General features: G+C 40.1%; 3 protein-coding genes across 3 annotated transcripts; 1 reads left to right on the forward strand and 2 right to left on the reverse strand.

Moving 5' to 3' along the window:
- The first annotated feature begins 48,615 nt into the window (after window positions 1–48,615).
- On the forward strand, window positions 48,616–52,806 carry klf4 (Kruppel like factor 4). The gene is made up of 5 exons (XM_029444017.1): window positions 48,616–48,862; window positions 48,985–49,096; window positions 49,763–50,609; window positions 51,108–51,278; window positions 51,740–52,806. Exons 1-5 carry the CDS (start codon window positions 48,858–48,860, stop codon window positions 51,913–51,915), a joined length of 1,311 nt encoding a protein of 436 aa, XP_029299877.1. The 5' UTR covers window positions 48,616–48,857; the 3' UTR covers window positions 51,916–52,806.
- Window positions 52,807–54,958: 2,152 nt separating this feature from the next.
- Window positions 54,959–61,694, reverse strand: rad23b (RAD23 homolog B, nucleotide excision repair protein). Its single transcript, XM_029445481.1, has 10 exons — window positions 61,496–61,694; window positions 60,442–60,523; window positions 58,893–58,972; window positions 57,830–57,999; window positions 57,664–57,719; window positions 56,737–56,864; window positions 56,300–56,435; window positions 56,044–56,171; window positions 55,637–55,810; window positions 54,959–55,477 (listed from the first exon to the last, which is right to left on the reverse strand). Exons 1-10 carry the CDS (start codon window positions 61,559–61,561, stop codon window positions 55,364–55,366), a joined length of 1,134 nt encoding a protein of 377 aa, XP_029301341.1. The 5' UTR covers window positions 61,562–61,694; the 3' UTR covers window positions 54,959–55,363.
- A 3,558-nt stretch (window positions 61,695–65,252) lies between these two features.
- znf462 (zinc finger protein 462) lies at window positions 65,253–111,922 on the reverse strand. The gene is given in 15 exon segments (XM_029444259.1): window positions 65,253–69,118; window positions 69,395–69,524; window positions 70,252–70,543; window positions 72,089–72,312; window positions 73,081–73,220; window positions 73,432–73,687; window positions 77,647–77,844; window positions 79,298–79,416; window positions 80,606–81,024; window positions 83,097–83,231; window positions 83,764–83,784; window positions 83,786–88,633; window positions 88,635–88,987; window positions 89,199–89,440; window positions 111,820–111,922. Coding segments are annotated over 14 exon segments (7,551 nt in total). The 5' UTR covers window positions 89,404–89,440; window positions 111,820–111,922; the 3' UTR covers window positions 65,253–68,907.
- Between the last annotated feature and the right edge of the window lie 3,078 nt (window positions 111,923–115,000).

Raw genomic sequence — 115,000 nt, forward strand, 5'->3', positions numbered from 1 at the left:
CGAAGGGAAAGAAGCATTTTCACTTTGGCCTGCTGCTACACAGCATCAGTCACTGTTTCATAACAACACACTTTACTTGTTTTCCCAACATTATCCAGCAACGGTAAAACCAGGACCTAAGGCAAGACATATCTAACCCACAATCTGTGTGATGTAAAACCATTAAAAACACTGCAGGAGCTGTTATTTAATTTAAACCGTAATGATCAAATTTACTATGTTAATTGTTCAACATCTCTGAGTTTTCATGGGAAATTGTTGCCAAAAACTCCTTTTGGTTATCAGAATATTTAGAACATCTGCCTCGGACCCCAGGCGTATACATTTACGTCGAAAGATGAGGTGCTACGACACCCAATTCATGATATCATGTAAAGTGTGCGTGCGCGTGTGTGTGTGCTAGTGTTGTTGTTGGAGGCGATCCAGGCATGCAGATGGCCCTGGTTTGTGTTTGCACTGAACGGCTGCAAGCCTCTCGCCTCTCGAGAGACCGTGACACACACGCTCACACACACACACACACACACACACACACACACACACACACACACACACACACACACACACACACACACACACACACACACACACTCAGGACGACGTACACTGACTTTTTCAAGGGTCAGGTCAGAAAACTATAATCTAAAGTGTCTCTGTGCTGCTTTGATTCTGCAAATTATTATTTTACAGACCTGAAGTAATTTCTCCAGGCGATTTAGTCAATGAGACATGCACACATAATTATTTCAGTTTCTATTCATAAAGTATAAACTCAATGTTGCGTGACTGTAACGTTTGGTGAGAAAGTGCACACTGTTGTATCAGCTGTGACGTCTTTTAGGTGTGTTCTATTTCTATCCAGTATAAAAGGAAGGCAACAGAGGTGCAGTACGTGTACCTGCTCTCACCTGTACACACTCGCTGGCTGGTGGCCACTACTATAGCAACAACAATAACAACACGCCAGGAAAGCCTTTTGGACTTCCTGGGAGATCCTCTGGTATGCAGGCTCAAGTCTGGGCCAATGTTTGTCAATGTTGCCTGGGCTACCAGAGGCCATGAAGAGGGAAACCCCTCATCCGCTGACGTTGACGTTCAACCGTTGTCACGATTCAAAGACCTGTTAGGTAGAGACAAAAAAAAGAAAAAGACACACAGATACACACCTTTTAAAGGTTGGTATATATACAGTATGTGTGTCACCATGGAGATACTGTTTGGGTGCAGCGTTCGCTCCACAGGGCATGAATGGTTGCAAAGCTGAGAAAGAGAAAAAGGCGGTCCCTTGGCTTTGAATCAGAACTGGTGGACTTACACTTTGAGGCAGGAAATCCAAAGATAAGTTTATGTTAGTGAAAGACAGAGAGGGTTGGATTTTCAGAACGAGGAATGTGATTGAGGCAGTTTCCTCTCGGTTGTGTTGTAAACTATAAGCTGTTGTTTTGACTTCAGATCTGGCCTATTTTTAAAATGGACGATTGGCGCATGATGCAGAAAAATAAATTTCAGCCTTTTTTATAGGCTTACAAGAAATCCAATCAAATGGTGTAGTCTTTGTATAAATCTTCTTTATGATACAACAACATGTACACATTGTTTTCATGCTTCTTTATTTATTCTACCTGTCTCTATACAAACATGTAGCCTATAAAAAATGAATCTTTATGGTATGCTTTGTGTGGTACCACGGCATTAAAATGACACATTCTACCAGATATAAAAGGCCTATACACCAGATAGATACCACCAGATACAACAGAAGGAGATGAAAAAAATTGAAAAGCTTCATGGCTGGATATCAAAATATGTAAAATGCCTTTTATTCACACATGGAAGCTCGCACAACCTGCACAGATGGAGCAGATTGTGTCAGTGCTCTGGTGGCACTTCAGTCAGTCCTGATCAGAAGTGTCTGTGTCCTCAGTTGGCCATGTTGGCTCACACGGATCACAAACTGGAAGCATTTTCCTTGCATTGAAAGCAATCCCGTTCAGCTTGTGGGAATTCTCAAACATATGCTTATTCATTTGGCTTGATCTTCAACATCTGAGAAATTTTCAGGACGGGAATTTCCAGACAAGAGTGAACCAAGTCCACGTTTTTGATCTGAGGACAAAGAGGCCAAATTGGCATTGTTATGCCTCAGATTATCTACAAAACTGTTAGCATTTCAGCATGCTGATTCATGCACATACAATCCATCTTTTTAGTTGTATGTCTCCAGCAATAATCAGAGAAGTTCTGCCTTCTTCTGAAACCTGCCTCTCTTTTTGCCCAGAGGTCCCTTGTCGACATGGGAGGGAGAATGACTGAGTAGTGCGCTGATAAGCTTTAAACTACTCCTCTGTTCTCCATTGTTTTATAAAATAATAAAAAATCTTTAATGCTTGTGTTTCACCCTGTAACATCATCTTACCTCCTCCTACGTGCCAAATGGAGCATTAGACAGGAATCACACACCACTATGTGTTCATTAAAAATGCTATCCCTGCCAGGATTTATAATGTAATGCTCTGTTCTCAAATTGAATCAATTTTTATATCAGCTGGAGTCAGTCAGACTTGGTGAGTGAACTTACATCAGCCTGCAGTCTTAGAAATAAAGGATGAGAAGTACTTGTATTCATTGTTACAACTGCTTTGTTCCATTTTCATTGTCAGAACAAGAAGGTTTCTGCTATCGGCACATCACAAATGAGATGAAAGGCTTGTCTCGTGTTTCTTGGAGTTCTTCTCAACATGTTTTTTATTCTTTATTCTTTATTTGGATCTCCATTAGCTTCCACAAAGTGGGGGCTAGTCTTCCCGGGGTCCACACAGATACTTCAGTCGCTTTCAATGAAAACAAAAACAGAATAGTCACGTGCTGTAAAAACGACTTTGAAAAAGGTTCCTGAACAGAAATATATGTGAGATTCATACATTTTTGAAGAAGGAGCTTTAAGAAGAACTTAGTTTTACTGCACTGCCTAAAATCCTGCAGCACACCGCACCAATACAGAGCAGCGGATTAACTCAGCTGCAGGGGTGAGACATTTGTGAGTGTGAACTATGAGTCATTAAGCTCTGAACATCATTTTTATGTTTTTTCATTGACGTGATCTTTCGTTTCAGTTCTGATGGTTTAAATGTCTTGCTTTAATTATCCTCTGCTTCTCCGATGCGACTCTTTTATTTGTAAAACACACACAGATGTCTTCTGTATTGTTCCCCTGAAGCGATGTGTAAACATTTACTTGTGAATCATTAGTGATGATAAACCTAAGCTAAGCTAAACCATTAATCAATATTACACCATGTCTTCCTATGGTGCCCTCAGGAAGATACCCTGTTGGACAGCCAAATACATCAAGTGACCTTTCCTTTGATAAACAACATTTAAGGATGCAAAGGGACTTAATCAATTTGGATAATGTTAATATATGCGTTTAAATATTGATTAGGGATGATCTGCCTCCTATGAGGAGAAGGTCGTTAAAAACATAATCCCCTGAATATCCAGCCAGCAGAAAAAGATCAGACGGGGCTGTTTATGCTGAGAATGACCTGCTGAATTAAAGATCAACAAAAATCAAATGTTCCCCTAAATGAGCATCAATGATTTATACCTAAGTCCTACATTCAAAAACAAGTATTTGTTTAATATATTTATTTTTAAATGGACACCGTCGTCTCTCTGAGGTGTGGGTATTTGACAGCTGTGACTGAAAATGTCGAGCATTTCCTTCCACACTGTGTTTGTTGTAAACCCAGAGGTTATGGTAATTAATAAATAACAGACAGAAGAAATAAAGAAGATGTTAAATATTTATATGCACTGAAGATGAACGACATGTGCAGATAAAAACTCTGCAGTGTTTTAGCACTCAGGAGTTCCAGCTCAGCAGTAAACAGTTTGCTCTTTGATAATAATATCCTGAACGTTGGTTTTAGTGTTTGTTTAGCCGAGGGAAAAGCAACACCATGATCTCACCTGTAGTGCAACATGAAGAGCAAGGTGTGCTGTAAAAGATGTCCTTTTACGTTGTGTCTTATTGAAAGGGAATTCTGTCCAAACAGGTTGAGCTGGTTCCTCAAAACAGCGATCAACAATGAAACCTGGGAACACGTGTGGAAATCCTTTTCTATAACCGCGTCTACGCCCTTGTAAGCACCCATTGCTTCTATAAAGACGTATAAAGTAACACACATGAACTTTCGTGTGTGTGCGTGTGTGTGTGTGTGTGAGCCTGCGCGCAGGAGGTGGATCATTTTCCATGATGACAGTGAGGGAATCCTGTAGTTCAGATGAGGACAAGCCTTTTGTAATGTTTATCGTTATAAAAGATTAAGGTTGATGACACTCATGCACATGAGAAGATAAATACCACTCTCATGTCTGTACGTTACGTATGGCGCTGGTGCAAGGAGGTGATTAGCTTAGCATAAAGGCTGAAAGAAGCAGGAAACAGCTACCCTGGCTTTCTCCAAAGTTTAAAAATACACCTACCTAAAGGTCACTAACTGACATTATATCTTGTTTTTTTAATATGCACACAAACAGAAATGTAAAAAAGCAGGAAATTTACAGGGAATTACTTAATATAACAATTTCTTGCCAATTTCTTGGGCACAATGACAAAAAAATAACACATAACTCCCAACCACAAATTGCTGTTTTCATAGGCGCAAAGGGACAAAAAATGTAGGTAACGTCTGAAGACGTCATGTTGTGAGAAGACAAGTTTGGGCTTCTTTTGGCTGTTATCATTATAATACATTGCAGGCGCTGGGAAGGGTTATTTTCAACATGCAAATATCAACACTCGTGTTCTCTGGTGCGCCTTAATACTTTACTGTTTTTACAGGCATCTGAAGGCAGCAGGTGTTTGTTCCATCTGCAGTCTCTAACTGGAGTGATGTTGCGCATTGTCAAGCTGTCAATATCTTGTGCAACCAGCATCAGAGTTTTTAAAATAACCACAGAATCCCCTGAAGATTGTAAAATCCCTTTTACTCAACAACCTAATCTTTAGCTGCCACCCAGCGCACGCAATAGAATTTGCGAACTCTGTGATTGGATGTTTCTTGCTGAAATACACCTTGGTAGGTGTAGCCCATTTTATGTATGTATGTACACAGGTTTGTACCCTTTTTTATTTTTTTACTTTAAAAAATATATATAAATCAAAGAAGCAGATATTTTCTGTGACTTATATGCTGACTCAACCAATAGAGTTTCATGTCCTTCCAAGCTCGTGTGAGTAACGTGTGAGTAAAAACAAAAATACCTATGGGAAAAAGGGACTGAGACTCAGGTGATGTCACTTGAGTCATTTTAATGGATGTTAAACAACTGTTTTCACAGGCTTAGTAGCACTCCCCATGATGACTTAATTGACTTTGACATGTAAAATAAAGCACTGCCCCTTTAACACAGACCTGACCTAACTTCGCCTCTGTAATGACCCCACTCATGTTCGCTCTCCGTGTGTACTTCTAGTGTTACAGGGCTGAGCTAACATTATGGTGGATGCTCTGCCGGCCTCAGGTCACAGATGACTGACAATTACAACTCTCATTGTGTTTCCGACAGTTTTTGTACAGTATCTACCCCCCCGGTCTTGTCCTTTCAGTCCCAGCTTCCCAGCCGCCTTCTGTCCCCTTAATCAAAGCAGAGTAAGATTTACAGAGGAGGTAAACACTCTGGTTTTATGATTGGGCCCCTTCTTATAGCGTGGCCTGTGTAATTGAAAAGCCCTCTGTGACTATTTTAAGACACTACTGGGAAAAGACTCCCATGTGTGCGCTATGGCTGGGAATGGGGCTCTCTCTTTTTCTCTTGCGTTCACTGAGAGCTAAACAAACCCGGTCTTTCGCTCGTTTTCTACTATGATTGTTGCATTGTACTGAATATACAGAAAATCAAACAAAAGCTTAAAACAAATGTCTGTTGTCTCACCAGAGCAGTGACAAAACAAGAATTTCACAATTGAGAGAGGGGAAAAAATTGCCACAACTGCCAGTTTTGTTTTTGAGCAGGTTTTTCACTCAGACCATCTGCTCTTCACACCGCTCTACAAACCCCCGACCGCCAACATCCCGCAAACCAAAATTAACGTTGTTTGACTGTGAATAAAATGTTTAAACAAACAGAAATATCAGCAGTCAGCGTCTTCTCTCTGCCCCGGAGTCGGCCATAATAGACTCTTTGTTCAGCTGAAATTATAAACTCTTATTTTGGATGTTGTATGCATGTGTCAACTGCTGCCTTGTGCGTCATGATGATAAATGCTTTGTACGTCAGATCTTAAGTTAGAACTTCTGTAAAGAGACAAACATGTTCTAAAACAAGTCACAAACTTGCGAAGACTCCTCAAAAGAAAGAAACCCCAAGGGAGGACATCCTTTAACAAAACTCACTATGTTGCCAAATGACTCTTCAACAAGGTGTAATGAGTAAGTTAGTCTAACCGCAGATAGTGACAGATTTATGGTCCACACAAGCTTTCTCACCTGAAGTGCCCTGAACTCATTACGTTGGATAATGAAGGTGGGGAAATTGGATTCTAGATTTAGCATGAGTTGGCAGAGTTGAGACATACGTATTCCCATGTCACTGAAAATAGAACGGACATCACTTGTCTGCCTTAAACATTGTAAATCACGCAGACAGGAACCACCTGCTGGTAAATTACAAAACTTTCCCCTGATTTAAAAATAATAATAAACAAGACAAACAGTCTACAGCCATGCTAGTGGCTCTTTGAGGTGTAATTTGGCACAGCGGTGCCTCCACAAAAATGCTCACGTCAGCATGCGAATATGCTCCCAAATACGGAGCTAAAATGCTGATGCTAAGCAGGTGTAATGTTTAACATGTTCACCAGCTTACAGTGGTTTAGCTTGTTGGAATGGTAACATTTGCTAAATAGCACTAAACAAAGAAAATAAGTACAGCTAAGGCTGATGGGAAGGTTATTAGTTTTACATGTATTTGGCCAGAAGCTATTTTGTTAATAAGATTTTGACCTGATTATGGAACTATATGGAAAGTAAATGGGCCACCAAAGTCAATACAATTCAACCTAAGGGGAACATGTGCATTCAGTAGAGTGCAGATCTTCGCCAGGTGAGTCACCACCGTCCCAAAAAACTATTTCAACAGTCCTGAAGTAAATATAAACTGTCCCAAAATCTAACTGTTGTTTGTATCCTTCGTAATCATCTATAGTTGTTAGTTTTTTAGTGCAGTAACAATTACAATATTTAGTAAAGTACCTCTACGTTGTGCTGAAGTGCAGTGCTTGAGTACATTCCACCACCTACTTTTAAATGATGCTGTAGTAGATTGAGAGAGTAACCTCATAACTTTATATATTCACTACATGAAAAACCCCCTCTGTGGTGCTTGCGGTAAAAAGATCTTTTTTATATATAGAAATATAGTCTCATAAAGCCATTTAAGTAACATAAAGGCACGGTCCCCCAACTCCAACAAATAGGCCTGTTACCACATGAAAGACATGCTCTGCTCTAATTCCATTTGCCATTATAGCCTGACATGCCTTAAGTCCCGGCTTTACTGGGTGTACCTCTTCAGACAGAAGCTCCGTTTATCAGTGTTTCAACATATACTGGTATTTGATAATGTTTGATGACTAGGAAAAGTCCAACAACGAAGAAGAAGAAGAACCCTAACTAGTTAACACCACCAGAACTGAAAGTGCGCAAATGTTGAAGAATTGCACTTTTACTAAGCGATAATGTTTTTACCAAGTACAAATATTTGCACTCCAGCAGAAGATGAAACTAAATAAAAGCAGGTATAAAGTGAGGTTGTAATCAACCTTAGCTGAGTCAATCAATACACATTACTCATGCTACAGCAGTCAAATCAAGCTGTATAACATTAGTGGACACAAAATGTACATGGGGTTTCCAGGAATATGTAATTCAACACTGCTTACACTGCGGTCCACTAATACTCTAATGCAATGGAGGGTTGGGAGTACGCAGGTTTTATTTCGCCCAATCAAGACCGATTAATTCCTGCGCTGACATAGTGCCAGGGCTCGGTCACACCAGCGGTGATGACAGTGAACTCTTGCTGAATTTGCTGCTGGAGGTGAAGGAAAATTGTGGTGGTTTCATGTAGAGTTTTTAATTTGGAGAACTTTGGAAGGAGAATTCATGCCTTTTGATCAATTGCAAATCATCTTGACAGTGTTGACCCTCTTGAGGGAACAGAGAGAAGTGACTACGTGCAAATTGTAAACATGGCAATATTTTCCACCTCCTACCATCCTGCCCGTATGACGTGAACGCAGCATTAACTATAGAGCTAGATCTGGGAGGTGGTTAGTTTAACTTAGCATAAAGGCTGGAAACAGGAAACAGTTTAAGCTTTAGGTGTGTGTAGGTGTATTTATGATCTCTGTTCCCCCCCCCCCCCATTTTCAGTCTTTATCCGGTTCCCAGCTCCATATTCTCAGACATGACAGATCTTTTCATCAAACTCTTAGCAAGAAGGCAAATAAGTGTATTTCCCAAAATGTCAAAGTGTTCCTTTTAATAATCTGGTGTAGTCTGTTGACAAAATAAACCTCTGCACTAATGAGCAAATGCTTGGTCATTGGTTCATATCTCATCAAAGCTATCCAGTAATTCAGATGAATAAAACAGCAGCCTAAATGTGTTAGTGAGAACCGTGCAAAGGAGCTCTGCAATGAGACACAGCAAGTGTGTTTCCAGATTTCAAAGTTAGCCACAATCATTACATTTGATTCCAGAAAAAGATCAAAGAGAGTAGAAGGGAACCCGCACACTGCAGGAAAAGCTCCTCACCAGAGGTCTACAAAAATAGATGCTTTTTTTTTTTTTACATTTCAATCATGCTCAAAACTCAGAGCACATTTCTATCAATAGTTCCTCCAATGTGCACTATACCATATACCATGAAAGTGCAAAAGATTTAGCCACATTTGTCACACGCAGTAAATGACAAACAAAATTAGAGAATGACTTGTTTTATGGGTGTCCGCTGTGGCAACAACCAGCATCGCCACACTGTCTCTACACAATAAAACTCAGTGGCAGTAAGTTACTTGGCAGAGGTTCTGGTCACATCCATTGTTACAAACACGGATACAGCACATTTCCAAATAAGGTAAACACTGTTTATGTAGCTTCAAATGAGCATCGGAGCACCTGGGTGGCCCATTGATCCTTTTGATAATGTATATACACTGTGTATGTTGATCCATCTTAATGAACAAATGTATCAGAAATATATATACAGTATTTCTCTTAATGTCTAACTCTGTATATTGGGAATAAAACATCACTTTTAGCTCCTGCAGTCTGCTTTTAGCTTTGAACTTTCATTTTACATTTCACATTTTATGACTGTAACAAACAACAAACACTTTGTGGGAAGTCTTTTAAAAGAAGCAGTTATTTTTCACTTAAGTAGTAGCTAAGACAACTAAATACTAGATACAGGTAGGACATGTTAGTGTTGTTAACGGACTGTTTCCAACATTTTGACAAATACGCCTACCAGAATTTGTTTTTTGCTTCAATTAAACAAATGAGATAACACATGTTTATTAGAGAGCTTTAGAGGTGCTGGTGGGAAGTTTTGTTTTCACCTTTTGAAAATCACCAGGCTAGTTATCCCCCCATGCTTCCAGCCCTCATGCTAACCAAAGCTAACTGGCTACTAGCTTCAGCTACATTTTTGCTGGCCTCCTCATCTTACTCTCAAAAAAAAGGAAAGCACGAAAACTTCAAAATTATTTCTTTAAGATGTATTTAAAATCAGAAATAAAATGATGCCTTTTAAACAAATACTGCACGCAAGCACTAAGCACTGTGCCGCCTTCGTTCACAAAGACAATCTGCAAGAATTGCTGTTGACGAGTATACCATGATCCCTAACGCTACTGCCTCTTCATTATAGTTAGCTTAAATTAACAGCCACTTCAATAACAATAAAGCAACAGTAGGCAAGCTAATGAAACACTGAACTGTTTCCAGCGTGCGAGTCTGACCCAGACTTCACTCACACCCACCGGCATACTTTCCCCTTACACCAGCAAACAAGAAAACAGCAGAGCTTTTTTATTATTCATAAAACAAGATAATATAAGCTGTCACTGGTATTGCAGACAACACTGTGGAGGTTTTTCTTTTTTAACATTGCGCATTACACTCTAATAAAATCCCCACTTTTTATTCAATAGAGCATGTCTAGACTATATTTTTATTATCATTATTGCCAGTAGCTAATTAGGATTTTATTGTGCAACTCAATTGGGGTTTTGGTGTGCCTTTTTGTTTTTCTAAGTTTTTGTCATTCCTTGTGTCTCTGGGGGAATGCCAGTCGACAAGCTAGTCAGCCACCCACTCAGATTCAGAGCTGATGGAGGAACCACAAGGAACAAGGAACCGTCTGCATGTCTCCTCGAGCGTCAACACTGAAATAGAAAAAAATCTGAGTATCAGACACACTAAAAGCAAACTCTGTCGCCATGATGTTTACCAGTTGAAATCACATTAAAATACAAAACTTTAAAACACGTGGGCGTACTATGTTTAATTTATATTCATTGTAGTCAGTTGTTACTTAGGCTTACAAAGACTTCACTGGGCAAAGCCAGGGAAACCGCCTGGACAGGTTGTCGGTTCATCACAGAGCTACAACACAGCCAAAGCAATTATGTTTGCTCCGAAAAAGTATTTGGCAACACCAATTAATTGCATATTTACACAATTATAGAAGAATAGGCTGCACCTTAACGTTGAACTAATGGAATTTATTAGCAAGTTAGTGAGCTGCATTTCTGTGAAACTCATGCAACATGGGAACCAGGGCTTTGATTCATTGAGCCACTTTCTGCCCCGAAACATGGTACACTTACTATTTTACTTTTAATTTGTTCATGTTTTTATTCACGCTACTGGCTCTGTGGAAGGCATTGTCAACCCACCACCACTTCCAGGCTGAAAAATCATCGACACCATTCAAGTAAAATCAGTCAGGGTTCCTGAAAACTTCATCCATTCTTAACAACAACAAACTTTAATGTTATTTCTGCTGTTTTTAGTCTGACTGACATCTTACATCTTACTCTTCTGTTCAGTACAAGTTTTCTGTTTTTCCCTCTGTCGAGACTTTTCACCCGTTACTGTATCTGCACTTCATCACACAATTCAGTAAATGTCTTGTATCACACAGTGCATTTTGTGGATAATTAAAACCTGCTTACAGTAGATATTTTCCTCTTCACGGTAGCTAATGTTCTTCCCCTCTCGTGATAGATGAGTAAAGTGTATGAAAGTCTTTTGATTTAATGTTTTTAATGCTTTTTAATTCTCAGTTTAAGTATCGAAAATCCTGAGCTGAAATACTTCTTATAATATTTGAACCATTAACACAGTGTACAAAAAATGATTTAATGCTACCTACTGATGCATTTCCAAAAGTAAAAAAAGTGTGAGAAAAGACTAACTTTAAAAATAATAATCCAGAAATGTATTTTATATATTATATTTTATATATTGGGGGGGGGGGGGGGACTGCAGGAGGGTGGAAGCTGTGGAGGAAAAGACGAGGGAGAGTCTCACAGATACAAAGAAAGAGAGGGAAAACTGAAACTGAAAGCAGCCCACAAGCTATATATAGGGCAGATGTGGTGCTAGTGATGAGGTGGTGGTTGGTGTCAGTTTACGCCCTTCCCCCCCACCTCTCTTTTCGTCTCTTTCTTGCTCTCTCCCTCTCTCTGGTGACTTTGGTCCTGGCCTGCAGCTCTTTATTTACCCCTTTAGACCTCACATTTACGGTGCAATTACCCCTGAGGACGTCATCAGCTCGCTCTCCACTCCACAGCTGTCAGTGGTGGCGCCCAAAGGAGAGAGACAGGCAGGGGGGTGGGGAGGAAGGGCAGAGGTGGGGACTGAAGATGCCACCCTCCATGTGCTTCCTCGAGGTTCAAGGGTTTCATCGAGGCTGTTTGTGTCCTGATGACTGAGAGGTAAACAACAGGTGTTACATATGGGATGCCCGGGGCGATAATCTAAGAAGGGATTAGTTTAAATAGCATACAGTAGATCGGGTGACACAACAAGAAACTTGAAGCATTGTTTTGGATGGCTGTAATGCCTGGCTGGCACTCTGGCACACATATATAGGCTGCTTGTGTGTACTTTTACATCTCTTGTCTGTTTGTTTATTTGTATGTCTCTTTTCTTTCTGGGAAGTGAAGCCCTGTTCCTGTCAGTGGATGCACGACAGTCCATTAAGTCCTTTTAAGGCTGCAGTTTACTCCATAGATCTCATCCGCATCTAGACTGCACTAGTGAGATAATTACATCAGTTTGAAAAAAGTAACTCAGAAATATTAATATAGTATCTTTCTTTTTCATTTCACACAGGCCAATGCCTCTAACAGAGCTCTGCGGGCTTGAACCTCCCATCCATGCAGATCAGTACATTGGTTTTAGCATAATACACACTCAGCTGACCTATAAAAAGGAGAAATTCACTGATCACAGCTGCTGCCTTAGACCCATGTTAGTATTAATATGTGACCTGGGGGTGCTAGAAGCTTCCTATAGTGATCTCTTTAGGGACCCTGCAGACACGGTAGTTTTTCCAGTTTTCAGTCGGTGTTTGATAAGAGATTTTAAATTGGTCGTTTGTCCATCTAAGAGCTGATTACTGACACTTGGAAAGAGACGTTTAATTCATAATTCATTTTGTGCATTACGATGCAGCTTACTGTATTTCCTCAGTCAGGTAGGTTACTACTACTGCTACTGACATGACAAATGAACATATGAGATGATATTCTGTAGGGCTGTACCCAATCTCTTTTTTTAACATATGAACTTCTATTTAAGATTTCAAATGTCTGTCGTCATTTTTTACAATGTCCTAAAACAGTCACCCTAAAACAAATTAAAAATCTTTTTTTATTGTTGTTATTATGGTTATATAAATGTAATTACAGTGCTGTTAGTTTGCTGCTAGACCGCCCCGTAAAGACAGGTGTGGAGGAGGGTAAACTATTTCTGACCACAGTGGAAATGTTTTTGAAAGTCTAAACGCTGACAAATATGTATTGAAGCAAAAATGACACTTTTGATTAGAAAAAAATAAAAATAATAAATCTATCTTTTTTTCAATACATTTAGACTTTTGGACTTCACAACGCTCAAATTCTACAAATAGTGTAACACAGAACATAAAGTGTTCAAACAGAATCCATATATACAGCATAAAAACTAAATTTGAATGTCAACATTAAGAAGCAAACTTTAACAGCGCTCAACTATTTGTTACAGCCCTAATATATTGTATACAATTTGCATAGATATTTGCAGATACCTACATAGATCTGTCTTTGGCCATGACACGCCAAGCCGGTTATTGGCCGTCAGTAAACGTCGGTCCGTCACTGAGCGTCTGTCGGCCTTGTTTTTGTGGTGTGTCCCGCACCAGCTTTCCGATTCATCATGGCAAAAGAAATCACTCTGATTGGCTGTTCAGCTTAAGTAGATCAGTGCACAAGAAGAAGACTCGATAAACCAAACAAACGACTAAAGTCGGCCTGTCGGCACTTGGTGTTTGATGTCTGTTTGGTGTGTCTGGGCCTTTTTAGAGGTATCAGGTCCAGACTTGGAGAACCAGGAAATCCTGCTCAGGGAGGACTTTTCTAACTTGACCTGTTCCCAATCAAACTCTTTAATTCTTTCAGCCACACCTTACCACCTCCACTAACCAATTTACTGAAGGAAAACCCCAATGTGACACTACAAGTACGGGCCTGCTGTTTAGAAACAGTTATTAACAGTTAACAGTTATTTCATAGCTAATTATAATCGAATCCTCTAGCACGCACTTAAATGAAACTGCACCAACAAAATCCACAAATGTATTTCAAAATTAATTTACATTACGTTGATGTAATAAATGAATAAAGTAGTAAAGTCAATTAGGTCTTATAATTCATGTTCTATGAAGATGCTGAACTTGAAATGTATAAATATGGAATACATTTTCCAAAATATATTATAAAGTATTATATACCATAGAGTCTTGATAGAGAGACATTGTTGATCACTTTCACTTGCAGAGTAGTCTTTATCTTTTTTGCCTTGTTCTCTTCTTTAGCATGCACACACACAAACACACACACACACACACAGCTGCATGCCAAGCAGTAATCTGATGGGCAGAGCTGTACCCAGATGGTTTGATTTGTATTCTTGCTGTTAGTTGCTGATGTTAAACAGGTGCTACCTGATTTTCCTTCCACCGCTGCTCCGCCCTCCTTCACTCCGGCATATTTCCGCTGCATAAAAATCCCACCGTCTCTTCGCAGCCCTGCTATTTTTACTGACTGTGGTGTTAACAATGAATTGCTGTAATTACTGGATGGCAAATTGACTTTTAGTGACATACCAACGCCTTTTTATTTTGCCAATATTTTAATCGGAAGCCAATCACTGTGTTGTATAAACTCGGCCTGAAGCCGCTGTCTCCCAGACTGCTGTTTGGTGCCGACAGTTGTTATGTTCTGTTAATGAGAGCTTCTTTCCACTGTAGTAAACATGTTAATGTTGATAAAAAGCGTTTGGCATTACTAAACCTAGCTGGATTGCTGGGCACAGGCATATCGAGGCGTGTGCCCATTTTGCTTAATGATCCATGGTGTGATGATTGTTTGTCTTTCCCTCTAAGGGGAAACCATTGATTAGGCAAATATTTTTACTGGAAACAAATCTGATTACAATTTAAAGACCATACATTTCAGACTTACTCTCTAATTTCCCCACTGTTTTGCGCTGAGTTCTGTATTTTCTTCACGCAATACAAATGAACACGTAGCCTTATCTAACCGATGCCGATATGAGTCAAAGCAGTGTGGCACTAAAAAAAGCCTCCTCATATAATTACTGGTCTTGTGGGAAAGCTGATACCCTCTATTTATTTGGCCAAACATTACAGTTCCGGTTGGGACAGATGAAACACACTCCTGCCATCAGTCCCCTCTTTGGTGATGTTCAAGTGTTTAATTATGTCAGAAATTTATGTTCTGAGAAAGTGGATCATTAAGATTAAGTTTGCTTCCCAGGCGCCGAGTAAACATCCATATATAACCCTCCCCCACTCCGCATGTACGTGCATGCATACTGGTTTAAATAGACCTCTGGTGTTTCCCTCGTGTGAGTACAGAGGACATCACACAGGAATTAAAGTCAACTAACTTTATAAAGTGTTTTCAAAATGTTTAAGTCCAACAAAGGTTTTTAGAAGTCCTTCCTGTTTAATTCATAGACAGTCTCTAACAGGCCACTTTGGTGCCTAAAAGCCGTTAATCCCACCTCAGGGCCTAAACCAGCCTCAGTTATCTTTCTATCTGCTGAAAGGAGGAATGAACAAAGAGAAGAGCGTAAGGTGGTAACCCAAGCTTTGGGCCTGTGTCGATGTATAGCGTGCTGACTATGAGAGGCCTAGATTGTGTCCTGAGTTTCCTGTGGCTTGGAGAAAAGAGTCAATTCTCCTTGGCGGTGTCCGATGTCACCTGATCCACTAGCAGCTCTGGTTACCTCTGTATCCTAGTGGGGGAAAGCTGAACAAATATATAAATTATTCTACAATACAATCTACATATTTCCTGCATTAAATGGACAACTTTAAGCAACCTGTAACAACTACATTTATTTTTCAAGCAAATAGAGACTATATTAAATATTCTAACAAAAAGAAAATACATCTTTATTGTGTTTTTATGAGATACTGGATACATTTTGGAGCACTTGGCGATCATCCTGCCAGTCATCCTATACTTGTCGGTGGGAAGGCCGGGATAAGGTGACCAGAGAGGATGTTCTGGGATAAAGTGACACAAAGCAGCAGGTGTGGGAAGAAATGGCTTCGTCTATTCTGCCGACACTCTGGCATTTCCCAAGGTAACCATTATAGCTTAGATTTCCAACCGTCTACCTGACCTATGTGTGCATTGACATTGCATGCGTGAGAGAGAGAGAGAGAGAGAGAGAGAGAGAGAGAGAGAGAGAGAGAGAGAGACAGAGAGAGAGAGAGAGAGAGAGAGAGAGAGAGAGAGAGACAGACAGACAGACAGACAGACAGACAGACAGGAAAATGAAAATGAAAATGAAAATGAAAATGAAAATGAAAATGTGTGGAGGTAAAGGTTGCAGGATATGCGTATGTGGTGAGGAGCATGTAGAAGTGTTACACCTCTGACTGTGTGCACGTTCATGTGCAGTTGTTGTTGTTGTTGTTGTTGTTGTTATTAGCTCCTCAACAAGCAGCGCCTTGCCGGTGGGCCGGTCATTACAAGGCGCTGAATGTAGGCGCCAGGTTCTACCAAAGAAGATATCTCTGGTTCTGCTTCATACAGTTTGATCCCTTTGAGCCTTTTCTTGCCAGTAGACGTTATGAGGCTACAACAAGGCAAGTCAGTTTAGCTTAGCTTAAAGCCTGGAAACAGGCGGAAACAGCTAGCCTGGCTCTGTCCAGATGAGTAAGAATTTGCATTTTAGCACATCTCATATATTAATCCGTACAAAACTGAGGTGTAAAAAAAAACCAAGTTGTGTTTAATTTGGAAGGCTTATGCTAAAATAAGCTAAGCGGTATTGTTCATCTCTCAGCAAGTAAGCAAATGAGTGTATTTCAAAAAATGTCAAACCATTCCTTGAAGGCAAAACAAAAAGAGAAAACTGTATGCCAAGGGTCTACAAAAAGCCTTTCTTGTATTTACTCGTATTACAGAGGTATTCAGGTACGGCTGTGGTAAGACAGACACAGCATAACTCAGATAAAACAGGAACATGTGGAAGCATGTAGTAGTCTGACAGTCATTATTTGGCTCATATTTCACTTAATATAGCTCTCTTTACAGTATATTAGCAGCTTGTGGTTTTGGGATACATACGTTCATGAGGCTTTGAAGGGCAGAAACATTCTTTTCTCTGATGTGTGTGAGGCTGTTTGGCTCAGCTTGTACCCCCTCTGGCCTGTAATTAGTAGAATCTGGTAGAGTCCTCACTACAAAACAGAGAGCTGTTCACTCGCTGACAGAAATCGGCTCTCATTTCTCACACTGTAAATGAACCATACCTTGTATCTGTATAAGAAGAAGTAGAACACGACAAGCCTGAAACAGATGACTTGTCATACTCAAGTTTGAAGTCTAACCTGGATAATACATAGCAGCCTCATCTTCAGCCCACCGCAATACATGCTGAAGACACTCCAGAGAGAAAAGCAAATATGCTTACTCAGTTTCACTGGATTCCCTCTGAAGTGTTCCTTGCTGCCAAACGAACAGCATGATTTTGTCATTATTTCTTATCCCTGTTTTCCCCTCTTTCTTTTTTTCCTCACTTTCCACAGAGTGAAACCCTGGTTGCTGTGATATGCTGCTTTGTTTATGCGTTGTCAAATCTTGCCTAAGTAAATGCATCATCCCCATGCGTTCAGTGAACCTCATGGGAAAGCCTTGTAAATGTCCCAGAAGACATTGAAGAATGGGTTTATTTGAGGCTAAAGCACATACGGTACATGGAGGAGAAGTAGAGTGAGGCAAGAGTGAGAGAGAGAGAGAGTTTGGATGCAAAATGTCACAAACATCTGTTCCTCGATGATGCAATTGCATCAGCGTTGCAGTCCAATGTAGCAGGAGCTTTATGGTTTTATGAATTGGACCAAACCCTTCACCTTGAGATTGCACACGGAGGTCAGGTGTGGACGTGTTGGATGCAAACCTGAACAAGAAGTCATACCCTTTTCTTTTTTTTTATCTCACATGAATCAACGATACAGAAACGTGCTGCCTTCACACACCCTTTCCTACGCACTGAGGAAAGCCCTTTGTGTAATCTTATTGATGTAAAGCGCGCCGCTTTGGGTTTACACGTACAAAACAAGTGTGACACCGTCGTCACGTGGCGTGATGCCCAGTAATTCCAGATCCTCCCTCTTGCCCTGATGCCAAAAAGAAGACTCCCCACGCCTTGATCTCGCCTGAGTCAGCAGAGCGATCACGGTGCCCTGCAGATTTAGTCCACACTTGTGTGAGCAGGGCAGGGCAGACAAGGAAGTGGAGTTGGAGACATAATTTCATACACAAGAAACGCGAGAGCAAGAGCTGCTTAGGCAACTTTAATGACATGGTGTGTGAGATGGATTAAAAAGGTATTTAAGAGGTAATTACATAATCATAGGAAGCATGGGGTTCAGTTGTATTGTACTGCCACACAATAGAAGTGACCAAATATCTTCCAGAGTATAATGAATTAAAATAATCTGCTTTGCTTCGTCATGCTCAACACAACTATGAAATTCTCACTCCCAGATTATTTACAGGTGAAAAACTGATGTTAAATTTTACAAAATAGTAACCATAGTTTCATAGTTTTGGCAGAAGAGGGAGGTTTTTATGCATCAGAAACAAACATGGCAACATCAGCCGCCACAGACATCAATGGAGCTGTATTTGATTGAACACTCCTGGTTAAATATCACATATAAATATACAAATGTATACATCACATAACAAAAGACCTTGTGCTGTGACCTCCTTTTAATTTCTCTCCCTTCGTGGAGGTTGGAAACAGTGACACTATCATAATTGTATTACAGTATTTATTGCGCCCGCTGAGACATACATTACATGTTGCCTGTGTTTTTAGGGGCCACATTTGTTACTCGACCTGCATTAAACAGCTGCTTGGCCTCTCACGAGCAACACGAGGCTATTTTATTGGATGTTTCAAAGCATTGCTTGGAGATTTCGTGGAAAATGACTTTTCAGGGTTTGTTATTGGGTTGATGGCTAATTTATGGACAAATTGAGTGCATAACACTTCAGCTGCTCTTCGTGTTTATTGGCGGATATCTGGAAACGGCAGAGTCGATCAGTAAAGATTTACACTGTGAGACAAATTCATAATTTACTATTTTACAATGTGAGATTGTCCCAAATACAATACTGAGAAATAATGACATTAAAGCCTCGTTTTATTAAAGGCACAATGAGTTTGATTATCCTGTAACACTATGTATAGATCGATACAAAAATAATCCTTCTTTGTCATCATTTAAGACCCACTAGAAGTGTGTGGCGGTGTCTGTATCTGCAGACTTCCTGATCTCTGCATGTATTTTCTCTTTTCTTTGCATTTTGCTTTGGGACGTTTATGGGCTGGATATAATTGTACTGCGGGCCGAGTTTGACATGTCTGGCCTATATAGTCCTTAAAGGAATAGTTCGACATTTTTGGAAATACACTTTCTTGCCTTAATCCATATAAAAAAACACAAAGTGTAAAACCAACCGTCTGAAGTTTTATGGAGGGTTATGTGCTGGACTATTTCTTGACTACCCACCGTCACTTCCTGTAGTCTCCACTGTTTTCTTTGCAACCACACGGCGGCAACCAGACTTCAGGAAGTCACTGCAACCAGCCAAGACCTTAGGACAGAGCCAGGCTAGCTCTTTCCTCCTGTTTCCAGTCTTTATGCTAAGCTAAGCTAACCGTCTCCTGGCTGTAGCTGAGATCAGACTGGTATCAAGCTTCTCCAAACTCTCGGGCGTATAGCTGCGTACATGTACAACTGCATTATATTGTGTTATAAACCATTTATTAAATCTTTTTATACGGCATGATGTGTCAGTGATCTGCTGTGAAGCTAAAAGAGTTTAAAAGGTGTTTTTGTTAGATAATATCACATGAGCAGAATAATTATTTCACTTATCTGCAAATGTTTGTGATGTACTGGATTTCGTCCACATCCCTAACCTGATCTGTCATTTGGCTACATATTTTTTGTTTTATATCATGCTGCTCCGCTGTAATGTGTCCAAATGTCTGAGGTCAGTGCTGTTTGTTAGTCCGCAGAGAAAGAGAGAGAGATGACTGTGAACGAGAGGAAAGAGAGCAGCAGATGCTCCCTCAGGAGGAGGGTTGAGCTGCCCACCTCCTCTCTCCCTCCATTCCACACTTTTAATTCTAACAGCATATGGACACTAAAGAAAGACCACAGGACAGGACGCATGCTGGAGAGGACACACATAAAGAAAGCAAGAGATATAGGAAACACAGAGAGAAAGAAAAAGACAAGAATGTTGGTGGCGGCAAGGAGAAAGAAAGCGAGGGGGAGGAAAGTGGTAAAGGTAGAGAGAGGAAATGTGTGAGAGGGATCGCATGTTTTAAATAAATGTGTTTTCTTTTCTGAAATTAGAGCTGGAATGAGACCGAACGATGGAAAATAGCGAGCATAGTATTGCGCACGAAGCAGCAGGCAGCACGCCTGCTGAGGCAGGGTGCGGTGAGGATATCCTTGACTAAGTTTGCACCCTTTTCTGGCCCGAATCTAATCACTAGCAAACTGTAGAAAGTCTCTGAGGCTTATCACTTTAATAAAACCATGTGCTTTGATTGGGGGGTTCGGACACTTCATTTACAATGACAGCTTTGCTTCACTGAGAGGTTTTAATGTGTGGTTACATTTGTGGACAAATTTGTTTCGATGAGATATCCTAAATCAAACTAGATAAAAGTTGCTGTGCTATAAAAATGAAGATTTATTAATGTGTGTTTGGCTCAGCGGTTTGAAAACTCTGAAACAATATTTGCCGCATGTATAACCAGGGCCTCTCACAGCTCTCACGTGCTTCACAACATTCCCTCTAAGATTCACCTTGCTTACAAAATGATCATGCAACTGCAACACCTGCTGCAGCTGGACATACTGTGCAGAGGTGCTGGGTGGATTCACAAAAGATTACCTAATAACTTTGTATAAGCCTCTAAGGTCACATAAATAAATGCGATCTAACAAGAGAATATATTAGATAATATTTCAATAAGACAGCTGGTGTCGTTGCTTTTCACTATCGATGAACATGATCTGAACAAGACAGCAAACACTTCTATCTAATGTTCCTCTCAAACCCTAAATATCTCACCACGACGCTCACATGGTCATAAAATGATGGCAACACAAAAGTCCACCACTGTGTTATGTTTGATGTGAGATCATTCTCTGAGTGTGATTCTGCAGTGTATCGCCTCTGGAGTCATAAAATCCAACTTAAAGTTTATTTTATTTAATCACCATAATCAATTATTGTTTTATCACTTGGCAGTGGAATAAAAAGGAATATACAGTGTATATTGTATTAGCACCAGGATGTGATGAAAAGCATATTACGTCTGATAAACATTTGTGTTCATAGCTTCACAGCACCTCGTAAAAATGTATTTTGCTTCGTCTTTATCTCATTCTGTCCATCCCCCGTTTCTTTCAGGCAGAAACTACATTTGTGCACACATACATTGTTCTAGTAGTAACACATTCTTCTTATTTTTCTGTTTTTTGTCCGTGCACATCTCACTTAGATTGAGATGTTACATGCTTTATACCAATACCAATTAGGATTTAGTCATATTTGAATTAAAACGTTTTGACAGTTGTTGGGTTGTTTGCTTATATCGGCCACTTTCTATCAAATCTGATCAGACTTACCCAAACAGTTCTGTGTGTGTGTGTGTGTGTGTGTGTGTGTGTGTGTGTGTGTGTGTGTGTGTGTGTGTGTGTGTGTGTGTGTGTGTGGGGGGGGGGGTGTCATATTTAGTCATGTATATTTAAGGCTATAAAGAAATATTTAAGATTCAAGTTGTCAGTGGCTTTAAAGGCCTCCAAAACATATTTTCTCGATCAGCTAACTATGATCAATGGGTTTTGTATGAACACACAATTCCTTACAGAAGTTTTAAATGAAATAATTTGAGAGTTTTCTGTGCTGTTTTGACTGTGCTGTCCTCGCCGGTTTAAAGTGGGCGGGACACAGTATGAAAAACACCACAATGTCATGTACCAATCAGGATGTTACAAATGTGGAATTCAAATCTGATGACAGTTGTTGGGTTGTTGCCAGGCAACTATCAATCAAATTGGATGAAACAACAGTTCTGATGAAGCAGATTGATTTTGACTGAAAAACTCTTGATACATAAAACCGAATTTAAACATTAAAATGTTGCATATTAAGCCATGAATTTTTAATGTTAGAGAGAAATACTTCAAGTCGTATGTGTGTGAAAGGACTTTGTCAATCAGAAAGTTTGCAGTTGCTCATTACACCCCAGATGTTGCCTCATGTGATACGGATGAGCTCATTTCATTGGCCAAACGACAAATCAAGCTTCTTTTCACTCGCAACAAAACAGTATCTGAAGCAGGTCGCCTCGCGTCAGTGCAAGTATTATTGTCAGATGAGACTTTTTAACCTCTGAACTTGGCGAGAAATATCACAAGAGGAGCGTGCACTCATTTCACAAGAGGTATGGCTCCTCTGAGCTGCCTCAAGGTGACACATCCAGTCAAGAATGTGCTGATTTCAGATGTGGCGAATGGCATCCATGATGATTGTCAAATTGTTACAGTGTTGTTATTGAAACCATGTTTCACTCAGCAGGAGAGATTCAACCCATTTTTTTCCCCAGAAGGCCAGTGAACCACAGCAAACGTAACAGTGAATAATTAGCACGTTTGAGGGCTGATTTTAAAAGTGTGTGATGAGTCGGATCAACACTTGGATCAGGCTACAGTGGCGTATGATCATAGGATGATTGGTGACTCTGATGATTGGCTGTTAATTAGTTTATTGGATTGAACCACTGCATTTTATACTGTAAACAATCTTTTATTCAGTGTGGCATGTGATGTGTTCTGGAGTTCAGTTTCCTGTTGAAATGCTGACGTTGGTCTGACACAACTCAACGAAGACTCACAACCATCACTCTGTGACTTTAAAATCAGTTCATTCTTAAAGCACATAGACCATGAAGGATTGAGCAATGTAAACAGATAATTATACTGCACATTAAAACAATGCAACTTTTAACCAGAATTAATAGTAGGAGTTTGTCAAATTCCTGCGGTTATACCCCCCGGAGGAAATCATTGTTTGCAAATGCTAATTCATTTAGCAAGTAAGAGACATTAGTGTAGTATAACTGGTTTAGATGCAGCGGATTGTTCTGAAATTATTGCATCTTATTAGGAATTAAGAATGTTCCCCTCAAAAGGCAATCAATCATTTTCACAATCTTATTGAACAGCTTATTTTATAAAAGTCATAATGAATCTTTGTTATATCAACATTGTTGCTGGGATCCAAAGGATTCCTCGGGGAACGGTCTGACTGGCCACCATCAATCTTTCTGTGCCGAGGGGGAAAAATTGGAGGTGGTTAGCACATTATATCATTATAATAATCATAACTTCACTTAGGCAGAGTGTTTGTGGGTAAACTCAGTGATCCTATAAAAGTGTTTTCAATAGCAATCCTAAACACAATGTGTGATAATGCCGACCACAGTATTGCTCAATGTACAAGGTTCTGCTATTATTAATTCTATTATAATTACTGTTTTCTCTGACAGTACATCTACTGCTAACTGCTCAGTATTACCCAACAGAATATGTAAATGTGAATTACACAAGTGCATATAGATATAGCAAAGCCAAAATTCCACAATATCTTTGATTTGTACACGTTTGTACATGTATATAAGTGTGTATATACGTGATACGTGTGTATGTGTGTAGTCTATAGCTTGTTTAACCGCGGCAGACTAATGAAATGGTTTGATCTCATTGTGAGCCGCTGCCATCAGCGCCTGAAACATGTGTTTACTCAAGCAATGAGCTGCTTTTCTTCTCTGGCCTGAATCCATCTAATCATCTTCAACTTAATACCATTCTGGGTTCGTGTCGCTGCATTTTCATGATAGATGGCAACACAAGATTGTCCCAGAGAAGTAGTGAAACCGCAATAACAAAAAAATATGTCCATATCAGAGCTGTGCATGCTGACATTGTGTGGGTGAAGTTTTTGTTTTACAGCAGCATTTATTGTCAACACAACAATAATGTTGGCATTTTATACAGCAGCCAAATAAGCACTTTTCTTGCCGCCATTGAAACATTACTCTTACTCTATTGTTTTCTATTGGCCCAATGAAAAATGCACTCATAGCCACATTAAGTTTACACAATGATGTTAACCATGTTCAGAAATGGTCCACTTTTATATTTCTTAGTAGATGACATTCTGGACATACCTGGGTGAATTCATTTTCTTGTGTCAGCGCTAATCCTTATCTGGCTCACTGACTGAACACTAAGAAGAGATTACAGCTTCTACTCCTCAGGAGTGGGGTTTTCCTTTTAGAATAATTAAAGACTGCTCTGTGAGCTAAATGCCAACGTCAAAATGGTGAAAATGCTCATTTGTTTGTAATGTTTAACATGGTCACCGTCGTAGTTTAGCGCGTTAGCATCGTAACATTAGTTAACTATCACTCAACACAAAGCACAGCTGAGGCAAATATTTGCTCATAAAAGAAAGTATTGGACCAGATAATAGCACTAGATTGCAAAGTGAAGGGATCGCCAAATTAGTTGCAATTCACCCTGAGGGAAATATGAATGTGCGTACCAAAATGTGTGACAATCCATCCAACGGTTGTTGAGACATTTCACTGAAAACCACAAATGTCAAACTACTGCTGGCGCTAGAGGAAAAGTCAGAGGATCACCAAAGTCACAAGACTCCATGATTGTTTGCACTTTTTGTACGTCGCTTTGGACAAAAGCGTCAGCTAAATGACCTGTAATGTAATGTCTGTTTGGATTCTAAATGGTTAACAATGATATGCTTTTCCAGCTTTATTCTACATTGACAAAATAAAACCTCATTTGTTGTCATTATACGCAGGGTTTGTAATTGGGAACATACATTTTGAGCAAACACTCGGAGACGTTTGGCCGTTTGCTGTATCCTCGTGGATACACTAATGATGTGCACATGTGAAATGAACTCTTAAGTGTTGTTGACATAATTCATGTGTCTTTCCTCTGACAAAAACTAGATATAGTGTTGAGCTTAAGAAAAAGATTATGGTCTGGCATGTAAAACTATTTTGTTCAGAACATGGTAAAAAAAAAAAAAATGGAGAAACTAAAGTTAGGGTTTTTGGGTTTTGATAAATCATGTGTTTCCTAAAAGGAGAACCTCTCACTCTCTTGGTAGAAAAGTCCTCGGTATGAGCTGGGAATTAAACCCAGGTCACCAGAGTTTAAAGCTATATCCACCCATACACCAACCCGACCACAACACCCTCACTTTCCACCACGTTAGTTGGATGTGAAAACCACTGGCAGTTTCCTTCACATAATCCTCACCGTGGTGGGAAAAATACTCCGTCACTTTTCATGAACATGAATATATTTACATTTTATGAACATCGAGTGAATGCATAAAGACTTCTATTGATGAGAGGTGTGTATTGACGATGAAAACTTTTTTGACTTAAGATTGCAAAATGAAATCTTCTTTCCCAACTTTTGTCCGTCTCTCTGTCCCAAACAGAACTGACAGAGTTCTTAATTAGAGCCAGAAATGAGCTGCCAAATTCTTCTCAATGGTTAACTGAGTGCTGATGTCAGAGAAGCCAACGATTCAGTTTGTCTGTTGAAAAAGTTAATAGGATAATACGGCTTTAACTCTTATTTCTTGTTTCAAACTGTCTACTGTACTGTATGTATTCATTGTTTTGAACAAAAACTTTAAAAAATCCAATTAACATTTAGCCTTTTAGTGTTTAAAGACTTAAAGTCCGACTGGAATCAATCACCTCGAAAACAATTAGATGTAACTTACTGGGTTTCCAATGTGGACTCGCCAAGATGACACTTTTGGACTCGTACAACGTGTTCTGAATACTCTGTTGTTACAGTGGCCATTTCATCAGCATCTTAAATTATGGTTTTATGGTTTGTTTATAATGATATTTCGTATCTAGGAATACTTCTATGAGCCTGGTTTCACAAATACTGCAAGTTCATAGTGTCAAGAAGGAAGAGAAAAAAGACGGACAAAGAGCATTTTTCATACAACTTTAACTGATTAGCCTTCGTACAAACAAAGGCTAGTATGAAAGCTCATCAGAGCTCTATTTTGTTCTCTTTTGGCCGCACATGGTTTAGATTTTGGAGAGGTCAGGGGTCATCATACATCTTAATCAGCCAATAATAAGTATCAGCATGAACTCTCACCTCCATCATCTTTAGCCTATTGCTCCAGACGGAGGGATTGAATCTCGGAAGTATTTTTCATTAAATTATGTCCCATTTTGAAGTTTTTTAAATGTGCACCATCTTCCTCCAGTCTGTTTTCTTTACCTTACTAATCCCAAATGCATCCCTTTTAACTACGATGTTCTCTCCTTATGTGTTTTCTTCAGCAGCACCTACTTTTAAAGTTTTATACACAGGAAGTTATTTGCTAGATTTCTGCGAAGAGGTCTAAAATATAGGCACACAGAAAATATATATGGACAGTATGATGCACTAGTGAGACGGAAAGGACAGAGCAAACATGACACCCTCGGGAGAGATGAGTCCGACAGACCCCCCAGACATCTGTGTGTTCAGCAAATGTGATTAGGGGTCAATTAGGGGAGGAACATTTTGACACATGTCTTATATTTGGAGTGAGGAGAATGAGATATCAGCAGTTTAGAGGAAGGTGGAGATTGGATGGTTGATATGCAATCCACTGCTGATGTTAGAAAGGCCATAAGGTACTGAGATGCATTTAAGTTTGTGCTAAACCTTAGCCTCCCTTGACAACTAAAATATGGCTTTTTAGCACAATTGCTATCACTGGAATAAAACTGTGTTTAATACTTTAAAGTTTTGCAGTCAACCTTTTTCCACATTTGAATTTTTTGGAGTAAAGTTATTGAAGCAACTGTGCTTTTGATCCATTGCAGGACCAGGCTTTAATGTTCTCTGGGACTCAGTCCACAACATAGCACATTCTGGTGAGAAAGTATTCGTACAAGACTGACATGACCTCACATTTCTACATACGTACATAAAGTCAGTAATATGTCGAGGTTTCCTACGTCACTGCAGAGCTCTGTGAAACCGCTAAAGCAAAGCTGTGAGTCTTGTTTTGGTAAACACTCCTCTAGAAACCACCCCGATCAGAATGTGGCTCGGCGGCTGCTGCCAGAATTAATATGCGGTTAATGACTTGGTTTGGCAAGCTACCCTGTGCTATTGATCCAATGTGGAGTCTTCCAGTCCACTTTATTACCCTAATGTAAAACATTCATAACTTATGATTTCTGCTATCCAACTCAGCTGTCCAATATATGCAGTATTTTCCCTTTTGCATCCACAGGGTCTTTTGCAGAAACTGCAGATTTGAGATCATGAGATTTGCATCAGATTTACATACTTTGTCCTCTACACTCTTAAGTGGATTTAAAGGCCATGCTTTGGTTATACAGTAAGATGAGCAACATCTAAACATTGCTACACAAGTAACAATATTTTTCAGATTTCTGTTCAGTGAAAAGACAGTTTAAAACAAACATAGTAAAAGCCAGTTCATGTCTCGCATTATGTGCCTGGCTTAAGAGTATTTTTGCTTTAGTGAATGTAAACTATACGTGACAACATCTGGAGGTGATCTATGCAGCATGATGTTAGCGCTAATGCCTGACAGCCAGCGGGATGGAGAGAGGGTCCCTTAAAAGCAGCATGGGCTGCTCTGACTGAAGCAATTAATCCAGCTGTAGACTTGATTTACAGAGTGAAAAGAGCGTCACGCTGTCGCAGGCTCATCCGTCCATCCGTCTCTCTGTCTGTCTGTCTGTCTCTCAGTCACTGTCTCTCTGTCCCTGGGATGGTGTCCAGGTGTGTTGTAACAGTGTGGTTGTTTTCCGTGGTATACTCTCACCGCACAGGCGCCAGAGTGCTGCAGTTCCTCACAATAAGTTTTCATGAACAGTTGGTTTGGATGAGCCAGAGTCACTTCCAGTGACACTAGTCATGGAGTAACACAGTCAACTGTCATTAAGACATGTTTAGGTTAAGCTTGTGAGACTCATGCTGGGCTCATCAGTTTCAGAGTCGGAGTCCAGCCGTGTGATCTGGCCACACAACAGAATTTGTACCCTTTTTTATTTATTCTGGTCACCTGAATGTTGGTTACATAATTTGATTACCAAGTATTGCCTGTTTATCCAAGATACATCTTATTCCTTTCTTCCACGGAGCTCCAATGTTGTTAAAATAAATTGTAAAATCTCTCCAATGAGCCACACAGTTGCACTGGATCACATGTTCCTTCTTTATAATGAACATGTGCATTGTCTTTTATTATTCCTGCTGCCATAAATACTCAAGCACTAGGGCACCAAGTTCATAGCCTAAAATGTTCCCAACCAATGTACTATTTACTTCTGTTTAAATTACGTTTTTATTAAAATAACAGTTTCCAGCTGTTACTTATATTTGTGACCAGTTGTTAGAAATCCACGACATCAGCAACAAATAGGCTCTGGGCTGAGTGCATCAGACAGGGTAAGTTGGAAAGTTTTAAGACACAGCACACATCGGTGTTTTCTTGTTATTTTTAAAGGATTTGTTGTCGACAACAAAAATATGGACTATCGGCAGCTTTCTCTGTTATCTTTTTTCTATGTTCCTCCATTTTGACAATTGTACCCTGTCTTTATAATTGTAATAAAGCACAGTTCTCGACGACCACATATCACAGAATATATCTAAAACGATAAATACCAAGATCCTCAAATCCACTCTTGTTTCATTTCCTCCCTTTTGGTCCCCACATTCCATTTGACCTCTTCTCTCAAACTAATATTAATATATTCACCTCTGCAATCCCCTTTGTTCACCCATCATCACATTGTTGCACTACTTTTCCTGTCTCGCCCAACCATGTGACACCTCACATCACCCTACTGTACATTCCCTGTCCTGTCCCACCCCATCCTGTCCTGTCATGCATCGCCTTTCCCTGTCATCCCACCCCATCCTGTCCAATCCCTTCCATGCCATCTTATTACTTTCTTCTTTTCTTGTCTGTCTATCTTTCCTCGCTTGTACCCTGATCCCTGTCTCTCCCCTGCCTCACATTCCACTCTGATTTTCCTCGTTAATAAGTGCTGTCACTGTAATATTTACCTTGTGGTTGAAATATTGACAAACACGATGTGAATCTGCCCAGAAAGCTCTTTATAAACAGGACGAAGTAGCCAAAGAAAGCCGAGCTCCGTCTTGCTCAGATTGTTTGAATTAGAGCTATTGCGTCTTTTAGCCTCCCTTCTGCTCCCTCTGTGTACACACACACACACACACACACACACACACACACACACACACACACACACACACACACACACACACACACACACACACTGACATGTGCAAAGGGTGAAGGAATTGTTACAATCCAGCTGCCTCCCATCCGAGGCTCGTCCGCCACTGCCAAGGGATGATGATGATGATGCTGATGATGAAGTTGCACTGGACAGCATGCCAGCATTGGTCCCATGATGACATCACAGGCAGGCTGATGTCATGCAGTCGGGCGTGGTGATTGGACAGGCAGCTGAGAGGGGTTATGTGTGCGTGTGTGTTAGGGCAGGGTGAAAATATGCAGTATCCTCTGGGGCTCTCTGCAGTCAGTCAGAGTTTTGGACACTCACCATTGCATTTGAACTGGAGGAGGAAAGGATTGAGGAAAAGAAAAGTAGAAGGAGGAGGTGGAAGAGCAGGAGGAAAAATAGAGTAAAGAAGAAAACTAGGAAGGAAAGGGACATCAATCAGGGATGTAAAGGTGGAAATGATAAAAGAGTCTGAGAAGTAGAAGAAACGTGACAAGGATCTACAATCATGACAGCGGCTCTGTGAGGCTGTACTTAGGCCCAGAAGTGGTTAGAGCTAAATGCTAATGTCAGCATGCTAACATGCTCACGGTGACAATGCTATCATGCTGATGTTTAGCAGGTAGCCTATAGTTTTTAACATGTTCATCATCTTAATTTAGCATGTTAGCATTTAACACAAAGTACAGCTGAGGCTGATGGGAATGTCATTGCGTTTCAGGGCGATGAATCCAGCAGTTTAGTGGAGTCATTTCACTGGAAATTGCAAATGTCAACCTCATGGTGGCGTTAAAGGAAGGTTTAGGGGATCACCGAAGTCATCAGGTCTCATCCTCTGGGGACCAAGAATGTCTGTTCTAATCATTTTTGGGGTATTTCAGTTTATTTCAGACGGACCAACCAACTGATTAATTAACTGACCAACATTAGCAATGCCGTTAGCGTAGCTCAAAACGGGAAGAAATAGAGCAGGAAATATAGCACTATTGAGATCCCTCTGTAACAATTAGTAAAGTTGAGGTTAATTATACTGTAAGTGAAAAGTGTGTCTGTCCTGCCGTGAGGTATGCAGGAAACCTTTGTTGTAGTCAATGATTCTAAAGCACCACACTACCTGTGATAACAAGTTTAATCTAATCTCCTGTAGTCTCCATCGGGAAACCAGAGGAGTGGGTTTTCCTTAAAGCTTGTTTTTCCCTCTGCTGAGAGGTAAACCTGGTGTCATTTCTTGGACTTTAGTTGGCCTCCTTGTGGCAGTAAATTGCATCACAAACCTCCCACGCAGTCCACAAGCGATAAGAGCATATCAGCAGTTGTTCATAATTTGATGTTGTCACAACAGTGAAAGAGACACACAGTTATACTATACTGTCTGCACATTAAGTGAAATATATTATTATAGGAATGGAAAAAGTGGAAAAAGTAACAGTAGACAACCAGGTAGACACACTTGTTTCTTCAAAATAGAGGAAAGGACAATGAGTCTTTATCAGATTGGAGGCTGCCGATGAGTCATGTGTGGGTGAAAGTAGGCCAGTCTGAGAATGAGAGACACAGGTATTCAGGTTTGGGATGTAACCATGGAGTTCTGCCACAGACCACAACATCCCCGCCTATTTGTACATGGCAGGATACGAATGGATACCTGTGTGTATGATCATTCGTATTATAATTATTAATTATATATAAATAGCAAAAATCAGAAATCCATGCAGAAGAAGTAAGATAAGAGGAAGTTGTGATATCAGTTAGACCAGAAGAAATGTATTTACCAATGGTCTGCTGGTACCTGACGTACAGCCAGCACTTTACTTTGGTAGCCCTGATTTCAATGACAGAGCTGAAACTAGCTACCAAACTGTGCACTAGTTAGCCTTGATTTCATTTTTACTTAAGAAACTTAAGAGTATCAGAATGATGTTGTTTGGTAGGGAGTTCTGAGATGAAGCCAATGCTAACTCACTGTGTTCACCATTTTGACAGACAAAAGGATGACTAGATGATTATTTGATACATATACATCTTTTAAAGCTAGGGTTGGTCATCTTGAGAAGCTAGCAAGAGTGCGGTAGACTTTAAAAGAATCCAACCAAGAAACCCAGCCCAGTGTTGCCAACCATTTTCCAATAAATGTAGCTAGCAGCACTAGCTCCAATTGTGGGAACAATGACAGTCCGTTTCCTTCAGGCATCCCCCCAAAGCCACTCCCCCGAAATTATCGAACATAAAGAACCAACATGACCATTGGTAGTATTCACAGCTGTCAACAGCTTGTGGAAGACTCTGGTGATTCTCATTCTGATGAGTGCACAGGCAGAATGTGCGTCCATGTTGGCAGACAGGTCTTATTAGTCCATTTTTTTACATTTGTGTTACATTTTTGAGTATTTGATTTATTGATTGCTGCCAAGATGTAAAGACAATTTCATCAAACACAATACAAAATGTTTTGGAAGAGCGTTAGCCACCCTAGCTTTAAGCATGATTCTTATTCAATTAATCTTTAAGTGTTGTGGTCTAATGAGTCACAAAATAAGGTATAAATGTCAAAAACAGATCATAGCAATGACCCAAAACATGAAGACTGAAGCATTGGCTTTATAGTTTGAATATAGATGTATGTGTGTGTTTGTGTGTCTGCTCACATGTTTGTCAGAAGAATGTGGCGATTTTGTCAAACAAGCCAAAAAAAATAAAATAATCATGAACCAGCGAGTGAGATTTCTTGAAAGGTATAAATATATTTTATATCTTAATTCCTACAGCTGCTGAGCTGAGAGTACCACGACTGTGTCTTGCATAATTTAGGGTTTGTTTTGCTGCTATGACGCAACTTCAAATATGGCCCCACAAACCCAGGAGGTTAGTTTATAGACATGTAATTTACTTTTATAAGCCCAGCTTTAGTAGTTGAGAGTCAAAGATGAAGCAAGAAAAATAACTGCCAATGTTTGCATGGCCCACTTGAGCAACACTCCTCTGCAGAATGATAAAAGATTATATGAGAAAATAGGGACAAAGCTCTTCAATGTGTGCATTTGCAGTTAAAACATTTTTATGAATTTATGCTTGAAAATGACAGTTTCGGCTAACACTGAAACTGATACGTTACAGTAAACATAAAGATTTACTGATACAGTGCCGTTTGTAAGTATTTGGATAGAAAGATATGACTTTAATTGTTTTGGCTCGACTCCAGCATTTTGGATATGAAAGGAAACAAAGACTGCGAGGTTAAAGTGCAGAACTTCAGTGTTAAGGGTGGTCACGTACTCTGTGAACTTTGCATGTAAAAGGCTATAATTTGAACACAGTTTATCTCATGTGGATGCAAATCCATCAAGTTAAAGCTCGAAGTGAGTTATGTTAATATTTAATTTCAATTTCAATGTGCCAAAACATTACAGTATATTGTACTGTACGTACTCAATGTAATTAAACACCTATGAGAGATTTTAAACTGACAGCACTCTCCACCACAATCACAAAACAACATGAGTACATTAATACTGTTGGAACCATTTATCTAATGGAAATATATGTGTAAGTAACACATATTGTGTATTATTTAACTCGTAGTTTCATTGCAGAATGCTTAATAAGGACCAATAGCAACCTCAGCCAGCTCTGCTTCTGATTGGTTAATATTTAGAACAAGTTGCTCATTTAGGGTGAACTAGAGCATGGAGAGCTTGTCATGTATAGCATGTCTAACGGGTTTTGTTACCATGTTTAACTTTTGTATTTTGGAAGCAGACCGGTTTTAGTAAACGGTTGAAACAAAGAACAAGGACTATGGAGTTGATGTCAAATAGATGTTTAAATTCAAGAAGTAGAACATGCCACGATAACAAATACTTTTAGCAATATTGGATATTTGTTTTGTACATACAGGGACATTATATATTGCAATATATTGGTCAACAATCTTGACACTTATTTTGATTGAAAACAAGTCAAATTTGGCCTTTTTTACAATTATGCTTATTCGTTTTCTTGCCGAGAGTTAATTACTACTAATGTTTGTATGCTAAGTAAGCTTAGCTTAGCACAAAGACTGGAAGCAGTGGGTAACAGCTAGCCTGGCTGTGTCCAAAGGTATCAACATCTGTTTAATCCGTACAGATACTGAAGAGTAAGAACGACAAATCGCTGTTTTACTGAGGCGTATGTGCAGGACTATTTGGCAGTCAGCAACTGGTCCAGACCAGGAAATAGTGTAGCACAACCCCTGATAGAATGGAACATTTTAGTTTGGGTTAAAGTCAACAAGTGAGATATGACATTTTAATTAGTGAGCTTTAGAGGTGCTGGCAGGTGGATTTGTTACCTTTGGACAGAGCCATGCTAGCTGTTTTCTCCTGTCTTTATGCTAAGCTACCAGTATTTTGCCTGTAGCTAGCTCACATATTCAATTCACACACATTCCACAGGGCTGGTAGATGACTGTCTGACTGTTACACTGACAGGCCAGGCTGACAGGTAGTGAGGTCTGCAGTGGTTGATCCCTGGCCAGCAGGGTGTGGGTTTACTTCCTCTGCCAGCTGCGTGTCAAAACTCTGGCACAGAGCTCCACGTCCTCTGGTGGGTGGAGAGTTTCTGAGTTGTCTGGTGATGAGGTGCCCTGTCATTGCAGATGAATGAAGGAGGGGATAAGTGACTTGGAATGAGAATGGACATAGTTTGAGTAGCGTTTGTAAGCATCAATGGGTGTACACAGATAGAACGATATCCAGCAGTTAAGAAGGTACTTGTGTTTGTATTTGTGCGCACAGGCACATGGGCGTATGTTCATTCCTTGATCATGGCTAGGCCATTCTTGGGTGTGTGTCGCCAGCTGACAGAAGCTTCCTGTTGTAGTAATTGTCTTTTTATAGCCATACCGAGGCGCCCCTTGGCCCAGAGCAGTCAAACAGACAAGCACCTTACAATCACCTGCTAGTCAGTGAAGAAGAAGCTCTCTAATTGACAGCAAAGGAAAGTGAAAGAGATCAGACGGGCCTAATGTTTTGAGGTGAATTTAGGAATGTTAAAGTGTCATATGTCCCTGAGGCCAATCAGTGGAACACTTTAAGTAGAAGCAGCGGCTCAGGAACGTTGCATAACTTTTGCCTTATTTTGTTTATCTTGAACTGCACTTATCTGAATCGTAGCCCCCGTAAAAGAAGCCTTGCATTGTTACTAAACAGAATAATAACAAGATTAGACATGGCTTGGCTTTGTGTGTGTGTAATAACTCCACTTCTGTGGCATTCATAACACAGGCCCGGGTCACAGTTAAGAGGGAGAAAGGATAAAATAAAGCAGCAACAGCACTCTTATCCGACGCTCCCCTCCCTTCTCCTTTCCTTCCTGCGAAATCAGATCTGAGCTCTGGCCTGTCTCTCCACCCGGCCCCCCGAGAGGGTGGCTGTCTGTCCTCAGCACTTCCTCCCTCGGCAACACGGGTGGCGCTAGGGTTGTTGCGTAACCACAGGCTGAAGGCACGATGTTATGAGGTCATCGCCCCGTGACCGACATTTTGCCTTCTCCTCTCCAGCCAGGCTCAATCTCCAGCCTGTTCCTCCCTTCCTGAGTGCATCCTGTGATGTAGTGAAAGTAGGTCTGAGTTTGATGTTAGGTCATGCTCCTGCTACAGCGGGTGCACATACAAGGGGTGGAAACAAATACATTGAGGCTTTTATTATGTCATAATTCAACGAAGATGAAAAATGATGAGAGTCACAAAGTTAGCATTCGTATTTGGTTCCATTAGATTCATGACATAAGTATACTGTTAGGGCGTTTGTGGTGTAAAATATATATAAACTTTCCTTTTAGTCACTTAGTTTGTTACCTCACGTATCAACATGCTTCAAACAAAGTGTTTGTTTGAGCGTCTAACTCTGAGTCTGTCCACCAAAGTTTGACATTTTAGTTTTTTTGTGAAATATCTTGCTATGATATTTGGTACAGATATCCATGTTGCTGAGAGGATAAATCCTCATTACTTTGACTTTGACTGACTTTTGTTCTAGCACCACTGTGCAGCCTCACAAAGCAGTGTGCAGATGCAGCCTGGAGGAGGCTATGACTGGAAGTGTGGCCATTTGGGAGACATATAAACACTTTCGCCTTCAGATGTGGTCGAAAGAAACACGCTCATTTCAAGCACATGGAACGCAACTGTCTGCCACAGAAAGCATAATTCTCTCTTGAACTATTTTGAACTGGATTTCAACTGGCCTAAATGAGCAAATATTACATTGTGACACCTTCCCATAACTCACCCTTTAACATAGCACGTCTCTGCTTTTAGATTGGCGCCTGCAATCCGACGATACAAAACTGTGTCTTTGTGCTTATCAATCAAAACATCAGTGAACTTAAACAGGAAATGTTTTTTAAATGACCACGCTGTCCTTGTACCGTAACGCTGTGCTAGCCAATTAGCTGCCAATAATTACATGAGTTGTGTGTATTTTAGAAATGGAGCCTGGCTCTGAGCACAGTTATTAGTTTTGTTTAGACAGTGAGGCGGGACTTAGTCACAAAAGGTCTCTTTGAGAAGCTCTTCAGGTGATGAATAAGTGAAATGAAGTGGTCCACTTTAACATTTCCTAATTGCAAAACTACAACATTTTGTGCTGTAGATGGTCACGACATGAAGTGGAGACCTAGTGGCGCACAGAAATGGCGATAAGAATCAAATTGCTCCCATCAACGACACAAACTGTCTCTGTTTATCACAATTTGTGGCTCAGGCCATGGTCCCGAGAAAAAGGGTGCCTTTTAAAAACAAGCTGAATAAGAAACATTATGGCAAGTAGGAAACTGAGAAAAAGCTATCACGTTATTTAGGTAAGGAATGACAAGTGGTCAAACCATTTAACGTCTATCTTGATATACAAGTTTAATGTATGAGTTTTTATAACTTTTACTTGGCTCATTTCCTTTGCCATATTTCATACTCGTAAATGAAAGTTTTTATAGGGAACCTAAAAATGAAGTACCTCAGAAAAAGAATTCAGTAATGTGTAAGCAAACGGCTAAAATCACTCCAACACCTAAACTGAAGTGAGAGAAGCCCCACAGACTCTTTAGTATGGCTTGAAAATGTGGGCACTGCATATCGCATGCGATGTGAGTCTGAGCTTGAATCTATGCAATGATTTAAGCAACGTAAGTCACATATTGCATATTTACCATATCATTAATTCTTGATATTTTCCATACTCATTGAAGATGCTCCATCAGCATTTTCACGCTGCTCAGTGCTGCAATTTGTTTCTGTTCTGTCACTGAGTCAGTGTGTGTACAGTTTAAGATAAAAGGCTGCTCCTATCTGTGGGCAGAGGGTGTGTACACCAGATCAGCACGCACATTATAATATTTACTCTTTGGCTCGGTGCCCTGGCTTCTCTCTCACGATGGCATCTGACGTAGTTCCATGCTCTCTGAATGTGTCCCGACACTTTGCTTCGTCAAATTTTCACCTTCCTGTTACGTTTTTCTCAGAACATTACCGGAGCTAGGTTGGATATTGTCATATGAACAGACTGATACAGTGACAGCATTACAACTTTGTGAAGCCAAGTGTAATAGTATTGCTGGCAGTGTCCACTGTGACATTATAATTTAGGTAACACCCTCATTATGGTTTAATGGGGCTGTAAGAGTGACATAATACTACAGAGACCCTCAGCTCAATGGAAAACCCCCTCGACAATGATCTGTCTTTGACCCAGAGTTTTGTTACTACGTCTCCAACACCTGCTGCTTACCATTCTGCCCCCCATTCCTCTTTTCTCTTCATGCTTTTCTGCTGTCTCGCTATTCTTTTCATCTTACATCCGCCTGTATTTTCCCCCTTTTCTATTTGTTTTCTTATTCTGTAGTTGTTTTATCATTTCAGGTTCAGGCTTCTTTGTTGAAAGAAAGTGCAACACTGTAAGAGAGAAAGAAACAGCTGAACATTACCATGGAAATGCATTATCTACACTCAGATCTAAGCCTGGCTGCCATAGTGTGTTGCTTTCTGTTTTTAAACGTTCATTTACACTGGGAGCTAACAGTACAGCAACACCGATGATGTGGATGATGATAATGATAATGATGATGATGACAATAATAATGGCAACAGTAATGGAATACTACTCTCAGGTCTACAGCGGCTGCTTACGCACGTATCAGAATGAGTCACAGGGAGGGGAGGGTCCTCCCTCCCTCTTCAGCTTTGTGGTGAGGTATTAAAATAGTGGAGGAAAAAACTGGTTTGACAGACAGTTGTACAATCTGTATTCTTTGTTATGGAACGCAGAGTAAGTCGTAGGGGGACATGTTGATGAGGGGTATGTGTGCACATAACTGCACTGAAGAACAATTAAATAGGCAGGAGATGAAGAGGAAGTTGAAAGAATAAAAAGAAAAATCAATATGAAGAGATGATATCTTATTCTGATCCATAAAATGATCTTGCTGTATACTTAACATTAAAGGGGGCTTATTTTCATAGCTTTGACCATATTATAACATTATACTCACCTAAGTTATCAATGAGATTTGGGAACACTTTGACGTCGCTAAAATGAAGTGAGACGGGGCAGAGAGATCAGACAAGCCAACAGTTAAGCCAAGTGATCTAAACCACTTTATTTAGAGGTAAAATATAAGTGAGCAAAGTCCAGTTGACTAACCTTAACCCTTATTTTGACAGACCTGAGGTTTTATTTAAAACCATTATACAAAATTATTGTGTTTCTTGCCCATATAACTTCTTTTTAGTCATGCTAGCTGCGTGGCTAGCAGCTAAAAATATCGCTACAACTATTTGATGGATTGCGATGACATTTTGTACAGAAATCCACGGTCCCCAGAGGATGAACTGAAATGAGTTTGGTGATTTATTTGACTTTTCATTTAGTGTGATTATCAGCAAAACTTATTTTCCTATTTCCTATTATTTTGTTTATGACCAAATTCCTGCAAACATAATTACATTTCCATTGTCCTCAGCCGTGCTTTGTGTCTCGTGTTAGGTAGAAAATGTTAGCATGCTAACATGCTAAGATTGTCAACAAGGCACATATTATACATCAGCATGTTAGCATTGTTGTTGTGAGTATATAAGCATGCTGAGCTTAGCATTTAGCCTGAGAACAGCCTCACAGAGCTGATAGCCTGGTTTGGGAGTACAATCTTAATATAACTGGTAGAAGTTGTAGCAAAAAGGTATGAAAATAAGACAAATACACAATTTGTAAACAACTTTTATCAAACGTCCTTCTAAATAAACCTTGTCATTTAGATTTATTTATTATGTTGTGTCATGAACATGTTCAAAATCCTCTGGGGCAGTCTTTTAACCCAGATGGGAAACAGAGGTGTGACGTGCTTCAAAAATAGCTTTATGTCCTCCCTGCGGTGGTTCCCATGTCTGTGAGGAGAGAAAATAACGCACTAAACTATAATTTTTTAAGATATACAATACACTGCTCCTCTGTTCATACGTCTCTTTCAGACTCACACATGCTCATACAGAATGTGGAAATGAGGATTCTCATAGCTCCTGGGTAAATGTGAGCACAATATCACAACCGTTTAGGTCTAGCAACGCTTCAGTCACAACAAGGACACACACTGTTGATTGTTCTTCTCCTCACTGCGGAGTCATGCACTTGTTTCCTCTGTGCAGGAAGGAGCCCCTTACTTATTTAACAAGAAAACACAAATACAAGGCCAGCTGAATGAGCCCTTTATTGTTAACACGGGTGTGCTTTAAATAGCTAGATGACTTTTTCTTGCTGTACGTGAATGTGGTGACACTGGTGCTCAAGCCTCCAAGACAAACAAAAAGTTGTATTTTTCCCTCGGCATTAGGGGTGGAGGCCCGAGTCTGTGTGTGCATATGCCTACATGATGTGTGCATGCCCACGTCTTACTGACTTTTTGTGGAATTCCATAATATGTCGACATTTCACCACAGCGCAGTAACCTGCATCATATTTTCCCTGATACAGATGTAGTTGTCTCACGTCTGCCATGTATGTGAGCAGGCATACATACTGTAGCTTGGCATCGTGGGGTAGTGGAATAAGTCCACACACACACACTCTCACACCATTAACAAGCTGGAGAGCATCCACTCTGGCTGTAAGGTCTATAAACCAACGCAGTGCAACAAGGTCACATAGTTAGAAACACGACCGCTGCGTGAGTCACACGGTTCTCTTAAAAAAAGTCTTGTGGCTTGAGGTATCGTTGGGAAAGCACAAAAAGCATTCACGTTATAATAAAGTGAGAGAAAAGTTAGGGATGTTTCAAGGTAATTATCCAAATTATTTCAATCTGTCAACTGATGAAACAGTTGTACAAGAAGTGATTCTCTTCCAATTTGGCTTGTTCACACAGGAAATAATGCAACGTTGCAGCAAGTTATGCTTTAAACGCTGCAGCTTGTTGAGGCAATGACCAGCAAGTTTCTCACCATGGACCCTCAACTGACATTTGTTGACAATGGCGTCTGATTACTTGTCTTTTCATGCAAGTTTTTGGGCAGCAGTCCCTCATTTAGTTCTACGTTTTGAAGAGATCCACTTCAACGTGCAAATAAAAGTGCCTTAAGTCACAGGAAATCAATTTGTGGTTAAATCGTTAATTTAATAGGAGTTCAAATTGTTAAATATTTGTTGAGGCTCTAAAGCTCTGACTCTTTCCAGTATCATGTAACTGTCTTCCTGTTGCAATAGCTGAAACATTAAGACATGTGACATACATATATTTAAGAAGAATTCAATTGTTTATCCTTCTCTTCTCTGCCATCTTTACACAATGTACCCAGTTTCCCACAAAATAATATTTAAAAACATCTGTGGGCAAGAAACACACTATTCCAGGTTAAAACATACGTCCATGTATTTCCACTGATGGCCAAGCTTTAACGATTACCATGCTTTTGTCATGTTTATGGGCATTAATGTGGAAGGTTTTTGCCAGAGAAATCCTAATTTAATTCTTAAGAACTTCTCAGAGTTTTTTCCCCCTCAAGCCTATTTTATTAGTACAGTTCCATAGCACACACGCTGCGTCATGAATGTCTTCAACAGTTGGTCAAATGAGTTTAATGCCTTCAAAGTGCACTATTGATCACAGTTAGTATGAAATCAGAAAGTCTCTGATGTCTTTTCAAAAATGCCTGCAAATGAAGAGTGTTTAGCTGATGTGGCAAATTTCCCATTTTGGATCTAAAGAAATCCATGTGAACCTACTAATTTAGTTCACTTCTTACAGCGGGTTTTCTTTTCAGACTCATTAAATCCATGTGTCTCTCGCTCTCTCTCGATCTCTCTGTGTGTGCACATGTGTGTGTCATGTTAATGCTCTGTATTTGAACGCAAAGGAATAGTTTGACATCTTTGGAAGTCAGCTTTTTTGCTGATATCACTCTCATGTTTGTACACTGAATAGCCTACATAGCTAGAGCTAGCAGCTGGTTAGCTTAGCATAAAGACTGGAAACAGCTAGCCTGGCTCTGTCCAAAGATAATAAGCCTGCCTACCAGCACCTACAAGCACACTAATTACACGTTCTACTTTCTTTCCCTGCCATTAAAAATAGCCCAGTTTTTACACTTTGGTTTTTAATTAACAAGATATAACTTGTTAATTAGCTTTAGAGGTGCTGCCAGCGAGATGTTGGACTGCTGTTTGCAGTCTTTTTCAGCCTGTTAGCAGCTAAGCTAATCTAACGGGCTGCTGGCTCCAGCTTTATATTTATCATACAGTCAATCTTCTCAACTAACTCTTCACAAGAAAGCGAGTAAGCATATTTCCAAAATATCAAACTACTCCTTCAAAGGGATTCAATAGTCTATCCCAAAAAGAAAATCTGATATAATAACCATGGAGTTTGACATGCAAAGATAATGCTTTCACCGGTTACTTTCTACTGCCAGCTTTAAGTGTCTTTATGATGAATGGCATGGTATCAGATTCGCACAAAGAACATAAATTTGACCAAATGGGTCAGTTTTATGATATTTCATAGTTAAGTATTTCATGGAGCCAAAATAGCTTTAAGAGAGCGAGAGACAGTGAGTGAGAGAGTGGAGAGAGGGGGGGGGGGCTGTTAGTTCATGAGCTGGTGGCCCATCTGGTTTGAGTTACTGAAACCCCCCTCCTCAATTATACTCAGCATGATGTCAATTAAACGTCAGACTGGAGAAGCTATCACTTAAATTGGGCCTGTCAAGTATTGTTCTTTCCTCAGCATTCCAGCGGGGACGATCGGTCTGAAATGATTTGTAGTTTGATTAAGGTTACCGCCATTTCTGATTTGATTTGGGCGCTTGGCTTGAAAGCGTTGCCTCAAAAGTTGTTTGCCTATTACTGGGGATATAAGGTATATACAGAGAGAACATACACTGAAGAAGGATATCTAATGGTACTGAAAGGGGAAAAAATCAAGTTAGTTTCAACTTTCAACTGTTTTCCATGTCTCTCCTCTTAGTCCTTCTCAACATTCCTCTTTTATTCAACTATTCCAAAGTTTTGCCATCTAACTACCAGATTTATGCTTGAATATTAAAATTCATACCATAGGGAGGTTTGGAGAAACAATGGTGACATTAATGTTTTTCCTCTCTTATTGCAAATTTATTAGGAGTTCCCTGGTTTTTAGCGACGGGAATTTCCCAACAAGACTTTCTCGTCTATCCTACAAGCCATGGATCATCTTACAGCGCCTATATATGCTGATATCCAGAATTATTATTGTAATTTTACATTTCTGAATGTTTGCACCTTTTCCAGAGAGTAAATCCAGGCCCTGAAAACGGCGATCCGTGGAAAAGGTCACACATTCCCAACTGCTCCCAGAGGGGAAAGCAGGACAGTCCACACCTTCTCAGGAACGCAGAGGCCTACTAACCTGAAATCTGACAACAATTACCACTTGAATTCTGGCATATTATAATAACACTTTTCTGCAGACCTCAGCTCAATGAGGTTAAGCCAGTCTGGAGATCATGTGTAGGCTATTTGGTAGTTTTAACTGTAAAAGCTATCCATTTAAAGTATTTATGCTTCAACTAAAGCTGTTGGAGAGCTCAAAATTGACATTAGAGATGCTTAAAATTCCAAGCGCAATGATACGCAGGCTCAAAGCTCTGTACAACACAAACTTTAGGCTGCACCTCTGTGTCACAGAACCACCGTGCCTCTATCAACATTGCATCTCGAATTCCAATGTGCCTCAGGAACATAAAGATTTAATCAAGTGTTTTGAAAATGTGACAGCCATGGTTTAACAGCAGCGTGTTGAAGGCATAGACGACCTACTAGCTGCCTCTGAATCAATGCCAAGGCGCTCTCTAATGTTTAAGAATGCTGGTGATTGCCGTAATTGCTGTAGAGCAGGGTTCTGATACAACTCATACAGAGAAATAAAAAACTTCCATACTCCTATGTTTCTATAGGAACCTCTGTAACATTGTAAAGATGTGGTCTTGGTTTACTGACAGCCTATACACTTAGCTTTTATGTTACATGCGTGGCTGAAACGAATCGTGTTAAATTAGATTGTTCTGTAGCACATGATCCACTGGAATACACTTTATAAGGGGGTGGACAAAATAGTGGAAACATTTTAAGATAAATTCCTTTATTGCTAGTCTACAGATGTGGGTTATATTAAGTTACTGATTAGCTGAATTGCATGGAACATTATGTAAATGTACAACATACTGTATCCCTGTTTTAGATCATTGCAGTTCGTCACATGTTATCACAATTTCTAACCCTATTACATATTCTTCTCTCTGCACCTGCACTTTAGGCACAGATGACTTGGCCTCCTTAAAGCTCAGTTAATTGTCTCCTACTACGTCGAACATTTTAAAACTCCCATCAAAGAGCTGATTATCAGATCTCTTTTACAGCCGACAGATGCTGCTGACTTGTATTCAACCTTAGATGACCCATTTTTGAAGGTGCGATTGTAAATGTGATTAAAGTACCGCAGCAATTAAGTTATTTTCCATGTTTACATTATGTTGTGAATAAATAGTACACACACACACTGTCTCTTTTATTAAGGACACTGCCTTGTTTATGCAGATGGCTCATATATTGGGGCTGTGAGTCACTTTTAAATAAAACAATAGGCATGAAAAATCAGACTGAGGGGTTCAGTAACGTAATGCTAAACTCAAGCATTTTAAGTCCAAGATACAAGAATTAACAATCGTTTGATTATTTTTCCATTCCTAATCTCTACACACAAATAAGGTTTGAAGTTAATCCAAAATGAATGTGTCATCAGTAGTAGACATTTACAAAACCATCATATTTCAGTTTGATTTCCCACAGATTCCAACTGAAAGAGAATTGCCTTGATTTTCACTTTATTTCATCATAGTGCTCGAAGATCTGAATTATCCCAAAATGTGAATCCTGCTTTTTCTGTCAATCCCAGTTTACTAAACTTTTAATCTGTCATAAAAATCATTTGAGTGATTTCAACATATAATATACTGCAAACTAAAAATCCAATTTCTTCCCACTTTTGTTCAATATAATAGCACTGACACACTATTGTGTTGACTTAACCCAGTACCCATGGGTAGAAAACCAAACGACAGTGTGTTATTCTTTACTTTAATGTTTTTACCTTAAAACTGTCACAAATGTTTTCTGAGTTTTACAAAACTGCAAAGGATCTACAATTATTAACAATCAGTAACAAATAGTAAAATGTAAGTTTTAAAAGGAGCTAGAGTAGATCATAAGAGTTTGCAACCACACCATATTTTGACCAAGTCAAGTCGAGAGTTTATTAGGAAAACATCCAATAGGTTTATGCGCATTTAGACTAAATTGGGGCTGACATGTTCTGCATGCTCTTTATTGTGTCCACTGTGAATGTAAAGCAAAACAAATCAGTCAAACATTACAGTCTACGACGTGAGGCTGGTAGTAATTTAGCTGGTTGTGAGGTTGGTGCAGATTGAGACATGAACCAGTCCAAGTTCTCTGTATGTCAACAAGGTGAGCTCATGGGAAGTCCCTGATTCTCCCATGTCAGACAGACAGAGAAACACATTTTCTCCAGCTCTGGCAGCCCAGTCCCAGGCCTTTTCCTTTTTAGAGGCTTCTAATCCTGGCGGGACCCTGGTCTGACGTCACAGGGCTGTCCCCCCACCCCTATGTGCCATACCCACACTCTCATTTCCCCTGCAGCTCACGAACACCAATCTCTGCTCTGATCCCTTTGGCTTCTGACGTCTGAGCATCTGATTAAAACAGACTGCCTCATCTGGCCAGTTGAGGGGGTTAAGTTTAGGAGAAAGGAGGTGCTGAGTGAATTTGTGGGATGGTGTGGGTATGAGGCAGCCAACCAAACTCCCTCTTCTCCCCTCATTCGCTCTTCCCCACTTCCCCTGTTGTATGTCTCTTCGAGCTGCATCATGTGACCAGGAAGTGTGGCTCCCCTCCATTTCCCCTCCTGACAGAAAGGAAATATTGTAACAGAGTGGGCCGGCGCTGGGCTCTGTTACGTCGCTGGTTAAAAATAACTGGCATATTTAAGGCTGCCGAGGAATCCCAGGGCAGGCAAAGGCTGGACAGCCTGCCGCCCGGCAGGAGCTCTCTCCTCCCTCTCAGTCTGTTTCTTGCTGACTTCTTGCTCTCTCTGCTTCCTCTTCTTAACCCATTTTAAGCCATGCAACATGACCACGACCACCACCCCATACCTCAACCACATTTTCCAACGCCTGTGGAAGCCCACCACTAAATTATATGACGTGTTGAAAGCTCAGTGTTGGTTAGTTGCATCCCAGCCGGACCGCAGCTCTGTCCAGCTACAGAGACTTGGCTAGGTTTGTCCAAACAAACAGCCCCCACTGACTCAAACCTCATCCATATGCATACCATCACACAGCATAACTGTCAACCAGCCCCATCTGTTAGTATAGGAACCCTTTGGAAAACAAATACAGAACTATTTTGTCATGAAACTGACCAGAGCTAATTTCTTTCACTGTGATGATGTATATACAATGTTCCACTAGCCGGTGGATGTCTGGACCACAGTAACAGGTGTGGTGAACTCTTGAGCTGAACACCAGGCCTGGATCCATCATTGTTTTTTAGATCACACAGCGTTTTAGGTTATTATAGGCTAAAGGAAAAGGTTACCAATGTACAGCCATTGCAAAAAGAAACAAATGTCCCTTGTCAGAAATCTTAATGCAGCAGTTTGTAGAGCTCGAACAATGATAGTCCGAAAATGAATCATCGATCAATCATTTCAATCTCAATTGTGATAATTAAAGGCTTTGTGTCGTTGTATATTACTGTTTTAATTGCATATACTTTTGGTTTTAGCAGTTGGTTGGATAAAACAAGCACTTCAAAGCTGTCACCATTGGCTCTCATTGTTTTCACTATTGTTTTACATTTATTGTATCCTAAAACGATATTTATTTTTATCACCTTTTGAAATTTGCATCAGAATTTAAGGATAGTCAGATCAACAGCATGGATTTGTCATGCCTGAATATTAGTGTGATCTTGAACAGATGCAAAAGGAGGTGTTAAATAATAGACATTAAGTGAAAAGACACATTGTATTGCAAATATTTTTTTTTAAATATAGCTCTGCCATTGAAGTCTTCAAATTATTTATAATGATGACAAGAAATCTACAGTACCAAAGCAAGTTGCCTGAGCTGTTCAAAGCTTCTTTGGCTTTGCATTGACATTCCTACATATATAATTGCATTAGAGCTAATGTGAGCTAGAGTGGAGGGAAGTGCAGCACGGAGAATCAAAAAAAGCTCGACTCAGCTCTCAAGAATTAAGGAAAGAATGAAAGCTATTTTTTTAATTACTGAACAGCATCTGGAAGAGAGCAGTGAAAACCTCAATATCTGGAGTTATGATCCGCTGGTACTCATATTCACTTGGGTGCTTTCCTGGAGGGGGAACTTAACTGAGGGACACCAGTGGAAACCGTGTCAGGCACATGCACACAAAGTGGAAAGCCAAAATACTTAAGAGTTGTGCAGTCACATTATTTAACTATTTGCACTCTATTTAAATAATAAATCAATGTTCACAACTCTGTGACTGCATTACCAACTATGTTAGATCTTGATTTGAATATTATCTTAACCACAAATATGTCAGCTACACACGGACTGTTTTGAAAATATTACCTGTGAGCAGTCAAAACTCTCAGCATCACCAAGAACAACACCTGAGCTCACCTTTTATAACAGTAATTATTTATTAACAGAAGATGCTTCTTCGAGTAAGTGTCATGACATCCGCACTTGATCCACGCTGATAAGCAGAGAAACAACATTATCAGGACATTAATGAGAGGAAAATGTGACCTGTTAAGTGTCGAGTTAGTGCTCATCAGTTATCCTTGTTTATACAACATTACCTCAATCTCTCCACATCCGATTCTTGCAGTTGTGACACCAATGGCGTTAACGTAATATCAATATCTGGAAGTGTGTAACATTTGAAATGGTTCATTAAGCGGGCAGTGTATTGCATCGTTGTTATTCTCGGCACAACACACTGTAAATAAATGTTGCATTAACATATCCCACACAAAGGTTTGGTGTTAGTTACTAAATTACCATGACTTCATTGTGTCAGGAAAAGCACACAGTGGTGTCATCTTCTCTTCCTTTATGTCTTTTCTCTATTCCTCATCTCTCTGTCATTATTGCGATGCAAAGCAACTCAGTTGTCAAAGTCAAACCTTTGTTTTCAGGATCATTTTCAAAACCTTTATCTCCCACCATAAAGAATATGGCTATAATGACATGGCTGCCATTGTGTTTCTACCTGCTGTAGGAAGCAGGTCTTCAAGAACAAGACATGTAGCTCAAACATTGTAAGTTTGAAGCCACCATGTCTACCCACACAAAATGGAGAAGTAGCTTGAAGACAATACTCATATTACTGTTTGGATACTCATTGGATTAAATATTATCAAATAATTAATGATTAATTAAATTTAATAAGTTGCCCAACAGGATACACTTTCTATTGACAAAGTTCCATTGTAGTCAATAGTTTTCTTCTGTTTGCTGACTAAAGAAACAAGCATTCATGCAATCTAAACCTTTGAATGAAGACACCAACATACACTGACAGTAACTGTGTCCTGTTGAAGTGACGGCATGTTTGTTGACATGCCTAACAGACAAGATCCTGATGCAGCAGGATCAGTGGCGAGCTCTTTGTTTGCTCTTGCACTGAACACTTGAGTCAATGTGTCTAATTATGTTGGAGAGAGAGAGAGGTTTGTTTTAGCTCTTGAGCTCTGAGCAAACACTGCCTGGACCCAATTCAAACTCAACACTGTTCTCAGGATTTTAATGTTCCCAGGTACGTTTCTTTCCCATACAGAACTTTCATACTGTAGTGTTAACTTTGAATCTTTCTAATGGGGCTTTTTTTGACAGTAGTCAAGAGTCTGATTTGCAAGGGAGGCCAATACAATTTTAAGAAACATTACAGTAATATGTAAAAACATGGCCGCTCAAGGTATTGATTATTATTCAAAAATCTATCTATAGTTCCTATAAATCACATTAGTATATCACATATTTGTTTAGGACTAGATTATCATTGAGAATGTTGGCTATGCATCATTTATGTATGTTATGTGCATATATCATTTACCTAAATATCTACATGTATAATGTATAAACTATATTCTTAATTTGCAAGTGCGTGCATGTGTTGTATGGGGTTGGACTCGTATTGCAATCCAATGATGTAATGTAAACCCAACGTGTACCCACAATTCCTTGCATAATTGCCTATAAGCTGTGGTAAAAGCATTGCACTTGTCTATTATCACAAAAAACAAGTGGAGCATGAATAACAAAGTGTTATTGTTTGAGATTTATTTATTATTAGCCTATTATTATTTTAGGTAGCGAATGCAAAAGGCTAAGGTACGCTTTTGGCCACGCAGGTGAGACCCATGCCTGCAGGTGACCCTGCACACATTATTAAATAATACAAACTGTTGCTCTTATGTCCGCCGGTGAGAAAGATGCACTTCTTCACCCACATTTCTCATGGATAACGGCAGTAAGGATAGGTACCGTTGCTATGAATACAAACAAGCCTCTCTCTCTCACACTCTCTCTCTCTCTCTCTCCTCCCCGCTCGCTCCAGCCTCCCCCACGTGCTCCCTCTCTCTCGCTAATGTTTTGCTCGCGTTGCCAAGCAACGAGGGCGTGGTTTATCATCTCGTTCCAGTGATTTAAGGATACCTCTCGGGCGGTTTTCTCAGTTCAGGACGCCGGTCCCTGCATGGCAACATGCGCAAGGGGTTCCCCCGCACGTCGCCTCTCTGTATTATTTTACAAAATAGCGTTAGTGTTAAAAATTAATCTGTCTGGCACCCGGCGCGCCCATCAGCGACAGCATGTACTGGAATATAGTATAACGCGCGACGCGGAGCAGAAACTTTAAACCCGGGGATATTGAATCCAGTGCAGCCGCACCGAAGAGCAGCCGAAAGGACTCCACACACCGATTCTCATTGATGAGGTGTGGACCTTGAGAAACTTTTATATATTTTTTGACTGATGCACATCTACTTGCGGACTATGACAGCTTGATGTTCCTGGATCACTCCACAAGGATTTACCATGTTTTCTGTTTAATTTCAGGCAGCCTCCGAATGACGTCGAGATGGCTTTAGGTCGGACGCTTCTACCCTCCATATCCACGTTCGCCAGCGGCCCCACTGTCAAGAGCAAATCCATAGGAAGTGCCAATTTAGTAAGTAGCCTGTGGTCACTTCGTATTACATGCCAAATAGCCATGAGTATCAACAAATCTGTTCAGGGAAACTCTGTAACCTGTGCAGTTTATCTACAGTGTAGTTTTGTGTCGCTCCCGTGTTATTGTGCGCGCAGTCAGAGCTTGATAGCACGCTTTACTGGGGCGTGCACCAGGCTACGCAAGCAGGTTTTTTAGTGAAAGTGCACATGTGATAATGCACCCTACCTTAGAAAAACATTCTGATGCCCTCATGTTTATCATTTTTTATTTAGAATGGGTTAGCTGCGCATTGATTGCAAACATCATGTGTTACTTACCTGTTCCACCACTAGTGCTTTCCAGTGCATTTTCTTCGCAAGTGAGAATATTTTGTATTCGAGGAAGTGCTCTGTGCCAAGGACACTTGCTCCACCAGACTGAGCTCTGTAGCCAAGTTGTCAAAATAATCACTCTCCATTACAGATCCAGCTTATTTTCTCCTTGAACTATTGACTTATACTCGTGTCTGATGTCTTTATATATTCAAAACAAGCACTCATGTCTAAGTAGAACAGGACAAGTGTGATTTTCTTTGCTACACTCTGTATCTTATTAACAGTAACGTGATACAAACAAGCAGCCTATACGAGCACAGTCATTAATGCTTCTATAACTTTCTTGTAGAGATGGAAGGAGGAGTTGTCCCATCTTAAGAAACCAAGTGTGCCAACCGGAAGCAGCTGCTCTGACCCAGACCATCCCACTGCCACCAGCACATCAAGCCCCAGCATGTCCAAGAAAGAAGCAGAGCCTGACTTGGACTTGGACTACGACTTCATTCTGTCTAACTGTATTCTGCAGCAGCAGCAGCAGCAGCAGGAGGAGGAGGCCATGGCATGCAGCTCTGCCCAGACCCTGTCTCCTTCCCCCAGCTCTTTCTCCTCATCTTACCCTCTCCCCTCCCCTCAGGACACTGCCAGTGAGCTCCTCTATACCATTCCAGATATCAGTGACGTCTCGCCCTCTGGAGGCTTCGTGGCAGAGCTCATGAGACCCGAGTTGGACCCGGCGTACCTCCACCCCACCAGCCTCCACGGCAAATTTGTGGTAAAGACAACAATGGACATGGGAGAATACAGCCAAGGCGTGAATGTAAGCAAGGTCTGTGTTGCTGCTGTGTCAGACCCCACGCCTTCTCGTGCCTCGCCGTCCTTTACATGCCACAGGATAAAGCAAGAGAACCCCAGCAACTGCATCATCTCGCAGCCCATTGACCTACACCTGGGCAGAGGGAGCCAGCAGCAGCGGCCATGCCAGTTAGAGCTTCATGGCTTCCCTGGCGGAGGGAGATCCATGACAGGCGGCAGGTTATCCTCATCCTCTTCCCTCTCACCAGATCATCCTCTCAGCCGAGAGCACCAGGTTCTGGGACATCCCCACTCTCAGATCCCTGTAGCTCCCCAGGGATACCACCATATCTCCCCGCAGGGTTACACCTCCTTCCCTCAGCCATCCTCCCTGCAGTACCAAGGTCAGAGCACATTTCTTTTCCTCGTTAATCAGACCTACTTTATATCCTTTCTTGTAATCTCTTGTGGCTACTGAATGCAGTAATTTAAATGTGGGGAAAAAAACTTAACTCAGACTAACACAGAACAGTTAGACAAAAGTCCTTAGAGTCTATTTGGGCAACACAACTTTTCTTTCATCATAAAGTTCTTTAAACCAGCCAAAAAGAGATGCAAGACATTACCAGATGTTTAACAAAATATTAAATTATGTTATGTTATGTTATTTAAACAGGTTTTTAAGAAGAGTGCTGCTGCTTTCTATGTTGATGACAGAATTATTTATTTCTAAATGATTAGTGACATGCTGCAACTCCTACTGTATATCGACATATGCATCAGAAGTGATTTAAGTGCTCTCTTTATAATATGAGTACGAGTACAAGGCACCTTATTACTCAGCGTATTTCCTCTGTTCATGTGGTACCATGAGGATTCACCACGATCTTTTGACCCCACAGATCCTCTCATGATCTCCAGTGGAGACTGCTTACCAGAGGAACCAAAGCCTAAACGTGGTCGGCGCTCCTGGCCGAGGAAGAGAGTTGCCACACACACGTGTGACTATGTTGGCTGTGGGAAAACGTACACAAAGAGCTCTCACCTCAAAGCACATCACCGCACGCACACAGGTATGTAACTGTACGTTAGATTTTCTTTAAAGTGTCTTTTGGTGTTTTTTTGTCAGGCAGTTATATCGGGTTTAAATGAAATGATAGCCCTTAGCAGGTAGCTTTTTATATTCTCATCCAGAAGCATATTTTGTTTTTTAACGGTTTAATGCAGCTGTTTCCTACTTAAAAAAAATTATTCAGAGCTAATTACTATCCAAAACAGCACTTCACAGTGAATTATCGAGTCATGAATGGGGGTTAGATGGGTGGGGGATGGGGACTTGTTTGGCAGGTGCAGTGAAACAGGTTGATACTAATCCCTGCTCAAATACAAACCCCAGGCTTATTAGCTTGGCCTTTTATACACTAGCTGTAGGACAGGACGGACCTCTTTTCTCCTTGAGGTGGAGGAGGTTGTGCCAGTTTAACCTCAGGGCCAGCACAAATTACTCCATGTGTGTATTGTGTTTCCATCAAAGGGGAGAAGCCTTACCACTGCGACTGGGAGGGCTGCGGTTGGAAGTTTGCACGTTCGGACGAACTCACACGCCACTACAGGAAACACACAGGCCACCGGCCATTTCAGTGTCAGAAATGCGACCGGGCCTTCTCAAGGTCAGACCACCTTGCTCTCCATATGAAGAGACACTTATGAGACTTGGCGACGTATGAAGGCTACAGAAAAAATGTCAGTAACAATCCTGAACAAACTTTTGACCTACTTTTGTTTTTTTTGTTTTTTTTAAACCATAATTTGCCTTCAAGCCGTTGTCAAGCAACAAGACAAGCTGTGGTGTTCACGGCAAAAACAGCATTACTCCCTCAAAAGCCTAGAATTTCTCTGAAGACCGATCCCTTCTTCGCACATGGTGCAGGTGACTTGAAAATAACTCTGTCAGGGTTGTAAACTTTTATGAAAGGGACCAAACTGGAATTTGTCTTATTTAACAAACCGACAAAACTTGGAGGACCAGGTGCCAACAACTTTTTAACTGGAAATTTTTGTCAGGGAAACCAGGAGCAACAGACAAACATCTCCAGACGCCTTACACCAGCAACATGCCAATATAGGCTCTGTTATCACTACACACTGTTCAAAATACTGTATTAATAAATACATCTATATTTTTATACACATTTCACCTGCAATGCCATACATTTCAGGTACAATGTTAATTTATACAGAATGGTGCTCAGAGACTCTGAAGAAGGTTTTTGTTTTTGTTTTTATTAAAGAAAAGGTACCAAAGATTAAAGAAATTATACAAAAGGGTGATAACTATGAAAAAGTGCCATATGGTTGTTTGCGTGTATCTCGGAAACCTCTCTTCCACAATCTGACTCAAATCAGGTGAACACTTCACTTATAAATGGTGGTGCAATCTTCAATGCACTGCAGTTGCAAAGTGCAATAATTTATATGAGACATTCATATTTTTGTATTGAATGAGTAACTCTGAACAAAGTTTTTTTTGTTTATAGCCAAAATATGTAATATAATCTTGAATTTTGTACATTTGTAAATAAAAATGCTTTTTTTTTGTTATTATTTTGTATTGTACTCTATAATGAAATAAAATGTATTTGAAATAAGAAAACAATAATGACCTTTATACTCATAAAACATCATAGATTTCCCTGGTAGTGTAATGGAGAAGCACATTTAAATGGCAGCAACAGCTCAGACGTCTCACACACAATATCCCCCCCCCCCCCCCCCACCCCGCCATGATAATAGCGATATCGCTGCAGGCAAACTATCACAATGTTGCCGTTTTTAAAAGGATTTTAAAAATAATGCGCTCCTTCTTCCTTAGGGTTTTCTTTCCACCTGTCAGTTACCGAGTTACTGGCTGACACCAAATATGACAATCTGAATAAAACTCCTAAAGATGCCACAGTGAGATATTGTTGTGATATGGTTATGCAACATGTATGAACTGTATCCAGCAACATGCTATTTTTTACAAAGTTAAATGACTTTACTGAAAATAACTATATATAAAGTTGATGTTAACACCAATTGCATACGCTTTAATGCATGTTAAAATAAATGTTTTTAACCACATTCTTTACAGTAAATATAGATCATGATTTTGTATAAATAAATAAGAAAACACTTCTTTTTGAGGAGTAATACAACCTTTAAATTAATTTCAAATTGATCCAAACTGCGAGCGCTTGATCTGTTATGTATTAATTGTTAAAATGACTGTATGACTGAGACAATTATCCCGTACATTATGGCAAAACACCTCACAAAACTTCATAAATAGTGCAAACAAGCGACTAAAGAAATAAATACATTCTATTAGTAGTGACGTCTTTAAAACATAAGAGCCGATGTTTGAAGTGAAACATTTGTATACATGAAAGGGCCATTATGTATTCAAATATGTAGTTCAACTGTTTAAAGAGGTAACACTATTAATTAATACAAAGAAAGGTTGTATGTTGCTAAACTTCCTTCTGATGTTCACTCATTTTGTGGCACTCGGGTCACACATCTTCAGGCTGTGTTGACTTTAGGAAACATGTTCTGGTCTTTGTTGCCCCCTATAGGTCGGTTCAGTCTTAGGCACATTCAGGGCTCTTGTCTTTCAGCTTTCATTTCTAAATGGAGCATTGTGGGAAGTCTCTTTTAGGCCTATACAAAGTAAATAATGCTACATTTGGGAGATCACTAAGAATTCTGAGGAAACCTGCAAAATATAAGCAGTGGGTTAGATGACATTGACAAGCTCACATGAAAATAAATATTCTCTATTTAAAGAGTAACAACACTTTTTTTGTGTTAGTTAATTGCGTGCTTGCAGCACATTATGAATTTATCTTGGTCACAATTTTGTTTTCTGGATTTTTCTGAGAAAAAAGGCAAACACTTGGTAATAAAATGACAGTACACATACTTTACTCAGGGTTCCTACACATTTCTAGTCTTCTCGGTAGATTTTTTCAGATCCTACTCTGAGTACTAATAGCTATAAGTTTATGTAATTACATGGTCTGTTTACACGTTACATTCTGACTATGTATGTTAAAATGATCAAAGATAGTAGCCAGGTACTGTAGCTCATGCAATACAAATCAACAACACCAAAGTCGGACAAGTTCAATGCACAACATTTAAGCTGCAGTGCAATGGTATTCAGTTTCTGTCGTGTACATTTAAATAACTGTATACCTTCAACCCCTGCATAAACAGATGGGATGTTCATGTACCTGGGAACTAGAAAGGGGAACTAAAGACCTACCTATTGCTTTCGACATCCAGCTTGCTCTGGTCTGTGCTCTCACATACTGGCTGTGCTGTCTGCCTACTCCAAACAGCATTCAAAACTCTGCTGGTAATACATTTTTTGTATTTTTCTTTTTTGCCATACTTATTCATATAAAAATCTAATTTCATACTGCGTAGGAACAGTTTAGTGTTAAGCTACTCTTGGGTACTTATATATTTACATATTTCACTCACAATCACAGCAGCAAAGGCAGTTTTCATTTATTTTGAGAACTTTATTTTTCTGTAAAATGACAGTCATTGCAACTAATCCCTACCACATGAATGTAAACTAAATACATTATAAAATGCCTTCACATATTATGCATTGCAGTTTAGACTACGTTACACACTACTGTTGATTTACATGCAGCTGACGGGTGAGAAATGGAAAAAGAACCAGTGCCATACACGTTGCTTGTTTGTTGTGCACAGCTTTAATTTTTCAAATCTCCATTACTTGTCAACTTAAAAACAGAAGAATAATAGTGCATGAATACTGTCAGATCTAGCCTGAACAAATTTAACTTATTATGTGACACATACTGCAAACCATATTGATTAACTAAAGTAAAAAAAGAAAAGTGATTTCTGATGCAAAGTTATTGTACTTTAATTGTTTCTCCATTTCGAACTGATCACAAACAACAGCCTGTCCTTGTTCACCAGCTGATAATAATCCAGTGTTATTAAGAAAGCTGAATGTGAAAGTGGTGAATAAAAATAAAACTTATTTTGGAAACGTAACTAGGCTTGTTGTACACATATTTAGCAATCAAAAAGTAGAGGAAGAAATAAGAAAAAAGAAAATCTAAATGACAGTTTAATCATCGTCAAAGTTCTGTTGTAAAAGGAAGTTGGCTGCCAAGTTCTCATTCTTCTCACAAGCAAAGTAAGCTTGTATAACGAGTCCCTCTGGAAATCCTAACGCTTTTAGCTGGAATAAGGGAGAGAGATGCAAATTAGTCAAATACTACTTTAAACAAATGATCCTATGTGAAAGAAGTGTTTTAGCATCATATTCCAGCACTTCTAGCAAAGCAGTTCTGAACTTCTAAGAGAGAAAGGTTAGTGACAGTGTTGTGCTCCTCCTCACCCTCTCAATGGCCTCTTTCTCCTGTGGCGTGACCTGGATGTAGCTCATGTGACTCCCACCGGGTGCATCACCTGCCGTCCCTCCGGCTCCCCCTGCTCCACCACCTGCCGGCACTGCCTCTGGATTGGGTTCATTCAGCATCTGGATGAACTGCTCTTGGTGGCTGCTGATCTCCTACAGTGGTAAATCAACAGTTTAGGCATGGACTGTGGAGGCATAGCAACCTTTCATTGTTCCTTGGCAATCATAAGAAGAGGCAAGTGAAGCAAAGAATTATTAAAAAACAAACAACTGAACTTCATGTGTAAAATCGGTGGAGCACCTCTTTAAGTAAACTGTGACTCCACTGCTGTTTAAACCATGAACTTATTTAAATCAAACATGTGTCAGGGACCCCCTCCACCCACCTGCAGCAGCTCTGGGTTTTCCCTGCCGATCTCCTGCAGCAGGGCAGGAAGCAGAGCGGCATTCTGCTGGATCAGCTGTCGCATCACATGGAACTGGGGCTGATTTCTGAGGAAGCTCAAGGGGTTGCCTGAAAGGATAAAATTAGCCAGTCAGAATTATTAAGCCGCAAGAAGCCACACATGGAAGGATAATGATAAAAACACACATTTGCTGATTACGGCTGCTGGAATATGCCGAATAGTATCGGCCACGTACCTCCCGCAGCACTTGGTGAAGAGCCAGTGTTGGGGGGAAGGCTAATACCACCTATGGGTGCAGATTGAACTCCACTCACTGGAGACACCACCGCCTGAGGTCCTGCTGCATCGCCCGAATCTCTGCCTGGAATACCCTGAAAGAAAAAATTAATTAAATACTAACAATACACATTTTAGGATTGCGATTACTCGGAAAGCAACTCAGGAGTTCTGGGTGGAGGATTCGTCATGATTCACTGGCAAGTAAACTAAATAAAATACAAAAAACCTACATATGAAAACCTTCCAAAGACACTTTAAATGATACACTTATACTTTGCTATATGATTGTCCCAAACCACACAGAGGTAAAAACCTATCATGGGTTGTGTACAATCCAGCAATTTGCTCTATGACACATTTTCTAGTGCAAAAAAGACTAAAGACTTTTCTTACTGTGAGCAGGTACTCCACAGCTCTGTCTGGGTTGTTGAAGCTCGCTCGCAGAGCCGCTACGACCTGCTCCCTTTCGTAGCCCATGAGCATCATCTCGTTCACCATGGCGTCATATGATGGGCCCGTCACTAAAAGGGACACACAAACACCAATAAGAATCAGAAGTGCGACTGAAGAGCTTCATAGTCGGTCAACAGCACGATGGTCGACTGCCACATTTAAAGCCATTTCAGAAAATTAAGAACAAGCCCAATCACTTATCACATTAAAACATGGGTGTTTAAACATTTATTCACACATCAGCATTCTGTCAAACAGAAGACACTGTGCTCACATGTTTTTAAGGTCACAGAAAACAACTAAAATGTAATACTATGACAGCATAATAAACAAAACAAAGTATCAGTTGAACACAACTTTAATGCATAACAGGAATAGAATGAGGAGTTAGTATACATAAAGATCAATTTCTCTACGGTGTCCCAAAATAATAATCAATCTGCCTCAAACGCTGAGAATTCACATCAATGACTACACAAGTCATAATAATTAAGACCTACAGGATTTGCTCTGAGCAAAGCAATATTTGTAAAGCCGAAAGCATGTGGCCATGGGGAACTGTGAGATCATCTTTGGGCCGAGCCGCATTATCCGGCTGCTTATTGATTAAGATACATCTATGTGAGCATGATAGTGATATCCACAAGAAATAAGATGGACCAAAATGAAACCAATAAACTTGATTCACTTGTGGCCCCACAGATTTATTACGTACAAGATACGGCTTAAAGTCATTGAGGGAAAAAAAAAAGTCATTTTTGTCTAACAAATTGTGTGGTATTTATAACAACGATTCATAATTACATTTCCATCAGATCTACAAACAATAAAATGGCAAACAATAGTGACAGACACATGCAGCCTTACCTAGATTTGAAACGGCCTCATCGATCAGGTTTGTGTTTGTTGACGCCTCAGAGCTTCTGCAAGAGAAAACAGACCTTAAATGTGAGACGCGACCTGCACGCCACGTCTCAAAAAAAGACGCACTGAAACCACAGATAGCTGGAGACAAACATCTATCCATATTTACCCGACAAGAGTGGAAGTTGGTTCAGCAGTTGAAGACGGTCTGTCCTCTGGTTTGTCGTCTGTAGAGGAACGCTCTGCTGTGTTTTCAGAGCTGGACGATGAGGCAGCTGCTGCAGAAGCTGCAGTGCTGGGAGCTGAGGTGGAAGGTGAAGCGGCTGAGGCCGTTTTAGCCTGCGAAGCAATTTTTAAACACATGTTACTTCTCTGATATCACTCGATAGTCACAATGGGTCATTGTTTTATAAGTTGTCCTGCTGGGCATATATTGACTCAACGCCTAGCTTTAGCATCGGGGATTAACATTAAAAAAAAAAAAATGTAATGATGTTAGCCCCAAAGCTAGCAACAACGGCTCAGCCTCACTTAAAGTGAGCTGTCCTTTAACATAAACCAGGTTGTCATTGTAAGTGACAACACACCTGTATATAGCCTAATGAGATTGACGATGATTAATACAGCCTAATCATCGTCAATCAATCGTCATCAATTCTGTCCTATAGCATTACTGTATTATATTGTATAGGGAGTGTTACAGCAGGAAGGTTTAAACAGGATTAGCTTCTCCAACATGAGAGACATTCTCATCCAACCATTATAAGAGATGTATAATGAGCAACATTTCATGACAGGACGTTAACATGCTTAGGACAAATCTATTTCTAAAGATAATCTTATCTTTGCTTGGAACAAGTTAACTGCAATGTACAGGAAAATATGGGACTAGACTCGAGCCAGGCATTGACCCCACTCCAGGTCCGCAGACGTGATCACATTGTGAGCCACTTGTTCTAGTGAGTCATAAGACTGTTCAACAGCTCCCACAGAAAGACATGAGGTTGGTGGTGAAAAGAGAAAGTTTCAAAACGTAATCATAGTTTAGTGTTAGCTCATATTTATAAACAGGGCTGCAACTAACAATTATTTTTTTATACACGATTAATCTGGCGATTATTTTCTAGATTAATCTGTTGATCTATGAAATGCCAGAAACTAGAAGGTTTTTTTATTTTTTATCTGTTAAATAAAATAAAATAATTTACTGAAACAATTTCAAATTCACAAACCTTTGTCACCATGACGACCACAAAGTTCTTCTCATTGATATTGTATTCTTTGAGGGCTGTGTCATCGCTGAGGACTTTACCTGTGAAGAAACAAACATTTGTCACAATTCTCTTGGCTTTACCCGACATGAACTCTGAAACATCCAGGGAGGTAACAATAGATGGTATCATGTTATCATTGAATAGAAGGTCGTTGAGGAGATTAATTGCCTGCTTTTGTCACCACATCTGGTTCTTTTTGTTATATTGTTTTTGATTGTGCATATATGTCTGAGAAGCTACTTTAAGTAGGTCACACAAAAGCCCACTGTCTAATATGCTACAATATGCTTATACATACATACACAGTGCCTAGAAAGCGTCCTTTTGCATTTGTCATGTTTGGTTTTTACCAGCGCTTGTGTGTATCCATCTTTTGAAAGACAGATAACTGCAACGCTTGTTTAAACCATTGAAAGGTAGGCATGTCATGTAACACTTGTTAAACTGCAGCCTTTGCTGTAATCAGACATTTACATTTGTCTGACAGACCAATGTGTTCTTTGGCAGGTTTCTTGCTATAGGCTTTGCGCTATTGGCAACAGGAGATTAAAACTGTTGAACAGCTCTTGCTGTAGCTTTAATGCATCAAATGTACCTGCTTAAAAGAAACACTGCAGACCTTCAGCAACTGTTAACTAGCTCTACTGCAAATCCTTTTTATATCTGTAAAATAATACTGAGGCTCTAAAATGACATGGACAAAATACTTTTACTCAGACCCCTCAATGCAAAAATAGAACAAATCCAGTAGGTACACATTTGCATAACAATGCATCTACTAATACGTTTGGAAACAGACCCGTACCTATAATTACACAAGTTCTATTACAACACATCAAATCAATCATTTGACATAACATGATTAAGAGGAAAGCAAATAGTTTGGAAACGTCTTCTATAAATGGCCATTTAAAGGCTAAATCCTTGTTAACAAATTGAGTCAGACAACAAAAACTAAATCTTAATAATAAAAGTTTTTTTCTGATCCTGTTTGTATCAGTTTGGTTTGTAAACACAAGAGTAGAACAACCTGCAAAAAAAATAATCTTTCAAACATTGTCCAACTTTTTTGTCACACTTTAAGTCACTCTCCCCCCGACTAGCTTCAAAGATCTATGTTTGCTTTCATGGCAAATGTAGGCTGCCTGTGACTCTACAGTTAAAACATACAGTCAAGATAAATATAGATCCCAGTAGGAATCAGTCGAAGGCAGCTTGGTAATACATATCTAGAGTCACTCATCGAGGTGACACTGGAAAATTGAGAATAACCGTCCATCTCAACAATGACATCTTGGTGTAGTCTGATGTAGTTTGCTAACAGACCTCTTCTAACATTATGAAACAGTGTAATGGCTTGCAGCACAGAATACATGAATACAAGAAAACATGAGGCAGCTTTTTGGAGGAATTACTAAATGTGTTTTGTGTTGCAGTGAAGCATTGATCACCTGAAAATGAAGATAGAAATGTGAGGATTTAAGAAGGGTTAAAACCTGGAACATACCAGCATAGATCAGCTTCAGTCCACCGACTGAAAAATGGTCCTTTCCTTTCTCCTGTTCAATCTTCTCTTTTAAAGTCTTCACCTGAAAAACAAACAAAAAGAAGACATTTTTTCTTGATCCTTATTTAATGGGACAATATAAAATGAATCAGCTTCCTCGCCACCCTTTCACCCAGCCCTAACTATAGCACGAGTTAAAAAGTCCAAAGTGTGCTTCATAAAACTTGAGTTGAACAGGCATGATACTGCCACCACTCAATGTATTATAAACAGATGGCAAAACGTTTTGTATCGAAGAGAAGTTCATAAAATTCGTTTTCATGAGTGCATAAATAGAGTGCAAGTTAACATTACCTATGGGGGTTACTTAATTTAACGCTAGCCAACGTAACGTTAGCTAATATATGCAAACTCATCGAAAGTAAACGTTAACGGTTAAAGCTGTTTTTTGTAAGGAGCGTGTAAAGTTTTATTAAAATGTACAGTAGCCTTTAGGCCTTAAAGTTTAGTCAGTTAAAGTCAGATTTTGTTTCTCACCAAACACCGCTTAGTGCTGCTTTATAACGTTAACAACTTACCTAGCTAGCTTTTACGTTTGCATTAACATTACCTTTAACGTTATAGTCAAGCGCTATCACTAACGTTACATTAATCAGCCAATAACTTCATACTGTCACAAATGTGTAGATAATTTCGACTTATTCCACAGAAAATGAACTGTTAATGTATCATAACTAAATGGCTCACAAACACTAAAAGCGAGTCAACGGTAATGCTACCTTGTCCATAAGTGGGCTACGGCTAAATGCTGACAATACAAACTACTTTGCTGACCAGTATTAAATAAATGACGATAATCTGTCTCAAGACCGACGTCCAACACACGCCATATTAACCTGAACAGTTGGTCCGTCTAAAATATATCTGTCGTTTTTACGCAGACCCATCTATCGATCGTGTAATTTGAAATGGTCAAAAACTGAAGTCCCCCGTTCCAGAACATATTCAACTCCCACTCCACCCCCTTTCACGAATGCATGGTTTCAACTCTCACCGTCTCCTCTTCATCGATGTCGATTTTAAACGTCTGCTGTTGTAAGGTTTTCAAAGTTATCTGCATTTTGTCGTTGTAGTGTTTTTCGCCGGGCTTAGTTTAAACGTTGTAGATCCAACTTGCAAGAATCTGTTCTGTTTTTGTTGGCTCATTACAAACTGTCAGCCGCCATGACTTTTCACCTTTCTTCTTCTATGTAAGATATTCAAGCTACAGCGCTCCTACTGGTTAACATTAAAACTGCAGCGAATTACCAATTTTACAGTTGTGTTTAGTTAGTAGCCGAGTAGGATATTCATCATATCCTTTACTAAAATATGTCGAAATATCTGAATTTCAAAGTACTTCATTGCAAAGAAAAGTCCTGAATGCAACATTGTACTTAAGTAAAAGTAAAATCATTTTCAGCTAAATGTAGCTCACTAAACGTAGTCTAGGCCTATCAACAGTAAAAGTAGGCCTACTCTTTACAAGGGCCCCTCTCAGAGAGTTATAATAGTATATGTTATTTTATTGGATTACTATTACTGATTTATTAACATATGAGCAGCATTTAAATGTTGCAGTTTGTCAATATCGAGCCAAATAGTTGCTTGGGTAGTTTAATATAAATAAATATAGGGCCCTGTCAACTGACCATATCTAATACACTGATCATATGTTCTTCATTTAAAACCTATATCTGCAAAATAAATCGTGTTGATAAATATAAGCCTATTCAAGAAAAAGTGACGATAGGCCACCCGCCTGTGGTAGAGTTGTGAAGTAACACGAAATAGAAATACTTAAGTAAAGCTAAGTACAGTAAATTAAATAATTTAAATGCTGGAAATTACTGTAGAAATTGAGGATAGTTTACATTTTTTATTATTTTTGTGTTTAAATATATATGCACAGTTTCACTTGTAATAAAAATAAGAATGAAGACAAATACCATATATTAAAAATACTTACTATGTAAGTATTATATCCACCCTAATGTTTCACATACACATGGCTGATTTAGGGTGCAATAGTGAACAATAATGTCACTTTGCTCTACTTGGATGCAAGTAAAAATATCTGTGTTCATCAGTTCATTAATTTCTGTTTCAATACTTCTTGACACATTTCACATTGTATGTCGACTTTAAATTGACATGTGATGAAAACATTGCTTGCCTTTTACCTTTGGATACTCCTGGTGCTTCTTCATAACGTTCTTCTCAAGACTATCATTGGTGGAATTGAGTTAGCATTTAATGCTGTCATCACAAACAATCTCAGGTCCTTCAAGCATGGATGCATTTCAATATTATCCACTCAGCACTCTGTATTCAGAGGCTTTATTGACTTCTGTCTCATATGCTGCACAGCTCTGTCTCTGAGAGGACTGTTAAGTGCGAGAGATAATATGTGGGAGCTCAAAGGGGTCTCTTCCCCAGGCCACTTCGTCCTTACTCTCATATCACTCCCCTTCACTTTCTATCACTGTATGTGTGAATCTGTTTATCTCCCACTCCTCTCAACTGTCTCTCCCTGTTCTTCTGACGCTCTTACTCTTCTTCTATCTAGACACCCCCCCCCTCCTCTCTCTTATCATCCAGTTATTGCGACAGGAGCAGTGCCCTTGCCTGCCTTGGTCGGGGCACACGCTCATCAGGCATTCCTTATGTTGCTCCACTCAGCAGCAGCGGCAGCAGAGGCAGTGTCCTCCTTTCCCCTCGCCTCACTGTGGCTGTGCCTCTTGCTCCTGTCTCCAGGGGTCGTCAGTCTGCCATCGGGCCCCCTCTGAAGTGGTGAGCCACAGAGATTACAGTCTAATCCCTGGTGACTTGGAGATATTTTTAAGAGATGATGTTAGACATGTGAAATAAAGACGCGGCCCCTTCTAAAACAGGCGGGAGAGGAAATGCAGAGGACATGTGTGAAATTGAGACTTTCAATAGAAAGACAGATAGACTCCTCCAAGTGCTGTTTTTTGGCGATACGAGGAGATGTTGAGAAAATAAAATACCAACAGAGAAATATAAAGTGGAAGCAAAGCCTGCTGATCTCAATGACTCGTGGTATTTAGGGCGCAAGAGCTGCAGCTCTTTATGCATGTATACAGAGACACACAAACACGTACATGACACACACTCACAACTGGCATTTGCAGGGTTTGCGGTTTTGGTCAGCAGAGCTCTTGCTGGGTATGGAGTGGAGTAAAGAGAGAGAGAAACAGAGGGGTGGAAGGGTGGAACACAGACTGAAGGCCACTGAGATGCCTTCTCAGCCCCAAGCTATTTCCTGTGGACGAGCAGCGTGGACTATTATTGGTTGTTCTAAGGGCTCTGTGGACATGTTACAGAGGAAATCCTATATCTCACTAAGAAAGGGGAAACATAACAAACAAAAGGTAGAATGGATTGACATGAAGACATTTTAAACCTTTTAACAAAGGCTCAAGTGTTGCTGGTGTCCATCCGACTGTTGTTAACCATAAAATAATTTGAAAGATTGATATGAACAAACATAAGACAGAGGGGGTACATTTACAGAATTAAAACAAGATGAACTACAAGACAGCCATGCTAGCCGCTCTGTTAGGCTGTTCTTCGGCAGAGGTGCTTTGAGCTAATTGCTAATGTCAGCAGGGTAACATGCTCACAACGTTGTTGTCGCTGTTGTTTAGCAGGTCGCCCTTTAACCATGTTCACCATCTTTATTTGCCAGGTTTAACACTTGCCAATTACATTAGCACTACACATAAAGTACAGCTGAGGCTGATGGCATCAGGTATTTGGTCATACGCCCAAGTATTCTCGCCGGATGGCACTAGAAGAGAAGTCCAGGGATCACCAAAGTTATTGTAATTAATCCTGAAGGGAACATCAATGTCTACCAAATTTCATAGCAATCCATCCAACAGTTGTTAAGACATTTCACTTAAAATCTCAAATGTGACGTTCATGGTGACGCTACAGGAAAGGTCATGTGATCACCAACGTTATCAGGATTCATCCTCTGGGCACCATGAATGTCTGCAGCAAATGGCAATACAAAATAGATTTTCAGTGTGTACCAAAGTTGTGGACCGAGCAACTGTCATCCCTAGAGTAACGACGGTTGCTAAAAATATATTTTGCTTAGAGGCCTGCCCATGACTGGAATTCCCAAACTATAATATCTTTGTCCCGGTTGAAGCAGCTTTACTAAAACCTTCTTTATTGTTCTCCCACCTGGAGCAAAATATTTGCGTTGGCTGGGTATTTGTATTAATAGAATGAGGCAAATAAAAATGGCTTCTCGCTACGAGAAGACATGAGGTATTCACTATTTGATCAAATGTGTGACTATTTCTTAGCATCTTAAGAAAGAAGGCGTTAAAGGTGATTTGATGAGAACCTTTAAATTTGACTGACTTGCTCCTTTGGCATTACTTCGCCGTTGACAGTGAAGTACTTTACTTACACTTAATTTGGAATTTGCTATTCAGAAAGCTTGCTTATCAGTGAATTTGAACAGTTTGACATCTGAGCTGATATTCATAATTCACTGATTTAGAGGGCTGCGGAAGTTAAATATCAAACACGAGAAAGCGATATTATGCATGATATTAAATGAATCAAGTCTGCAGAAAATATAGAAGTTATTTTACAAAGTTAAAGTGTAGCATGTTGCCACAATACTGTATTTAAGACTCACCATCTTATCGTTAAGCAAGGATAAGTCACTTGTCAGAGCCCTGATTGAATTTATATGAGATGTCTGTACAAAAAGGAGATAAACATAATTAACCGTTATCTGATAACTTTATTATCAAGTTAAAAAAAGACAATGAATTACAATATTTACAGAATATCCAGAGATAAATGGAATAAAATTGTAAACAATCATTCTAGGCAACATCACAACCCACCATCAGGTAATCAGATTTATATGGGAAGAAAGGCAAGAAGGAGATTCTAGTGTCAAACTATGGAGACAACAGTCTGAAAAGAGAAATGCATCGGAAACAAACTAAACATATATACAAGTATCCAGTGTGTTGTCAGCAGGGGCTTAACTTTGGGTAAACTGGGAATATCACAGTCTAGAGACTGCACACAGTGAGGGATTCATAGTCATTTTCTATTAAAATGATCCACAGAACAACAAACAATTTCGGGTTGACAGCTTCATTACCCAGATTGTCCCAATTTATCATCTGTTTTACACTGGGCTTTCAAGCTGGGCAACAAGCTGCCTTACAAACCTTATTTCTACAACAACAGTTTTCAAACAGTTTAACTTTCAAAAAGCTACAAGCTCGTCCTGAAAAAACAGAAAAAGGGCTTTGAGATTCAGCACCATCTCAACAGGATTTTTAAGGTATTACAAGGAATGAGGAACATAGTGGTGCTGCTACATTCCCACCTCTTGTTGTGTGGGGGTAGAGTAAGCAGATGTCCTTTCTGGTGATGGACAGAAGATACTGGAGTGTCAGATGTTCGATTAGACATGAGTCAGCTAGATCCCAGAGGGATCTATAGGTCGACTGGGAACCCAGATGGTGGCCAATCCCAGAAAAGGACCAAGCAGTTCAGGTGCCCCCAAAGAAATGTATTTTCTTGTCTCTTAAATTTGCCACATTTTTCTTCTTCACAATAAAAGTCCTGGCCATTAATTAGTAAAGAACGGTATCATTTTTCCTTCATATGTTTAAATATTGTACAACCACACTGCTCTTCCTATCAGCTCATTCCCATTACAGTACAAAAAAGGAGATATTTTTTTATTGTAACCAGACATTGTACAACAGCGTAATAATGTTGAATTGGGGACTCAAACAGCCCCTAAGGGTTAGCTATCATCTTTAGATTTCTTTTTTTTCTTCTTTTTTTAAATGAAAACACCTAAAGGAAAAAAGGGTTAAAGTATCCTTTCTGAAACACCACGGTTCAAACACTTAACAAGTAGTTTTGTTTTCTATACATGGCTGCAAACATGTTGGTTCCTGGTTCCAAACTCAAATTTCCCATTTCCATCAATGGTTCAATGCTCAGGAAAGACAATCACAGCAGCAAACACCGCGGGCTTGGTAAATATTTTGGTACCAAGAACACAATGGCATTAACTGTGCTCCTCTACAAATTTGATATTGTAGTTATCAGCCATTTTATTTCAGATTGTTTAATGTTGCTTATTGGTCATATTGGAATTGGACATTGGACATTTGCTATTCATTATCTTATAAGGCTTTAGGGCATTCAAGCAGCAACTTCCAACAAATACAATCTCTGCCTTTTGTCAGTATCAACAATAATATGATAACTTTGTCTAAAAAGAAGCACACTAATGCAGACTATGACAGTTGTGCTATTTTAAAGGGGTTTAAGTTGGGGGATTTGACACCTTTAAAAAGTAAATCTTCAACATACAGTCCCAGTGGTAAATATGCTTTATATTCGTGGAAACAAATGGTTTGAGGGCTTTTAGACCTAGTCACATTTGTCTTTTCAGTGTTTCTCATTACATCAAAACTGGACCACAAACTGCAGAAAAACATGTTTGTGGTGTCTGTGGCATCAGCCATAAGTTTCTGAAGGGACGTCTCGCGGCCAAGATTTGAGTGTAATGCTTAATGCCAGCCTATCAGTCATTTGGAGCCTAAAAATCTGAATTTGGGCCATGTGGAAGGACCTGGATGGAGTTGAGGTAATCACCAAGGCTGACTGTGAAAGGCAGAGACATCTGTCAATCAAGCAAACATGGCTCCACTTATAACCAGTTCAGCATGGAATTATATTTGTTGTGCTCACAGCATTAAAAAAACAACAACCACACACTTAGCAGCGTTTCTTTCCATAAGCACAGCTCCATTTCTTTTATGCTGTTAATATAACAATTAAATTCCATCCACTTCCCTTCGATCGGCATTAAATCTCCGACGGATATCTCAAATAAAAACAAAGATATCTGCATGGCAGAGGTTGATTATATATATATTTTCTACGTAATTTGGTAAGAACCAACACTTTAAGCCTCAACATCCTCTTCACTGCGGTTTGCACTACCCTGGTTCTTGTGCTGGTACTCACTCTGTGCAATTACAATAAAAGTTTAATCTTATTTAATCTAATCTGATTTTATTTCAACAATGACTTTCAAAAGGGCCACTAAGGCACACATTAGAAGAAGTGATATTACCTGTTGAGGCCATAAATTCTTGTGGAAAGAAACATTAGATTTTGAGAGATTGGGGGATGATTTCCTGGTTACTTTCCAACCAGCAGGCGACATTTTAAAGCCATTTGGTGGCTATTAGGGGAACTGCATTTTAAGGCACTTAAGCACTGGCTTTAACACTCAGCCGTAGTGGTCAGCCTCCTCCAAACTTTGCATTAAATTGTCATTTGTGGATGCACTTCACTGGATTCTGGCACATCCAATTATGAATTTTGCACTGAAAAGACAAGTGTAACATCCGTCTATTGATCATAATGCCATTTGTGTAAAACCTGTGGTTACTTTTCAGGCGAACTCTTGCTATGCTCATCTTAACGGATACCTACTGTATATCACATGGATACAGTAATGACACATTGAACATATCTCTGTTGTTATATTGATCTTCTGAGAGCCCAGGACAACAGACAGCAGGATATCTCACAGGGGACGAGAGATTTAAACTAATCCCATTACTTCCATAATTTCATCAGTGAAATTACTGGACAATAAACAAATAAAGTCAAAATGTGAAGGGTGCCACAGGCTGAAGGCTTATACGTAGTATAATATTAAGGGACCTAAAATATAGCAATTTGCTACAAACATTGGGGCAAATTGTCAGTATTTTCTACGAATGAAGGAAACACGATTTGTGGTTTTACTAAAATAGATAAGGTGCGACTCTTTTTCAAGGAATACTTCTACACATTTAACACAGGGCTAAGATGAAAAAAGTTCGACAAGAAACGAGAAAAGGAAGCTCTACAGTGGGCCACGGTTTTAAATGCTTTCATATCTTGTTTGTTCCTTTTGGGTAAATTTATACTACCCATGTTTTGGGGGGAGTGTAAAAGGTGCTTCAAATAATAAAATACTAAATTTAGTTAATCATTTTGGACAACATTCTTTATAAATAGCTTAGTTTTTTATCTAGGTGGGATCTTTCACTGTAGATTTGACCAGAATGTCAGCAATAAAGAGTTCTGTTCACTATTGGTTACCAATATATTAAGATCTGTCCTAGGGGACTGCCCGTTTAAAGAGCTCAGCCGTTTTATGCAGCACAATCTAATACTTAAATATGTAACACCTAAAATCTAGTAATGCTCCAACTCATAAGTAGTCACTTTTTTTTTCAGTTTCAATCTTTTTGTTTCCTTTGACGTCCTATTTTAAGATTCAACTCAGTGCTGATCCTACCCAATGTTATCAGCTTCTACCAAGAGGCCACAATCAGTTCAACCAAACTGTTCATCCTTTTTGGTGTCAAGCATTTCTTTGTCTTCCACATACTGGCTTGGGCTTCTCAGTGATATATCAGCAGTGTTCACTTCCTCGTTCAGGTCCAATCCTGCGTCCTCCAACAAGACAGAGGAGCCAGTGGAAGATGAAGCTGAGGCCTCTATCGCGGAGGTGGTGCTGGTGTCCATTTGACTGTTGTTAACCATCCTAAGAAGGAGGAAGGGAGCAGAAATAAATGCTTTTAACATGTGGAAAGATATGAACAAATGTAAGACTGATGACAGAAGGGGCACGATTTTAGAAATGCAGACATACACTAATAAAACAGGACTGAACCATGCTATATGTCTGTGAGGCTGTACTTACACAGCTGTGCTTGGAGCTAAATACTGACATCCTCATGATGACAATGATTAGTCCCTATCGTTGGCACAAAGATCAGAAAAGCTTGCACACAAAACAGAAATAGTAAAGAATACTAACATGCCATGTCGAAGGACATGACGTTCCCACTCGAGGCTGTTGGTGAAGCAGCGGCCACAGAACTCACAGGGAAGACGCTTCTCTGCAGAACAGCTGCTGCTGCTGCTGCTGCTGGGAGATGCAAGGACTTCTGGGAAATAGAGTTCAAATAATTGGCCAGTTTTAGAACAGTAATTTGAATTAATGTGTTAATTTCCTATTCTCTACAATATTTGAAAACTATAGAGATATTTCTTGCTCTAGTTTGTTTATTATCAGCCAATCAGTATTCCATACACAATTATACACCAGTCACAAAGCAAAAGATGCTTAATGTATTAGAAAGAAATGGCTGCTCTGTAGAACAGGGATGATCAGAATTATTTTAGTATGAAATCTACTTTTTCCTTCAGTGAACAACCAAAGCCAGTCAAGTATACTCTGTGAATAATAAACTAGAAGATTGAAAAGCAAAAATCAATTTAAAATGACAAGACAGTGGCTACTTTTGAGGAAACACACTGCTCATGAAGAATAGCTAAACACATAAAACAAAGTAGGCTATGGGACTTCCACTAATCTGGCAGTATGATTGTTTTCTTTCTTTCTTATTTGTCTTAAAATGAGACACAGGAGATTTTTCACAAAGATCACATTTTGATATACAATTACTGAGAACACAACAGAAAATGCCTTTTCAGCAGATACCCATTTATAGTGTAATCCCAAAAGCCTTTGTAAAGAAATGCGTTATGTGATAGGCTCATCTGCAGCGTTTGTCCTTTGGATATGGAAACCGTCTATCAACAGGATAAGAATGAATGAGTAGATAAAGTGTAACACAGGAGAGCAACAACAATGACCTCATCTGTGTTTACCTTGTAAGCCAGGCTTCTCCTCCTTAACCCCTCTGACATCATCTTCATCTTCTTCCTCCTCTTCCTCTTTGATGTTGTCCTCTATCTCTTCATCATCCATCTCTCTCTGTTCCTCCAACATGTTCTCCATAATCTCCATTCCTTCGTCCTCGTCCTCTGCAGCTACTTTTCCATCTCTAACCATCTCCATGATTTCTCTTGCTTCTTCCTCCTCTGCGCTGCTCCCTTGTTCCTTTATCTTCTCCAGCTGGTCCAGGTTGACGCGGCCCATCAGCTCGAAGTTCCGGATAACCTGATCAGAAACAGGAGGTATTAATTGCGTCCTGAACAATATTCATCTTGGAGAACTCCTTTGTGGGGCTTTTCCTTTTGAAAGTGAAAGAGTGGATTTGCACAATGCTTTACATTTATGTGTGTTTAGGTCTTTTTCTTTTTTTATAAACTGAATTTTAAATAAAAGTTAATAAATCTGGTTTGTCTCAAGCCAGAGGTGTATTTGTATTATGTACAATGCAGCATAAGGTGATGAGTAAACTCAAATGTAAGAAATAAGATGAAATATTTTCATGACAGAACCATCTATTTCATTGCTTAAACATCTCTCTGAGCAATTCCCTCCTCCCACACACTCAGAGCCGTGCAACATCCTTCCCAGCAGTGACAATGTCACTCCTCCTACCATGAATAAGCTCTCTGTGTCACCCAGTGAGAGCCCTGCTCTCTCATTATTCCTTTAACTTGCATGCTGACGATTGACATTTAAGTTTTTCCAAGATTGAGACATACATTTACATAACCCCGATGGTAAGAACATACTGTATATATTTTTGCGTTGCCTTCATTGCTTTCTGGACCTTTTTTGACCTTCAGCTACACGTGAAAGGACCAAATATTCCTGCACACTGCCAAACACCTGTACTCACTTTATTTATGATGTTTTGATCCGCATACCTTCAAATACAATTCATATAGACAAACAGTACTCGGTACCATATATGTAAACGTAGCCGGGGAAAGAGGGTGCCAGCAGTAAGGTTCACATATACAGTATATGGTGCTGGTGCTGTTTATCTGTATGAATTATATTTGATGAGGGTGTGCGTGATTTACTTATTTTTGGGTTCTTTCAAAGTAAGAGTTTTTGATCCAATGCATCTGTCTGGTGTGCAGTAACTTTGTAGTAACTGTGACCTTGATCTACAGCAGATAACATCTTATGTAGCACCACTTCTTTGTCAAATAATGACCTGAATGAGAAAGGTGCGTAATACAGCATGCACATAAAAAAATCTGATTTCAGCCTCATTGTCATTTGATCAGTTTTATACAAGTGAACAGGCAAACAGCTTCCAGCACTTGCTGAAGTTTGGTATCAATAGTTGCTGTTTCCTTGCCTGATTATATATAATTTCTTTAACAGTGGCATCAGTTATTTAAAAAATAACAGGATATTTGAATTGTTTTTTTGTATTTTTCTGATTGCTGAGGATGTGTTTGATTTGAGAGTTGTAAATTGGATTAGGCATACTATCTTAACGCTGGGAATAGACAGTTGATTGGCAGATGATTACCTCTCATAAAACCAGCAGAGGCCATAAAGTATTAATTGAACATTCTGTGTTGAGTGTGTGAGCTGTAAACATCTCATATTACAGCCTATTAATCAGACTGATTATTAAAACATGTTATTATGAGTAAACCACATTCAATAAGACTCTCTGTCGGAGACGAGCCAGAAAGTCTCTAATTATATTGTAGAAATCAATTACGTAAGGCATATCAATTTAAATTTAGTTACACAAAACTTCATGTATATCATATATGGACTTTCACTGACCTTGTGCTCAAGGCGCAGATGCTCCTCTAGCTGGCTCCGTTGACTGCTGTCGTAATAACAGAGCAGGCACTGGTAGGGTTTGATCTCAGCGTGCTTCTGCAGGTGCAGCTGCAGGGTCTGGTCACTGGAGCATGTGAAGGTGCATTTGTGGCAACGGAACACGAGGCCCTGCAGGTGGCGCGACAACTTGGAGCGGCTGACCTCCAGCGGAGCCACGCGCTCCTCTGGTGGAGGAAGAGGAGAGAGCAAAGTGGATTATTAGCTTCAACATATACTGAATTCATTAATTATTCAATATACAAATAGCTTCACTTGTATATATGGTTTAATTGTATTTACTTTGTTTGCACTATGTTTACGTTTCTTATATTGGAATACAAGATGCATCAATGTTGTCAGGAAGAAAGAAAATGTGTTCAGTTTGTCAACTTCTCAGAAAATATGTTTGATAAGCCCTACCTTTTTATAAAAACAATTTAGTCACACCACATTACCACTGCCTACGCTACAGGTTATGAGGTTTTCATTTGACTGTGATGTCATTTAAAGGGATAGTTTGACATTTTGAGAAATACATGTAACTGCTTTCTTGACGAGGAGAGTTGAGAAGATTGCTCCCACTCTCATGTCTGTATGGTTAATGGGATGTTTGTCCAGTTAGCTTAGCATACAAACTGAAATAGATAGCTGTTAGAATGTAAAAACAAACATCTGGCAATCAGGTTCATTTAATCTGCACAAAAATTTAAACCTCCAAATTATTATTTGGTTAAATCGTTTTTTTTGGCAAACAGCAGAGATTTCCTGTCACGTCAGGAAGTCAATGCACTCGGGAATATTAAAGCAGAAGCTGTAAACTATCAGTCTTTATACTAAGCTTGATATCCTAATCTAACTTGGCAAGAAAGAGAACACGTGTATTTCCCAAAATCTCTAAATACCCCTTTAAATTGTTTACTATTGCCCCTGGTTCCATTTTCCATGATATGTACCTCTGTGCAGGACAATGTGGTCAATCATGTTGCTCTTGTGTTTGGTGTGGTAGAGGCAGAGAGGGCAGCGCAGGTCTTTAGGTAGGTTGGCAGGTGCATTGTTGTTGTGACCGGCCTCCACATGCATGGTGAAGGTGTTCCTGAGATAGATTCAGAGACGGAAAGAAGGATCATTAAACTATTGAGGGAATGTATCCAGTGCTTTTCTATCTAGTATCTGTACAGTTGAATACACCTGAGAATGTATGTTACTGTACTTGTACTTGCAACATCTACAGTATACTCACATAAACAGCATAAGGCATATATCTCAGTCATTTTCATATTTTCTCTGCTGAAGTCTTTTCTTACTTGTAGCAGGTGAAAAAGGAACAGTCTTTGCACTTGAAGAGCTTCTTGCCACCGTGGCGGTCCCTGTAGTGCCGACGCAGGCTCTGCATGTACCCAGAGCTGAACTCACAGAACTCACAAGTGAGGATGCTGTCTGGGCGATTATCAGCCGCTGTTGAGACGCCAGGTGTGGAGCTGGAAGACATTTGACTGCGGGAGGCCAGCTGGTAATGACTAAGCTGCTGACGAACATCCGCTGTCTCCAGGTATGATGGATCTTAAACAGGGGAATAAGTTGAGAGAAACTTGTTTAATATATTGTAACATAGAGTTTGGATTCAAGTGAAAATGGAACAGCTCATAAAATATAATGCATTGTTATAGTTTTTGGCCTGTGGCTTCTTATAAAAAATCAGACTCTACTTGGGGCTCATTGCCGCGTTTCAGATGTTACAAATTGTTAGTTCCACCAAAGAGACATTTCCCCTCGAAACGTCTCAGATGGTTTCATTTAAATATCCGTTTGAAGAAATATTCTCCGATATTTCACAAAAAAAGCAAAGATTAGAGAAAAGTTAACGCTGATTTATGTAGCAGAACATTCTTTTTTCTTCTTTTGTAACCCATTAATCATCTCACGACCCCTCAGATTTATCTTGTCGTCCTTTGGAGGGGGCCCCGGGTTGAGAAGCACCGGACTACCTAACTGTGCATTAAGTAGTAATATACCAGCTCTACTTCCACCAGCTCCAACAGGAAAATAACTCATTCAACACTGATGCATCAGTATTAACAATCTAATGTAATATATAATACATCAGTCATCGGGGCCATCTCCCACAGAATCAGTACTTTAGATACTTTAATTACATTTAGCTTCTAAACGTATGCACTTTTACTCATGGAGGATTTTGAACGAGTGACATTTTGATCTGTGTACTTCGTCCACAGCTGGATATATTTTTGGATAAGAAATATTTCTGCATAGCACAGGATATGAGCACAGGATATGTTCCTCTTTCATGATCATTTTCTAAGTTAGACAGTAAGTAACAACTCTAACAAGAACACATCATCACTAAAATTAGCCAGTGAACATCTAAGACTCATATAATTAAATGCACAGTTTTGCAAGGCAGGATGGAGTTTAACCTACTTTATATATCTACTCCAAACTGATTGATCTTTCTCTTCTTTTGTATTTGTGAAAGATGTCTGATTACTTCTTCACAACGCAGACAGACGTTGATTGTTTCCTCTCTGAAGGAGGCAGGACAACCCCCCTCTACCCCTTACAGATAAAGAGTATAACTATGACAGTCATCATTCGTCCCCTACCTCTTCCCCTTCTTATTTCCTTTCTCAAGAGTCTATAATATCAGTGAGCAAGCTCATCTTCTCGCCCTACTTTGAGCCTCCAACACATCAATAAATAAACCACAGTGACACTAATAGACTAGCTATCCATGTGAAAAATGCCTCATTCAGCAGAGTGTGAGGAAGCTAGGAAGATAAAAAAAACTTTTTCTTTCAAAATGTTACTTTACAAAATGCTCGAGATCCATTTTCTCACTTTTGCAGTTGGGGCAAAGGAATTCAAACAACCAGCAGCGGAAGAATCAAACAATGCAACAATTGATTCATGCTTTTAATATCCTCTCTGCATTTTGGAGATGTATGGAGATAGCAGACGGAGAGGAATTCTGGTGGTGATGTGTCTTCTTGAATGGATTAAGGGCCCACAACTGTCTATTACATCTCATAAATGAGATACACTTCTGTGAGGAGTTGGAGAAGAGAGAGAGGAGAACACCCTAAATATATTTTTTGGGTGACCTTTAAGCAGCACTAAAAAGTAAGGATGGGGTTGGAGTTCAAAGAACTTGGGTATTATATTCATAGTTTTATAGCCAATCAAATCTTAATCTTTTAAAAACAAAACCTCTATTCCTCTTCAAATATAATTCGACTGATGGTAACTAGTTTTGGCACGGTAGAGAGACATTCAATATGTCAACTCTGCTCTTTCTCAATGCTTCACTTGTCTTGGTAGGGCACAGCCGACAGTGGTGGTTGGTGCATTGAGGAATGCTGCCCTGCTTCAGCTCCAGGGAAGATTCCACAGCTCCAGCAGCAAGGTGACAGCTGCTGCCAAGAACAGTCTGCAAGCTGTGCAATGCACCGCCACTAAAACACCTAAAACATGGCATCACATCAAGGAGATAGCTGCTGCACCAACTTACAGTGAAGGGACCTCTTTAATAGGAGATATTCGGTAAGGAAAGGTTTCATAATCAACATTAAAGAAGGGTAATGTAGTGTGTAATATGGGCGCACAACACTTCCCCAAGACTATGACACTTTATGATTTTCCATATTTATAGTAAATGTAATGTGTGACATTAATTATATAAAATATATTTGATCTATTTTTAGCCCAAATGTTGCCTTTCAAGATTATAATGTGAATAAAAAAGCTCTTAAGTTTTAGTTGATTACGTTTTTTATGCTATTTTTCAAGAACATGACGTGTATTATACAGATTATTTTTAGGTTAGATCTGTAAACTTAATCAATTATTTGTAAGAAAATGATTGAGAAACTATTTTTATAAATAAAAATTGTCATTTTTCAAACTTTTGCTGGTTTCATCTTCTCAAATGTGAGGATCTGATGCTTTCATTTCTCATATAATGATAGTTTAGTGAATTTTTTTGGGAAAATTAAACAAGCTGTGGGAAATTATAATATATATAATATAATAATATATAATATATATATAATATATATATATATATATATATATATACATATATATATATACATATATATATATATGTATATACACCCATCAGCCATAACATTATGACCACCTGCGTAATATTGTGTAGGTCCCCCTTTTGTCGCCAAAACAGCCTAACCCATCGAGGCATGGACTCCACTAGACCTCTGAAGGTGTGCTGTGGTATCTGGCACCAAGACGTTAGCAGCAGATCCTTTAAGTCCCGTAAGTTGCGAGGTGGGGCCACTATGGATCAGACTTGTTTATCAAGCACATGCCGCAGATGCTCGATTAGATTGAGATCTGGGGAATTTCAAAGGCCAAGTCAACACCTTGAACTCGTTGTCGTGTTCCTCAAACCATTCCTGAACCTTTTTTGCAGTGTGGCAGGGTGCATTATCCTGCTGAATGATGCCACTGCCATTAGGGAATACCGTTTCCATGAAGGGCTGTACTTGGTCTGCAACAATGTTTAAGTAGGTGAATCCTACATGAATGGCAGGACCCAAGGTTTCCCAGCAGAAGATTGCCCAAAGCATCACAACGCCTCTGCCAGCTGGCCTTCTTCCCATAGTGCATCCTGGTGCCATGTCTTCCCCAGGTAAGCGACGCACACGCACCCGGCCATCCACATGATGTAGAAGAAAACGTGATTCATCAGACCAGGCCACCTTCTTCCATTGATCCGTGGTCCAGTTCTGATGCTCACTTGCCCATTGTAGGCGCTTTTGGCGGTGGACAGGGGTCAGCATGGGCACCCTGACCGGTCTGCGGTTACGCAGCCCCATACGCAACAAACTGCGATGCATTGTGTGTTCTGACACCTTTCTAACAGAACCAGCATTAACTTGTTCTGCAATTTGAGCTACAGTAGCTCTTCTGTTGGATCGGACCATACGGGCCAGCCTTCGCTCCCCACGCGCATCACTGAGCCTTGGCCGCCCATGACCCTGTCGCCGGTTCACCGGTTTTCCTTCCTTGGACCACTTTTGGTAGGTACTGACCACTGCAGACCGGGAACACCCCACAAGTAGATGCTCTGACCCAGTCGTCTAGCCACTACAATTTGGCCCTTGTCAATGTCGCTCACATGCCCATTTTTCTTGCTTCCAACACATCAACTTTGAGGACACAGTGTTCACTTGCTGCCTAACATATCCCACCCACTGACAGGTGCCATTGTAATGAGATAATCAATGTTATTCACTTCACCTGTCAGTGGTCATAATGTTATGGCTGATCAGTACATAGACAAGATGATGTAGGCCTATTTCTATAAACATACCATTAGTTTTTTGTGATACCCCACAAACACCCTTAAAGCCCTTATTCTTAGAGGGCTTTGACTCTAAAAATAAGAAACTCTGTTTTACAATAAACTCTCCATTGATGCTCAATTAAGTTTTCCCAAATCTAACAAAATCTTTAAAATGTCATTATGAACGATCTCATACCATCCGGGTCCAAGGGAGTCTGCTCTGCGTTACTGGCCAGCCGTGAGGGCCTGAGGGCGGCATGAACAGCCTGGGTAGCAGCCCGCAGTTTGGGGAGGGTCAGGGCCTCTCCATGGTCTCTCAGAGAGTGCTCCTTCAGCAGGCTGATGGTCATCGAGGAGAAGGGGCACGACAAGCACTTGTATGTGTGCTGCTCACCTGGAGGAAAATCAAGAAACATAAGTCAACAGGATCTGAAAAGACCTGTAAATGGTTAAAGATTCTTTATAGAAAACTGTGATAATAAACACATCCTCCACCACAAAACAAAGCTATTCCCCTTTGAGCCAATCTGTAATAAATATGTCACTTAGTGCTCCTCTTGGACTAATTAGAGTAATTTCGATAGAAAAATATTGAGCTGCAATGTTTATTAGAAATGTCTTGAGGTATCACACATAAACATGATCCTGATTCCAAATCCTCAACATGGAGTGTCCTTGTAGTCAATTTGGAAGTTACAAAGTGTGTTACATTGTTAAACTACAAGCTAAACTGTAAACTGTATTCTCACACTGCCAGAGGGAGGCGAGTCTGAAGTGGCGGCAAAATGTTATTGAGGAACTAATAATTAGCGTTTAGCTTGGTGGGCAGGTAGGTGAGCCATGCACAAACGACAGCTTTTCATAATGCCTACAGCTAATTTCGGACTCACAAATTCAGATATTTTGACCACTTTCATTGATTTATGCCGTTACAGCATATAACTGGACTGATGCTGCTTTGGCTACGGTGTGTGTTTCTGGCAGCTTTGGTAGATTTTTAAAAGCACCCATTGGGGATTTATAGCCTCTTGCTTCCTGTCGCTGTTGAATACATTTGCTTAACAACGTAATGCAAGCAGCATCCTGAAGAGAAGCACCATTACAACCAAATCTGATCTGACAATAACATATTCTTACCAGAAGTAGTTTAATAAGAAAAACTACTTCCTGATTAAACTATTTCTGGTGTGCATCAATCCAAAGTATCTTTAGCATGTTGGACTGTAATCAAGGACACACTGGTGAAGCACTGAGGCACAATGATAAAGAAAGTACTGCTGAATGTTTTCACAGAGTCTACAACATCACAAAACTACACTTTTCAAATGTAACCGGAACTCAAAATTGATTTGTGCCAATTAACCACAGCAGTTGTTAAGCCCATTTTTCAAAAAGGAACAATAACAATCACTAAGAGTTATGTAGTTTGCCAGTTTTGAGATTGTTTCTTCTGCTCATGCATTGATTTCTCAGGTGGTGTTATGTTTTTTACGTTTGCTTGAATGTCTATGTCTTTGTCTGCCATCTGGCTCCATCAACGACAACACGATCACAGGCGAAGAACCCCGTCTAAATGAAGACATCTGTAGGCATTCACCTTTGTATCATGCTGAGGTTATTCTTTTGGATGTGATTAATTAAGTGTATCTAATGTACTCGTTGAATGGTGAAGCTGCTCCTCCAGCTAATCTACTGGCTATACTGTGCAGGATAAGCTAAATCAAGCACAGCATCCTTATGTGGAAGATGAAAAACAAGATGATGCTATTCTGGCCCGTGAATACCTTGTTAGTCATGGATACAGCTGTAAGATGTGATTTAATGTATGTGTGTGTGTCTGTGTTTACCTGTGTGTGCCTTATGCAGGTGGCTCTTCAAGCGGCTCACGTAGGCAGATTTAAAGGGGCAGAGCTTGCACTTGAAGGGCTTGTGGTGCCCGTGGTGAGACTGCACATGTCTGTCCAGACTGGCGATGATACAAAATATACAAAAAAACAAAAAACAAAGCAGAATCGAGGATATGAGATAAGAGGATAAAAGACAGGGGAAAAAAGTAGATGGAATGAGGACAAAAGGATAGGAGATAAAGAGAGAAAGTGACAAGAATAGAGTGCAGGAAAGAAAGAGAGAGAGAGAGCTCTACCCAACAACATCCACTTTGAAGATTTCAAAAGCAGGCTTTTTTTCCACAGCATCTAAAGCGCTCAATTCTGTTTACCTCACAAACAACAGCCGCACATTTCCAATGACTACAGAACAAGGAGCCGTGGGGTGAACTCATCTACCCACAATCCCTTGGTGGGAGTGAGCGTGTGAGAGCCTGTGGGGACAGTGGCTGTGTTTTTAATGCCAGCCTTCTAGGTGGCATGGGAATGCGGCTTCTTTCTGGGTCAGGGCACATACAGTACAGAGGGATTACACCTGGGAGCTCAGAGAAGATGAGGACTCTCTCTTCCCCTCTCGCTCTATGTCTCTGTGATGGATAAGACAAATCACACTACCAAAATGTCTGTCTCGCTGTAATGTTTGTCTTACTCTCCTAGGAGGCAGGAAATCTGGGAAGATTGAGGATTCAAAGGGATTTTCATAGGGTGTAAAATTGTGCTCTTTACAAAAGGATTTTAACATCTAGTTGTTTGCAGAACAGCTGGTGTAAGACCGGTAAAGGTATGTAAGGGTGAGAGTTTCAAATACAATGCTACCAGGGCTACATTTGCTAAACTATTTATTGTCCAACTGTCCAACTCACAGGGATTCACAGGAAAATATGCGTTTGTAATTTCCTCTCATTAATTCCTCACTGTACGCTGTTTGCATATTGAGTTACTGCCTTTCCTACTGACAGTGCTTCACATTAAAAGCATTCATTAAAAGTGTTCAACTCGTGTACCATGAGGTGGCTTTTATTGTGAAGCAGACACATGGAAATCAATTTGACTGATTTGTAAGGATTACAATTTAAACTAATCTTACTGAAAAGCACAAATGAAAGGACAGTTAGAATAGATCAGTGGATAAATACATTAACACAAATAAAAGTCAGGTAGATATGTGTCTAGTTTACTCCTTATAAAGTCCCATCCTTTCCACAGGGGACTTTACAGTGGAAACAGTGTTAGAGGTGTCATTCATAGACTCTGCTCCTCCCTACTTACTTGTGTCTGAAGGGTGAGACGAACTGGCAGTACTGGCAGCTGTATTTGTCTTCTCTGCTGAACATTGCCATGGCTGAGTGGCTCCTCTCATGGGACCTCAGTCCCTGCATGGACATGAAGACTCGGTCACACTGGGCACATGGGTGACCCCCTGCTGCTAAGCGTTGCTTCAGTTCGCCCTCTGACACTGTGGCCCTCGCTGCAGCCACGAGGGCCGCTCCCATTCCTCCAACAGCATCCATTTCTGTTTTCAGTGTCTCCGTGGCAACACTAACAGAATCTGTGGAAACCAAGGGTGAACCCATCGTCGTAGCCGAGTATCTCTCGAGGTCGTCAGCTTCAGCTGCTTCATCCCCCTCGAGGTCGCCATTAGTCAGGGTCTCTGAAGGCAGGGTCAGGGGGACCTCGCTGACTTCCTGCTGCAAAAACAGAGAGCAGAAGTCTCAGATGTTCAGTAACCTTTCTGTGCTTGTTGATTTTGTCTGTCGCAGCCTCTTTGTTATGCATCCGTACAACACAGCAATAAAAGGAGAAAGATTAGGGGTAACAGTTTATTTGGACAGTCCAATGTTGAGACTTAATCAGCTACCAGATGACAAAAATAGTTGTTCACTGAAGTATCACTTAGAGTCTGGCACTGCTAACCGTTTTTCCTAAATCAGGCAAATCATGTTAACAGCACATAAGCAACAGTTAAGCATCTGTCTAATACCTCTGGTTCTGCCTGTGCTGTATCAGCGTAATCATTTTCAGCTAAGTGTTAGTTAGTGTTTGCTCTCTCCCTCACCCTGTGTAATGTCAATTGAATACATTTGTGAGGAAGATCAACATGTTGGTATATTATTGACCTGACAGTTTTTCTATGGAACACCTGTTGTTTTCCTGAAGCAGCCAAAACACCTGGCCAAAATACTTCAAGCTAAATTGCCAGGAATAAATGACTGAAAAACATGACAAGGTTGCGTCCAGCATCGGCAAGCCTTTAATAATCTTAGACCAGCTCCTACCCTGACCTGAAACTCTGTAGGCTGTCTGATATTGAGTTGATTGCATCCAACAACTCATATCGGTCCAGGACCTTTCTTATATATAATTTCCAACTCTCCTCCATCTACTTCATATAAATCTCACCCGTATAACTTACAAGCTTACAAAACTTCATACAACAAAAAAGATAAGGACCTAAAACAGAAATCCTTGCACATTTGCACATTTGCACATGTACCAACGCAAATCAACTGCAAAACAAAACTCCTCCATCTATTTCCTCTTCCTTCATCTGCTGGAGTGCTGGCTGGTTTCCGTTGTCACAAGTAGACAGACAATCCCCGTGACTTTTTTATTGCCACAAGGAAGCTCATTTGTTCTGTGGAAGGACCTGACCCTGCACTTCATGTGGCCATAAATAAGACGTGGCATCCATTGGCCCAACCTTGCCATCCAGTCTGTCCTGACTGCACAGTCAGCCGGTTCTTCATCCAAATGTATCAGAAACCATTGCAGTTCTAGAGTTAAAACTGTATTCATGATGCTAGAAAAAGCCACTTTAATTTTTACTTTCTTCAATGTGTAAAACATACAGTATATTCCATCTGGTAGAGATGTTGTAGGCGTCAATGCTTGCAAAAAACCCATAAAGCTGGCATGTGCCATTAGCTTTAAAAGTCTAAGTCATAACAGGAACAGGACTGAGTGTCTGACTGAGGAACCAAGTTTGTTTCGGTGAGGCGTTGCATCCTTAGGCCTGTTCTTCTCACTGGCAGCATCAGTTGAATACTAATGTTTAAATGGTTATCCGCCACTGCACTAAAACTTATGGCTCACCCCCCCCCCCCCCCCCCACTCCTCCACTGCAATGGGACAGCGCTACTTGTTTTCTCTGGGGGAAGCTGACATACTGTGTACCCAGAAGCCACTGTCAATAATAAACAAAATGGGAAACAGAAACTAAGTCAAGTAAAACAGATCACTGCAAAGCGAGTATGATGAGATAGTTTACAAGATGAAAACAAGACAAAGTGGGTCTTTCAAGTCTTGTTGAAGTCGGTTTACTTTAAGATCTAAAGCTGACTCTTTTCCCCCTGCTTTCAGTCTTTATGCTTTATGTTTGTCGGACAGATGTATAATATCAATCGTCTCATCTAACTTTGTCCTTCTGAGCTACTGTAGAAACATGGCGGTGCATCATGACGGATTCTGTGGAAGAGGAACCGCTCCCTCTGTAGATATGAAGGGCTCATTCTAAGCCAACAAAAACACAACCAATCTTAGTTTCAGGTGCACACTAATGAAAACATAGTTATGAATATTATATTCAATATCTGCTAATAGATCCCCCTAATTACCACACACTGGCCCTTTAATGCATTTTACAAACAAGTAAACAACATATGTCGATATGAATAAATAAAAATATAAACTTATCTTTATTATTATTATTATCATTATTTACTTAATACCTTATTTTAAAAATAAATCCAACTCCATTTACCTTGACATGTCCCTCTTTGACTTCTCCATACTGGACGTGCTTCCTAAGGTGGTTGCAGATGGCTCGGAGGGTGGAATGCATCTCTATGCAGAAGTTACACCTGAATCCTATGGGAGCTTTATTTTCAGGGCTTTCCTGTTCACAGAGAAAGAATGACAAAAATTCACAGTTTTCGTTGTCTTTCTGTTTGACATCTTTAAATGTGAAAATGATTTGGGATTATATTATTGAATCTTTTAAGGACAATAACAGTGTACAATCTAAACCAGCTGATGTATTTTGCCACAGTCAGAAGACATTACTATTGTGAGATTTACTTTTTTCTCTCCATGAAATTAGTTACAGCCACTGTTCTCAAATATACATTAAATGAGATTGTATTTGAACCTATTATGAAATTCATTGTACACCTTATTATCACTGTTTTATATTCCTGGTGACAGTCAAGGGGCAATTTGAAATACATAATTATCTCTTCAATTCTGTTTTGGCAGAATAGGACTACTTTATGTACTACTGCAATGATTGTGGGTTTACAAAGTCATGTTATGATAAATTAACATTACTCTCAGAGATAAATGATGTTGCTATGAGAAAATTATAGGAGCCCATGACCCTAAGGAATTAAGGAACGGCTGTAGAATGATAGACTCATATCTCTGCTCACCTTCTCCGGTTTGGTCTCAGGGTATTTCTGCGGCTTTCTGTTTGCTGAGCAGCTGCCTCCTCCTCTCCTGCCTCATGGCCCTCTTCTGAAACTCCTCATTGTGGTTCAATAGATGTTTCGCCAGAATTGGGAGAGCTAGGAACTTCAGCTCACAGTGAGAACACTTGTACAACTCGGACTCCTCATCCTCGGGACCGGGGGATACCACAAAGTCCCTCTTCAAGTCATTGCTGTGGAGGTCGTTGTAGTGCATAGAGAGCTGCTCACCTGTGCTAAAGGACAACCGGAAGCATTTTAGACACTTGAATGGCAGCCATTCGACCTCTCCATCCTGCTCGGATTTAAGCTGAACCTCTAGCACTTCCTTGTCATCCTCTGCCATTGCAATTTTTTCGGGTTCTTTGGCATAGATAACGGTAAAGTAGCGACCAAGCTTGCTAGCGTGCTGCTTCTTGGGGAAGACACCTGGGTGGCGTTTAATGTAATGAGAGACAATGCTCTTCCTGCTGAAGGCCTGAAAGGCGCAAAGAGAACACTTTCGTCTCTCCACAGCCAAACGCAAGTCTTCACTCATTTCTGAATTGTCTCCTTCTGGTGGCGGGGGTGCTATCACTTTGCTAGGAGTTTCCGTCATAGTCTTGGAAGCAGCCAAACAATGGGTATAATAGGCATCAATATCATGCCGCTTCTGGTAATGTGCTGCCAAACCTTTGCGTATAGGATTTGTGTATGCACACAGAGCACATTTGAAGACATTGTTTTTACCCTCTGGCTGAGCGCGGACGTTGTTGTGCTTGATACGATAGTGACGAGCTATGCCTTTCCTGGTGGAGCAGAAGTATTTGCAGAGCTGACACTTGAATATAGCATGTTTCTCTGTCTTATTGATGGGTAACTTGGAGAGGGCAAGGTCCAATTCACTGACTTCCTGGACTTTGGCAGTGCTTGATATATTACCAGCACTGCATTCGGCTACTGGCTCTGTTTCTCCACCGGGAGTAAAATATGTCATAGAGGCAGCAAACATTTCAGCGGCCGACTGATTGTGATATTTCTCATAATGGATTTTTAGTTTCTCCAGTGTCCCATGCGTGTACGGACAAATTTTGCATCTGTATGCGCCATAGCCTTGCCTTTGAGTTTTGCACTTGTCATCTTCATTTAAGTCAGCGATTTGTTCTATATCATCTGCAAAGTCTTCTGCAGTGACTTTCACTAACGGGTGTCTCTTCTGATAGTGAGTTAGAACCCCGTGGATTCGGGAGTTTACATACGGACAGTGTCGACATTTATACACAGAGCTAGGGTTGATGTCTGCTTCCTGTGCAAAATCTGCTGCTTTTACTTTCATGCCTGGGTGCTTTTTTCCATAGTGAGTGAGGAGGCCATGGAGACTGTTGTACTCTGACAGACATACAGTACACTGATAAGTATTGTTAGACATGGAAAGACGTGGGTGGGGAGGATGGAGATTGCTTTCTTGAGGTGTGGTGACAATGACCAGCGCTCCATCATCTTCAACCGACTGGCAATTGAAAGACATGTGTTCATTGGCAACCTGCAGGTGGATCTTTTCAGCCGAGCCATTTCCTTTGATAATATCCAAAAGCACAGATTCATCCCCTTTAATAGCCCAAGGGTGGACTGCCTGGTAGTGACTAGTAATGTCCCAAATTGTACAGGCCTCGAAGGCACAGTCTCTGCATTTGTAATGTTTAGTTTCCATATTGGCCCCTTGTTGGGTGGTCTCCGGACCAGCCCATAGCTTGCTGGCCATGTATGTGTAATCGACATTGTGCTCAGGATGGCGTCTTTGGTAATGGAGCAGCAGGCCTTGGGGTTCAGCATGGGAGTAAATGCACCACTCACAATGGTAGCCAGCCTCCAGAACACCATCTTGGTAAGCCCAGTGTAAAATGGTCATGGCTGTAGCTTTCACAGTGGGGTGCTCTTTCTTAAGATGTTTCTTTAGAGCATAGACGTAGGGGGATGTGTAGGAACAGTGTCTGCACTTCAGGGAGCGCAGGAGCGTAGTGTTTTCAGGGTCTGGAGGGGCTGGGGTCAAGGCAGAAGAGATGCTGCTTGACTGAACCATCTGTGCACGCTCGCGCTGACTCCGGACAACTGCAGTGTGACGACGCACAAGGTCAGCGTTGGCCTTGGTTTCCCTATGCTTCTTCTGGTAATGAATGAGCACTCCTTTTACAGTGCGGTTGCCATAATCACAGTGCTGACAAAAGAACAGCTCGTCCTCACCTTTTTCACCACTTCCTGGTTTCGGGCTTGTGTTGTTAGATCCATCGTGACCATTGTTTTGAAACTGCTTCAAAAACTGTTTGGGAGCCGCAATTTGCAATTCATCCATTAATTTCATCAAACCGGGTGTGGGAGCGCCATGTTTGATATATTTTGCTGTCACTTTTACTTCTGGGTGTCTCTTTTGATAATGGACCAACACTCCAACAACAGATCTGTTGCTGTACACGCAATGTTTACAGTAGTACATTTCTTCTTCTGGACCAAACAGCGCTGCGCTTGGTTGTTTTGGAGGCGTTGCCATGTTGAGATTATGTGAAGAGTTTGCAACAGACTGCGATTGATCCACCGAGATGACCTTCATGGTTTTCTGAATACGGAAATAAGATGCCTTTTGGTCTGGGTGTTTCTTCTGATAGTGGACCAAAACGGAGTGCATGTTGGGGCTAGCAAAAGAGCACACATCACAATCATAGACAACTACATTGCCACCTATAGATTCTTTGAGAGGGTCTGTCTCAGCACTGGCTTCGGGGATCTTGGAGACCGTTTTCAGCACTGGGCTGGTGGATGACCTGGGGGTTGACGTGGCTGAGTTCAGATTCTTGGGGCCAGAGTTTAATATTTCCCTCAGTGTTTGGGATTCACCTGTTTTGTGGGACTGCTCTACTATATAGCTGGAGAAGATCATAGCATTGTTAATTTTCACTGTAGGGTGCATTCTTTGGTAATGGGGCATTAGGCTCCTGACATTGGGGCTTGTGTACGAACAAAAGCGGCACATGTATACCAGATTTGGTTGGTTGAAGTTGAGCACATTGCTTGCCTCAGGGTGATGATCCATGTAGTGTTGATGCAGATCGTTGTAATTTGTGTATTCGATGTAACACTCTAAGCAGCGAAAGACCGCACTCTGGTCCTCGGAGTCCAGGATATACTTAAAGCTGAACTTGATGTAAGGGTGCATTCTCTGGTAATGGGTGCTGACGCTACGAGCTGATTTGTTGTGGTAATCACAGTGTTTACAGTAGAAGCGTGCCGCTCCTGGATCCTCTGAATAATCGGCAGTCTCTTGGATAGCACTGTCGCTGGGGTCAGCACAGATGTTTTCACTATAATCTGAGAGAGTCAGTGATATAGGAATGATTCTAGGTTTTGACTTAGGGTTGCTTTTTCTTTTTCCTATTCTTCCTCCCTCTTGAGAGATCATTGATTCTCTTGCATGAAGCTGTTGTGTGTTATAAGTGAAGATAGGGTTTTTATTGTCATGGTTTCCACCATCTATATCATCACCGGCGTGATTTTCTCCTGCATCTTCATCATCCATGTCATCTAAGTTTATGATCATGTCCTGTTGGCTTTGGCTTATCTTACTTTGAAGGTTACTGGCAATTTCATCAATTCTAGTCCTCTTCTTAACCGAGGACAAATCCAAAGGTAAGTCATTAATGGACTTCCTGGCTCTTTTCCCTGTTACTAAGGGCTTTTTGGTGGCAAGTCCTAAAATGGAGGTCTGGGTTTTTTGTAGAAAGATTGGAGAAGCGTCCACTTCAGAGTCCGGCTGGTCAGTCAGCTGGCTTTCAAAGACAGTGGGATCTAGGTCATCACAGTAGGAATGCTTATGCTGCTGGTGAACCCTCAGACCTTTCAGAGTTGTGGTAGAGAAGCTGCAGAGTGTGCAGCGATGAGGATTCTGCTGGTCGTTCGGTGTGCTGGTTATCTTTTTTCCATTGACTTTGGAACTTACATTACCCCCATTAACTGGCTCTGCAGCACTGTCATTGAGAGGATTTGGGCTATCACTTGTTAGGTCCATGGTGTCTACATCTGAGGATATGTGGCTCTGTTTGTGCGTGCCTAGTTTAAGAGGGCTGGTGCAAATAAACGGGCATTCATCACATTTATACACTGTGGTTTTACCAGAAAGGTGAATATTTTCAATGTGGCGGGAGATGCTCCGCCTGTGCATGGTAAGGAAGGAGCAAAAGGGGCACTGAAATCGGTTCATGTACTTTCTAAATGGTATTCCTTTAGTCTCCAGTAATTTATTATCCTCATCAGTTAAAAGCTGCTTTGCATCTGCTGACAGGGTCCCAGTATAGTTGGGGTCATCTATATCCCCTAACTCTTCTTCATCATCACCCTCTAAGCTGCTACGAGAGTCCTCCTCATTGATTAGGTTGGCATCCATCTCTACAACACTTTTGGAGACGTCAGATGAAGCGAACTTCTTGGACAAAATGGAGGAACCTGTGCTGTTGGGTGCTACTGCACTAATCTGTGCATATTGAAAGGATGAGATCTCTGGGACTGGATTCTCTGATGTGTTTTCTGCTGTTTTTCCTTCCGGCTCTTCCTTTTCATCAACATCAGTGGAACTCATCTTTGATCTAGTCGGGCTTTGCGAAGCGGAGGGAGAATCTGGTTTGGGTGAGCTTGCACTTGCCTCCCCTTCTAGATCCGCAATGCTGGAAACTATCTTGACCTTGTCACTGTGTTCCATCACCACGTGATTAGTCCAGCTGTCCTTCTGGTCAGTCTGATAGTCACACCATTCGCAGGCAAATGTTCCCTTCACGAGTCCACTGGCTGAGTCAGATTCCTCTCCGGTCTCAGGTGTATTCTGAAGGATCTCCAGTGCTCTCTGAGGGAACCTTGTTATGATACATTAGTTGGTGTTTAATTATCCTTGCTTTGCGTGGAGACTTGTATGTGCAATGCTGACAGGAATACACCTTTGAATGGTCATTGTACATTATAACGGTGTAGCCGGGCTTCTTAGCTGTCTCCGACGAGATACTTGCATCAGAATCCTCCTCTACATCATTATGCACTTTTTTGGTGTGGTTTCTTAAGAATGACTTTGATCTGAAGTAACGGACACAGAACTTGCACTGGTAAAATGGCAGGTGGGTTTCAGCTGTCTGGTTTTGTGGTGTTTGCTTGGAATTTTCAGTAGAGTTGGGGCCTGGAAAAGATGAGAAAGTATGTGACATGTCTGCAATTCTTTTAACTTTCTGTTGTTTCAGTCAATAAAACCAGCAACATCTTGTACATTTTATTCTCCTCAATAAAATCTAAAATCATACTATGAAGAGTTATTTGAAACAAAAAAAATAAGTGTTCCCTAATCCTCAACAAATTAATCTGTAACATCTGATTTAATGTAGTTGACATACTCATTCCAGCTTTAGGAGGCGTATAATCCTTGTCATCCTTGTCCTCATATTCCTCCTCCCCTTCATCCTCGTCTTTTAGAGAGTCAGACTCATCTGCATCTGCAGGCTGCAGGAAAACGGTGTGCACTTCCTGAATGTGGATCTTCAAGTCCTCATATGACTCGGCACGGAAGTCACAGCCGTCACACTGCAATACCTCCATCATTGAAAAGTGGGAGCACTCCCTGTAAAATCAGGGAAACCTGCAAAGACAAAGAGAGAGAAAAATCATGAGGACATGCAGCATTTTTCAATGAGTACACAGTGGGTGTGATCGAAAATAAAAGTGATTTATGGGGTTCAAATATTCAAAGGAGCCATTTACAGTGCAAGTTATGTAGTATTTACTATACCATGGAGACCCGTATGTAGGCTACAGAGCTATTACAAAGCAGGAATGAATATTATTATTTAATACTTTAATATTCAGTGTAGTGAACATGCCCTTCCATAAACATGAGCTTGGTGATGATCTAGCATGATTACCAATGGCAATTCCTGCTGTGAACAAAGAATAATCAAGTGCAGGATGGATGACACACGTTTTCCACATAACCATTAAGACAATGGCCTGAGAAAGATTTCAAATGATCATGATTATGTGTTCAAAAGATATCCTCCTGAAGCAGAGTCTCATCTGCTAGCTCCGAGCCTCTTCAAGCTGTGTTTACAAGAATTTGCTACAAAATGTAGGAAAGGCGAGGAAATATGACACTGGAGGGAAATAATTTAAGACACAATATACTGTGCATTTATTTCTGTACGATTGGTTTGATGTTGAATAATATGTGGGAGTGATGAGATGGTCAAATCAGATGTCTAAACCATCATGATCCTTCAAGTCTATATCAAATATGGTACTGAAATATGGTCCTGCAAAAAGTAATATTCTTAAAGATTTATTAAAGAACACACGTATCTTAATTTATTCGATACTACAACAAATATCTCTTGTCTCAATCTTTATGAAAATTAGATTATTTTCAATCTCTAAAACGAAGCTGTCCACAAACTCAGATAGAAAGCGTCACAAAACATTACAAAGAGGAGAATTCAGCAGATGCTAATGTTACTCAGAAAACTAAGAAGGTCCCATTTTTTAGCATAGCATCATTCTAAGAACAATGGAGGGACTGAAGAGGGATTATGGACTGATTTGTCCCATTTGTATTACCTTGGGATAAGCAACAGCTGGAGAGCAGCTCCACAGCTCAGTATTTAGAGCAGACTATTCCATCAGATTGTACCAACTGCCCTGAAATAAGATTGAATGAATCAACGGAGAGATGAAGGCTTTATGTCTTTGGGCTTCTCTGCAGTTTGGACTTGGCCAGAGAAATGGAAGTTGAGGATGTGGCCAGCATTTCACAGCTCTTTCATCATCGCTTTCTATTCAATTGTCATTTTGCCTCGAAACCATATAATATCACAAATAGGTTCTCACTGGTTCTGAGATGGAGAGTTAAAGAGCACACTTTACAACCTTGACTCTTAACACAAAACACTTAAATAAAATGATTGTGAACATATTATGTTGCATACTGTGGTACATGCCATTATTTAGAGGTGAACAAATACATCCAACTAGATGTTTTAGACAAAGTTAGTCCAACATCACATGAGTTTAACTTTTAAATGCAATAATGGAGGTAGATCATATTACTGTAGTATGAATGCTAATCATATGTATGTACGTATGTTTCAGGTTTAAAGGAGTGCAAGTATTTAAATAGTCAGTGCCGGCATCAACGAAAAGTAACTCCGCTTAAAGAAAGTTAAAGAAAGTCGCTTAACAGGCAGCAAATCGGTACTTCTCTGAGTCTGTCCGTAAAAGAAAGCTTGAGAGTTTTACAAAGCTGATATTTATAACAAGGCTCCTATTCATATCCATACTGCTAATACAGGACTGTCTCAGAAAATTAGAATATTGTGATAAAGTTCTTTATTTTCTGTAATGCAATTAAAAAAACAAAAATGTCATACATTCTGGATTCATTACAAATCAACTGAAATATTGCAAGCCTTTTATTATTTTAATATTGCTGATTATGGCATACAGCTTAAGAAAACTCAAATATCCTATCTCTAAATATTAGAATATCATGAAAAAGTATACTAGTAGGGTGTTCAACGAATCACTTGAATCATCTAATTAACTCGAAACACCTGCAAGGGTTTCCTGAGCCTTGAAAAACACTCAGCTTGGTTCAGTAAACTAAATCACAAGTATGGGGAAGACTGCTGATCTGACTGCTGTCCAGAGGACCATCATTGACACCCTCCATCAGGAGGGTAAGACACAAAAAGAAATGTCTCAAAGAGCAAGCTGTTCACAGAGTGCAGTTTCAAAGCACATCCACAAAAAGTCTGTTGGAAGGGGGAAATGTGGCAGGAAACGCTGCACAACCAAGAGAGATGACCGCAGCCTTAACAGCATTGTGAAGAAGAGTCGCTTCCAGAATTTGGGGGAGCTTCAAAGACAGTGGACTGAAGCTGGAGTCCAGGTATCAAAAGCCACTGTTCACAGACGTGTCCGGGAAATGGGCTACAATAGCCGTATTCCCATGGTCAAGCCACTTCTGAACTCAAGACAACGGAAGAAGCGTCTGACTTGGGCTATGGAAAAGAAGCACTGGACAGTTGCAGAGTGGTCCAAAGTCCTCTTTTCAGACGAAAGCAAGTTTTGTATTTCATTTGGAAGTCAAGGCGCCAGAGTCTGGAGAAAGGCTGGAGAGGAGCAAAATCCAAGTTGCTTGAAATCCAGTGTGAAGTTCCCACAGTCAGCGATGGTTTGGGGAGCCATGTCAGCTGCTGGTGTTGGTCCACTGTGTTTCATCAAGCCAAGAGTAAATGCAGCTGTGTACCAAGAGATTTTAGAGCACTACATGCTTCCGTCTGCTGAAAAGCTCTATGGAGATGAGGAATTCATTTTCCAGCATGATCTGGCACCTGCCCACAGTGCCAAAACCACCAGTAACTGGTGTACTGACCATGGCATTACTGTCCTCGATTGGCCTGCCAATTCCCCTGACCTGAACCCCATAGAGAATATGTGGGGTATTGTGAAGAAGAAGCTGAAAGACACCAGACCCAACAATGCTAATGAGCTAAAGGCCGCTATTGAAGCATCCTGGGCATCCATAACACCTCAGCAATGCCACAGGCTGATTGCCTCCATGCCACGCCGCATTGATGCAGTAATCCGTGCAAAAGGATTCCCAACCAAGTACTGAGTGCATTAATGGACATTTTCAAATGTTTGATTTTGTTTTGCTGTTATAAATCTTTTTTTTTTACTTGGTCTGAGGAACTATTCTAATTTTTTGAGATAGGATTTTTGAGTTTTCTTAAGCTGTAAGCCATAATCAGCAATATTAAAATAATAAAAGGCTTGCAATATTTCAGTTGATTTGTAATGAATCCAGAATGCATGACATTTTTGTTTTTTTTAATTGCATTACAGAAAATAAAGAACTTTATCACAATATTCTAATTTTCTGAGACAGTCCTGTATAAAAGGCCAATGCAAAAATATGCAACTTACATGGAGGATCTGTAATGGTATGTGTATGTAGTGGGATTCCTTAAGTCTTTGTATTGCTCTCCATAGATGCATTATGCCATTTCAGTATAAGGCCATTTTACAGGAACTAGTGCACCCTGTGGTACAAATACATGCTTTCACTTTTCAGGATGATTACATCCCCAAACCACTAAGTGCGTTTAAAAGTGGTGTCATGAACACTATGGACACTTTCCAAGTGTAGATATATGTGAACCTACACACAGCTGGGCCTTGTACATGTATGACAGCATTTCAAGATGGATTAAAGCTTGACTGAATGCACAGGTGTCCATTCTCCTCATTACTGTCCTTGATATAATGGCAGGTGTTTTCTTTATTTTGTCCACCCCTGCGTGTCAATGTCAGCTGGGGAAAAACAAACTTGAAATACACTTGAGACTAAAACAACAATGAAGAGAACACATGGAAAGTTGTGCACATATGGGTATGTACTCAAATCTGAACACACACACACACTATTTTCTTTATAAGAAGTATTAATTTGTGTATTCTATAAACACAGATATATTTTGCATGTATTCAAAGAGGATTTCACACTGCGAGCATGACCCTTTGTCGATCTTGATGAGTTCTTGATGAATAAAGTCTACATGTCACGTCATGATTCGTTACCATCAGTTTTTTCTTATATTCTTGCTGAAATGCCAGAAGATGAAGATATTTCATCAGTGACTATAATAATACCCCAAAAAGTTAAATAATTATAATAATCAATATCTATTCAATAAGAGCATCATAATCAAAACTTTCTGCTTTCATCTTAAAAATGTGAGGAAAAATCATTCCAATTACGTTACATTCGTACGACAGCAGCATTATTGAGCTGCTTTAGAGCGAGAGTGGCATAAATACAGCACCACTATGTATTTCATTAGAGCATTGAGTTTTATAGAAAACACATATATTTTATTCAGCCTGATGTTGTATAGGCCAAATACAACCACATGCTTTTTTCAGTGCTGGATATTATGTAAGTTTAATATATATAACTATATAATTTCAAGTCGATAAGCAGGTCAATAAAGTATGAAAATAAGTACAAATGTGAAATATAACACATCATATAAGCCTCTTGTTTTCCATGGCCCTATTGATTTAGTTAATCTACAAGAGATTTCTTTTAAAGATGAATTGTTTTTAAAGTCTAAAAAAAGACTTTCGACATCACAATCTGTTTACAGGTCTTGGGGAGCACTACTGCAAACAGTATGTGGGTGATGTAGGGGCCGTGTTTTGACGAGGAATAAGAATGAATGAATGAATAAAATGTCTCTGGATCTTCTGCATTGATTTTAATCTTTATTTAAAAAGAGAAAAAAAAGCCTGATCACTTGAAGGACTAGTGTGTAGGGTTTACTGGCATCTATCACTTCGGTTGCCGATTGCTCGCAAAAAACACGAAAGGCCCTCTCTAGAGCCAGTGTTTGGTTTGACCCTTCTGGGCTACTATAGGAAACATGGTGGTGTAACATGGTGGACTACGTGGAAGAGAGCTCCCTATGTAGATATGAACGGCTCATTCTAAAGTTAAAACACAAAGATTCTTATTTTTAGGTGATTGTACACTAATGAAACCATAATTATGAATCGTGTATTCTATTTCTGCTAATAGAGCACCCTAAATTCTACACACTGGTCGTTTAAGTGTACCATGTTAGCTTGAAACATAAATGTAAGCGACATAAAATTCCAAAGTTAAGAGAACATTTGTCAGCATTTGTAAAGTAGCTCCAAGAGAGTTAACAAATTAAACATCTGGCCATTTGTTTAAAGAGTTGCATTTCTTTTCTTTTTTTACTTTACTTTTTTTCTAAGTGATTAAGAAAACATTTTATAGTTCCAGTGCGACTTATTCTCGCTTCAAAACCCAATAAAACAAGTTGAAAAAAATTGGATATTGTCTTACAAAATCAGCTTTGATTTTAACAGAGATATAGTGAAATTTAGCTTTAATATCCAGGATCCAATTCAGTTCCTTGATCTGCGCACTGCAAACAATGAAATTTCAAGTAAGATCAGCCAGAGACAGTTGGGAATCCCGCCCTGCTTCCCACATCCAACCGGCCAGTCGGTGGAGAGCTCTATGTGAGCCGGCCAAGCTGCCAGTATGTCCCTGAGCAACCAGGGGATCCATTGTTGTTTGGGGTCAGGTTACAGCCTCACCACGGGGCCCCACCCTGCTCTCTTGGCAGTTCACTGCTGTTTTGAACAAAGTTGCCTCCTAATGCCAGGTTCCTTGACATGGATATCAAGAGAATCCTTTTGGAGAGAAGGGGAGAGGAATGCCCGGGGAGAAAAAGCCTCCTACACAACCACCATCTGCCTTAGAGTTGGCTGTGTCTTTTCAGTCAGTCCCTTTGCCACACCAAGTTAATGGGTGAGATTGTGTAACTGCTTTCATCTAGTCAGCTGGGGCTCTAACAGGCTGCGACTGAGCTGCTCAGATCCTCCTCTGAGCCGAGCTTCAAGGGCAGCCATTTTAGGAGCTGACTATGTGCACTTAGGTGTTCAGCCAGCACACAACATGGACCCACAGATCTGATCCTCTTCCTCAAAGGCAAGGCCGCCTGACACTGGAGAACTGCTGACAGAAATCTATCTGCCAGATGCACGGTACTGTACCCAAGCCCTCTGCCCACACAGCTCAGCAGAAAACATCTCACACTCTTGCCAGGCTGACTTTGCCTGGTCATTCCATTTCTCAGGGACATTATCTCTCACATGGAGGGATTTATGGAGAAATGCTGGAATCCCCGTAGAGTAGGTCAGAGCAAGCCCCGACCCTTTGTGGAGAGAAAATGCCAGCTACGTTCCACAAGGGTGTCCAAAAATGTGAGGCATGTCTCAACTTCTTTATCGCAGAGCTCTGAAACCCTGAGGGGAAGGGGGAAGAGAGAAGCAGAAGGGGACAGCAAGCCTGAAGGAGATGTGTGGGAGGAGAAGGGAGACGGTGAGAAGGCATGACAGAGTCACCTGGAATACCTTCAGTGGTAAGCAACTGAAGACAAAGCCATCAGACTGGGCTCCCCAGATTCCAAAGTCTACTGACATTTGTTAATCACCAACCGGTCTCTCTGCATCAGTGAGCTCTGCCAGCAGTCACACCCTCTACTCAAACTGGCTGACAGCAGCTGCTCTGTCTGAAAGAGGGCCTTTGAATAAGCCAGCATTAAGCTGATTAGGAGTACAGAGGTTTTGTCCTTAACTGTTGGTTAGCTCTACCATCTCATGCCGTCAGGGAGAGAAAATATGCCGTGTATTAATATATGGCGAGCGTCCTGGCTCCCAATAATTCATCTGGCAAAAAAGACGGGATGTGTCGCTTGTCAACCTGCACACTGTCAATAATTAATGACCCATTGATTGAAAATGACAGTGAAAATACAGTGGCAATAACAGAAGGTAGCCAGAGCCATGGACATTGATTTTTTTTTTGATGAGATGACAACATCAGAGAAAAATCAATACGTTTTTAATTTCAAGAAAGTTATTAAGAAAAAAAAAAGCCCAGAAAGAAGAGCAAAGGTAAATGTAAAATGCTTAAAATTCTGATCTCTTTCCCCCACGTTCATCACCAGGTTTATTCAGAAGAGACATGTCTAGCATAGGAGCAGAAAACGTTGCATCACAGCACCAGAGAGAATTTGGCCTCTTGCACAAACAGGAGATAGGGACCTGGAGATCAAGATGGCTACTCCCATCCTCTGATGTCATCAGCCCAGGAGAACTCAACACACTGGATCTGATATTGTGGTTAACCGTTGCTCATATACAAATAACTCATTAGATAATGAAATGCAAAACACCACAAACTAAGAGTTGACACAGATCCTCTTCAACATGAGTCCAAACAAATGAAGTAGGATGTTTGCGAGACTATTGTACTGCATTGGTATTTGCACAGGTGTTCGCCTGTCTCCCTGCTCTAAATAGACAAATGTGAAGCTGGAAGAGATAAAATCAACTTTAACATGGTTTGAAAGTATCAAGAATAACATGTATTACACTTGGCTACAACTTCAGAATTTCAATTTCAATGTCTAAAAACTCTAAATCAAGTTTCGCATTTGTAAAGTAGTAGACTGTTCACATGAAATCAGTCATTGCTGCTATTTTCTTTAATTTGTTTATTATACATTTATAGCTGGCACAAAGACAAGAAGTTTGTTTCACACAAATATCTAATGTTCAGATTCCACGACAATCCCATCAATCGGTGCCTTTCCCTTTTCTCAGTATTCCCCACAGTAACATTGTGCACCTGTCATTTGGGCACATTATTCCACTTAAGAGCACTTTCTAGCATGAAATGTGCCAACTTGTGACAGGATGCTGCAATAGAAAAATCCATTCACAGGTGTAATACATCAGGTCAAAAAGAGAGAATATGAAAATGAGCAGTTAAATGCATAATGCATAAGTTTCACAATAATAGAACCTGGCTCTTAAAGCGCTTACACCATCAGATAGTGCGTTTGTATAACAATTGATGGAAGTGAAAAACTTGAAATATAAAGAGGTACAATACAGCAGCAATGAAAGGCTTTTATGTGAAGTAGCTGCAGGCATGTCGCGTACACTGAAGTAAGGCTTCAGCAAGCAAATATTAGATTTTTCGATTAATCTATTGATGATTGCGTCAGAGTTTATAATCAATTCCTCACATTTGAGAAGGTGGGCATGACTTAAAACTAATCCGACTATGAAATGAGATGCCGATTCATTTTCTGTACATCAACTCAACGATTAATCAACAAATATTTTCAGCTCTATACTGAATTAAACGGTTTAATTATGTTTACATGTCACCTTTGTGTCATCAGACCAAACAGAAGCGAGGGGGGAAGTAACACCACAGCGGATCGTTTTTTTTATGCACATTAATATCGATCTCATGACATACACTGTCATATTACCAATTTACCACTGCAAATCCATGGACATAACCCAAAACAAAACTTTACCTATATCTCAATTAAAATGACTTATTGTACTCATCAATGATTTTAACACATTGGTTTTTAGTTTTAATTCTACTTTATGCTCAGAGACAATGCTGACATTTTTGATTGTTACACAAATCACAATTATAATTACAGCTGCAGGAAGTAGTCTACTAATCGATTAGTCGATCGACAGAAAAATAATCGGCAACTATTTTTGATAATCGATCAATCAATAAAGTAATGGCGTAAAATTATGTTTTCAGTCTTCAAATAAGTAGATTTGTTTTCTGTTTTAGATCATATTAAACTGAATATCTTTGGGTTTTGGACTGACAAAACAAGACTTTTAAAGACATCACCTTGGATTTGGAGAAACTGGACATTTTCCACTATTTCTTGACATTTTATAGAAATAGACATATAGAAAATAATCTGCAGATTAATTGATAATAAAATAATTGTTAGTTGCAGCCCAAATTGTTACGTATTTCAACGAGGCAATCCCATTAGACCTTAATGCAGATTTCGTTGACAAGCACTAGTGCAAAGTAAGCCTATTGTTAAATGTAATTTGTGTATTGGTCAGATCTTCCCTTAATTTCAAATTGGCATTGCAGATTTAGATCACCTCCTGAGATATTCTTCCAATGTCTTCCAATGCTGTGTGTAATCCTGCCCAGCCACCCTTGTTATCACACTTTTTGTTGTACTTAGTGTTCCAAAAATAATGAGATTAAATAATAAATAATCTATTTAAATCTAGTTGTAATTCAGAAACAATATTATTATTATTACACCCATTTCAAATATGTTCTCCATTATAATTTCATTATTGTATTGATTAAAAATGTTCTTTTCAAACTAAACAACTCACTTCCTTCGTCAAGGAAGTAAAAGTAAATAGTGAGGAAAGTGCTTTATGGAAGGATTATATTTTAGTCAAACTGCTAAGGTATTAAAGAAATGTTATATCTTCTGTTAATCTTATCAAATTATTGCATTGATCTTGATGCATTTACATCAAATACAACTCTCCTGGCTGTTTTTCAACACCAGTGTTTATGACAGTATGACAGCCTTTCAGTAGTTTTTTATCTGAAGGCTCAAATCATCGTCCTGAAATACAACATCTGCTGATGCAAGTATGGGCCAAGTCAGGCAGCAGCAAGAAATATTTATTTTGGCACAAAACCTTTAATCATTGACTTCACCAGATACAACTGAGGGACTTTGAAACCAGAAAAACTAAAATAAGTTTTCAAAGTCAATTTTATTTATTTTTCTACTCATCCGGCACCTGGTTACGCCATCATTAGGTGTGAGACTTAGAGTGATGATCAGAGCTCGTCGATGAGATCATTCACAACAGTGCTGGCTTACATTTAACTTGCAATATATTACAATGTTATAATGTTACAGCATTTTGTAGACAGACAGTAGTCAGTAAAAATATTTTTTAGAATCATGGAACATACTCAAATGGACAGACTTCATTTGGTGCCTAATGTAGTGATGGACAATTGAAGATATACTGTTTTATGAAGACGAGAATTGTCAAAACTGTCTTTTTTCAAGAATAAACACCAAACATTCGCTACTTTGATGTGATAGAAAACTTTTGGCTGAGCAAAATAAGCCATTTGAAGACATCAACTATGGCTTTAAAAATTGTGATGGACATTTTTCACTATTTTTCGGACATTTTATAGACCAACACTTAAACAGTTAATTGAGATAATAATTGCCAGATTAATCGATGTCAAAGTTAATTATTAGTTCTCTGCCTTAAAAGACACACAAAAGTATTTCAACCTCAAAAGTGGTTTCTTTCATGTGCTGCTCTTAAAGTAAAAGAATATTTGTTTACAGCTACTTCAGGACTATTTTTCCCACTGTTAATAACACCGAAATTATGTGACATCTTCATATCCCGAAAATTCCAACATGGTGAAGGGAAAGAGGACAGTATGTGGGGCTAAACTTGGTTTTAATAATAATAACTTTTCTAGCTGTAGCAAAGTCACTTAACTTTAGCATCGATTTTAAAAGTTGGATCTGCAACGACTCTCTGTTTCAAAATCTGTTTTAAGAAACTATTACTGAAGTAAAGTTCTAAGCATAAAACAACACACCACATTGGTGTAAAGTGGTTCCCATTTCCAACTAATGATTATTTGTTTTATCTTTAAAATGTTCAAAAATGGTGTCTATTATAATTTCCCAGAGCCCATGGTGGCGTTTTATCAGACCGTTGATCCAAAACCCAAAGATAAATAGTTGACTATCATACATGCCAAAGAAATGGGTAAATAAAATATGTAAAAAATTCAAATAAATATAATATGAAATTACATTACAGGTCATTTAGCAGACGCTCTTATCCAGAGCGACTTACATTGAACTAAGTACAGGGACAGTCTCCCTGAAGCAACTCAGGGTTAGTTCCAGTGTATTGTTTGGAAGGCGTACCACTAGACCACTAGGCCATCACCACCCCCATGAAATGACGTTGTTAACGGTGTTAGCAGACACATCTCTGCAATAATGCATATTCCTGCTGTGTTTTTTATGGTGAGCAGACACTCGGCTGCTCCAGGCGCTGAAACCGCAGCCAAAGGGTAACCAGGAAGCATAATTAACATTTGGACTGTCGGCTAACATGCAACCATATGTGCAAGTGCCTACAATCTCTTCGCCAAGCAGGCAAAAATTCATAAGCGAGAGCAAATTCACACATATCCACCCAGTTAACCAACACAACATCAAATACACATAAAGGTCTAAATTCAAGCTTATAATTGTCTTGGATTTTTCACAGCTTTGTATCGCCAGGGTCAAAAAGGACAGAGCGAGTTGTATGATGTACAGATTGTAAAGGCCCCGGAGGCAAATTTGTGATTTTGGGATACATACAGTAAATAAAATTGACTTGACTTGACATGCTTTGGATGCTATTTTGGTTGAGCTTAGGAATGGTGCCCTCAAATGCAAGCCAGCAAAAATAACAGTGATTCTTTGGCCTGCATGCATCTCACACTCTCGTTGGTTCACAGTTGTTTTTTATCTGTCGGTACTGTAGCGGATAACAACGCTGGTTCAAAAGAGAAAAGCTGGTCTGACCTGAATGACCTTCATATTCCAATACTGTGCCGCTGCCTAATCCCTATACAGAAGAATAACATATTGATAGATACAACCACAACACTGCATGGGAGTCTATTATTGTGCTAGCAAGCATGTAAAGTGGAGACACTGTAGGTCAGTGCTGTGGTTGTTTTGCTCAATGTTTTCAGGTTTTACAGATTTTAATGAAAAGTAGATACATTTAAACTTATTTTCTTACTGTTGTTATGTCCCCTTACAGCCACAAATGTCACTGCTACAAGAAGAGTTCATAGTAAACAAAGCTCAGACAATGAATAAATAGGAAGACATTTTAACAAGTGAAGAGAAAAATAGGGTTGCAATCAATCTCTATAAAATATCTGCATATGAATGTAAGATATGTAGAAAACTGACAAAATCTGAGAACATTTGACCAATCATGTTTGAGTGGGCTTTGGTTGAATGCAGGGAACCAGCCCGTGTGGAGAGCAAAAAGGCGGAGCGTATTGGCCGAACCGATTGGTTCTGAGATTGCAGGGTTGCAACTGACAGTGTCATTATTAGTTTATTATTTAAAATGTATTATTAAAATAGTGACAAATGCCAATCTCTGTTTCTAAAAATCTAATCCAAACCAAAGATATTCAGTTTACAACCATATAAAACAGAGAAAAGCAGCAGATTCTCACATTTGAGGGGCGTTTTTCGCCATGGTCAGTCCATCACTTATGTCCAGACTGCAATATCTCCACAACTATTGTGTGGCTTGCGACAGCGTTTGATGCAGATATCTATATTTGTATTGAGCTCCATGATCAGGACAAAAATGTACTTTCGCAAAACCAATGACAATGACTCCCATCAGCCTTAACTGTAGTTTATGTTTAGTGCTAAATAGCAAAACATTACACCTGCTAAAGCAATGGCATGTTAGCATTGCCAGTGTGCACATGTTAGCATTCATCTGAAAAGCACCACTGTATTGTATCAAAATAGTGTCCAGCAGTTGCAGTTTTCTGCCGATCAACTAATTGATTAATCGTCTAATAACACTTAACAAGAGAGATTTAAAGTAAGATAAATAATGAATGAATAAATTCAGAAAATCAGAATCAGGCTTCTAATACTTTAACTATTGTATATACATATAAACACGTAATTATATTCCACTTTAATCCACTGGATTTTAAAATTGGAATTAATTTACAACACCCCAACATAACCACCTGACTGATAGATATGTGGTTACTGTGGTGTTGATGAGCATATCTGTTTCATTACAACAGCCTTTCAGTGATATGAAGAACAGAGAGCTGGACAGTGACCTCCCGTCCTCTCTGCCTGGGATCAGAGCTATGAGCTTCCTCAAATGATGTGATCACATGGCGCTGCTTATTTGAGAAAGTCTGAATACACAGAGATGAGACATCGATCCCACCTGGCCAATCAATGAACCAGGCCTTTTGAGGGGAGATGTGAGAAATCAATAATGGTAGGTATAAACGTTTTGTCATAACATTCATCAGACATCTGCTGGAATGGAATAAAATGTAGGGGAATGGCATGAAATACTACAGAGAAAAAGCAGAATAGAGCTGGAAACACAGCTGCAATGCCTTCCCACATGCACCTGTAAACTGCTGGCATACATTTTAACTTTTTTTAGGCTAAATCAGCTACACATTTGGATCCTAATACTGAGACAATCATTAATACGCATCAACCGAGTGTTAATATGCCAAAAGTCTCAAACGTCACTGAGAGAGGCATTAATCATCAACATTGTCATAAAATAGTGTCAGCCACCTGACTAAACACACTGGGGTTAATCTGCCCACAAATCTGTTTCAGGAAGCATATGGCATTAAAAAAAAAGTAGGTCAACCATTAACCAGCTAACACGGCCTTGACCAGAAACATTCTTCTAGCTCCCTTTCATCTTAAATCCATCAGAAATATCTGATTTAAAGCAACATACTCTGCATTAAAGCTTTTACAAATTAAAAAGGTAAATGCATAAGAAATAAAATGCCCCCTTGCTCAGTTCAACACATTTTCTGCTACAACCTTATGCGTATGATGGCTAATGCTAGCTAACGTTAGCAAGCTTTAGATATGCTAGATATGGCTCTGCAACTAAGTATTTTCTCTGTTCTATTCTCTACTTGTTCTACTGTTAATATACATTTTAGGATTAACCCTTGGTTAAAAGATCACTTTAAAAATAGAGCTAAAGGACTGCACTGGTTTACTTTTGGAAACAATAAGTGCCCCCCCCCCCCCCCCCCCCAGCATTTAGGGGTATTAAGTCGCTGAAAGCAGATTTTTTTTTTTTTTAATGTCTAAGGATATTTTTTTCAGTAGAAAAGAATTTAAATGTATTTTCCTTTTCAGATTTGGTGTTAGAAACCTTTCAGTTATTACATCATACAGGAAAAACACCTTTTGCTTTTAAGATTCAGGATATTTCTGTCAACGATGATCTGTGTTTTACAGGGTAAACATTTCCCCAGAAAACCTCTTGTTTTTTAACTATTCTCTTCCTCGTCTGGCCTACAACGCACCAGCTGTGTAGTATTATGTTCCACCACCGTGCGTTAGAGTAGGCAGTGTTTGACCTGCACTTGTTTGACCACCATTGCTCTACATTTAGGAATTAAGATCAAAACATTTTACCTTGGTTTCGTCAGATCACAAGTTCCATTTCCTGTCATGGGAATGAACCACAAGCTTGCAAAATGAACATGCGTTTTTTTGGTGAGAAGTAGTTCTACCACTCAGAAGTGCTAGGAACACATGAAACTCTGGGTGAGTGTGTGTTGTGGATAGACTCTGCTATACTGTCCTTCAGATATTTTTAGCTTGCTTTGGGCCTCTTAGTAGATTTTCCTTTAGAGCTTCCTCTTTACATAACCATCCATCATAGCAGGATGACCTGGTCTAGATAAGGTCCCGATGGTGCCATAATTCCTCTTTGACTTGTCTTCAAGTTTATCTTCACTAAGTTCCAGAAAACATAAAGAGTCTTAAATCAAATGTTATGTCGTTAAACAGTAACATCTTAACAATAATGTTGTGTTGGCTCCTTGCTATCCATGCTAGTCTCCGTACATGTTAACATTCACTAAAAACCTGGTATTATTTGATCTAATTAGAATCACTTCACGTAAACAAAAGCATTTCACTTATTGATTTTCAATGCACATTAACCCAGAGTTAGTGAGGTATGTGCATATTTGCACAGAGGGACTAAAAACAGTACCCTTTTGTGTTTAACTTTCTTTATTGGTTACTTTAATTGAATGAATGGGGGGAAAAAAACAGATTTTTCGGTGAACATGAAAAAAAAACCTGCTCAGTAATCCCCGATTGTCCTGGAGGACTGGTAAATACAGATGCAGAGCCTTTCACACAGTGCAATCTAGCGAGCTTTGCTGATCTGTCTACAGCCTGACCTTCACTGGTGTCACATTCAGAGGACAAAACCACTGCAGGCCCAGGTGACCCTTAAGGATTCTTTAAGGATTCTGTGTGAAGGAAAAGATCATATAGGCTTACCACCATCCTATTAAATTGACTTTGTGGCCAGTCTAATTGAACAAAATGACGCAGATTACTGCCCTTAAAACTGGTTTACTTTTCAACATCATGGTTCAATCATGATTCAACATCAAAGTTAATGCCTCATTTGAAGGATTTTGATCTTTGGACCTCAAAGTATTCTCCTGATTGAGGCCTTCAAGCAAGAACTCACATCAAAAAGAGAGACAGAGAAGCTAAAAGAGAGAGGGAGGAATGCCATTTGTATGTCTCCCAGTTGCAACACTATGCTAATCCCAGGAAGAGATGATAGTTTTCTATTTTATGTCTGGGTCGTCCATACTGCAAGGTCAGACGCTGCATGTGTCAGCCTGTCCCTGTCTGACAGACGGTTACCTGACATCACCCACAAAGTCTGACGGCCTTTAATACTTAATATCGTTGCACTCACTCTCCTCTTTATATTCTGTTTCTGCAAACCAAGACGCTTCCTTTCTCAATCAAAGACCTCCAATTTTCTAATTTGCAAAATGTTTCTCTCTAAAGCTGCACCCAAAGAAAAAGGAAAGAAGCTGGTCATCATGGTACAAGTAACCTTGCTCCAAGGGTAGCCTTTGTGTTTAGCAGATTGTTCCTTCTGAAAAGGGGCACGGCTGCAACACAGAGCACTCAGTAGTAACATTCGCCCTCTTTTGCACAGAAGATAATGACCAAGCAGATTAGGAGGAGACAAGCAATAATGGCCATCTTCCGTGCGTGCTTCTGTCTTCAGGTTGTCATGGTGAAAAGCTCACCATAAAAAAATAAAATAAAATACTACTCCATTCAAAATGTAGCCGCTTCCAGTCTTTTACATCTCCTGCATTTACCTTTAATCATGAGCCTTCAGAGATATTTATGTGACCTTCAAGCCTGAAATTTTCACCAAGCAACAACAACAGAGGGCTGCTATATCCCTCATCTTAAGCCTGCTGAGTGTGAAGGTTAGATAATGAATACCCTTACATAGAAGCTCTCTTCATTCCTGTTAACAAACCCAAAAATTAATCTCTGATCTTCTTTTAGAGCCACCTGTCTGTTGAATGCAAAAAGCACCAAATGAAAAAATGCAGTTAATAACAGAAGTCAGAACCCAGGAAATCAAGGAGTTGAGGGCGGATGGGAGGTGGAAGCAAGCAGACGTGCACGGTTTGAGTTCTCTGGAAGCTCAACCTTCTTTTAGTACCGTCACCTCACTTGGCTTGCTCTCTCTCGTGTCTCTCTCTCTCTCTCTCTCTCTCTCTCTCCTCTCTCTCTCTCTCTCCTCTCTTGGGGCTGACAGAATTATCTTCTGCATCAGAGCTGAGGCTGGGCCAACGCTCCACACAGAGGACTCCATTTCACGCAGCCAGCCCCACTGTGGCCAAGGAGACACTGCCAATCACGCTGGAGTATCAGTGGCATGGCCGTCCACCATTTTGTGCTCCTCAAGGTCTTTGACTGTCCTGCTCAGCTGAGTGGAGCTGCCTCTGCTCGCTCTGCTATCTCGTTACACAGATGGAAGTGTTTAGCTTTAAGAGCACAGACCTGAGCGAGCAGCTTCCTCTGCTGACTGTCATGGCAGTCAGCAAAAGCAGAAGTGAGATGTGTGGGTTTTTTGTTCGCTGCAAAAGATGGCCACCTAGAGTGTGACTCTGCTGTTCTTCACAAGCTGAAGACGTCCTAGAGAGATCTGAGGATTATGCCTCTAAATACGGAGCTTTCAATCACCCTGTCATACAAAACCTTCAGAAGATATAAGTAAGCTTCTGTAGATAACATCCAATACAGGTGACCTACCAAGTTCTACAGTAAACATGTTGTAGTGCTTCTATGAGATCCTTTTTTTTCTAGACTGAAAAGCATAAAGGATAAAACATGGGGCAACCCTCAGCAACATGATTAAATATTCCATCCAAAAATGATTAAGTGCACTATTTAATTAATAGCCTTAGGCGTGATTATTTTTACAATTTTATATTGGAAGGAATAGGTAGATATATTTGGTTTTTCTCAAGAGGTTTCTTCCCTCGAGCTCGAAAAGAAGAATTCTCAGAAAACGAATTCTATCAAGTACTGTACACAAGTAGGCTACGTCAAAAACAAATGTTTGCTTCTCCAGGCACACAATACATAAACCGCACATGCTCACAGTCAGAGGAACAGTATGAGGGTAAAGAGTCAAGCAAGTGAAGGATGTCCAAGGACAGATCTTGGAGAGAAACCAGGAAGTGTTTTTCCACAAAGACAATCAATCCAGGAAACCTTACATTCCATGCAGCCTTGTAGTCCATCTCTCCTAGGAAACCATTTCCTGACGTACAGTAAATCAATCTGCTGCTGTCTCAAATAAATTCTGTATCATCTCAGACAACATAAATGGAAAACTGGGAACACAGACCAAGGTCAGCTTTCAAACCAAGCTCCAATCCAGTGAAGTATATTAGTTGTATGATGTGATGTCCAAAACCATCTTCCACTGAAGGCTCAGACCTCATCTCAATCAAAAGTCTAAAACATTGATTTCATTCTTGTTTTCCTTTTATCTATTAAAATGCCTTTAGCAGTATCCAATTCCACCAATTCACCCAAAAAAAAGATTACAAGAAAGATGCACTGAAGGGTTTCTTGTAAGTGGTGCTCAGTGGACAACTGCCAGAAAACACTGCAATGCTGACTTCCTGACATAGCAGTTACTACAGTTACAGGGAGTGGGTGAGGTTACAAGCTAGTCAGGATGGAGTATTTCAGAGTGACCAAACGAGGACACAGGAAGCAATAAAAAAAGAGAAGAAACGTCAAATTGAGTCTGGTTTGCTCGCAGAAACGATGGAGGAAACACAAAGTTTTTGGGACAGCTTTTTATCGAAGAGAAGAATTGAAGTTTTGCCAAACCGGCAGCTCAACAAGTTTGAGAAGGGAAAGATGAGAGACCCATCAATATTAACTTACCACTGAGACCTCCTTTCCAAGCTCTTAAATATTTAATCGTCCTTGGACAGCTCTGTTGCTTCGTAGGCCGAGCCAGTGTGGATCCCTTCTACAAGACCACTCCTGTTCGTCCTCAATGCAGGCCTTGTCTGGTGGCACCACACTGCCCAAGGAACGGGCGTCTCCAAAGAATTCAGGATTTTTTTCCCACCACAGGCAGCTTGAGTCTGACAGAGTTGGTGCACTGTGTCTTATAAGAGAAGGACATAAATCCCGAATTTAGTCAGAAAACCTGATGCCCCGTAGATGGCTTTATTCATATCACCTTACAAACTGTCTAATCAGCTCGGACACTTTATAGCTGAAGTCTTCTATCTATATTTTCTATAAAACTAGCCCCCTAGATAGACTAGCAAAGATAGACACGACTGTGAGCTATACTGAGCTACAAGCTTGTTTTTCCAGGAGGAGATTGGGTGGTGTTGACCTGTTGATGTTCTGATGGAAAGCCGAGAGGAGGAACCAGTTCTGCAGCAGTGTAACGTGGCAACTGACAACAGACACTGGAATTACACCTCAAGCAAGCCATTTCCTTGTTCCATCTAAGGCCCCACATGATGTTGCTTTGTAGTTTTTCAAACAGGCCTAAAGCTATTTACACAGCATTGAATTATATAAAGGATCCTGGTAGGTTTTTTACGTTAACAATGCCATGTTTTCAAATGTTAATCGAACATCTAAAATCATGAAATATTTCTATATAGAGTGAGGAAGGTCAGTAAAATGCAAGAGAAAAGAGTGAGGTTTTTGCTGTGCTGTAATGACTATAGTGTTTTGAATCTGGGGCCTGTGTGTTTCAGCACACTTACAAGTGTAGCAGCAGGACCTGGCTGTATCTCATGAGCCATGCATCATGTCAAGAAAGCACTCACTGGAGCATTTCAATTTGCTTTTGTGTGTCTCCCTGGCCTTCTTCACTGCCCCAGGTAGAGAAGAATGGAGGAGTGCATCGCCCAATGTGAGTGAGTGAATGGGGGAGAAGGGGGGGAGTGTGTGTGTGTGTGTGTGTGTGTGTGTGTGTGTGTGTGTGTGTGTGTGTGTGTGTATGTGTGTGTTTGTCTGTGGGGGTGGGGGGCAAGAGACACAGAAAAAGTATAAGAGTGATGAGCTTCACAACCACTTCCTTCCAGCGTTCAAACCATCACAGAAGTCTCTCTTGTTTAATCCTCTGTCCTCTGTGTCAAGCTTTTTAAAGCGTAATCCTGAAATACCTTGCAAAAATCCAGTTATGTAATTTTTTTTCTACAAGTATCTACTATAGTTCAGTTCTGCCCTGTCACCTTAAAGCAGAACTGCAGTAAAAATGTTAATGAAATGTCTTATGCAGAGGTACACATTCAACCAGTTTCATTTGGATAGCCTTTGTAGCAAACATGGAACAAATACATGAAATTACAATTCAAACTACAAGAGTCAATATATAAAATTACCGTACCTATAGCTTGCTGCAAGATACCATGTTATCCACTTATAAGCAGACTATGAACTAAAATACTTAAGATATTATATCCAATTTAGTTGGGCTGCAATTTATGATTATTTTCTCAATTAATCTTTTTTGGAAATCTTCCACAGCCCAAGGCCACATATTCAAATGTCTTGTTTCATCTGATTAACATTCTAAAATCCAGAGTTATTCAATTTACTCACATATTATATGACACAGAAAAGCAATGGTTTAAAATGATTTCAGTTAATAATTATACAAAACAGAGAAAAGCAGCAAATCCTCAATCAAATAACTACTCGACTACTACTAATCATTCCAACTCTACAATTTAGACACAAGACAGAGCCTCAATATCGGGTGAAAATGCAGGAGATAACGAAGGGCCCAATAGCTTTTCAGTTTTTAAATTACTTTAGTGATGTATATTACCAGACAAATTTGTAATAATCTAATTACAACACAGTAATTGCCACCCGGAGAACCTGGGGACTTCAGGAGCCTCTGACAGACTGGGGTCTACTTTGCCCTGTTAGTAATCCAGCCTTGGTTTACTACAACACCACACTATACAACTACAACAGCAATCTCTTCTACAGGAAAAGCAAACTGCCCTGACCCACATGACCTTAGCTGGTGAGTTGAACTGAAAATCTGAGCACACAGATTAGCTCCTCGTGTAGCAAGAATAAGCTTTACAAGTGAGAAGAATGTATTGAAGGCTTGTGGAAGTTACTACAGCAACTTGAAGTGCACAGAGACAGCAGACAGTGTCAGTATCCCAGAGACAATGTGTGTAGAAAGAAACATCACAATCACACCCAGAGTTTAATCCCTGGGCTCATTTGCAGAACATCCACCATCCACCCAGACTATATCCATTGCACACGTCTGTGACAAAAATGTGTCAACCGCAGCAGATTCCTGCCCGGCCGTCCTCTATCAGCTCCTCCTTGAGAACCTGTTTGCCCTGCCACGCCAGGGAGAAGGAGCATCGCCACCATTTTGATTGCTCTTCTCAGCCCCAGCATTGTCGCAGCACAGTGTGTCAAGCTCACAGTCTCCTTGTCAGCAAGATTTCACACAGTGGCCTGGGGAACTGCAGAGCGTAGCACAGCCACACACACAGTGACTGCCACAGGAACACACTACAGCTTGAAAACACACCTCCGTCTCTCTACTGACAGGCTGCTCAACAGACACCTTTAGGTTAGTATGTGTGAAAAGTCACCTAAAGCTCTACTGTGGACATGGAAAGCATTACAACATAGGGCTTGTTAATAAATTACCAATTGTGTCCAAATAACTTTTAAAGTATTTTTACTTAAACAATCAAACAGATAAGTACAACCTCACATGTGTGTCACACAATAAACAGCATGGTCCACTTGCTCCTGTGCCAATAATGTGTCTACAAATTATGAGTAACACTTAACTTGTGAATTTAAAGCCAACACACAGTGTGTAGACAACAGCAGCTGCAGCCTAATTTCACCAAAAACTAATCCAAAACAAAAAGCCAAGAATCATCTTGAGAACTTCCTTTAAGAAACTATCTGCAGCCATTAATTCACTCTATCACACACACACACAGAATAGAGAGTGTGTGTGGACACCACGTTGTTGAACATTAACTACCTGCATGGCCAAAACACTGCATTATTCAGCATTAAAATTCCTATCTCATCCACGTGTCCCTCAGCCATCACAATCACAAATATGTACCGTCCATTGTTATCTCAAAAAATATTACAAAAACTAAATAAATCCCACATATTTACAAGCCAAAATGTGTTTAATTGTGCAAACAGGAAAGCAGCAAGTTCATGGAGTTAACCTTGAAAGCCCCACTAAAGCCTCACTTTTCAGAGTTCTTCTGCTTCCTGTAGCAGACTCAACTTCCGAGCTGAAAAAGCAGAAAAAGAAGCAGAAGAAGAGGAAGGAGGAGGAGGAGGAGAAGAGGTTGTGGCCGATCATTTATGAACACAACCTTTGTTCTGGCTTGAGGGATCCTGCCTGTCTGACTCCAGGGCTCTCCTTGGAGTCTCATCTGCTTTCCTCCATTTTATGGTGAAGCCCTACTAGTATGACATACCTGACAGCAAACAGGCATCCAAACAGTGCAGGGGACAAGCGGGTAGCAGTGTAGCAACAACAAAACATTAGAATACAAATCTATAAAGCCACCATTTCACCACCATCAAGAGATATCTAGCTCCAACCCTGTGGAGAACCGACTCAAAAATCGCCACCAGATAAGGTTTCTTTTTTAAATTTGAGAGGAGCAGGGGAGGGGGGAGAGCACATATAGCTTCCTCACACTGGACATGGCTTTCATAGTGTGTGAGTGTGTGTGTGCCTGGACCAGCGGCTATGCCAGCTCCTCTGTGTCGCTAATGGAGGCTGGTTGGGAGAGGAGAGCAATCCGGTGCAATGGCTTCTCCATGAAGCTAACGCGCAACAACACGCACGGCCGGAGAGGGGACGCACAGTCGGGGCCAATAATTCCCCTGACCAGACATGTCAGAATAACAAAACACTCCGCTCCGGTGCTGCTGAAACACGCAGGCGACACTCTTTACACCGCCGCGTCCATTTCCTTGTGTCACTTTGACAACAAACCGAAAGGCGACATAGCAAAGGAAGCGGTAGGTTGGTTAGGATATTAACTGGGAAGCGAGAAGACCCACTTGACTTTGGCTGCATGGGTGCCAGCCGGAGCGCCCACCCGACTAAAATCTCGCCCCGGCTTCCTCTCCCAAGTCGGCTGGACCTGGACTAAAAGGAGAAAAGGTGGTGGAGGGGGGCGATCAGCTCTTTCCAGGTCATTCACGAGGCGCTCTCCAAATTATATCCCATGATCTACCATACCGACGTTCTCGCAGACCTTGAAAGCCCAGCCGAAATCTTGGCGAAACTGGAAATATAGTGCAAGAGGAAAAAACTCACTGGTACAATCTTCTCCTCAAGCGATCCTCCCAAAAGTTGTCCTCGTATTTCATGCGTGCGCCCGGTCGGTCTAATGGATGATCGCCATCTTTCCTGCTTCTCCTTTGCTGCAGCTGCAGATGACCTGAGATCCGTCTGTCTCTGAATAATGAGCAACCACACAGACAAGGAAGACAATCTGCAAAGCAGGCTACACAAAGAAGTTTGGGAGACTAGCAAGCACCAGAGGGTGCACAAGAGTTTACGATGAGACGAGGGAGCATCAGCAGGATGGACAACGTCTATGTCTGAGAAGCTCATCCTTCATCTAGACTGAAGTCAGATAGCCTGCAAAGCCTTATCATCGGCTCAGACCACCACCAGATACATGCGGGCTCTGTGAATTTTATGTAGGCTTTCCATACTGTGTCTGCCACGTCATGGGGTTATCTGCAGTTCACTTTGGTGGCGATGATGCTGCTTCACACTTAACCATACAGACAGACAAGATATAGATAGATAGATAGGTAGATAGATAGATAGGTAGGTAGGTAGGTAGGTAGGTAGATATATAGATATATAGATATATGGATAGATAGATACATACATACATACATAATTTTTTTATTCAGAATTGATACACATCCCACTTTTATAGAAAAAATAAAAAAACGTTCCTAATAAAATAAATACATATATTAAAAACAAATACCAGTCAACACTGCCTCCATCCAGTTATTATAATCTCACTACCCCCAAAGGTTGATCATCATTATTCAAATAAAACTGCAAACTATACATTTTACATAAACGTGTTAATTAATTCTGTCACTCATTCAGAATAAAAAATATGTCCGATATGTTGCAGTATGTTGTCATTACACCGTTACTGTAAAGTGGATATGATGCCGCTGCAGGCTGCTGCTCTGTCCACCAGCTGCTAACAAAGAGGGAGCCCAAGACAAAAGGTGCAGGGTCCTGCTCAGATGTATGTCAGTGTAAGGATCGGTACATGGGAGGGGGTTGAGCGGCAAGAAGGGGGCACGCATGGGAGGGTGGGTAGTGAGGAGAAGAGTGTACCTTGGATGATTGAGCGTCCATTATGTCCTCTGAGAACGTTTATGCGCCTTGATGGCTTTTGATGAGAATAATTGAAAGTGTTAGTTGTGACCATGAATGATGAACTTAAATATATTCAGATTATTTACACAGTGTAAGGGTTCACATAACTGCACTGTAAGATATTTTTGATATGATGACAATTTCACAAGAAATGTAGTTCTTTTGTCAAGAGCACTTATCTTCACACATCTAAACTATCTTAAACCTTAAGATTCAAATGCATTCAGTGAACTCACTTTGTTCCCTCTAAAAACTGACCTTAGTTGATCTTAAATTCTTTCAGCTGAATGAATAATGCGGGGTTTCAATTTCACAATAAAACCTAATATATTGAACGTTACATTGGGCCTAGCGTGTATTTATTCATCTTTCAGAAAAATGATGATAAAACTCTACTCACACTTATATCTAAATGCCAGTATGTTTATTTTAAATACTTGTTTATAGTAATTACTGTTATTTGTATGATACACTGCTGTGTGAGGGAGATGCATTGTGTGTTTCTTTTGTCTTTTGCAGACAGTAGATTGCGATAACAGCATCTGCCCTCATTATAACAAATGCGTGTGAATGGTTTCAATCAAAAGGCAAGTTTTCATTTATTCAGCAAAAGTTGTTTCAATCCCAGAAACTTTTCTTTCTTCTTACCTGATAATCCTGTCAGTGAAACCTGAAAAACCTCAGTCACAAATCTTGTGAGAGGGCTCGCGAGTGATTGTTCGCTGATTTAAAGGCAGAGACACAGAGAGGAATCAAATTTGTGTAAGATACAGACGTAGTTAATCATGTTTGACAAGTGTTGGTGTTTCCTCTTGCGAGATTCGGATATGAATTATGGATTGTGGAATACAATTTTTTTTGTGGAATTTAATAGAAAGTTTCAGATAAGAAATGATATTCAGTCAGTCTTCATATCACCAACCTCCTATCCGTGTCACCAGTGCTAATACAATGGCTAGATTCTCCTCAATGCTGTTAATCAGTATGATGCAAACAGTGTCTAAAATATGTGACACCTTGGGATCTGCATCATGTGAGAGTATGAATTATATAACGTGTTGTTAAGCATAAGGTGACAGATGGAAACAGGAATGAGCATTTAAAAAAATAAATAAAATGCAAGTCCATAGTGCCAGTTCTCCTGTTGCAGTGACGTAAATAGCCCCATGTATTTCCTAAACACTTTGGCAAATGATCACATGGCCCAAACATGACTTCCTCCTCCTTCAGGTTTACCTCTGATGCCTTTTTCTTCATTCACGCTTCTTTTCTTTACAATCAGAGCATCTTTAAATTTAAAAACACACAAAAAATACCTGAAATATTTATGCCAATTACATTTTTGATGTCTCAACAGATCTTTGATGGAATGTCTCCAGAGGAACGAGGTGTGAAATGCACACATCCATGCAGCCACACACACACACACACACACACACACACACACACACTCACATACTCTGTGTTGACAGTGCGTCCTGTGGGTGCCAGGTAGCAGCCGGGGTTTATCATGCTGCTTGGACATATGGTTGCTGCGGCAAATCTGATTAATATGGGATGGTCAGGAGTTCAGCATACAGCAGAGGACAGACTGCACCAGGACATCCCCACTGGTCTGGCCTCCCCCGCACACCATGCCAGGCCTCCATCCAGCACGGCTAAAAACAGACCAGTCGTCAGGGATTCAGATGGTCTAAGCGGTGGGACAGCGGGAGGAGTGGGGGTACTGTACAGATTTAGAAGGTGACGAATGACGTTTTTGCAAATAAAAAGGATTAAATGAGTATAACATGAGAGGTGAACTAAAATGTGAATCCTCCCTTACTGCATACTCTCCTGCATGCTTGTGAGAACAACGAATGCACCTCTTTGAAAAGTTCCCAGGACTGGAATTAAGACACAGCAGAGTCCTGTGTGGGTCAGCGAGCATTACGAGAGGTCCACTGTGTGTGCCAGCAGAGAGGGAACAGAGGAGATAAAATGATTGTCACCCTGATAGTGTGAGTCTGATTGTGCTGATTTCCTCTCTCTGACTTTTCTCCCTCAAAGACACAAACAACCCCATACATATACAATGAAC

Source organism: Cottoperca gobio, chromosome 12, assembly GCF_900634415.1.
Source record: "Cottoperca gobio chromosome 12, fCotGob3.1, whole genome shotgun sequence".
Classification (NCBI taxonomy): domain Eukaryota; kingdom Metazoa; phylum Chordata; class Actinopteri; order Perciformes; family Bovichtidae; genus Cottoperca; species Cottoperca gobio.

What these genes read in the sequence shown, in the direction of transcription:
- klf4 (XM_029444017.1), top strand. An exon ending in CCATAGGAAGTGCCAATTTA is followed by an intron (nt 49,097 to 49,762) that starts GTAAGTAGCCTG and finishes ACTTTCTTGTAG; the next exon opens with AGATGGAAGGAGGAGTTGTC. An exon ending in ACATCACCGCACGCACACAG is followed by an intron (nt 51,279 to 51,739) that starts GTATGTAACTGT and finishes TTTCCATCAAAG; the next exon opens with GGGAGAAGCCTTACCACTGC.
- rad23b (XM_029445481.1), bottom strand. Translation starts at nt 61,561, where the DNA reads ATGCAGATAACTTTGAAAACCTTACAACAGCAGACGTTTAAAATCGAC. An exon ending in ACATCGATGAAGAGGAGACG is followed by an intron (nt 60,524 to 61,495) that starts GTGAGAGTTGAA and finishes TTTGTTTTTCAG; the next exon opens with GTGAAGACTTTAAAAGAGAA. An exon ending in TTCACCAAGTGCTGCGGGAG is followed by an intron (nt 56,172 to 56,299) that starts GTACGTGGCCGA and finishes TTATCCTTTCAG; the next exon opens with GCAACCCCTTGAGCTTCCTC.